Raw genomic sequence first — 127625 nt, 5'->3', positions numbered from 1 at the left:
GTAAGAGATTTATCCGTAGAAAACCCCCTAAAGAGCAAGATAGGTGGGAAGACAGGAGAAGGAAGACCAAAGGATTCCTATTTAATAAACCTCCCAACGATAGCAGAAAGACCTCCCAATGAAGATTTGCCCCGGCTTGGGGGGGGGGGGGCTTTCAAGCTTTCTCCCGGCCTGGGAGTTAATATCTAACAACTCGTGGATTCTGAGCATAATACAATCAGGCCTGAAACTCCAGTTCCTCACATTTCCTCAACAAAACTTTGTCATGACCCCCGAAAGGTCCTCAAGCGAGGAGCAGCAGGCCTTGGAGCAAGAAATCCAAGGACTAGTAGGAATGGCAGTCCTTCAGGAAGTCCCGGAGGAGGAGGAAGGCAGGGGTTTCTATTCTCCGTTGTTCCTGAGGAAAAAGCCAGATGGGACGTACAGGACAATTGTAAATCTAAAAAAGCTAAACAAACTTTTGAAGGTGGAAGCCTTCAAAATGGAAACAATAAAATCATCAGTGAAAATGCTTATTATCACGTCCCGATACACAAAGACTACAGGAAGTTCCTCAGAGTAGCAGTTCCCATGGATGGAGTGGTCAAACACTATCAATATACGGCCCTCCCATTCGGCATCGCCATAGCCCCAAGGGTTTTCACCAAGACTGTGGCAGAGATAATGGCTCATCTAAGGGAACAGAATACCCTGGTCATCCCATACTTAGATGACTTCCTGGTAATAGGCAGCTCCTTCCTAGACTGCAAATCCCATCTGGGAAAAGTCATGGATTCTTTGACTCGCTTAGGATGGCTTTTGAATCTGGAGAAATCCAAAATAGTACCATGCCAGATACAGGAATACCTTGGCATCGTGCTGGATTCAAAAAGACAGGCGTGTCGTCTCCCCACAGAGAAAATTTGCAAAATCATGGGCCAGATGTCACGGGCAAGGTCCCACCCATCTATGTCCCTACGGGGAGCCATGTCCCTTCTAGGTTCCCTGACAGCTTGTTTCCCGGCCGTCCAATGGGCCCAAATACATACCAGGACCCTACAGTGGGAAATTCTGGAGGCAGAAAAATCCCTAAAAGGGCATTCAGAAGGGCAGTTAACGCTATCTGCAGAAACCACACTTTCCCTAGAGTGGTGGGGGAACATAGACAATCTAGGGCGGGGGATTCCTTGGACTATCCCGACACCTCAAATCCTGACCACAGATGCAAGTCCTGGGGGTTGGGGGGCTCACCTCAACAATCTTGTAGCTCAGGGAGTCTGGTCAGAGCGCCTAAAGCTAATGTCCTCAAACATGAAGGAGCTCCTAGCAGTAGAGCGGGCTCTCCAGGAATTCAGGCATACACTACAAGGACATCACGTGAGGGTCTTTTCAGACAACCAAGTAGTAGTGGCGTACCTGAACCACCAGGGGGGTACACGGTCCCATTCCCTAATGCAGACGACAGAGGTCATCTTTCGCTTAGCCGAGGAGAACTTACAATCCCTATCCGCTCTACACATAAAAGGAATAGAAAATCATACAGCAGACTTTCTGAGTCGGACACAACTGAAACACGGCGAGTGGGAATTAAGTCACTCGGTTTTTCGACAAATTGTATAAATGTGGGGCCGGCCCTCCATAGATCTGTTCGCCAACAATCAGAACAAGAAAACACTCTTTTTGCTCCCTAGATCCCAGGGGGAACCCCGTAGCCGTGGATGCCTTCATGATCCCATGGAAATACCCTCTAGCTTACGCTTTTCCTCCGACTTCTCTGATTCCAGCTGTTCTGAGGAAAATCAGGGAAGAGAAAGCAAGGGTAATCTTTGATAGCCCCCTTTTGGCCAAAGAGAGCATGGTTGTCATGGCTGAGGAAGTTATCAATCTCTGACCCATGGGTGCTTCCGGACCTTCTTTCTCAAGGTCCGGTTCTCCACCCTAGGGCGTCAAGCTTACACTTGACAATCTGGAATTTGAGAGGGCACTTCTGAAAGACAAAGGTTTCTCCCCAAATCTTATCACCATACTACTTCAAAGTAGAAAAACAGTGACCACCAAACTATACGGGAAAACCTGGAAGAAGTTCCTTTCAGTCTCAGGTTCCAGATTGGATGGGGAGGTTCCATTAACAGCTATCCTGGAATTTTTACAGAGGGGTCTAGAGCAGGGTCTGGCCACAAGTACCTTAAAAGTTCAAGTCGCAGCCCTGCGAGCGCTCTACAATGTTGACCTAGCTAGGGATAGATGGGTATCTAGGTTTATTAAGGCATCAGCTAGATCCAGACCCATCCCATCCCGAAATACTACACCGTGGGATTTAAACTTGGTCCTTTCAGCTTTAACGGAGGCCCCTTTTGAACCCCTGTCGGAAGCGTCCCTAAAAATTCTGTCCCTGAAAACAGCACTCTTGGTAGCTCTCACATCCGCACGTAGGGTTAGTGATATTCAGGCTCTATCGGCAGGCCCCCCCTTCACGCAAATCTCGGAGGATAGGGTTACTCTGAGAACCGACCCTGCCTATCTACCAAAAGTGGCGTCAAGATTTCACAGGTCCCAGGAAATCACCCTTCCTTCTTTCTGCCCTAACCCTAGGAACACGAAGGAGAAGGTCTTGCATACACTAGATGTCAGAAGGTGCCTAATCCGATATCTAGAGGCAACACAGGAGTGTAGGCAGGATAGTTCTCTTTGTTTGCTTTCAGGGCCCTCGTAAGGGAAAAAAAGCCTCTAAGGGCACGCTGGCCAGATGGATAAGGGAGGCCATCACACTATCGTACTCCTCACGTGGAGAAGCTGCCCCGGAGAAACTGAAGGCCCACTCAACCAGAGCGGTGGCAGCCTCCTGGGCGGAGAAGGCCGATGCTACGATAGAGCAGATATGTAGAGCGGCAACCTGGTCTTCCCCCTCTACCTTCTTTAATCACTACCGGCTAGACTTAACCTCTTCTTCGGACCTTACTTTCGGGAGAAGGGTTCTGGAAGCTGTGGTTTCCCCCCTAATAAGTCACTTCTCTGTAATTCTCTCCGTGGTGCAGTCATGGGGGAAGGAGAAAGACGTAGTTACTTACCGGTAACGGGATTTCTCAGAGCCCATGACGGCACCCGTACATTCCCTCCCTTCACGTGTGGGTGGGCACACTTATTAGTTACTTATTGTAGCCACGTGGTGACTCTGACGAGTTCTTAATTTGTAAAATTTCGTGTTACTAACCTGGTGATCCACTCATGCTCTGTAAACAACTGATGCGGGACTGCCTGGATCGGACTGGTCGGGCCTGGAATCCCACGACGATCATCTTCTGTCACGCGCAGGTATGCCTCCTCAGGAACTGTAGGATCCCGTCAAGGACAGGAAACCAACTGATGCGGGAGAGAGGTACCGCCTTTTTATCTGTAGGTTTCCTGTCCTTGAAGGGCGGATCCCCTCTCTCCGTGGTGCCGTCATGGGCTCTGAGAAATCCCGTTACCGGTAAGTAACTACGTCTTTTGCTCCCATAGATATTCAACCTGGCATATGCCTTCCCTCCAATAGCCCTGATACCAATCGCAGTGAGGAAAATCAGAGAGGACTGAGTAAGGATCGTCCTAATTGCCCCCTTTGGCAGAAAAGACCATGGTTTTCTTGATTGAGGACAATGTCTGTCACCGACCCGTGGGTCCTTCCCGAGATCCTGAGCCTCCTTTCGCAAGGTCCAATCTACCATCCTCAAGTAACCAATCTACACCTGACAGCGTGGAATTTGAGAGGGTGCTATTAATGAGGAAAGATTTTTCTCCCAATCTGGTCTCCTCCTATTCCAGAGTAGGAAGGAATCCACAACCAGAACTTATGCCAGGACCTAGAAAAATATTTAGATTTGAGAGTCCTCAGTGGTTTATACCTTTTAATGGCTAACTGAAAAGATGGTAACAAATTGCAAGCTTTCGAGACTACTCAGGTCTCTTCATCAGGCTAGTACACACTGGACCTAGTCACAGGACAATAAAACCTTCACATTCCTTATCTATTAACTGCTAAAATATTTATAGCCAGAACTGTTTCTCTTCCATAATAACTCTGCTTTTCATCACCTGTCTTACCTATTGCATTATTTTTGTGTCTTATTGTGTATAAATATGTGACTCTTCAGATTTTGTGGTATACTAGCCTGATGAAGAGACCCGAGTAGTCTCGAAAGCTTGCAATTTGTTACCATCTTTTCAGTTAGCCATTAAAAAGGTATCAACCACTGAGGACTCTCAAATCTAAATATTTTTCTATCTACTGCCTAACACGGTACAAGAATATATATATATTTTCCCTATGCCAGGACCTAGAAAATTCCTAACCTTCTCAGGGTCAAAGGTGAAGAAGAGAGCTCCTGTGGGCCGTATTCTGGAGTTTACAGTAGGGTATCGAACTAGGCAAACACATTCAGTATTTTACATCAGTATTTGTGAGCCAAAACCAGGAGTGGGACAATCAGAAGGAAAGTATAATAGAACCACATGACCACTTCTACACTTTTCACCCACTCCTGATTTTGGCTTACAAATACTGAACGTGTGAACGTGGCCTTATCCTGTTTGGATTAAGTGCGTTTCCGCAGCAGGAACGCACTAAAAACACATACGTCTTGTCTATGGATTTTCCGCATTTGATGCAGTTCTATGGGGAAAATCTGCATACTACTCTATACCCACCAGAGAAATTGACGTGTTGCTACTTTCAAAACGCACCACAGGTCAGTTTTATACAGTGTAAAAAAAAATAAAAAAATAATGGGCATGAGTTTTTTTTCATAAATCCCATCCACTTTGCTGAAATTCTAAGATGCTGCGTTTTTGGTACAGTGTCAAATTCAATGTTACAATTATTGTATACAATATTTGTACATTTTACCTTTTGTCTCCCCTATTTCCGTATAGACTAAGCTTGCGAGCCGGGCCCGCACTCCTTTTTAATATGAGTTATGCTTAATTGGTAATGTCTTTTTGTCTGTTCAAGCCCCCCCCCCCCCCCCCGCGAGCCCGCCTAAAATTGTAAAGTGCTGCGGAATATGTTGGCGCTATAAAAATAAAACTTATTATTATTGTGGGAACTTGATCTAAGAGAAAACTTGCTGGCTGTCCTATGACTACAGCAGCAGTAGTAGCATGGATTAAAAAAGGAGTGTAATCAGAAAATAAACTATTGTTTACATTTTTTTGTATTTTAATTTTCCATATCACTATCTTTAGAATAAAAATTGAAAAAAAAAAAATCAGCAATTTTGCACATTTCATTCTGGCCATTAAGCCCAAGGGAGCCCATACGTATTAGATTAAAGATGAATAAAGAGGCCATAACAAATGATCATCTGCCGGATGATCGGTGAATTTAAGAATCCTTTGTTTTTGAATGTTTGTAATCATTCAAAACATGAATTGGGCTAGTTTGATTGGTCGATGTAGTCTGTGATATATTTTGGGCCTTAGTTTGTTGGTCCTTTTTCATCCATTGTTTATAGATTGAGACCCAAGCTTCCTGTTCTGTACAGGATTTAATCAGCACTTTTTACATGATTTTATTCTTTTTTATTCAGGTGTTTTGTCTTTTTGATGTCATGTAAAATAAAACTTTTTTGTAAACTTCCTGTTACTTAGCTTTGGTAAGTTTTGTTACCCACGTGCCGATTACATGCATTTGTTTCCACTGGAATAAAAATGCATTTATTTTTTTTTACCTGTGGATTATCTTTATATGATTCAATTCTATGGGGAAAATCTACATATAAAGCATATTTACTCAGAGAAATTGACATTTTGCAGATTGGTTTCCACAGCGCCCAAAAAAAAAACCATACTGAATTTTATTTTTTTTTTGTGCACAAAGACACCAAATCCTCTTTGTGGAGGAACCTAGCCATAGATACATTAAAAAAAAATTGGAATACCATTCAGAATTTTTTTTTTTTTTTTTTAACTATTGTCATCTGTAGGTAATCTGTTTTTTATAAAGCAGTTAATATTTACAAGATCAAATATAGTTTCCTATATTAATCATACTATATCTATAAAAATCCAATGCTGTATGGTTGATATATTTGGGATCCCATATTTTTTTTTGTGCACTTAGACTTGAATGGGCGAGTCTCATCCCATATCATGCAGACACTGTCTGTATGAAGACGTCATCTGAACAGCCCTATTGAACAACATTGGTCTGAGTGCTGTCAGTTATTTCCATGGACAGCACTTAGACTGAAAATATGGTCAAGTGCCTTAAAAATCTCTTGTATAGCTGTAACAGGCCCCGATTACTAACGGCGGGGGTAAGACTCCGTTTTGATACAGTGATGCCACTGACAAGACAGACGAGCTTCAAAAGAAAAACGGTGGTAAAACAATAAGATTTATTGTAACAAAACTCGCCCCTGTTTAGATGGGGAAGAAAAGTGAATAAAATAAACAGTAAAATTTTTAATCCAACAACTCGTACAAAAGAATTATTTTATTTTTCTTACAAGGAGAACACCCACATATCCCTGGTTACATAGCCATGTCCAATTTTATTTATTTTTTTAAGTGGTCAAAAAAAAGTTGTGGAAAACTTTGGGGAGTTGTTTTTTTTTCAGTTTACTGAAGCAGTTTTTGAAGCATTTTGTAACTTTTTTGTTCCCCCTGGATCATTTTTTTTTGTAGCCTTTTCATCGGTCAGTGCCTAGTTTGAAGCCATTTCAAATATGTGACACGCATGTTTTTGTTTTTTTTTCCCCCCAAGGTGTTTTTAAAAAATAAAAAAAAACGGGAAAAACAACAAAGCATTGAACATATGAATACCTTTTAGGCATGTTCACACATGCTTCAAAATGCTAGTCAAAAATATCTGCTCCAAATTTCATTAAAAAAAAAAAAAAAAACCACACCTTCCTTTTGGATTTCGAATTGCTGTTCATACAGAGTTGTTTTTCTGATGAGGTTTTGAAAACTTTACCGGAGGGAAAACAAGAAGGGACATGACGCATAATATAGAAGATTGTCAAGATTGGAGTGGATTACAAAGTCACAGGACTGCAAAAAACAAAACATTGGAAGAAAAAAAAAAAAGTTCAAAAACCACATCATACTAAAATCTTTAAAAAAAAAATAAAAATAAATATTATATATATATATATAAATAAATAATAATGGGTTTCTGAGCAATGTGACACACAGAAAAATCCACAACAGGATTTTCTAATGACTATGGTCATCTGGTACATACAAGGTTATACCCCTAAGACTCTGCAATAAGTCCTGTAACAGCAGAACGGTCAATCACCATGATGTACGTGTACAACATGGTGCATAAAAATACTGCACATTCGGACACCAGCACATGACCTGCTAAGCTTTTCAGAAGATACCGTCTAGGACAATACATGGCCAACAGATATCTTAATTGTAAGCCGCTTTACCAACCATTGTCCAAATTTTGGATGGTTGGTAAATAGGGTCACTTCTAATTGTGTAATTACCAGCATTATATTTAATGGTCCGTAAACATCCGGTGGCCTGAGGGTTAATACAACATGTGATGGACTGGAGGACCCAACCACTAGGCATTGCGTGGTTATAGGGCTATAAAACAATCTATTTCAAGTCAAGAGACCCAAGGCCCGGGCTTACATCATAGACCATGAATGTTGGATGTGTAACTCTAACGAGCCACTTGGCCATGGCTAATTGCTAAGCCAGAAACTCCCCTACAGACAACTGTTTCAGGGTGTTTGCCCTTCATCAGTCTGGCTGGTTGAGCAAGACGCCCTAGCTGTCATCCCTGGCCATGTGGCAAGGCTTGCTTAAAGGGGGTTTGGGTCACTGGGACCCACACAGATTTGCAGAACGGGGCAAACGCTCGACTGCCGCTCCATTCATTCCCTATAGGGCTGATGAGAGCTGTGCAATGATTTTTTTCCATCAACTCCATAGAGAAATCTGACTTGTAAATCGGTGTAAAAATTCTCTGTTCTGCCGATCGGCGTGGGTCTCGGTAAATGATAACTTGTTTTCGGTGGACAAGCCCTTCATGTGTCAGACCGACTGTAGGGTAGCCACCTCACTTATGCCGAGAGTTTTCCTTCATTCTGGGGGGCAGCTAGTTTTCACCCTTTTGTTCCATGGATCAATGCTTATAAGACTCCATAATCTTCAACCAACATCTGATGTTGGGTGACCGTTTGGGTCTTTTATATACATCACAGCACTTTTAGAGATTTGGGAACACTAGGGTTTTAAAAAAAAAAAAAAAAAAAAAAGTTTGTGGTAGTTGACTTCTCTAGTGGAAACCGATTTAGGAAACTCCTCCGTTAGGGAGTTTTTGGAGGACTTTTTCATTTCCCGAAGAGGGTTAGAAGACTAGAAAAAACAATTCAGTAAAAACTTTCAATTTGTACAGTGCCTAGTTTGGAGCGTGTACTGATGGAAAACGCTCTAAAGGGGCGACATGCACTCCCCCCCAACCAAACATTTTTCAAAATCTGAAGCAGAAATTTTTTTTGAAAAAAAAAAAATACCATTTAAAAGACTGAACAAAGGAGTTTTACAACAAAATTGAATAGAAGTAGTATTTCAAACGATTTTTCATGTTTTTTTTTTTTTTTTCAAAGCAGACCCGCTTCCATAAACTCTGCCTGCACGTGCCATTACATGATTGGCAAGTTTAAGAAAGTAGAAAGGAACTGGAAATAAAATAGTTAAATAATTGCGTGAAAGTTAAGACAAAAACACAAGAAATTAAACTTGGCAAGAACTCAGTGTTTATTACATTACAAAAAAAAAAAAAAAAAAACTTTGCTCAACAAATTAGTTTTTTTCTCCCTTTCACTTACCGAGGGATAAATGAAGGACCAAAAAAAAAAAAAAAAGTACAAAAAGTTTATAAAAATGAAATATACACAGAACAAAAAACTTTTTTGGTCATCAGTTTAAAATCACAGCCGTAGAAAATACAAACGCTGCTAAACAAAGTCAAGTGAATGAGCAGGAAGGCCAATATACAGCAGAAATATAATACACTATAGTAACAAAGCTCATCCATACACACGGCTGCAAATATCACGTTGTGAAGTAGTTATGTTAAATTTTTTTTAATAAAATAATTCAGTTAAATCACTGTACATGAAAACAAAATGCATAGAATACATAATCTGTGCGCCCCGGGGCACAGAGGAATGTGAGGTTTTACATGTTACAATATAAAGAACCAGTACAAAAAAAATACTACATACTTTACAAATGTATAGACAGAAAAGCCAACAAATAATATTTAACTTAAAGTAGATAAGAAGTTCGGTGTATGGCAGTTTTCTTTCAACAACAGTGCCACCCTTGTCTGTAGGCCATGTCTGGTATTGCAGCTTTGGTCTAATTCCTTTAAATGTGGCTGAGCTGCAATAAGACATATCCTATGGACAAAACATGGAAATGGGTATGTACAGCATTAAAAAAATGTTTTTTTCCTCCCAAAAGTGCACCATACCTGCCTATAGGTTGGCGCGTTTTGCAGCTCAGCCCCATATACAAAAAAAAACAAAAAACCTTAACCGCAATACCAGGCACAACCTATGGGAAACTGTGGCGCTGTTTCCAGAAGAAAGCAGATCTAATTTTCTAATCCTGTACAACCCCTTTAAAGGCAAACCTATCAACGGGATGTCACCTTCCAAATTATTTATATTTGCATGTAGCCCTTTCCAGAAATACCATGAATTTGCCGATTCGTTCCTCTATTACTGAGAAATCAGTGTTTGAATTTATATGCAAATAAGACTGAAGAGCTATGGTAGATTTGAAGCCTCTGTCACTCCAGCTCTATTCCCCAGCCTAGTGCCTCCTTCTCCTGCTTGACTGACAACCTCTATAATGTTTGACTTCAGGCAAAGGAGCTGTTAGTCATCCAAGAGGAGGCAGAACTGGGTGGGGAATAGAGCTGGGGTGACAAGAGGCTTCAGATATGCAAATGAGGCTAAAGAGCCATTTGTAGATCTGAGGCCTTTGTCACTCCAGCTCTATTCCCCACCCACTTCCGCCTCCTCCTGCGTGACTGACAGCTCTTTTGCCTGAAGTCACACATCATAGAGGTTGTCAGTCAAGCTGGAGAAGGAGGTGATAGGTTGGGGAATAGAGCTGGAGTGACAGAGGTTTCAGATCTACACTCTTTAGCTTAATTTGCATATCTATTCAAAACACAGATTTCTCAGTAACGGAGAAATGGACCAGCTGTGTAAGGGTATTGTTGGACTCGTCTTTGATAGATCTAGATGCACATAAAAATAGTTTGGGGTGTGAAATCCTGCTGACAGATTCCCTTTAAGACAATTTGAAACAACGATTTCAGAAATATTGTTAAAATATGAAAAGAATTTTGCCCTTCCATTTTCTTTGGAGATCCCTTTGAAGTCAAGGTTTAGGATATTTGCCCAGATTTGCTCATTCCCATCTAGGAGAAACAAATGTAGAATATTCACATCCCCAACGGTGTCACCATGTTCCTGAGATCAGCTTTAGAGGGTTTTAAGTAATAATATTGATTAGAATTTTGCAGAGACAAATAAAAAAAAGTGTATATCAAAAAAAAAAAAAGTTTACACATTGCCACACCTTTTTGCCCCTTGACCCTTCTCTGCCCCGTGGCTCAATGTCTTAAGACCTGAATGATCCAAGACAGGTTGCTTGCGCAAACAACAGGCATATCAGCAGCCATTGGGCTTCATTTCTCATCATGGTCTAAGAAAGCCCAAAGTGTATTATTCACCATGTCAGCCAAGTGTTATTTATGACTTTTTTTTTTCTGTTTTATAGAAGTTTTTCCGCATGCAGATGAATTCTGTCCCAAAGATAAACTATAAGAAGTCTCTTAGAAACGTCAACAATTCTACCCATATTACACTCCATCCTGTTCCCAGAGTTATTAGAAAACACAAAGAGAACCCTATAACGCCCCACTTGGCAAAAAAAAAAATCTACATTTCACAAAATATAAATTATATTTGGCAATTTTCGACACATGGAAGAGATTAGATTACCCACCTCCCCTGCCAGAAAAAAACAAGTAAAAATAATGCACAGTATTAAAGAAAAAAACTTATCATAGAAAAGGGAAAAAAATAGCTTTAAATGGTACAAGGCAAAAATAAAACAAACATTTTAAATCATTCCAATTTGACAAGCAATGTAGCAAAAAAATAAAATAAAACAAAATACTTTGGTGGCAATTTTGCAAATACAGTAATACATATTTTTGGAGGGTTCTCAAACAACTTTATTTGTGATGTGTATCTGGTATTTGACGAGATCTTAATAGTTGTTGATATTTTTTTTCTGATTTATGGTAAATCAAATGTTTATGACTAAGTAAATGAAAATTCCACAACTTTTTAAACATTGTTTGATTTCCTCATTTTTTTTAAAGGCATTTGCTTGCAGTCAGTGTACAGAAAATTCCTGGTTTATATTCAAGGGTAATAAGACAATGCTCTGAGCCAAACATCAGCAGCAGCTGCACAAATCTTTCTGGTAGTTTGCATGTATCAGTTTCGAGTCCAGGCTGTTGAGCTCACAGAGCATGGTCTAAAAATTATCCATCTTTTATAGTCTAAAATCATGGAATCAGTAGAAATTTCCACAGTTTGTACAGGACTAAATTCACTTGCAAAGCTTTCTGTAATATTTTGTATTTCAAAAAGGGCTTATTCAGACAATATTTTTTATGCATTTTTATGTGTTTTTTTTTTGTTCAGGTAGAAAAGCCAGTGCTACAGTAGCAGCAAAAGTAATGAAAACTTAAAAATCTCATCCACAGGATGACTAACCAATTTCTTCAGTTTTTCTTTTTTTTTTTATTACTGCATTTTTCCCCAGTGTGATCAGAAAAAAAAAACACCGAAAAAACATGCAAAATCTGCACTGTGATTTTCTTGTTAGACATTTTATTCATGAAAAAAAAACCCTATAAAAGCAACATGTGTGAATATACCCAACATACACCAGGCAAATAAAAAAAATAAAAAAATGTTGTGACACATTTACTCAGGTTTTTTTTGTAAAAAACAAATTCACTCCCTTCCCTCCATAAAAAAAAGGCAAAATGATTGGCTACTATGGAAAACATTGCATTATATTTGTTTGCATTATTTTTCATAAATCTGACAATTGTGATGCAACTTTAAGGGGTATAGAGAAGCATATGAAATGTACAAAAAATGTTTAAAAATTCAATAAAAATAATAAAAAAAAAAAATGGCAAAACATACCTGCCCAAGCTCCGCTTTTATTTTCCCTGTGCAGTTTAGAAAACTAAGGCTGGGCTCTGATTGATGGCTATGGGCCATATATACGATCACCGATTCCGGATTATAAATGGCTTAAGGTGCATTTTTCATGTATACTAACTATACAGCAGGTTATAGACAAAAGTATATATTACTAGAAATAAAAAAATTAAGCATTCTTTTTGCATATAAACTAGTGCACAATATTTATAATACAGAAGAATCTTTCGTACAGTTGCAGACTTCTGTGTCGGAATAAAAAAAAATTCAGGCATCAGATTAAAAAAAAACAAAAAAACTCAACCACTAAAAAAACATCATACATCATTAAATGTGGTTCAATAAACGGTCCAACTTTTTACATAAATTAAGAAAAATAAATTAACTTATTTCAATTAAAAGAAGAAAAAAAAAAAATGAATAAATCAGATATTAAATACAGGGAGGACGCTGTTACGCTATTATATCAGTCTGGAACTTTCAAGAAACTGGATCAGAACTTGGTAGACAAACTTATACTGGGCGATCGTCTGAATCAAGAACATCCTTTGTTCCCGGAGATGGTTCAACATCATTGGGATCTCAATTTTCTAAAATAAAATAAAAAATATATATATTAAAAAACATACATAAAAAAACAAAACCAAAAAAAAAAAAAAACACACTCAACATTGAAATTAAATTTTAACAACCGGAAGGAAAAGTGGTTGGAATTATGGAAACCACAGGATGGATAGATAAAAAGGTTTAAACATTTTATTTTTTAAAAAAAAGCCAAATTGTAAAAACGTACGCAAATCAAGCACCATACCTCATCGTGTTCAAAACAACGCATCATTAGCTCAGTGAGAATGACCACGCCGGTTCTCCCCACACCGGCCCCGCAGTGAACCAAAACCGGAGGGTTGCAGTGGCTGCTACTGTCCAGCACGCTGTTGGCGAGACGCCGCACAGACTGAATTTCCTCTAGGTACGCTGGAAGTAATAAAATATATTAAAAAAATAAAAATAAATAAATAAATAAAATAATAAAAAAAAATCAACCTGAGTGAGCAGAATTCTTACATAAAAACCCTCGACTTTCCTCTGGGCATCCATGGTCCGGCCAGTCCGTGAACTGCAGATGCCAAACAGTCCGTTCTTCACCCGACAGGAGATGCTTGATCTTTAATCCGGTGGTTGCATAGCAGCCAGAATCTGTACGGAAATTCGTGGTAACTTTAAATTTTCCATAGGTCGCAGAGTTTTGTTTGGCCCCCCGTTTAGGCCAGTAACGGTGACCCTTGGCTCTCGCCTCCTCCTATAAAATATACAGATGCAGATTAACTGAAGTACGGTATAGTTTTAATGGTGTCTTTGATAATAAAGGTGGGGAGGCAAAGAAGTAAAAAAAAAAAAAAAAAGCATCCACAACAAACTATATACAGCATTAATGGCAATTACATTTTTCCTTATAGGGCTGGTTACACATACATGCATACAGTGGTGGCCAAAAGTATTGGCACCCCTGCAATTCTGTCAGATAATACTCAGTTTCTTCCTGAAAATGATTGCAATCACAAATTCTTTGGTATTATTATCTTCATTTAATTTGTCTTCAATGAAAAAACACAAAAAGAATGGTCCTAAAGCCAAATTGGATACAATTCCACACCAAACCTAAAAAAGGGGGTGGACAAAAGTATTGGCACTGTTTGAAAAATCATGTGATGCTTCTCTAATTCGTGTAATTAACAGCACCTGTAACTTACCTGTGGCACCTAACAGGTGTTGGCAATAACTAAATCACACTTGCAGCCAGTTAACATGGATTAAAGTTGACTCAACCTCTGTCCTGTGTCCTTGTGTGTACCACATTGAGCATGGAGAAAAGAAAGACGACCAAAGAACTGTCTGAGGACTTGAGAAACTAAATTGTGAGGAAGCATGAGCAATCTCAAGGCTACAAGTCCATATCCAAAGACCTGAATGTTCCTGTGTCTTCCGTGCGCAGTGTCATCAAGAAGTTCAAAGCCCATGGCACTGTGGCTAACCTCCCTAGATGTGGACGGAAAAGAAAAATTGACGAGAGATTTCAACGCAAGATTGTGCGGATGGTGGATAAAGAACCTCGACTAACATCCAAACAAGTTCAAGCTGCCCTGCAGTCCAAGGGTACAACAGTGTCAACCCGTACTATCCGTCGGCGTCTGAATGAAAAGGGACAGTATGGTAGGATACCCAGGAAGACCCCACTTCTTACCCCGAGACATAAAAAAGCCAAGCTGGAGTTTGCCAAAACTTACCTGAGAAAGCCTAAAACGTTTTGGAAGAATGTTCTCTGGTCAGATGAGACAAAAGTAGAGCTTTTTGGCAAAAAGCATCAACATAGAGGGTACAGGAAAAAAAAGAGGCATTCAAAGAAAAGAACACGGTCCCTATAGTCAAACATGGCGGAGGTTCCCTGATGTTTTGAGGTTGCTTTGCTGCCTCTGGCACTGGACTGCTTGACTGTGTGCATGCCATTATGAAGTCTGAAGACTACCAACAAATTTTGCAGCATAATGTAGGGCCCAGTGTGAGACAGCTGGGTCTCCCTCAGAGGTTATGGGTCTTCCAGCAGGACAATGACCCAAAACACACTACCAAAAGCACTGGAGACTTCTAAGGTGGCCAGCAATGAGTCCAGACCTGAATCCCATAGAACACCTGTGGAGAGATCTCAAAATGGCAGTTTGGAGAAGGCACCCTTCAAATATCAGGGACCTGGAGCAGTTTGCCAAAGAAGAATGGTCTACAATTCCAGCAGAGCATTGTAAGAAACTCATTGATGGTTACCGGAAGCGGTTGTTCGCAGTTATTTTGGCTAAAGGTTGTGCAACCAAGTATTAGGCTGAGGGTGCTAATACTTTTGTCTGGCCCATTTTTGGAGTTTTGTGTGAAATGATCAATGATTTGATTTTTGCTTCATTCTCTTTTGTGTTTTTTCCTTGCAAGCAAATTAAATGAAGATAATAAGACCAAAGAATTTGTGATTGCAATCATTTTCAGGAAGAAACTGAGTATTATCTGACAGAATTGCAGGGGTGCCAATACATTTGGCCACCACTGTACATACATATGCACACATATACACACACACAGCATGCAGAATTATTAGGCAAATGCGTATTTTGATCACACAATACTTATTATACAGGTTGTCCTACTCCAAGCTGCATAGGCTTGAGAGCCAACTCCCAATTAAGTAAATCTGGGGATGTGCATCTCTGTAATGAGGAGGGGTGTTGTCTAATGACATCAACCCCCTATATAAGGAGTGCTTAATTATTAGGCAACTTCCTTTCCTTTGGCAAAATGGGTCAGAAGATAGATTTGATGGGCTCTGAAAAGTCCAAAATTGTGAGATGTCTTGCAGAGGGATGCAGCAGTCTTGAAATTTCCAAACTTTTGAAGCGTGATCACCAAACAATCAAGCGTTTCATGGCAAATAGCCAACAGGGTCGCAAGAAGCGTGTTGGCCAAAAAAGGCGCAAAATAACTGCCCATGAATTGAGGAAAATTAAGCGTGAAGCTGCCAAGATGCCATTCGCCACCAGTTTTGCCATATTTCAGAGCTGAAACGTTACTGGAGTATCAAAAAGCACAAGGTGTGCGATACTCAGGGACATGGCCAAGGTAAGGAAGGCTGAAAAACGACCACCTTTGAACAAGAAACATAAGATAAAACGTCAAGAATGGGCCAAGAAATATCTTAAGACTGATTTTTCAAAGGTTTTATGGACTGATGAAATGAGAGTGACTCTTGATGGGCCAGATGGATGGGCCAGAGGCTGGATCAGTAAAGGGCAGAGAGCTCCACTCCGACTCAGATGCCAGCAAGGTGGAGGTGGGGTACTGGTATGGGCTGGTATCATCAAAGATGAACTTGTGGGACCTTTTCGGGTTGAGGATGGAGTGAAGCTCAACTCCCAGACCTACTGCCAGTTTCTGGAAGACAACTTCTTCAAGCAGTGGTACAGGAAGAAGTTGGTATCGTTCAAGAAAAACATGATTTTCATGCAGGACAATGCTCCATCACATGCATCCAACTACTCCACAGCGTGGCTGGCCAGTAAAGGTCTAAAAGAATAAAAAATAATGACATGGTCCCCTTGTTCACCTCATCTGAACCCCATAGAGAACCTGTGGTCCATCATAAAATGTGAGATCTACAGGAAGGGTAAACAGTACACCTCTGGGAACAGTGTCTGGGAGGCTGTGGTGGCTGCTGCCCGCAATGTTGTTTGAAAACAGATCAAGCAACTGACAGAATCTATGGATGGAAGGCTGCTGAGTGTCATCATAAAGAAAGGTGGCTATATTGATCACTAATTTTTTGGGTTTTTGTATGTCAGAAATGTTTATTTCTAAATTTTGTGCACTGATATTGGTTTACCTGGTGAAAATAAACAAGCGGGATGGGATTATATTTGGTTTTTATTAAGTTGCCTAATAATTCGGCACAGTAATAGTTACCTGCACAAACAGATATCCTCCTAATATAGCCAAATCTAAAAAAAAAAAAAACCACTCCAACTTCCAAAAATATTAAGCTTGGATATTTATGAGTCTTTTGGGTTGATTGAGAACATAGTTGTTGATCAATAATAAAAATAATCCTCAAAAATACAACTTGCCTAATAATTCTGCACACAGTGTATATACACACATATATTATATATACATACATATATATATATATATATATATATATATATATATATATATATATATATATATATATATATATACACACATACACACACACACACACAGGGTGGTCCAAAAGTAGGTGAACAGAAAATAATACCATTTATTCTGATTTATATATAAAATTATATTTACTAACACAAGCATAACATTGACAATTAAATTTTATTCTGAACAATAATATAAAAGCCCTTAAAATTTATCACCGCAGGGGCTCAAACTGTTTTCCATTACAATTTGCACAGCTTTGGAGTCGCCTCTTACGCTTCGACAAACTTTTTTGCACAAGTCTCTTTGGGTATTAATTTCTTGAAATGCATCTCTTATTGAATTTTTCAAGTCACTGACACGTTTTGGTTTTCGACTATAAACTTTGTCCTTGAGTACTCCCCAAAAGAAAAAATCCATTGGGGTCAAGTCTGGTGAACGTGCCGGCCAATCAAGTGGGCCTCTTCGGCCAATCCATTTATTAGGAAATGTTTCATCAAGATACTCGCGGACCACTCTTGAATAATGTGGAGGGGTCCCATCTTGTTGGAAATAAAGGTCATTTGTATTAGGCTGTTGCTGTAACTGGGGAACAACTTGATTCATTACAATTTCGAGATACTTATCTCCTGTGACTGTTCCATCAAAAAATATTGGTCCTAAAACACCAAAACTTGAAATACCACCCCAAACATTGACACCAGGCTCATTTAGTTGTTGCTCTAATGTTAAATGCATGTTCTCATTATACCAGTAAATACAATTATGTCTGTTAATATGGCCGGATAATGTGAAAGAAGCTTCATCACTCCACATAATGTTATCTAAAATCACTGGATTTTGTTTGATAAATCTCCCCCTTCATAACCTTATTACACTTTCTGTCCACCTACTTTTGGACCAGTGTGTGTGTGTGTGTGTGTGTGTGTGTGTGTGTGTGTGTGTGTGTGTGTGTGTGTGTGTGTGTGTGTGTGTGTAAAATATATATACACACACACACACACACACACACACGTATGTATATATACATACATATATACACACACATACAAAAAATGCAGAGGTAAAAATTTATAATAAAAACACACACACATTTGCGTAATAAGCATCATGTATACTAACATGTGCACACTGACCAATTCAATGGAGCTGTCCAGATGACAATTTTCACATTGACCATGACTACATGTAAAAGGAAAAAAATAATTCTGCATGCAATATTTTCTTCTGTGAATCGGATGAGACTCGTTTATTCTAATCTACGAGGGTCCAAACCCTCCTCCCCAGTAATGTTGCAATATTACCACAACTGGTTATCGCCCAAATGTCACCAGAGTCCTACCTTGAGGCCGGTTTAACACATCCATGAAGTGTGGACCATTCTTAGATCGGAAAGATCAATGGACGAGTTTCCCGACCTGAGCCAACGGCTTTACAGGCAGATATGAAGCAGTCAGCTCAGGTTGGGAGACTCGTCGATCAGCAAGGACCTCTGTTCCAAACACAAAATATGAAATTGACCTTTAAAAAACAAATTTTTTCCCTTGCCTAGTTATAGCTCCCTATATTACAGCATTGGTAATATAAACCTATTAAAGACTAAACAATAGGGTGATGGGTTCCCTTTAAAAAAAAAAAAAAAAATCTGGAAGAAAAATAAAGCGCTCAGATCCCAGCTTGCATTGGAAAAGGACATGTTTTCTTTGGCATCCCATGAAACGCGTGATCTGATAAGATTTCTGTATTGTGAGGCGGTGATGTGACACGACTGCACGGCCAAAACATCATACCAGGAATATACGCAGATACAACTGTTATAATTGGAAGATCCACAAAAACATTCACAGGGGATTGATGGGAAACTGCGAGGAGCCATGTGTCACACCGGAAAGAAAACTCATAACTCTTATCACAGGGATACAAGTATCTGGACAAATATGAGGAGGTTCAGGGATCGTGGAAATAAAAGCTAGAAAGGTGGGCCGCAAAGTGAGGGGAATACTTATATTTAGTCAAATTACAAAAACTGTGCATGAAGCAAGTCCTATGTGGGAAAGGGGTCTCCAAATACTCAACAATTGTAGACCATTTCAGCTTCACATTAGGAGTAGTAGCGGGTGGCTTTACAGAAAGCCATGTCTATTTCGCAGAATCGGAGGCACAAGAGAAGAGGCTCCAATCTTCTGCACTTTTAACTTTGCAGTTAAATATAATTGTAAGTAATTTTATATGTCCACCAGTTAAATGATTACAATGAGAGACCCGATCTCTTCAGGCTTCTTCTAAATTTGACAAAAGCAAGTCACAAATTTGATTTACTCACATAGGAAGTTTTTTTTTAATGGCGCGCACGTGGATAGACATTTAAGGTAAACTTCACTTAGAGGCATTTGCCTCTCCTAGACATATTTTGCATGGTCAATCTCTTTATTAAGCTCCTATAAATGACATATATAATCAATGCACCTGCATACTAATGTTATAATAGGTGACTATATATACTATGTTAACTATGGTCCTTATGGAGTGTTTTATTCCACTGTGCGCGCCATTTTAAGACACTGTGTCTTTCATGTATGTCTTTCACCCCTAAGTGTATTTGTTTAATAAAATTTATACTTTGCCCTCATATTTGTGATGGATCTTCTATTCAGAGCCTAGGCTCCTCCCCCTCTTCTATCTGCTTTTCTGCAGTCACCAGTGTTGGAGGAGGGGGGAGAAAACTGTGCAATTGCCTAGATTCTGCTTCAGGATCTGTAGTGACATCACCAGTCATGCAACCGGTCATGTGACCGTGATGTCACCACAGGTCCTCTACCCTGCTGGACTTTAGAAGAACTAAAGAGACAGACTGGTAAGTATTCTACTGTGTGTCTGTCTGTTTATACATTCCTCCATAATATCGTTCTCTCATACATTTATGTATACATACATATAGACTTTGTATGCATGTGTTCTGTGTATATACAGTGGCTTGCAAAAGTATTCACCCCCTTAGCATTTTTTGTGTTTTGCTAACTAACAGCCTGGAAGTTCGCTGGCTTTTTTAGGGTTTGCATCAGTTCATGTAAAAAACATGTCTACAGCTGAGAACATTTGGTTTTCTTTTTATTGTGAGGCAAACAAATAGGACAAAATAACTGAAAATTTCAGTGTGCATAACTATTCACCCCCTCAGTACTTTGTAGAGCCTCCTTTTGCAGAAATTACAGCTGCAAGTCACTTTGGATAAGTCTCTATGAGCTTTCCACATCTTGCCGCTGGGATTTTTGCCCATTCCTCACGGCAAAACTGTACCAGCTCCTTCAAGTTAATTTCCTTTGGTGAACAGCAATCATCACGTCTGACCACAGATTCTCAATTGGATTAAGGTCTGGGCTGTGACTCGGCCACTCCAAAACATTTACACGTTTCCCCTTAAACCACTCGAGTGATGCTTTAGCAGTATGCATTGGGTCATTGTCTTGTTGGAAGGCGAACCTCCGTCCTAGTCTCAAAATCACTGACAAACAGGTTTTGCTCAAAAATATCCCTGTATTTCGCACCATCCATCTTCCCTTTCTCTGCTGCCGAAAAACATCCCCACAGCATGATGCTGCCACCACCATGTTTCGCTGTGGGGATGGTGATCTTGGAATGATGAGCTGTGTTGGTTTCACGCCAGACATAGCGTTTACCTAAGTGGAGAAAAAGTTAGAAATTTTGGTCTCATCTGACCACAGCACCTTCCTCCATATATTTGGGGAGTCTCCCACATGTCTTTTGGCAAACGAGCCTTACAATTTTTGTGTGCAAGTAAAGGCTTTCTTTTTTCTGCCCACTCTTACATAAAGGCCACCTGTATGGAGTATATGGCTTAGTGTGGTCGTATGGACAAATACTCCAGTCTCTGCTTGGGAGCTCTGCAAGCTCATTCGGGGCTACCTTTGGTCTGTGCTGCTTCTCTGATTAATGCCCTCCTCGCCTGGGCTGAGAGTTTTGGTGGGCGGCCCTCTCTTGGAAGGTATGCTATGGTACAATGTTCTTTTGATTTAATAATGGATTTGATGGTGCTCCGAGGATCATCAGAAATTACGATTTTTTTTTTTTTTTTTTATATATTTTATTTTTTTGATTTTTTTTTTTAAACCCAACCCTGACTTGTACTTCTCAACAAGTTTGTTCCTGACTTGTTTGGTGATCTCCTTGGTCTTCATGGTGTTGTTTGGTTAGTGGTGCTTCTTGCTTAATGGTGTTGCAGCCTCTGTGGCCTTTCAGGAAAGGTAAAGTGTATATACTGACAGACATGTGACACTTAGATTGCACACAGGGCGACGTCCTGTCACTAAGCATGCGAATTATGAAGGGAATAGCTTGCACCAGAAATTTTTAGGGGCGTCATAGCAAAAGAGGTGAATACTTATGCACATGCCAATTTTTTAGTTATTTGATCCCATAAATTTAATTTATTTCTATATATTTCTCACTTCACCATCTTAGACTATTAAAACACAAATCGGATTACAAAACCTATTTAATGTAATGTAACAAAATGGGTAAAAAGCCAAGGGGGTGAATACTTTAGGAAGTCATACATATTTTTTTTTTCGCATGCGTGTGCGTGTGTATACACGTGCATGTGTGTGTGTGCGTGTGTGTGTATATATCTATCCCTCCCTCTCTCTCTATATATCTATAATCCACATCCTCGGCAGCATAGACAAGAGTTTATAGGTGTGAACATGTTGGCAAAGGCCCAACGAACAAGCAAAATGCTACGCATTCATTGTGTGATTGGCTTGTTTATGCTGGAACAAAAATCATTGCTCTCAGCAGCACATCGCCCGGTGTAAACTGCAATGTGCTGCTGATAACATGATATTGTATGGGGACAGACTGATCTACTAATGATCACTCTGTGGCCGGTGTAAAGAGGCCGGAAAACAAGCACCGAAGGACTTAAATGTGGTTGATCGTGCTCATTGAACGGTCTGACCTCAGCTCATCCAAGTGCAACATAAAGGTTTCTGTGTGATGGTGCAATATGTTAGCATTTGGGGCCCCACTATAAACTTTTGCCCAGAGCCCCACTTTGGTTAACTTTTTCCTGCAGTCATATTTATAAATGTTTGCCCTGCCTATCTTTTCCCTGCAGCCATGTACATGAATGTTTCACCTGCCCATCTTTTTCCTGCAGTTATACATTTGAATGTTTAGCCTGCTTATTTTTTTCCTGCAGTCACACATCTTTTTCATTCAGCCATCTAACATAACCTGAAAATGTTGTCTAGATACACTCCACTAGACTAAGTTAGATAATATATAGATGGATGGTTCTGTAATATACATACCTCATCCGCCATCACCATTGCAATCACATTTATGGCCTGTTCCCACACCATCTGCCAGAAGTCAGGAAATGTATGAGGCAAAGGGCCCTGGGTTACTATGTAATGCCATTCTTTGTCACCCACGACCACCTGTATAACACAAGGAGATAATAAAGATCATGCATTAGGACCCACTTGACGCCTGGCTTGGAAAATCAATTTTGAAATACTCTATTAAGGAAATCTGATTTAACAAGGTAAGGGATCGACCATAGTGTGGAGACTGGCTACAAAAAGCTCATCCTGCTATGGAGGACACTTCTGTCTATGCTTCACAAACACCCCTATGGGGGTGACAGGTCGTTAAGTGCTTTCTTCCAGACAATAAATGATAATCAAAATTGTCCAGGGTGAAGAGCGATTATAAAGTGTCTCAATCTGGAAGACCGGTCCTGTATTCACAGATTACCCATTAGTATGGATGAGCATGGTGCTTCATCTCCTTGTGGTAGCACTGCAGGGACATTGAACAACTACTGACATATAGCTTAGCATTGAGGGGAAAGTGGCTGGGGTCTTTGTAATGGGTTCATTCTTCTAAGTATTTTGCTCCTACAGCAATTTGTAGCAGTACAAATGGTCTACAGTGGATGACCTCTCAAAGCTCAGTAGCAGAACCACAAAGTCTAAAGAACGAACATGAAACCACAAAGCTGTATGTCACCTTAATATCAGAGGCGTTGATATAACCATTTGGGTTCTCATTGGTTGGTACAAGCAGGACCCTGTTCTCTTCGTAGGGAATATCCTCCAGGACACGATTGCGCTCTATGTTTTCTGGTGAGGATGCAGAGGTGAAGACACCATCCACCTTCCTCTTTGGAATTTGCTCAAACTCTGTGAACACCATCCCTTCATCTAGTTTCCTTCGTAAGGTCTTACCCTGTAGGGAAATAATAGCGGATTAGTGACTGGTCCGCTTGGAACTACAAAGGCAGACATATTGGTTGTCCCAGGGTCACTTTTGGGGACGTTAATGAGGTTTTCCAATCCTTTCCACACTCCGGATAACCCACGATTTTCAAATAGTGGATGGATTTGACATAGGCTCTCAATTTTTACTAGTTGGGACCTCTCGATGACTCACCGATCGGCATAAAGACGGGGATCGCTGCGCTCCTATGAGCGCCGTATCACCATTTTGTGTGCAGATGTCATACAAGATGTGACAGCTTTCTGTCTTGACAGTTGGGGAGTTTTAGAGGTTGAATACCATCGATCAAACACTGGTGACTTCCTTCAAGAGAGGCCATCAATGTCAAAGTCCTGGAGAACTTGACAAAAATCTGAATGCTTATGCAAGCTCGTATCGGCCTAGCGTGCAGATGTTTTCAACGGGGAGAAAACCGTAAGATGCTATGCCAATACCAGATGGTAGTCAAAAGCTTCTATCTTCCCCCGCGACACCATCTATTGGAGGATAGTTCTAAGTTCTAACACACATATCCATGAAAGACCTGGAGGTTTTGCTGAAAATCAGTGTGTTCATTCCACTTTGCTTTAATATTTTAAGGGGGCCATTAAAAGGGTCTTCTGCTATACTTTTAAAATGATTAGTGGAACAATTAGTGGAACACCCTGGGGTAAAAAAAATACTAAAAATGGAGCATATTTTATGATTGTAATTTACCTTTCTCTGCACTGCAACAGTCTCTGCCAGAACAGATGCAATGACGGCCTAACCACAAGCCACCTGACCCTGCAGCTAGTAGTCACTGGTGGTCATGACATCACTTCCAGTCTGGTAATGTCCCACTGAGCACTTTAAAAATATAGTGTAAAACCCCTTTAAGTTTGTTTTTTTTTTTCCTTTTAAAGCTTTGAGGGACAAGGATCTGGGCATAAACCAGGCCCATTTCCTATACCTCAATAAGCGGAAAAGCCAAAAATGGTGAAATAGATATGTAGCATACTTAAGAATAACGAGCAAGGTGCACTACGACACTGCTAAAGCACGACTACGCAATTTGAGCAAGCAGACGCTCATTTGCTTATATGCGCTGTGATGAAAGAAGAAGGAAAGAAAGAAAAAACAAAAAAAGGAAAGAAAGAAAGAAAAAAGGAAAGAAAGGAAAAAAAAAAAAAAGGAAAGAAAGGGCAGTATATACATGAATGAGGCCTAAGAAATTGTAACAGGAAATTAAATTCAAAACAGAATTTACGTATACTAACAAAAAAAAAAAACCAGCAGAGAATGTTATCTTACCCTCTCGTCCATTGGCAAAATGTCATCCTGCCTGTCCTCGGGCACAGGAATTCTGGAAACAGAGAGTCCATTCAACGCTGCCAACATCAGGGGTCTCTTCTGGGCCTCCAGGGCTGCCATCCCCTGCTTTTGTAAATTCTTTTGGCAAGACAAGACAAGTTTTCATCTTTGTCAGTCGTGCCAGCAAAATACTGGAATGTATTTAATCTTAAAACCAACAACGCCGCGGCGAGAGAAAAAAAAAACGCCTGCTGACGACTAAAGCAGACGTAAGGACGTGAACGAGAGCCGACGTGTTTATTGCATTCTCCTGATCAGTTTGAATAAGCTAATCGTATAAAAAGCTCCGGAATGGCTTCAGGATTGACGGGCGCTCAGATTACTTGCTCTTAAAGTGTTATTCCACAGGATGGAGCTCCCTCCATCCTGAAGTTCGGAAATGCCCTGTTAGAATGGAGCAGGGGGTCGCGCATCCGCACTACCGCTCCCATTCAATATTTAAAGGGTCGCCATAAAGAGCTGAGAGTCTCTCTCCGGTGGTCAATGAATGAACCAGGGTTCTGCATGCTGCTGCTCCATTCTAACATGGCATTTCAGAGCCCGCCATTGGCAACAAAACGCAAAAGTCACCTAGCTCGTAGATGATTATAACTGCCATTATAGGGGGCATTCTCATCTTACACGTATGTGCCACAGGACACACCATAAATGTCAGATACATGATGGTCCCACTTCTGGGACTCACACCGAGCTCCAAAATAGGGTTTAAAGAAACCGTTGGGCCATCTAGACAATGCTCTGTGAGCTAAATAGCCTGGACTTGGGCCTGGAGATTTGTGCAGCTGCTGCGTTTAGCTCACAGAGCATTGTCTAGACAGGATGCAATTGTATCTACTTCTCGGCTGAGAGCTGGACTAGATCTGTACATATTAACTACTTCTGAACGTAAACAACAGTGTTCCCATTCACCGACAGCAAGCAAATATCTTAAAGATAATGAGGAACTCAGACACAAAAGTTGTAGAAAATCTTCAAGAAACTCATCTACCATTTTAATGGATGCATATTTGCACTAACCCTCATTAAGATTTCCCGCTCCACAATGGCATCCTCAGTAGAAAACATCTCGGACACCGGCCTTTCCTTCACCGGTTCTTTTTTGACCCTTTCTTTTACACTGGTGAGATCTGGTTCTGAGATGGAAGGTCCTAAGGAGCTTCCATTTAGAGGTGTTGGGTCATTTCTTGACATGCAGAGAGTCTGGGATGGCCGGGAACTCATGGCCTTGGCTCTGGCAATGGCAGCAGATATGCAGGATGAATCGTGCCTCAAGGCTCCATTGCTGACACTTTTTCTTGGTCCTGGATACTCCGGCGGTGGCTTGTTTGGTATGCGCGCCAGTGCAGCGTGCAACTGGGCATTATAGGGCACTCCTTGCATAAATGAAGTGTGGGGCACAGGTTGGTGGGTCTCTTCCTCCTCCTCACTCTCACTACTGTGGATCAACATGGTGGCATCTGAAATGGTCTTCTTGTGGTGGTACATTGGAAGCTGCTGGACCTCGTGAGCCTTTTGCATGGCTTCCTCAGAGGGCATCTGTTCTCTTAAGGTATTCCTCCTCGGCAATGGAGCAGCAAGTGATTTTAAGGCCATGGCTTCCATCCCGCGGACCATGTAACTCATAAGTTCCAAACTGTGCCGCTTGTTGATCGCCGCATGGTGTTTATGGGGTTTTAGTGGTTCACTAACCTCCTGAAGGGACTGGCGAACGACAGGAGAGCTATCTTCTTGGAACGTTTTTACAGACTGTTGAACTTTTCTGGCTATGAGATCAGGACTACTATTGCTGACGCGTTTTTGCCTATGACTTGCCAAGTCTGGAGTGCTGCTGGCAGGTCGGGGCGGCGGGTAAGGTGGCGGAGGCCTAGACAAAAGGTTCCTAAGCATATGTGCAGCGTTAAGAGTGTGTGGGGCCACGTTGGCCAACTCTGGAGTGCTGACCGTGTGGGCAATCGACTTGGAATTTGTGGTCGCCTGACCTGGCGGCATTTGCTCAGATTGGTTGACTTGTTTGTTACCAAAATGGGACTGAGTAGCATAAGGAGGCTGAGACATCACGTACGGAGGCCGGTCCTGAATTTCAGGCTGACTGTACACCAGGTTCTCCCGATGCCTGTAGGCATGTGCATTTCCAATATTGAGGCTCCGTAAAGACTGGCTCTGGCAGTCCGGTGGGTGAAGACTTCGGTTCATCTGTCTCATTACAGTCTCATAGTCCGGGGTCTGCCGGTAGGAAGGTACAATGATAGCGCTGTGTCTGTATTTAGGGATATAGTCCGATCTCATGATGTCGTTGCCGGTGATGCTGAGGTTGGAGGACATGGGAGACGCCTGGATGAAGTTCTGGGAATGGTTCAGAGAGGTCATACTTTGAGCGCTTGACACGCTACCATTCGGCACAGTGCCGTTCAGGATTGTATAATCTAAGTATCTGTCCAGGCTGTTCTGTGATCGGAAGGTATATGTATCCTCGCCCATGTGCAAGATGCTCTCTAGAAGGGAACATAATATTACCATTAATAGCTAAAATACCCAGGAATATTAAATAATCTGAAATTAAATGAAGCAGTCACTCAAAGAATTGAGGAAATTGGTCCTCCAGGAGGAAAAAAGGTCTGTGCCTTCTGTAGGTAACAAGGGCTCAAGATGGATCTCATCAATGAGAAGAGTAGTAAGGTACAAGGGACCTAAAGGGAGAACTGTCAATCGTATTGTAGCACCCACCGACGTAAAAAAAAAAAAAAGTTAAATATTTATATAAAAAGGTTATCCCACGAGGACAACCGCTTCATAGAATGAACTGGCCTTGGTGGTCGGACGCAATTCTACAAGTATAACAATGGAAGATCAGCGGTTATTGCCAGGACCTCTCCATGAAGCCATTTGTTTTTCCTGAGGTGGCTATGTAATTACAGAAGCAGCTCTACACAAAGCTTATAGAGGGGGTCCAGAGCAGAAGTCCCCATCCCTATGATGCCCCATGTCTTGAAGGATATGGACACCTCTAAGGACAATTTAAAAAATGAATATAGTTTAAAGCTAAAAATCAATTTTAAATGTGGATCCCACTTAAAAATTTGCAACATTTTAATAAAAAATAAGTAAAATCAATTAAAATATACACCGTAATTCATTTTAATTACTACATTAATAAAAATATTATTACTACAATAGTATAAAACTATTTTTATTATTGATAATGTCAGTCTTCTGTTTATCTATAATAAAAATACAATACTATTTTATTGTAATTTTAATTAATGTAGTAATAAATTAAAAAATATTTTATTTAATTTACTTATTTTTAAATAATAATAATAATAATAATAATAATAATAATAATGCAAAAACAGAATAATATGTATTAAAAAGCCAAATACTAACATAGCCCTTGTAGATGTCCATATCCTTTTTAACAAGGGCTGGGTGTGACTCATTTAAGGAGACTGTATGCCTTTGACACAGTTGATCACTGCCTCCTACTACAGATCCTCTCTTCCTTTCGCGTCAAAAACCTTTCCCTATCCTGGATCTCCTCATACCTTTCTATCCGCACATTCAGCGTCTCCCACTCCCACACTACCTCCCCATCCTGCCCTCTCTCTTTTGGAGTCCGTCAAGGCTCTGTCCTAGAACCCCTACTCTTCTCCATCTATCCCCTTAGCATGGGACAGCTCAATAAACATGGCTTCCAGTATCACCTATATGCGGAAGACACTCAGATCTACCTCTCTGGCCCAGACGTCACCTCTCTGCTGTCCTGAATCCCAGCATGTCTAGCAGCCATATCCTCCTTCTCCTCCCACTTCCTCAAGCTCAATGTGGACAAAACTGAACTCCTCATCTTTCCCCCATCTTGCATATCTTCCCTACCTGATCTATCATAATAAAGGACATCACACTTTCCCCCGTACCAGACATACACTGCCTCAGAGTAACCCTTGACACTCCTCTGTCCTTCAAACCGCACATCCAAGCTCTCGCCACCTCCTGTCGCCTCCAGCTCAAAAATATTTCCAGAATCTGTCCTTTCCTCAACCCTCAATCTACTAAACTGCTTGTGCATGCCCTCATCATCTCCCGCCTCGACTACTGCAACATCCTCCTCTGTGGCCTCCCTGCTAACACTCTCGCGCCCCTCCAGTCCATCCTTAACTCTGTTGCCCGACTAATTCATCTCTCTCCTCGTTACTCCTCTGCTTCCCCCCTCTGCGGATCCCTTCACTGGCTCCCAATTGCCCAGCGTATCCAGTTCAAACTACTAACACTGACCTACAAAGCCATCCATAACCTCTCTCCTCCGTTCAGCTCTGAACTAATCTATGGATATATTCCCTCACGTAATCTCTGGTCCTCCCAAGATCTCCTTCTCTCCTCCACACTTATCCGTTCCTCACCCAATCGCCTCCAAGATTTCTCCCGAACATCCCCCATCCTCTGGAATTCTGTGCCCCAACATGTCCGATTCTCTGCCACTTTTGGATCCGTCAGACGGAGCCTGAAAACCCATCTCTTCAAACAAGCTTACAGCCTGCCATGACCCCGCTGCCTCCTCAACACCGGAGCTACTGCGACCCCCACAACTTACTGTCTCCTTCCCCATCATCCTGTAGAATGTAAGCCTGCAAGGGCATGGTCCTCTTCCCACTGTACCCATCTATCATTGTTTGTTACTGTAAGTGATATCTGTATTTGGTATGTAACCTCTTCTCATGTACAGCACCATGGAATCAATGGCATCATAATAATAATAATAATATTATTAAATTATTATTATTAATAGATCTGAGGCTAAACCACCAAGCACAACCCTTTCTTGTATAGAGCTCCATTTTAAAATGGTAAAAAATATATAAAGGGTCTGCAATTTCAATTCAAGTAATGATAAATGACCCAGACTGAGCTTACCTTCAGATATGAAAGCCTCGTTACCAGACATATGCCTCGGAGCCAATACAGCTGACTGTGGCCTCGACTGATTGGAAAGGAAAGAGGTAAGAAAATTATTTTAATTTCCTGAAAATTCTACATTTTTCACAACATGGACCATTTCAACATCCCGAGTTGACGCATGTCTCCCCTTTAGAATGACATGAATTGATGATCATGAACCATCCCAAAAAGGTTCCCAGAGAAAAGCAATAGTTTACATGTCTCCAGCTACGGCGCTTCTACAAATACAGTATATATTACCCCTAAAAGCTGTGGTCCCAAGTGAGTAATACTGGACAAAAAATATAATATAATATATATTGTACGTGAAACTCAACAGCCACATCTAAAAGAAGTAGTGTACAGATGTGTCCACCCCTAACCAAATACTAGTATTTTTTTCTTACTTATACAAGCTAAAAATAATATTTGTTGTCGGGTTTCATAAAAAGTGTTGCACATTTTGGCTTCTGTAGCCTCTGTGTTGCACGGTTTAATTGCTGGCTACAGAATGAGTTAAATGAGAAGCTATAAGTGAGCTCATTGTGAGAATTCAATGAGAGAGTTTGTAACTAATCTGCCTTTTTTGGCTCCTCGGAGCAGATTTAAGGTTAAATGTGTAGAAAAACAAAGAGCCTATAAAAGTCATTGGTGCAAAAAATGTTTAATGAAACAGAACTACAAAAATTAATTTTTAGCCACAAGCTGCAAATCCATGCCCAAGATTTAAAAAAATTTAAAAAAAAAAAATTGTTCCTGAAGTGTAAAACTTTTCTAGAGGATACAAATAAATTGTCCAGCAACAATAGTTGTAAAATCTTGATTATATCCATATACACATTCCAGATAAAAACAAAGTGGTACATCATCTGGCGCGTTTGGACTTTTGCTAACCTTTTTAAAAAAGGACCCCAATTTCTTGCAAAAAAAAACAAAACACAATACATTATTGGGACATACAGTACAGACCAAAAGTTTGGACACACCTTCTCATTTAAAGAAATTTCTGTATTTTCATGACTATGAAAATTGTATATTCACACTGAAGGCATCAAAACTATGAATTAACACATGTGGAATTATATACTTAACAAAAAAGTGTGAAACAACTGAAAATATGTCTTATATTCTAAGTTCTTCAAAGTAGCCACCTTTTGCTATGATGGTCTGTACTGTATTACCAAAACCATTGACAGGCTGTTAATCTTAGTACCACCACTAGAGGCCCACATGTAGCATAAACCTCTCCCAACAGAACCAAGGAGAAAAAAAAAAAAAAAAAAAACGCTTCTACTCCCATATCTTAGAGTGGACATGGACAGGTCTGTTAGTAAATAATGGTCTTCCCCAAGAAATGACTTTTTCCTTCGATCTCTGCACTGTGCTGTTCCTCTGTTATTCCTCCTGTATAAATTGTCAATAAATTAACAAATGATAAGACTGCATTGACAAGAGTCCAATCAGAGCTGACTGTAAAGAAAATAGTAACGCCCAATTTCCTAGGAGGGGTAATAGAGGAATCAGACCATGCAGGGTTCTATGAAATAATAATTTTGGAGCATCATTTATTATAAGAGTTTAATAAAACGGACATGTCAGAAGTGATAATGGGGTCCTCCTTAACCCCCTTTCACAGTTTGTCAGTTTTCTCCCTTCAGCAGTCACATACCATGGAGGATCTTCCCCACGTGGAGTGTCTCCGCACTGTGGGTGGTGTATTGTGCACGCTGTTAAAACAGAAAAAAAAAAAGCTTCAATAAATAAATCCTTCATTTCCATTAGCACAATTACAAATGTTTAGGAAGCGGAGGTATGGGGAGACACTTGATGGGTCTTTACATTGCAGAGCATTTTTAGCCATCTTTTTAGGGAACAAATGGTTAAAAATAAAAAATAATTAACATCTTTGGTCTGCATTTTCCACATTGTAAGGAGCCTCCACAGCTCTCCATATCTTTGCTTCCTAAACTAAAAAAAAAAAAAAAATTACTAATCTAAATGTGTCCAAAAATTATCCCACACGCTTTGTAACACTTTTCTAAGTTTTTTTGTAGTTTTTTTTAATATGTATCCATCTCTCGCTCTCGATAGAGAGATATATAGATAGAGAGATATCTATCTATCTAGAGAGATATATCTATACACACACACACACACACACAACTTTGTGCCTAACTCAACGAGGTAGTGTGCAAGGCTTCACGCGGTAGAGTACAAAGCATGAGTCGTCCACTCGATGTCCAAAAATTATGGAGCAAAATTTTTGGCACAATGCAAGGTGAACAGTAATTGCTGTAAATTTAGACAAAAAGTAACTTTCTACAACAAAAAATTAAAAGCAAAACAAGCAGGTGAAATAAAAAATAACCAATAAAAAATCAGGGATGTCGCTAGTCCCAAAGATCCAGGGCACTTGCTTCGACTTCTTTTCCAGCGCCCTAACTTTTTGGCGAGCATCGCTTTGACTTGTATCAGTGTAAATTATGGCGTTGATGCAATTGGATCCCGTAATGGAGCAGGGAGCCAAAGACTCCTTACTCCTCAATGTTTTTTTCCTACAAAAGGTGCTGATGTTCCAACGCAAGCGGCACAATGACATCACTTATGTCGCCGTCGCCAGCCCGCTGCATACAAAGAGGATGGGGAGGTCAGGGGATTGGAATTAGGGAGGAGTATAAGGGGGGTGAGAAGGTATAAGGGTGACATTTTTTTCCAAAGGCTGTAGAGCACCTTATTGCTTTTTAAATGGGGCATTATTACTCTGCAAGAGGGAAATAAGGGGCATTAGTTCTTTAAGGGGCATTGTTACCATACTTTAAGAGGACTGACACCACAACGAGCCTCGAAAGTCCAGAAGTTGACGACCACATTTGGAGGAGACTTTAGGGTCAACCCCTTTCTACTAGGTCTATTTCTTATGTAAGGATTCACAAATAACCCATTAGATCTGATTGATGATCGGTCCTAAACAGATCAGATGTTAAAAATCATTGTAATATCCCGGCGATCACTTACTCAGTGCCAATTTTGTGGTCTTTGTAGAATTTCATCCGAGCAGCAAAGAGCCGGGATATATATTTGCTGTTTTCAATGTCATCCTGTTGAAATGCAATAAACAGTCACATCACATGCAAGCTGAAGGAACATCATGAAATCCAAATAAATTACACCCAGCGAGGGCCGAAAAATAAAAACTATTTTTATAGGACCTGTAGGCTCTGTTTAGTAGGACTCCAATAATGATATCCAAGTAAAAGGCTCTTACAAATTCCGGCTGATCAGACAAGATTGACTTGACGGAAAAAAAAAATAGTCTGGATTTTTTACTGCCACCACTAGGGGGAGCTCACTGCACACATATATACAGATCGTTCTGAAAAGAATAGGAGCGATTCAACTTACTACATTTTAAAGCTGCCCACTGTTTATGTTAACAGATATAAAATTGTGAGGGAGGAAACCATCTCCAGTCTCGGAGGGCACAAAAACAGGCTACAAAGAATGAGGAACGCATGCGAAGACAGTAGGTGCAGGATAGAAGCTGTTATATGTAAGCTAATAAAGACATCTACACCCTAGATACACCGAGATCTCACATCCAGCCTATATTACTGGGAGGAAAATCCTTACAAGAGAAAAATCTGAAAACTGGATCAGGCTGCAAACAAAAAAGGGATCGGAAAGGGAATGAAGGAATGAAAATTGCAGACCAATTGCTTGCAATTGTATTAGCTAATACCAACCACTAATATACACCAGTATGAAAGAAAAATCATTTTCCGCGTCAAAGATGCCCATGGCCTCCAAGTATAATTGCACAACTCTTTTGGAAATGGACTACAAGTGTTCATCCTGAGCTGCCTGATTATCCACTCGAAATGCGATTTACACAGACAACGAAAAAAGGATCATGAGTGGATAAAACGGTGTTTAACAATATGGATGTATTTCCAAGACTTCTGGGAAAACTGGAAAATAACATGATTACTTTAATGCCTGGCATGATTAGCATGTCATCTCTTAATGCATAGGAACCCCAAAAATATAAAATATATATAGAACAGAGTAATCAGAGGCTGATAAGCTACTAGGGGAGTGTCTTTTTAAGACGGGTTGACTGTTTACAATTACCAGCAGAATCCCGATTGCAGCTCATGGGCTTCAACCGTTGATAAATACTGTAAAGTAAAAAGTGACTGCACTGGCAGAATAGTGAGTGCAGCTCTGGAGTATAATACAGGATGTAACTCAGGATCAGTACAGGATCAGTATGGTAATGTATGTACACAGTGACTGCACCAGCAGAATAGTGAGTGCAGCTCTGGGGTATAATACAGGATGTAACTCAGGATCAGTATTGTAATGTATGTACACAGTGACTGCACCAGCAGAATAGTGAGTGCAGCTCTGGGGTATAATACAGGATGTAACTCCGGATCAGTAATGTAATGTATGTACACAGTGACTCCACCAGCAGAATAGTGAGTGCAGCTCTGGGGTATAATACAGGATGTAACTCATGATCAGTAATGTAATATATGTATACAGTGACTGCACCAGCAGAATAGTGAGTGCAGCTCTGGAATATAATACAGGATGTAACTCAGGATCAGTACAGGATCAGTAATGACTGCACCAAGCAGAATAGTGAGTGCAGCTCAGAGTTAATTCATTTAACCTGCAAATATTGCTCAAGAACGGACATAACCTTTAAAGTTGGGTGTGTGAAGTGAAAGTGTAGTAAATAGCTTGTAATAATACCAAGTATTATAAAGTTTGGATAGTGAATCTATTGTTTTGCAATGTTCATTATGGGGGGAGGGTGGGTGGTGAAAGGAGATTACTCACGTACCGTGTGAAAAAAGACGCTCTCTTCCTTTCTGTTCAGCTCCAGTACAATTGCAGACTTGTTGTGTGTGATATTCCCAATGTCATTCCACCTGGAGACAAGATCTCAGGTTAGCTCTGCCAAGACTCGCATTCCGACATTCCGCAGTCACGCCAGCGATATCTCTGCCCGTCCAGCCTCCAGCTTGGCAGGGCTCGCGGGACAGATTACCATTAGGATGCTTTCAAGAGCCATTCATCTCTGCGTGGCTGAAACATATCTCTAGCCGACCATGTCAGGACATAGAAGCGCTCTATTCATCCACTTGCTAGTGGTGAGATTAAGAGAAAAAATACCCATGTTCTAGCCTGCATGCAGATAAAGGACTGGTCAGGGTATGCTTCTCCTACAGCCCGCCGGGCCCCGACACGCTCAACACGCCGGGATATCGTTCCCTGGGAACTTATTACACGGTCCATCTGCACAATGCTTGCTAATATTAGTTTACGTGGTCACACAGGGGGCTGGATGGGATGGATCCACCAGACCTCGGCGAGAGATGCATTGTGGAAGAGACAGTAATGCTTGTGCCAGCAAGACATAATGCGTCCCTCACCGGAAATGAGACCATATATGAGAGAGGACCACTTTACTCTTGGGTGTATGTTATCCCATATGATGCACAAAGGCGCCTGATGAGCAATGCACTCATCCGCAATATAGAAAAACGGATATAGGCTGTATGTGACCTCTGGGAGGAGCAGGAAAAATGTGCCTTCAGGGTGGGGATGAGTAAGTAACTAGAATAATTATCAGAGGCGTAATGTGAACCTTCTAGATCAAGTACAACAGTTTTTGGGGTATGGTCACACTTCGCGGTTTTGCTGTTGTTTTTGTCGTGCAGTTGGGAACCTCTAATGGTTGTAGAATTTCAACGAGTTTTACCGGCAAGCCAAGTTTTTTCTTTGCAATGCGATTTTTGGATGCAAGCACAAACTGCATGGGAATATAACAACCTACCATAAGAGTTTTCTATGCTCTGCGGCCTGGTCATGCCCGCTACTTCTGCGCTCCACAGCCTGGTTATGCCCGCTACAGCTTTACTGATTATTCACTTACCTGTAAGAGGCTGTGGCTTTTCCAAGACTGTCTCCAGTAAAGATCCCCATGAAGAAAATCCAGAGGTTGACGTCATGGCTGTGACTGTCCTACAAGCCAAAAATGTATATTTAAAGCGAGTGTAGTACTACAAAGAGTTAAAACTTAACATTTATTACAACTGAATAAAAAAGTAATACACAAGTCCAAAGGACCTAAAAACGAGTATAAGCCTGTCTGTGATAGTGAGTGACCCTAACAATCAATAGCTCATTATGTCCAGGAATATAACCATATGTGATAACAACATAGTCTACCTGTAACATCACACAGAAAATGGCGGGAAAATAGTAACGGAGCTCTCAAGACAGTGTCTCAAACGTATCGTGTCTCAGCCCACAAGAACCTTAATACATTTACACAATTGATGGTGAGCCTTTAAACACCTATAAATATGTTAATGGAACGACCTCACCGGATAGAATGTTGGTTCTTGCTCACTGGCTTTAAGACAGCTCCATGTGATGGGGCATCCAAAACCTTATTCAGCCTCCAGCAACTCACAGCACACCGCTCCCAACGCGTTTCATTGCCTCAGCTAATCATCAGGGGAGAAGAGGGTGTCATGCGGTGTAAAAGCTGGCATCAAACGCTCAGCTTATCCATTAGCCAAAAATGTAGCACAAGTTTAATATAATGGATAAATCATAACATATCGTTGTCATGTGTGACTACTAACGTAAAGATGCAGGGTCGATACAGCATCCCCCAAGCTCTCATGTAGAAAAAACTAATGTGTGCACAAGACACTCCAGGTGTTGTATGTGTTATTCACTTGTCTCAGCTCCAGTGCCAGGCTTTGCTCCATTCTGTTATGGATGACTTTCTTTGATGTAGTACACATCAGGGTTTATAAGTAGCCCAATGAACTCCCATCATAACTCAAGGCCTTTTAAGGCTGACTCCGACAGCTGTGTTTGTCAGAGAATTCAGTAACCCTTGTATTCAGTTACCATGTGCTTTAGAGTTTTGCCTCAAAGAGGTTTCTCAGCTCAAACTTTTTTTTTCTCCACTACCATCTACATTTACTTTTTGACCCAGACCTGCTGATTAACCATTCATCTGCTGTAAGCATTACAGACTCTTCTCTGGTGTTGTCCACACTACAAAAGCTGCTGCACCGAGTGTCTCTATACTGCAAGCAATTAGTTTGCCTGTTCATCGCTGCTGTCTACTTCCTTGCCAAAGATCATCTGTCTGCTGATCGGAGACAACTGTCTTTAACCATTTGCTTGCTGCAAGTCCTGAACAGATTATACAGTTCTTTACAAAGTCATTGTACACTCCTGACTATTTCTTCTGGAGTTTCCTACTTCGCTTGTCTGCCTGCCGTCCAGCATATCCTGCTGATCCACGTTACATCCGGTAAGTCCTGTTCACTGTGCAATCACTTTTGGTCCATGTTGCACACCCAGACCTTAGAGAATCCTCCTCACTAGGTAAGCCTGCAGCCAACACCTAGCATGCACCTTGATCTGACTTCAAACCCAGACCTGACAGGTTTAAAATTGTAATTGGTTCTGCATCAAGGACAGGTCAGAGGTTAATAAGTAGGTAACAACGTCCACAGTGAAGTCAAAGTTGACCGATATTTATAAAAAAAAAAAAAATCCAAATTTCAGGATTATACACTGTAAACTACAACCTGTGGTAGCAAAATATTCCATTTAATTTGTCAAAAAAATATACATACACATACAGTACAGACCAAAAGTTTGGACACACCTCATGTAAAGATTTTTCTGTATTTTCATGACTGAAAATTGTACATTCACACTGAAGGCATCAAAACTATGAATTAACACATGTGGAATTATATACTTAACAAAAAAGTGTGAAACAACTGAAAATATGTCTTATATTCTAGGTTCTTCAAAGTAGCCACCTTTTGCTTTGATGACTGCTTTGCACACTCTTGGCATTCTCTTGATGAGCTTCAAGAGGTAGTCACCGGAAATGGTTTTCACTTCACAGGTGTGCCTTGTCAGGTTTAATAAGTGGGATTTCTTGCCTTATAAATGGCGTTGGGACCATCAGTTGTGTTGTGCAGAAGTCTGGTGGATACACAGCTGATGGTCCTACTGAATAGACTGTTAGAATTTGTATTATGGCAAGAAAAAAGCAGCTAAGTAAAGAAAAACAAGTGGCCATCATTACTTTAAGAAATGAAGGTCAGTCAGTCCAAAAAAATTGGGAAAAACTTTGAAAGTGTCCCCAAGTGCAGTTGCAAAAACCATCAAGCGCTACAAAGAAACTGGCTCACATCTGGACCGCCCCAGGAAAAGAAGACCAAGAGTCACCTCTGCTTCTGAGGATAAGTTTATCCGAGTCACCAGCCTCAGAAATCGCAGGTTAACAGCAGCTCAGATTAGAGACCAGGTCAATGCCACACAGAGTTCTAGCAGCAGACACATCTCTACAACAACTGTTAAGACGAGACTTTGTGCAGCAGGCCTTCATGGTAAAATAGCTGCTAGGAAACCACTGCTAAGGACAGGCAACAAGCAGAAGAGACTTGTTTGGGCTAAAGAACACAAGGAATGGACATTAGACCAGTGGAAATCTGTGCTTTGGTCTGATGAGTCCAAATTTGAGATCTTCGGTTCAAACCACCGTGTCTTTTTGCGATGCAGAAAAGGTGAACGGATGGACTCTACATGCCTGGTTCCCACCATGAAGCATGGAGGAGGAGGTGTGATGGTGTGGGGGTGCTTTGCTGATGACACTGTTGGGGATTTATTCAAAATTGAAGGCATACTGAACCAGCATGGCTACCACAGCATCTTACAGCGGCATGCTATTCCATTCGGTTTGCGTTTAGTTGGACCATCATTTATTTTTCAACAGGACAATGACCCCAAACACACCTCCAGGCTGTGTAAGGGCTATTTGACCAAGAAGGAGAGTGATGGGGTGCTACGTCAGATGACCTGGCCTCCACAGTCACCAGACCTGAACCCAATCGAGATGGTTTGGGGTGAGCTGGACCGCAGAGTGAAGGCAAAAGGGCCAACAAGTGCTAAGCATTTCTGGGAACTCCTTCAAGATTGTTGGAAGACCATTTCCGGTGACTACCTCTTGAAGCTCATCAAGAGAATGCCAAGAGTGTGCAAAGCAGTCATCAAAGCAAAAGGTGGCTACTTTGAAGAACCTAGAATATAAGACATATTTTCAGTTGTTTCACACTTTTTTGTTAAGTATATAATTCCACATGTGTTAATTCATAGTTTTGATGCCTTCAGTGTGAATGTACAATTTTCACAGTCATGAAAATACAGAAAAATCTTTAAATGAGAAGGTGTGTCCAAACTTTTGGTCTGTACTGAGTGTATGTGTATATATATATATATATATATATATATATATATATATATATATATATATATATATATATATATATATATATATATATATATATATATATATATATATATATATATATATATATATATATATATATATATATATCTATCACACCTCATTTCCAAAATTTTCACTATGTGCAATAAAACTAATGACTGACAGGTGTCAGTAGCGAGTCAAGTGCTCATTTTTCCAGTATGAATACCTTTACATGGAAACACTCCTGCCCGTATCCGTCCAAATGTTCCACTTCTTTTATATACTGAATTTCTGCTTCTTCCGGTGGCATCCCACTACAATATACAGATAGAGGCCGCTCATGAGCTGAAGACAGTGGAATAAAAACCTGACAGTCATTTTATTATGGTCACATTAATGTTATATTCTCCTGACAACAGATGAATAGATTAACAGATCTTACCAGCAGAACGAAGGGCAGATGGAGACTCGCTCATCTCTAATGTTATGCAATTGTTATTTTTAGAACAAAAAAAAAAAAAGGCTAGGTTCCCTTTAAGAATAATGGTACAGCTTACAATATCTATATCATCTGCATTTATTGTGCAGTGGACAAGGAGAATAAGACGCTGAAGACTCCACCAACAGCTGCTTACCTCCCTCTGAAACAAAGGATTGGGCATGCCGCAATAAAACATGCCCCATCATTCTTCCCTCTGACATCGGCTGTTTAACAGCCAGTAGCTAGCACACAGTTACCAATGTGTGTAGCTTAGATTGTACTTTAATAAGGAATTAAAAATATTTTTATGAATTCCATACCAAAATAAAAAACAAATAAATAGGTAACTCACCTAAGAGCCTTATGTTCTAAGGCCACTTTGTGAAGTAAATCATCCAGTACAGCCTTGTCATTGGTCCAGCTCTAAAACAAAAACACAGATCATCATGACCTAAACTGGTATGGCAGAGGTTTTATAGAAACAGCTCATTATATGACCATTATCCTTACAAGAGCTCCACTACCACTAAACAGCGCCACCATTGTCTATGGGTTGTGTCTGATATTGCATTTCGCTCATTCATTTGAATGAGGCTCAGTTGCTCCTAAAGCTAATTTTTCTGGGGAAAAATAAAATTAAAAAACATGGCCGTTTCTATCCCCCTTTCCCCCCCAAGGACAGTGCCACACCTGAACATAGGTTGTGTGTGGTACTGCAGCTAAGGTCTATTTACTTTTCTACAACTGTGGGGTTTTTTTGGAAGCAAGTTGTCATTTTCTAATCCTGGACAACGCCATTTTAGGCTAGCTATGGCTAAAACCCCAAACCTGCCTATGGAGGTGCGGGGTATGAGCCATTGCCAGATACATCTAGTGCAGCTTGTCAACCGGGAAACCAAATGCAAGGCGATATATAGGTCCCCATACACCTGTAATAGTAGCCAAAGAGCTCTGTTCTTCGTAAACCCCTCACTAATTTTTTCTTGCTAGTGGAAAACTTCATATGACCACTATTTGATACTATTGCTATACCAAGTCATCACAGTGGACTTGGGTTAATATTTTTTGGTATGTAATTCGCAGGTGTGTATGGCGTTCTACCTGAATATTGGGGCATGACTATAGGGAGGGTAGTTGAACCTGGGTCACAGTGCCTGAGTATTTTTGGCATGCAACGCTCACAGAAACTCTTCGAAAAACGTGTTGCATGGCCTTCATAAATTTGGTTTTCAACAAATACTGGGTCACAGAAAAAGGTGGCAGAGACTAAATGCACCTCAGTCAAAGAGCCTGAGGTGTCAAAAGAAAAATGGAGACCGGCCTTCATAAATATGGTGTTCAAGCTTAATTTCAAAGTAGGACTATAGGGGGTGTAGACTAAGATTTTCATCCAAGTCATGGAGTCTAAATTGGTATTTTGACATGCAAGTCACACAGCAACAGGTTTCGTAAAAAAGTAGTGGGTGGACTTCTAAAATATAGCACGCAACCTGAAGGGGCATGAGAATAAAAAAAAAGGTAGAAAAGTTGAAGTTGCACCCGGACCATTGAGCTTGAGGGGGGTCCAAAATGTCTCAGTCATAAAGACAGAGTCCAATGCTATATGTATCATGGTCCACCAAACGAGCAAAAACTATCAAAAAGTAGACTAGAAAACCAGATGGCGATCACAACTGGAGGTCAACGCCTTCCGGTGAATAGCAGTGCACTGATTGAGGGCTGTCCATGAAGGCTCAGTGATTATGATGGTGCTACATCATAAATAAATTAGTAATTGATAAAGCACAGAGCCAACCTTGACTTGAAGGACATCTACATCACTGAAGCCTTTCTTTGCCGTTCCAACGGAGGAACACACCTCCGCTTCAGTAGCCTTGAATAGGTCTCTGAAGTTTTGCCAAGTATGGCTGACAGATTAAGCAATAAAACACACAAGGAATGCAACACGACAAGACCACAGTGTGACAGAAGGCTAAAGAGAAAAACAAGGCCCCGGGCAATGGGTATTGTGCTCAGCAGAACTCCCCAGTCCTTCCCCTGAGGCCCTGCACACATTTGTTTCTTCTGTCACAAAAGTATGCAGGAGGGAGAGGTATCCAGAGATAAGCAGGATACAAGTCTGGACAGCTGAGACAAACAGAATGCAACTTGCCGAAGAAAAAAAAAATTAAGCAAAACAATATATCCAAGCCAGAGTCGGATCATACAAAAACTAAGGTAGCATGGAAGAGAATGTGGGTGTCCATCCATCAGATTATATCCACATAAAAAGCTGAATCACTGTGTACATGCATCATATTACTTATATACTGATCCTGAGTTACATCCTGTATTATACTCCAGAGCTGCACTCACTATTCTGCTGGTGCAGTCACTGTGTACATACATTACATTACTGATCCTGAGTTACATCCTGTATTATACCCCAGAGCTGCACTCACTATTCTGCTGGTGCAGTCACTGTGTACATACATTACATTACTGATCCTGAGTTACATCCTGTATTATATTCCAGAGCTGCGCTCACTATTCTGCTGGTGCAGTCACTGTGTACATACATTACTGATCCCGAGTTACATCCTGTATTATACCCCAGAGCTGCACTCACTATTCTGCTGGTGCAGTCACTGTGTACATACATTACATTACTGATCCTGAGTTACATCCTGTATTATACTCCACAGCTGCACTCACTATTCTGCTGGTGCAGTCACTGTAATGCCGGATTCACACCAGAAATCACCTAATGTTATTATCTACAGAGCTTCCAATTTACATTCGCAAAATATCTATATTTTTTTTTTTTTTATAGCAGATGGAGTCCCATTATCGCTTGTAAGGGCTCAGATGTCCTGCTCTTTACAATAGTACCAACATAGCAGCCACTGGTTCCTTCAGGAGACCACCAGCTGCCATTGCATCCCATCAGCACCCCGCAATCACCACTGTTTTGAGGCTGGCCAGGATTGCTGGAGTGCGCCGTTACTTCCTAATCCTCGCCAGCTTCAGAACAGTGCTTACAGGCTAGACATCAGAGGTGGTCGGTCTCCTAGGCAACTAGCTGTAAACAAAGAAAAGTGTAAATATCTAAAGAATGGCTGCAAAATTTTAACAAGCAGTAAATTGAAAAAGTGCAAGCATTATCCGACAATATTGATTAATGAAGATGGGTAGAACCCTTTAATTGAAAATGGTAATCAACTGAAACAAAAGAATCCTTGTTAGATGCACAGATTCTTAGAAAATGTTTTTGTTCCAAAATAAAAAAATAAAAACAAGAGTAAAATTAGCTTGTTGAAGTAGGAACAAAAATATGGCAGGGATGAGAGGGATTTTGTTTTGCCTGCAGATTTGAAAAACAGCAGTTGTGATCACATTATAGGGATTTACGGTTTGCCGAACTTACCATACTGTGCTGGAAAACTGCACAAATGTGAACTAAAGGCATCACATGGGTAGTATGCCGGCAATATACGCGGGGAAAGTCCAACTACTGTGACCCCTGCCAAAGGCTAGAAGAGGCAGACAAGGCTCCACAAAAAGCCACACACATTTGGAAAATTCATTTGTGTGGAATTTTTGAGACCACGTAAGGTTCTTGGAGTCAAACAGTTATTCATAAGTGCTTGATAGTAATGCTTTCACCCAGATCATATAACTTCTAATATTACCTAAGGCCAATCTGCTATTATCTAGGTAATAGGACATTACCCATGACAGATGTGTCTTTTTTTCTTTTTTTTCCTACCACACCAAAAAAGTAATAATTCACGCCTAACGTTCCATTCTAAACTGAATAACCACAGACCTGTCATGGGGTCGACAAGGAGAGATTATCTTGTTTTAAAGTGTTCCTATAAGCATGGTCTTCCGATCTCACATGGGGAGTGGAGAGACATGAAGCCCACTAGCCAGTACAGAAAGTGAGGTAAGAAAAAGGATAAGTGCACCTGTCTCAGCATCTGAACCGACCCATGTCTCATCAAGCCCACTGGGTAGTCATAGGGCCACAAGAAATAACTTGTCATCCATCACTGGGCTACAGCGGCTCTCACCTATACGCTTTAATAAAACAATGTGGAGCAACTTTGCAAACAGAATTAGGCTACGTTCACATCCAGCTGTCATACTGCTGCTTTAAATTACAACATGCCTGTGCCGTTGCAGCCTTCACCAAATCCTGCAGAAAAACAGCTGTGTCACCTGTAGGGTCGTGCGGCTGATCATAGTGGCCGCATGGTTATGCAGGTGAAGCAGCCATTTCTATGCAAGATTACGTGACCGAGCAGATAAACTTGTTGAAAGTCTGCAGCGGCACAGGACTGTTGGGGTGTACAGCCCAGTATGTCCGCTGCATGTGAACTCAACCTTAGAGGGAATTTCTGGAATCATAATACTGATGGCTTATCAATATTAGTTCGGTGGGGGTCCAACTCTTGGCACCTCCACCGATGGTCTAAATAAAGCAGGTGCACACACTCATGCAATTGATCACCAGACTTTCTTCCAGCTGATAGGCAGGAGTGCCAAAAGTCGGTAACCAAGAATCAAATTAATAGGTTTTCAATACTATGATTCCCAAAAACCTAAAAAAAAAAAAAACATAAATAAGAAACTGTCTTATGTATACAGCTCCTCTGCAAAACGATTTGTCTCATTTAATGGAGCCCCTACAAAACCACAAATTTCCCTAATATTGGTCAGGAAAAAGCACAGGATTGTCGCCTACAAAATACCGTACAAAAGCAAAATATTAATTTTTATTGAGTGATTTTTCTCCAAAGTAACAGGCTACAAAACCCTGCGTGGTCTCATCTTGAAGCAATGAGCGACTGCCTTATATTTGCCTCCTTTATGTGATCAAGGGAAAAAAACAAAAACAGGTGGATCAGACTACACAGGGTTTGTTTGTAGTCTGTAACCATGGAGACACACAGATCTACAGAGCAGCTGTATGCAGGAAACTAGAGGAGCTTTTGTTAAAGGTATGAAAATAAAAGCCATATATAAAATAAAAAAAAATAAAAAAAAATGTATAAATAACTTGAGTTAAACTCTTAATATGAGGCAGCTGCTTTGTTACTGCTGTGTAAATAGTGTCCTATAAAAGGATCTCCAGCGCGTTGACAATCTATGAGGATTATAATTTACTAAGATAAACATCTTGACTGGATTGCACATACGACAACAGAATAAACTTGACCTTATCTACCTTTCGTGGTTTCAGGATCTAGTAAGCACGAGCAGATTATGCACTAATTGTTACAACACGTTTCACATTCTTCTGCACTTCCCACCCCACCACCCTCATCAACTTTCCAAAGTTTCGGTCTTAGGGGTGCACAATAAGCACCTGTCGTGCGTGAAATTGCTACATAGTTTGATCGATGCTGGTTCCCAAAACTCCTAAACAGCTCATTTTGCTGGGCTTGGCCTTGTCAAGTCAAATATTCCCGCACCCGCTGCAGGGAAAGGTAGCATTATATGGCAGACCTTTAGATAAATTGCCAGCCGTGTAATTCATGACAAGCTGAAGTCCTCCAGAGAAGATGCTTTTCGCAAAGAGTGGCTTTCTATACAAATTTTGGCATCTTAAGAATCCTCGCCACCCACCATACATATGCAGTTTACTTCATCTGAGATACACGTGTTTAGTAGCGATTTACCAACTGAACCAAAAAAACTGCAGCGTTTATATTTAACGTGCTCGTGCCTCTGCCTTCCCTATGCGGTCATCAGGAGAAAGTCAGGAAACCCACATACAAATCAGATAGTAAGCTGGTCCAAAAGGGATCAATGGGTTTGGCTTAGTGATCAAGCCCATTTTTTAGAATCTGACCAGTGTTACTTTATGGGGTAAGAACTCTGGAAGGCTTCAACGTATTTCAGAGATTCTAAGAGATTAGTGGGTTTTTGGTGACACACAGTAATTTATAATAGTGGTAAATTTTGATCGATCTGTTTTGAGTTGATGGAAAAAATAAATAAATAGATGGAATTTTGACAAATTAACATTCAAATTTTGAAGGTTGACATTTACATCATTTTTCAAAAGTTGTTTTTTTATGTTCTAAGGATTAAACGTTTGATTTGAAGATTTTGTCTAATTCTATGAACTGCACAAAATGTAGGCTCAAATCAAGAGTACAGAGTTGGAGGGACTTCCAAGGTCATCGTGTACAAACCCCTGCTCAATGCAGGATTCACTAAACCATCTCAGACAGATGTCTGTCCAGCCTCTGTGTGAAGACTTCCATTGAAGGAGAACTCGCCACCTCTCGTGGAAGCCTGTTCCACTCATTGATCACCCTCACTATCAAAAAGTATTTTCTAATATCTAATCTGTATCTTCTCCCTTTCAGTTTCATCCCATTGCTTTTCGTGTTTCCATGTGCAAATGAGAATAAGGATGATCCCTCTACACCGTGACATCCCTTCAGATATTTGTAGACAGCTATTGAAGTCTCCTTTTAGTCTTTTTTGCAAGCTAAATATTCCCAGATCCTTTAACCGTTCCTCATAGGACATAGTTTGCAGTCCGCTCACCATCCTGGTCGCTCTTCTCTGAACTTGTTCCAGTTTTTCAATGTCTTTTTTAAAATGTAGTGCCCAGAACTGGACACTGTTCCAGATGGGGCCTGACCAAGGAGGAGTAGAGGAGGACAATTACTTCACGTAATCTAGACTCTATGCTTCTCTTAATACATCCCAGAACGGTTTTTGCCTTTTTTGCTGCTGCATCACACTGTTGACTCATGTTTCGTCTGTGATTTGTTAGTATACCCACGTATTCGTATATTCACACGTGCTGTTGCTTAGTTCTATTCCTCCCAATCTGTACATGTCATTTTCATTTTTCTTTCCCAGATGTAGAATCTTCCATTCCTCTCTGTTAAATACCATTCTATTAGTCGCTGCCCATTTTTCAAACTTATATAGATCCTAGTTGTTTGCCCATTGCAGACCAATTTTCTCCAATAACCCCCCACGACAGCACCAAAGGAGGATGTCACCCCACCCTAATAGGGACGGGAGAGGGGAGAGGGGAGAGGGGAGAGGGGAGAGGGGAGAGGGGAGAGGGGAGAGGGGAGAGGGGAGAGGGGAGAGGGGAGAGGGGAGAGGGGAGAGGGGAGAGGGGAGAGGGGAGAGGGGAGAGGGGAGAGGGGAGAGGGGAGAGGGGAGAGGGGAGAGGGGAGAGGGGAGAGGGGAGAGGGGAGAGGGGAGAGGGGAGAGGGGAGAGGGGAGAGGGGAGAGGGGAGAGGGGAGAGGGGAGAGGGGAGAGGGGAGAGGGGAGAGGGGAGAGGGGAGAGGGGAGAGGGGAGAGGGGAGAGGGGAGAGGATCCTGCACCAGGAAATAAATCTAGCCGAAAATGTGCTATATGTTCAAAAAAAAAACAAAAACAAAAAAAAATCTTCTTCAAGCAAAAAATATTTATGCCAAAAATGCACAGAGAAGCTTTTGAGGGAAGAACAGCCGTCCCTCATAGACGAGATCAAAGGGATAGTTTGTCAGGAGGTTCAGTCTTCATTGGCCTCCTTTTCCCGATCCACTTCTGATTCGCCTCCAAAGGCGAAAAAGAGGAAAATTTCCCTGGAAGAAAAAGACGACTCGAACTCCCAGGACGAGACGTTCCTTCCAGAAGACCCTATATCTGGGAAACCCTATATCTGGGAAACATCAGCAGTCCTTCTGAACACAAACATGGACCGTGCAACACACGTGGAGACTATGTCAAGATGGCTCAACCAGCTTGAAGAGCACCTAGCTATGGGCACATCCAGAGAGGAGATACAAGCTTCCCTACCTTTACTGCAGAAAGCCACTGACTTCCTGGCGAATGCTTCAGCGGAATCTGTGAGGGTAACCGCCAGGGCAGCAGTCCTATCAATCTCCACAAGGCAAGCACTATGGCTGAAATCGTGGAGCGGTGATGTGGCTTCTAAAATAAAACTTTGTTCTATTCCCTTCAGGGGAGAATATATGTTTGGCCAGGCCCTTGACGACCTCCTGGAGAAGACTGCTGATAAAAAGAAATCCCTGCCTGAACCCAGACACTACAAGACCCCCTTTTGCCCCCCTCGGGAACAGAATCCCCAGTACAGGGGGAAAGGCAAGTCCGGTCGGTGGAGCTACCCCAAAGGGGGGAAAGATAGGAATATTTTTTTCCCAAAAGGACAGCAACAACAGAAGCGGTGACGCCAGAACAGTGGGGGGACGAATCATGAAATACCTTCCCCAGTGGCAAAAGATCTGCTCCAATCAATGGGTCTTGAAGGTAATTCAAGAAGGGGTAAAGATCGAATTCTCCTCATACCCTCCAAGAAAAGTAAGGATAACGCGTCTAACCTCCCTGAGATTAAGAACCGCACTGATGTCCGGCCTAAAAGACCTACTATCCTTGGGGGCTATTTCACCGGTCCCAATAACAGAAAGACACACAGGCCACTATTCATGCCTGTTTATGATAAAAAAATAAAAAAAAACACGGCACCTACAGAATAATAATAAATCTGAAACCCTTAAACCAACACATCATCTACCGAAGATTCAAAATTGAGTCCATCAGATTAGCAGTTCCCTTGATAGGACAAGGATATGTGATGGCAACCATCGACTTACAGGACGCATACTATCACATTCCTATACATCCAACATAATGGAAATTTCTAAGGTTTGCGGTGGTTCAAGAGGATCAAACGTTGCATTTTCAATTCAACGTATTGCCGTTCGGGATATCCTCAGCACCAAGAATAGTCACCAAAAATTAGGTGGGTTCAATCAGAAAAGAAAAAATCTGCATCATTCCCTACCTCGACGACTTCTTACTAGTAGGTCCCTTGGTGGAATCACTCCAGGAAGATCTGCAGAGAACAATCCAAATCCTGACCACCCTAGGGTGGTTGATAAATCATCAAAAGTCAGACCTGGTCCCTGCCACAGAAAAAAACATTTCTGGGTGTTCTACTAGACTCCGCCAGACAAATCTCCTTCCTACCGAAAGACAAACAGATACTCTTAAGATCCAAGATATTGAATCTGAAGGCCCTGAACAGAGTGTCCCTAAGGTCTGCCATGTCAGCCCTCGGCTCTATGACAGCCTGCATTCAATCCGTAGCCTGGGGTCAGGCTCACACCAGGGTATTACAAACCCATATTCTTGCACAGTGGGACGGATCCCCAGACTCCCTAAACAGGAAGATCATGATCCCTCATTATGTGAAGACATCCCTATCATGGTGGCTCAGCCCAAAAAACCTAGGAACAGGGGTTCCATGGTCTCAGTTCCCTCTGATAACAGTCACGGTAGACGCCAGCGAGACGGGTTGGGGAGCCGTCGTGGCTCAAACCCCCTTCCAAGGGGTCTGGACAGAAGAGACCAGCAGGAGATCCTCCAACTTCCGCGAGTTAAAGGCAGTGGAGGAGGCACTCAAAATGTCGGCTCCAATCATTACGGGCAAACACATGTTGTCTGAATAGACTTTTACGACTACCGTAGCTCACCTGTCCCATCAACGGAGTACAAGGTACGAGAATCTAAAAAGTATCTCGGCAAGAATATTCTTCTGGGCAGAAGGACATCTTCATTCCTTATCAGGTCTGCACATAAAAGACTCAGACAACATCCAGGCCGATTTTCTGAGCAGAAGGAATATCCATCTGGGGGAATGGGAGCTGGACTCAGACATTTTTCACATGCTGACCAGACAATGGGGTCGTCCGGAGGTGGACCTCTTAGAAAGACGCCAGAACACCAAGGCAGAAAAATACTTCTCCTTAGATCCAGATGATGTATGCCTGGGGATAGATGCATTCGCTCACCCGTGGCGTTTCCATCTGGCTTACGCGTTCCCCCCCCAATTCCATTGCTAGCCAAGACCTTACAGAAAGTAAGGACCGAGGAAGTCAAGATAATTTTGATAGCCCCACTTTGGTCCAAAAGGAGCTGGTTCTGTGCACTAAACAGTTTAAGCATAGAGGGACCCCTCATTCTGCCAGCAATCAAAAACCTTCTCCATCAGGGTCCAATACTCCATCCAGATCCAGAGAACCTCCATCTAGCGGCCTGGCTTCTGGAGTTCACAATCCTGAAGGCCAAAGGACTCTCAGATAGAGTAATTCATACCCTACAAAAAAGTAGGAAACAAATCACAAACTCCATATACAGCAAGATATGGAAGACCTTCCTAACATGGTATAAACCAAATATACCAGATCTTCGGCATCCTGACATGACCCAGATCTTGGATTTTCTACAAGAAGGGCTGGAGAAGGGCCTTAGACCCAGCACCCTCAAGGTTCAGATCGTGGCACTGAGTATTTATTTCGACCAGAGCCTAGCTGAACACCGATGGGTAAAAAGGTTCATGACAGCAGCTACTCGCCTGCGTCCCAGAATAATTAACCACGTTCCCTCCTGGGATCTTAATATCGTCCTTAAAGGTCCGACACTACCACCGTTTGAACCTTTGGCCTCAATAGAGCTGGATAAATTAGCCTGGAAAACAACATTTCTAGTAGCGATTTACCACTGCCAGGAGAGTGGGAGAAATCCAAGCCTTCTCAGTGAATGACCCATATCTGAGAATCCTGGATGATAGGATTATTCTACAACTGGACCCATCTTTCTTGCCAAAGGTAGTCTCAGACTTTCATAGGTTTCAATAGATAATTCTTCCTTCCTTCTGTCAAGACCCAAAAAATAAAAGGGAAGAAGAATACCATACTTTTGGACGTAAGGCGGGTTGTTCTTCACTACCTCCAAAAAACAGAGGCCTGGAGGAAGGATCAGAACCTCTTTATTCAGCCATTTGGTCAGAACAGAGGGAAGAAGGTCTCAAAGGTTACCATCGCCACTTGGATCAAGAAAGCAATTGTAGAATCATATCAGATCCAAAATCTCTCACCGCCAGAGAAACTGAAAGCACACTACTAGAGCCATGTCCGTCTCCTGGGCAGAGAAGGCTAACGCTTCCCTCGAGCAGATATGTAGAGCAGCTACATGGTCCTCGGTCCATACCTTCACCAAGCATTACAAACTTAATTTAATGTCCATTAAAGACTTGGCCTTTGGGCGGAAAGTGCTTCAGGCCATTGTCCCTCCCTAACATGAGTCTTTGGTACTCCTCCTTTGGTGCTGTCATGGGGGGGTTATTGGAGAAAATAGAATTAGACTTACCGGTAATTCGGTTTCTAATAACCCACCACGACAGCACTGGTAATTCCCTCCCAGGCTTGGTTAGCCAATCGTTTAATTTGAATAAATATCATTTGAAGCATCCATACTTGTGTGGTCCTTTATAAAAACACTGGAGGGAGGATGAGGGAGGGGCTATTTAACCTCTTTGTGTTTCCTGTCCCTATTAGGGTGGGGTGACATCCTCCTTTGGTGCTGTCGTGGTGGGTTATTAGAAACCGAATTACCGGCAAGTCTAATTCTATTTTTTGTTCAATAAAAGTATTAACTTTTTCTTCATTATACCATCTACTGCCCTATTTTTATTTCTTTTTTCAGTTTACTCCTTAATGATTTTGTGTTTGATTTGGTTTTTTTTTGTGGAGTGGTCTCCCTCTCATTATGGTCCAGGGTTTATACACACAAACTCATATACTGTTGATATGTCTATTTTGGTAATTACGTTCATTATTGGGTATACATGCTTTTACTTTACTCTGCCTCCGATTTCTCTTAGTTTAGCAGATTTTTTTTTTTTCCAAGGAAGTTGACAAAAAAAAAAAACTTTAAAATTGTTACTAAACATCCTAATGGGCCACCAGAGCTGGCAAACCACAGAGATCTCTACTTGACCTTAGCATTGCACATTTCTTTAACCCTCCATCTGCAATCAAAAGGTGCCGATGGGGTTAAAGAGGGAGCCTACTCCTTCTGTTAACAGTAAAGATGCTACTGGCGCTATTGACAGCAGCATCTAAGGGGGTTATACTTCCACCATCGGTGCCATCATTGATTGTGGCAGATGAAACAGATTGCCCGCTTAAGTGTACAGCTGATGACCATTGCATTTTTGCCCACAAGGGCAGTTTTTCATTTATTACTCCTGCTAGTAAAAACACATATTGGTGAACACTGGTTTCTACCAAGTCAGACAGGAAACTTTTCAGTCAGTCATTCTCTCCACTCCGTCATGGTCCCTACTCCGACTGTGACCTATAAAGTCTCACAACATAGGGATAATAGTCCTGTCAGTGGTGCTAAAATGAATACGTATGTACATTCCTAACCTATGCACACGAACGTATATTAATTCACATTTTCTCATCGCTACTCCCCCACATGTACAATATGGCTGTCCGTCATCAATGGGACATTTATCATTAAACGGTCTAAAAAGTATAAAAAAAAAAAAAAAAAAATGCCTGTAGCCCATGGCAAACAATCACAGCGCAGCTTTCACTTTAACACAGCCATTTAAAAAATGAAAGCGGAGCTTTGATTGGTTACTATGGAAAACAAAGATGGTCGACAAGAAAAACATGTTTTCGACAGCAACCAGAAAGCAGCCCTTTGGTTGCCATGGGCGACAGACTTTGTTTGGGGGGATAAATGAGACCCAATGACTTGTGTGGACACATACTGAATATTCAGTGAGGGGAGGGGGAAATACCATTAATGTATAAAATGTACATTGTGGAAACATACCGCAGGAAAAAGCATGTACTCGGCGAGGAAGTCATGTGTCTCAAATGGATAAGCCTTAGATTCCGCTGCAAGACAAAACAAGTCCTCGTTCATTAGCACAAACAGAAAACTATTTGCAAATGTAAAGTCATAGCCCGGGCCACATATACACAAATTATCTGATCAATTAAACCTACTAAACATTAAAGAAACCGTACACCGAAAAATAAATTAGGCCAAAACTAACACTCGGAGCAAAGAGTAAGCAACACATCACAGGGGAGCATTTTTTTCTTTTTTTTTTTGCTTCACACGAGACTTCATGTCTATGAATGCGGAATATGAACAGCTTGGATGCCAATGACCCCCTTAAAGTGGTTTTCCCACAAACAAAAGTTCATTTTAATCAATAGATCTTGGAATAATAATAACTTCCACAATTGGATGTGTTTAAATAAAATGTTCCTGTGCTGAGATAATCTTATAAATGTCCCCTGCTGTGTACTGTGTAATGGCTGTGTCTGACCGTACAGGAACATGATCTGATCATTCCACAGCTCCTGGGCAGGGGGAAAGAAAAAAAAACTATACAGACATTACAGCAGAGGATTGCAAATGATTCTGTGAGGTAAAACATTGTTTGAAAACAGGCAGGGAAATGTTTTACCTCACAGAAAGAATCAGCTGTGATCCCCTGCTGTCCAGTCTGTATCCTCTCTATTGCTTCCTCCCCTGCCCAGGAGCTGTGGTATGATCAGACCATGTTCCTGCCCGGTCAGACACAGACATTACACAGTACACAGCAGGGGCACATTTATAAGATTATAGTGGGGCCGTAGAGTATGACGCAGACCTGAACAACTCCAAAGACTTAGGCTCAGCACTAGTCTTAACAGAACGCATCAGTAATACCATCTAAACCCTTTGAAAAGATGACCGACTAGGGCTCAACTTACATTTTTTTCTTTAAATAAATCGCTGTTAAAATAAAAAAAAAAAAATGTTGGGATTTAATTTTTATTTAAAAAAACACAACAAAAAACTGTTTTGATCAATCTGCCGCTTTGTGTTTCAGCATTTAAAACCATATGAAGATTTCTTTTGAATAATTTTGCGTTAGCAATATTATGGGGTACATATGTCATATTGAAAAATATTTATAAGATTTTTATTTTGCATTTTTTTTTTTATAAAAGGAAACAAAAAACAAAAAAACAGCAATTCCGCAACAGTCTCAAGCATTTTCATTTTATGGCATTCATCGTGCAGAACAACATGACACTCATTTTATTCACTTACAATATTCCAAATGTATACAAAATCAATGTTATGTTACTTTTGTAAAAATTAAAACTTTTTTTTTTTGCATTTTTGTGACACTTTGGTGTCATCAGTAGTGTTGAGCATTCCGATACTGAAATATCGGGTATCGGCCGATATTCGCGGTATCGGAATTCCGATACTTAATTCCGATACTTTTGCAATATCGTATACCGGAATCAGAAGTTCCCATAATGCAATGAGCCAGTTTCATTTTATTCAGCCAATGAGGATCCTAAGAAGTGTGGGCACATCCTGTTAGGCATGTAGGCATCTTAACTAATGGCATGGCTGTGATTGGCTGCTGAAATGATGTCATGATGCACTATAAAAGCCGCCGCCATTTTGAGCTCACTCTGCTGTGAATTCAGTTAGGGATAGGACGCTGTTGTTCTGAGGGACAGTTTTAGCTACCTATTTGGTCGATTCTGCTTTACCCAAGCTACTTTATAAATCACTGTGCCTTGCAGTGCTAGTGCACAGTTCTCTGTGCTGTTCACCGCTGTCTGCAAGGTCTGTGTGTGTGAGTGCAGCTCACCCTGTAGTGTGTGCTTCAGCCATGTCTGGTTGTAGTGCACTCAGTGTGTGTCACTGCCTCATACATTGTCCTTTTTTGCCAATTCATAATTTTTCCTGATATCTCCTATTAGTGTGGTGGTTCCATCCGTATTCAGCTAAATTGGTTCCAAACACACTATATAGGAGTAGATAGAGGAGCCTTTCTGCAGCATTGGGCCCTGCAGCCCCAGCCAGATTAGTATTAGCCTATTTTTTGCAGCCTCATCTATTGCATTGTAGGTAACCTTCCTACATTGTAATAGCTACAAAAAGTTTGTGATACTATCGTTATTACATCTTTAGGCACATCCAGTGTCTTTTTGTGACAAAAAAAAACTAAATAAAGTTCACCAAACACTCCACTTTACAGTTGTGTAGGCCACATTAGCTCATATTAAAGTCTAGTCCACACTTTATAAAATTAGTGTTTCTTATACCTGTTAGCAGCTGTTCAGGAATAAGCACACTAAGCCCTTAGTACTTTTCTGTCTATCTTTATCAGTCTACCAAGATGAAGAAGGCAGGGAGTAAGGCATGTGGTCGTGGGCGTGGGCGTGGAGTTTCTGCAGGGAGAGGACGTGAGGATTCTGTGCCTGCAGGGAGAGGACGTGGGGATTCTGTGCCTGCCGCGGGCACCAGTGACTCAGCATCCCCCAGTTTTACCAGGGAACAGTCCTTTATGCGCAGCTTTGTAGGAGCTAGCCGTACCCCACTGCTGCGCGAGGACCAAATTGAAGCCGTTGTCGGAGGGATGGCAGCTAACGCATCGACTTCAATTAGTTCCAGATCCTCTCAGGTCCTGAGCACTGAAGAGCACCCATCTGTCTCTTCACCACCTGCCAAATTGCCCAGGCAGTCAGAGAGCCCTGGACAGGAGCCATCTCTACTTCTGTTCTCTGAATCTCTTGGCTTGGAAAGAGGGGGCCAGCCAAGCAGAATTCTAGAATTTGAAGAAGAGGTAGTATGCAGTGATGCGCAACCGTTTTGTCTCTCTGAATCTGAAGAGGCGGGTGGGCCAGTGCCTATGGTCAGCAGCACACCTCAGTACGCATCTGATGATGAGACTCAGGTGCCACTTTCTGGTGCGTACTGTGCTGTCGAGACTACCCAGGAGAAGCAGTTGTTTGAAGAGGGTGGTGTAGATGATGAGGTCCTTGACCCATCATGGCGTGAGGGACAGGAAGGTGGTGGGAGCAGTTCTGAGGAAGAGATTCCCTGAACGGCCCAAAAAGGAGGGAAAGGGAGGGGGCAGACTTGGTTGCCTGTAGCCTCCACTTCAGCACCCATTAGGAGCATGGCTCTTCCAAAATCCAAAGCGGGCGCTCCCAAGACATGCAGTGCCTGGTCCTTTTTTGACACAGTTGCAGATGACATTTGCTTTGTCAAATGCAAGCTGTGTAATCAGAAGGTGAAAAGAGGGAAAAGTGTCAGCAACCTCAATACCACAAATATGTGGAAACATGTGCGGACCAAGCACGTGGTGGAGTTACAAAAACACACTGAAGACCTAGGCCAACCTACAGCGCCACCTACCACCTCTTCAGCTCGTGTTGTAGCCTCTTCCTCCAGCTCACACACAGCTGGTTCGGCTTCCTCACAGGATCGCCATGGAAGAATCTCTGGCACTGTTGTACAGAGACACAGTGTAATTCCACCCACAGCACCACTTTCCCAGTCATCCTCACACTCCCAGGCCAGTCTACAGCCATCGTTAGCACAGGCATGGGAGAAAAGGCGCCCATACTCGGCAAACCACCCCCGAGCACAGGCTCTGAATGCTGGCATTGCTAAACTACTGGCCCTTGAAATGCTATCATTCAGGCTGGTGGAGACTGACACATTCCGTAACTTTATGGCATGTCCCACAATACAACGTGCCCAGCCGCTTTTATTTCAGCAGGCAAGCCGTCCCTGCCCTGCAACATCATGTGGAGGGAAAAATTAAACATGCGCTACAAAACGCCGTCAGTAGCAAGGTCCACCTGACCACCGATGCGTGGACCAGTAAGCATGGACAGGGACGATACCTTTCCCTCACTGCCCATTGGGTAAATGTTGTGGAGCAGGGTACAAATCTTGAGAGTGGCGCTGTACGTGTTCTGCCAACTCCAAGGATTGCAGGAATCCAGTCTGTACACATTGACTCCTCCTCATACTCCAGTTCCTCTGAATCAGCGCTGCAGGAGCCGTCACGGTCTACCTCCACATCGACCCGTGAACGGTTACCTGTTATGATGACCGATATGAGCACAGCCGTGGCCAAACGTCAACAGGCCGTATTAAAATTAATTTCTTTGGGGAATCGAAGCCACACAGCGCAGGAGCTCTGGAATGCCATCAAGCAGCAGAGCGACGTGTGGTTTGTGCCAGCGAATCTCCAGCCAGGCATGGTAGTGTGTGACAATGGCCGAAATCTGGTGGGAGCTCTGGGCCTAGGCAACTTCACTCACATCCCATGTCTGGCACATGTGCTCAACTTGGTCGTGCAGAGTTTTTTGAGGGACTATCCGGATCTTGATGCACTGCTTCACAAGGTCCGCATAGAGTGCGCTCACTTGCGGCGTTCCAGCAATGCAAGATCACGCATTGCAGCTCTGCAGCGCCGATTACGTCTTCCGGAACATCGCATCATATGTGACCTACCCACCAGGTGGAATTCAACGTTACATATGTTGGAGAGGTTGTGTGAGCAGCAGGCAGCAGTAATGGAGTACCAGCTGCAGCAGGCGCAAACAAGTCGCAGTGTGCGCCGTTCACACTTCACCACCACTGAGTGGGCCTCTATGAAGGACATTTGCCACGTTTTGCGTCCCTTTGATTATTCCACGCGGATGGCGAGTGCAGATGATGCACTAGTCAGCATGACTATCCCCCTTATCTGCCTGCTTGAAAAAACACTGCAAGCACTAAGGGACGAGGTTTTGGAAGAGGTGGAGGATGAGGAGTCACAAATGCCATCTGCTTCTCTACAGTCTGCGCAACGTGGTTCCTCACAAAGGCCTAGGCAGGGGACACTTTGTGAGGAGGATGAGGAGGAGTCAATGGATGAGGAAGACATCTGTCCAGAGGAGGGAGGTACCCAATGCTCTAGTAGTCAGTATCTAGAGCGAGGGTGGGGTGATGCAGAGCAGGCAGAGATCACGCCTCAAGCAGGGTACAGTGTTTCTTGGCCAGTTGGCAGTCTGCAGCACATGGTTGATTTCATGCTGCAGTGCCTGAGAAACGACCGCCGCATCGCCCACATTCTCAACACGGCTGATTATTGGGTGTCCACCCTCCTAGATCCTCGCTACCGGGACAACTTACAAAGCCTCATAACACCGTTGAACCGGGAGCGTAAAATGCGGGAGTACCAAGACGCACTGGTGCATCCCATCATGTTCTCCATTCCAACCGAGAGCAGTGCTGCTAGTGCTTTACAAAGCAGCTCAGTGCGTCAAGGCAGTGGAGGAAGCTCTGCACAAAGAGGGAGCAGAAGCAGCGCCTCAGCACAAGGCAAGACCAGTATGGCCGAAATGTGGCAAAGTTTTGTGTCCCCGCCGCCACAAATGTCTACACCATCACAGACGGCTCCAGTCAGCAGGAGGCAACGTTTCCGTCAGATGGTGACAGACTACATGTCTTGCCCTCTTAGTGTACTCCCAGACGGCTCTTCTCCCTTCAAGTTTTGGGTCTGTAAGCTGGATACATGGCCAGAGCTTAGTCAGTATGCATTGGAAGTGCTAGCTTGCCCTGCTGCTAGTGTATTATCGGAACGCGTCTTTAGTGCCGCAGGTGGTGTACTAACAGACCGTCGCATGCGACTATCCTCCGATAACGTTGACCGGCTTACTTTTCTCAAAATGAACAAGGCCTGGATCTCTCATGAATTTGCCAGTCCTCTTCCAGAATAAATAATTGGTTGGCAACAGTATCCAGGTCTCCTGTTCTGTTCATGTTTCTACCACCTGAACTGTAATCCCTGAGCTCCAACACCGCCAGTTGGCGCTCGGAAGTGCCGTCTGCACAGTCAACACTTGCTGCCGTGTTATTGGGGTTCAGTAACGTCAGCTGTTCCCCTGCTGTGCGGACGGCAATTTCGCCTGCTCTGTCCACATTCTCACTACTACAGATTTGAAAGTTTCTCCAAATACACCTCTGGCTCCCCCGTTTTTAGTATTTACCCTGGGCTCCAATACCGCTAGTTGCTGCTCAGAAGTGCCGTCTGCACAGTCAACGCTTGCTCCAGTGTTATTGGGGTTCAGTAACGTCAGCTGATCCCCAGCTGTGTGTCCGGCAAATTCTCCTGCTTTGTCCACATCCACTGTACTACGGATTTAAAACCTCCTCCAAATACACCTCTGGCTCCTCCGTTTTTAGTATTTACCCTGGGCTCCAATACCGCTAGTTGCTGCTCAGAAGTGCCGTCTGCACAGTCAATGCTTGCTCCAGTGTTATTGGGGTTCAGTAACGTCAGCTGATCCCCAGCTGTGTGTCCGGCAAATTCTCCTGCTTTGTCCACATCCACTGTACTACGGATTTAAAACTTGCTCCAATTACACCTCTGGCTCCTCCGTTTTTAGTATTTACCCTGGGTTCCAGCACCGCCAGCTGGTTCTCGGCAGTTCCATTTGCTCTTGTACCTTCTACTACCCATCCGGGTTCCAGTACCGTCAGCTGGTTCTCGGCAGTTCCATTTGCTCTTGTACCTTCTACTACCCATCCGGGTTCCAGTACCGTCAGCTGGTTCTCGGCAGTGACTTTGGCACGGGTACTCCCTCCTGCCCAGCCTGGTTCCAGCAAGCCAGCTGTTTCCGGGTAGTGTCAACGTCACTTTGCCTCCAATGCGTTGTCCTGTCGTGTTGCGGTCGGGTTAGCCGACTCTATGGTGCCTGCAGTTTAGGTGACTCCTATGTGGGCTGCGGGATCTGGCAATGAAGGCTGGTTCCATAGTGCCAATAGGACAAGCACCCCCTGTAGGACTGTGGGTTTTGGTAACTGCGGCCGGCTCGCGGACTTGAACTTTTTTTTTACATGGGTACCTTCTGCTACCCATCCGGGTTCCAGTACCGTCAGCTGGTTCTCGGCAGTGCCTTTGGATTAGGTGCCTCCTTCTCGGTATCCAAGTTCCACCAACGTCTGCTGGTCCTTGGTAGTGTTTTCTGGCACAGGTACCTCCTGCTTAGTAACCGAGTTCCAGTACCGTCAGCTGGTCTTCGGCAGTTCCATTGGCTCTTGTACCTTCTGCTACCCATCCGGGTTCCAGTACCGTCAGCTGGTCCTCGGTAGTTCCTCAGCTTTCTTGTACCTTCTGCTACATTTCCAAGTTCAAGCTTTTTGAAATGGTTCTTGGTAATCACTCTAGATCTCCCTGACGAGGACCCTGAAGACGAGGACCCTGAAGACCACCCCTAAGAAGACGAGGACCCTGAAGACCACCCCTAAGAAGACGAGGACCCTGAAGACCACCCCTAAGAAGACGAGGACCCTGAAGACCACCCTGAAGACGAGGACCCTGAAGACCACCCCGAAGAAGACCAAGAAGATGACCCTGAAGAAGTTGACCAAGAGGACAAAGAAGAGAAGACAAGCACCAAGATGCTGAAGAACAAGAGACAGAAAACCAAGAAGCAGAAATACAAGAAGCTGCAGAACAAAAAGCGGAAAAACATTAAGCATAAGACTAAAAATCAGAGCAAAAGATAATATCTAAATTATAAGCAGAAGATGACTAAGCAGTGTATGGGGGTGAGTCCGTTCCTCCTCGTGGTGTCCCTGGAAAAGACCTGCTGCTGCAGGCCAAACTGAACGCAGACAAATCCTGTTGTAAATCTTTTGTGACGGGCAGAACGAAAGGTGTAATGTCCAACCTTTTATAGATCACTACAGGGAAGAAGAAGATGAAGAAGAAGATGAAGATGAAGATGAAGAAGAAGATGAAGATGAAGAAGAAGATGAAGATGAAGATGAAGAAGAAGATGAAGAAGAAGATGAAGATGAAGAAGAAGAAGATGAAGAAGATGAAGAAGTGGATGAAAAAGATGCTGATGCTGAGGATGATGAAGGAGAAAGTGTGGGAGAAGTAAAAAAGAAGGTGAAGAGCATGGAAGTAGTGAAACATAAATATCTGACAAAATCTAAAAATACTTAACATAGTCAATATTTCCGTAACTCAGAACGTCTTAAAAAAAATATTAATTACTGCTATTCCATTTGATTGGGCTAAACCTCTATGCCTTTATTGTCTCCCCCACCTCCCCCAATACATTCTACGTTATTCTTAGTTGTTTTCCTTCATGTAGAATTAACCTACAAGGAAAGAAAGGGTTTATTTTCATTCCGATATTTCTGTCCCATTGACTTGCATTGGTTTCCGGTATCAGAATCGGCGATATCCGATACTTTTTCGGTATCGGTCCGATCCAATCCGATCCGATATTTCCCGATATCGGAAGGTATCGCTCAACACTAGTCATCAGTGTTTTTGACATAAAACTGGAGTAAGACACTTACATATGTAGCAAAATTTTGTGCAAAAATAAAATTTGCAAATTGTCTTTTCCAGTTTGAAGCGGACGCTGGCTTTAATAACGTGGTTATGCCCTCCAGCCAAATTTCACAAAAAGTGCCAACGTTCCTTATGACAGAAATGTTACTCCAGTACAAGACTGGAGCAGCAATTCTGGAGAAGTGCCCCTTAATGAATTAGGAGCACCCTACTACTGCGAGCACTTTGACACTGGTTTATGAAACAGAAGTTTTAAGGGATTGGCACTTATTATTTGGGAGCCAAAGCAAAAAAAATAAAATAATAAAACCTGGCGTACCATTACCTTGCACAGCTAGCGCAGCCAGTCGTATGCACTGATCCACAGTGCAGCGCAAACGGCCATCTAGCACATCCTTCCTTAACTGGAGATAATACTGACACCTAGAACTGAAGCAAAGACAGTAGAACGTTAGAAAATGCCATTTCACCAGCAGGGGGGCAGTTTACATGGTCACTATATTAAAAAGCAACTGTAGCGGCTTTATCCTTAATTGTGGGCTTTTGGGGGCGGAGACTGACCTGCCTGTGTCGTGCCCCACCCCCTCAGTTTTGTAGAGTGTTCCTTTAAAATTCGGTACTTTCTATAATGGACAATAGTTTTCCCATCTGTTTATACACAGCAGCCCCATCTGAGAAAGCAGAGATGCAGTGTAAAGAAAGGATCTGATGAAGCTGCAGGTGAATTGTAGACTACTTTTAGTATCCAACACAGTCAAGATGTTGTCTCAGATCAAAGCCAAATGGCAATTAGCCAACCCTTAAAGGGGCTGTTCATCTCTGGGGATGCAGAGCTTTAATACAGTTGAGAAGTGTATGTATGTATGTATGTATGTATGTATGTATGTATGTATGTATGTATGTATGTATGTATGTATGTATGTATGTATGTATGTATGTATGTATGTATGTATGTATGTATGTATGTATGTATGTAGCCCATGGTGCTACCAGCAGTTGTGTGTATGCAGCGAAGCTGACAACTCTAGAGATCCTGTACTGACTACAGAAACATCTTGCGTCTTTGCCTCAGACGAGACAGTGACCTTCTTATAAGAACAAGGACACCATCTTCAGAAACTTTTCATGTGATTTCTATTTTGAGAACAGAACATTATTGCATGAAAATCTGTCATATTATTCCAGCAATATTCTACAGTATTAAATTATACTCTGAAAACGGCTATGGAGTCAGATATCACATCCCAAAAACACGTAGACAGCATTTTACAGCTATTTTTTATGTAGAGTAATTAAATTACTGATCCTGTACTGATCCTTTGTTGTATCCTGATTTATACTCCAGAGCTGCACTCACAATTCTGCTGGTGCAGTCACTGTGTACATACATTACATTACTTATCCTGTAGTGATCCTGAGTTACATCTTGTATTATACTCCAGAGCTGCACTCACTATTCTGCTGGTGCAGTCACTGTGTATATACATTACTTATCCTGTACAGATCCTGGGTTACATCCAGAGCTGCACTCACTAGTCTGCAGGTGGAGTCAGTGTGCACGCAATATTTCACTGGTTGATAATAGTACCAGTCAGCAGTTTGCGGTCAGACAACACTCATAACAGATCACCCTGCAGGGTAGAATTACTTTTTCCTACTCTAAAGTGGCCGGTACATAAATCACAATGGTAAACACCCAGCTGCCACTAAACCTGCAGAAATGTTCGGAAGATTCAAGTTATGAAGCTTGCAGAATTGTGAATACAGCTCTGGAGTACAATACGGGCTGTAACTTAAATTATTCTTATTAAGGGACTTAATTAAATAAGTTAATTCTATATCTAAAAAGTAGTGATGAAGGTTGAAAAGGGCTTTGGTGTCATCTTCAGAAAGCAGTTGATAAATGCTGCTGTTAATCACATGAAGCAGCACAACCGCAGCAGCAAGCATCTGTGGAATCTGATACAAGCTGGCGCGTCTGTGGGAGCTACCAGGAATGCTGGCATCAGGAGGGAGGCAGGGAGGACACTACTACAGGCAAAATGATCCATTTCACAGTTCAGGAGCTCCGCAAGTCAGCTCTTCAAGGTAAAGACAGAAACCAGAGAGGAGACCAATAATGGTGCACAATACCGGCCTCCAGGCATTTGGGGCTAGGTCAGCCTTAAGATCCATCACAGCAGAACTCCTCAAAAACCACACATTCCTAAAGGTATGATCAGTGCGCAGGTCTCGTGGCCTTGCTCAGGCTCATGACTGTGACCCAAAAACAGCCTGATATCCAACAGCAAACCTACTGCTGACATAGCCAGCAGAATAGTGAGTGCAGCTCTGGAGTGTAATACAGGATGTAACTCAGGATCAGTACAAGATCAGTAATGTAATGTATGTACAGTGTGACTGCACCAGCAGAATAGTGAGCACAGCTCTGGAGTACAATACAGGATGTAACTCAGGATCAGTAATGTAATGTATGTACACAGTGACTGCACCAGCAGAATAGTGAGCGCAGCTCTGGGGTATAATACAGGATGTAACTCAGGATCACTACAGGTTCAGTAATGTAATGTATGTACACAGTGACTGCACCAGCAGAATAGTGAGTGCAGCTCTGGAGTATAATACAGGATGTAACTGAGGCTCAGTAATGTAATGTATGCACATAGTGACTGCACCAGCAGAATAGTGAGTGCAGCTCTGGAGTATAATACAGGATGTAACTCAGGATCAGTAATGTATGTACACAGTGACTCCACCAGCAGAATAGTGAGTGCAGCTCTGGAGTATAATACAGGATGTAACGGAGGATCAGTAATGTATGTACACAGTGACCCCACCAGCAGAATAGTGAGTGCAGCTCTGGAGTATAATACAGGATGTAACTGAGGATCAGTAATGTAGTGTATGTATACGTTATGCAGGATTGTTTTCGGACAGATTCCTTTAACATAATATTATGTCAGTAAGATTAGCTGTGTAGCCTGCGTTATTTTTGCATCAAGTATACCAGAACCTGTCGGAAATATGGTGAAGCCGATGTGATTGGAGCCCAATACACCAAGCTGTAAGCCTCCTCGCCCCGTATAAGAACGTGCCGGCTTTCCTCTTACTCCTTGCAGGGATACTGCCCTTTTAAAACCCATCCGCTAACGTTGCAGAATAAACACTGGATATCTCCGGCAGTCGCTCAGGAATCTTACTGTTTGCCTTTGCAGGGAAGGAACACTGTGGCCTTTTAGGGTGAAAATCCAACATTTGTTAAAAATAAACTTAGCTCACGAAGTGTGCAATGTGAGACCAGTAGCGGCACGCCGGCAGCGGAGGAGGCCGCAAGCTGCAACCTGAATCTCGCTCTCCAGCCTTGAACTTCTGCATTCATTACTCCAAATTACAGGGAGAGGACGCCAGTTCTGCAGCACAATACATTCCCCCACCGCAACCTATAATTTAATCAGGGCTAATCCCAAAATACCAGGAGAATTAGTGCATGCAAAACACCAACAGAACCTAAAGAGAAGAGGAATACCCCTCCCCCTCACACGGCCACCACCGGGATTGCTCAATTTGTGGTTGATAGAAAGCACAATGAACAGAAGTAATCTCATCCATAGGCCCAAATTAAGTAGGAGCCAGGACAGTCGTACACCCAGGAATTAAAAGGGGCTTTAAATGCATTACTGCTGTATAGTTAGAAAGTTGTAAAAAACTTTTAAATTCAACTTTGTGGTTTAATTTCTGCCAGTTTTTAGTACACGATTGCGGTCAGTAAATGAAAAAACTCGTCTGCATTAGAGGCAGCTAATCTAGGCAATGCTCTGTGAGCTAAATACATCTCTGATAGATACATTTGTAGTGAAATATCTGGGATCCAGGCTGCTGAGCTCACAGAGCATTGTCTACACTGGATACAATTGTATCCACTTCTCAGCTGAGAACAGGACTTATTAGTTATGGACAGGATTGCCGGCTCTGAATGTGAACAGGTAATGTCATTCACCGATAGCAAACCATTATCTTGAAAATGGCGAAGTGAAACAAAATATAGTAGGAAGTTAAAGTTTTTTTGTTTGTTTTTTTTCAACAAATAAAAACAGTAGTTCCTGGATAGATCATTGATCTCTGTTTCTATAGATATAGGTTCAGGTCTCTGCTTGGTGTTAGTGAACGAGGGTATTCTCATTTAAAGGGGTTTTCTGGTTTCAGAAACCCACCGTACCCAAGAAACCACCGTACCCAAGTTAGCAGTTTTGAGCTTTTATGGGTTTTTTTTAAAACAAAGACAAAAAACTCTGCATTATTCACCCTCCGTCCAACACAGAGTCTACACCACTGCTCTCAGCGTCTGTTACTGTCTGCAGCGCTGACGTGATATCGACAAAGCTGCAGTCAATGAGCTCAGGATCTCTGCACAAGTTGACGTCATGAGCCGCTGAGTTCACCGATAGACTGCAGCGCTGTAAAACGGGACATCAGTGCTGCAGACAATCACAGACACCAAAAGCAGCGGTGGAGACTCAGCGCTTGACCAGCAGTTTTTTTTCGCTTGTTTTTTTTTTATAGAAAAGAAAAAAAACACAAACTGACACCAGGATACCAGAGTTTGCCCAAAACAAGAAAACCCCCTTTAAAAACAAGAGTGTTCTAGTTCACCAACACTAAGAGACCTGCTCCTATGTGGAGGATGAGCAGGATCTCAAATGGAAATTTAAAGAAACAGATCAATGAAAAAAAAAATTATTTTTACTATATTGTGTTTCAAGTCACCATTTTTAAGGTAGTGGTTCGCTACAATGTATCAGTCTGGAGTCCAGGCTGCTGAGCTCACAGAGCATTGTCTGCGCTGGATACAACTGTATCCACTGTGGACAGGATTGCCGCCTCTGAATGCAGACAAGTGTTTTCATTCACGGACAGCAATCGCGTACTAAAAACTGGCAGAAATTGAACCACAAAAGTGTATTCGAAAGCTCCAAAACGTAACATTACACAGCAGTAAAGCCGAAAAAAAACGAAATTCCCGGATGTACAAGTGTTCTCCTGGCTCCTATATTATCGTTATTATTCTGCTGCCAGGGAACAGCAGTTTTCCCAAAACCAGAAAAACCCCTTTAGGAAATATGCAGCTTTTCAACTCCTCTGCACACTGCCGATTATCTGGAGAAATTTGCTCTATTTTTTTTTTTTTTTCTAGTTCCAGGCCTCATCTTGGAACAGTGAAGTTGTTGTTTTTTTTTTAGCAGTTCCCAGAGTGATTCTTAAAAAAAAAATAAATAAATAAATAAAATAAAAAAACAACACAGTTCAGAATGGTGGAACCCTCCTTTCTGAGGTCCATAAATTATAAAAAAAATAAATTAAGTTTGTGCTAAAAAAATTAAGTGCATTTATTTGCACAGGCCAGGAATCTGAAGTCAGAACATTTGTTCCAGAAGATCTGCCTGTGGGGCTCCAGGATTTCTATGTACACCTCTGATCTTGCAGTTGAGAATTTGCTACACTTGTATCCAGCCGTTGACAGCAAGCAGAATTCTTGGAAACAAAGCGTTGCTGAGCCACAAAGGCAACCATTCAACTTTTCGGCAGCACGGTGGCTCAGTGGCTAGCACTGAAGCCTTGCAGCGCTGGGGTCCTGGGTTCAAATCGCACCAAGGACAACATCTGCAAGGAGTTTATATGTTCTCCCCATGTCTTTATGGGTTTCCCCTGGGTTCTCCGGTTTCCTCCCACACTCCAAAGACATACTGATAGGGAATCTAGCTTGTAAGCCCCAATGGGGACAGCGATGATCATGTCTGTAAACCGCTGTAGAATTAATGAGTAAAAAATAAACTTTTCAGAATTTTTTCAAAATGATTGCAGTGACCTCCGGGTGAGATTGTGTAGACCGCTTCCGCGGCTGAACCTGCGTCCACCCGTGGCACACGTCTGTGAAGATGGACTATAGGCCAGAGAACAGTGAGGGTGGGCAGGGTTTCAGCCATATAGGACTCAGACATTCATGTTGGTCTTAAGCCCCCATACACCTTAGACAGCAGCTGACCCAAACTACCCAATATTTCCACCGGCAGCCATCCCAGCGCCTTGCCGGCTTGCTCCGCTGAGAGCGCTCATGTTTTCTAAAAGAAAGCTGCCATCAGTCATCTATGGAGGCCGCTTCTCTGTAGAGAAGATAGAGAGTCCGAAATCAGACTTGGCGAATCTTTAGCTCCCCGACGTCATCCAAACCCATCGATATCAGTGTGTCCGGCCACATTTAGTCCTATGTGTATGGGGGGTCTTTACTCTTAGACCCTGACATATTAAGACTACACCAGTCTTAATGATGGGCATGCAGGAATAAGATGCGCCCAAGTCATGAAGATGTGATAATGAATTAAGGGAATGAATCTTGATGCATTAATCACATCTTATTCCAGCACGTCCATCATTAGGACTGATGTACGAATCAGAAGTGTTAATGAATCGGGGGCTAAGAGTAAAGGCCCCCATAGACATGTGTCTACAGACCTCCAGGGTCTGGAGTAACATTCCTGGTATCTTAAACCATAATTCTGGAGTAAACTCCTTGATACATCGGGGACTTAGACTCATAGTATAAGAAGATATTAATGCTCCCAGACTTTAGATGCACGTTGTCCTCTTTAATCAGAGAACGTTCTGAGAAAATTAAGGCTGCGTAACAAAACAAACATCATATCAATAAGAATTCTGCAAAAAAAAAAAAAAAAAATTATATATCTCAAGGTCTACAGAAGAATCCATCAAGGTCAATGCTAGGAGGGGTCCGAGTACTGTCGCTACAAGTAGTAAGGAATATATTTGTCTATTCTGGTTACAAGACGAGCTTCTTCTATCGTGAACACCGTTCTTCTGAGAAGCTTTATGATAAGCCTCTTCCCTGGTTGATAACAGAGAATATTTAGAAATAAAGCAATTGGCCACTGGCTGGCATTAGTTTCCATCTACAGTGGGTTTTCTCATCAACGTGAGATCAGTGGGGGGTCTGATCCCTTTTGAATAGTAGCTGTTCTGCAGCACATCGCAGAGGTCGCTACACATTAGTTGAAGCTGCGCTCTGCAACGCAATCCAAAGTGTTTGCATCGGGCGGCCACCAGAGTAAACAGCAGCTCATCGGTGGTGGTGCTAGGTATCGTACACCCGCCAATCAGATAATTGAAAAATTACACTGGTCATACATATTAAATGTCTGTCAGCCGAACTATGCTTTGGCCGATCAGTCGGCTGACAGTCATCTCAGCCGAGCTCTCTCGTGTTCTCTAGGAGAAAGTCACCAACTGACCCGACTGCTGGTGGCTTATCTCAGAGAATAGGATATCAGCAGTCCAAAATTAAAAAGGATTGCATAGGCCACATAAGTGGAGACGCTGTAACGTTACAGAGCGGGTGGCCCAAGTGCTGAGGAGCAGAGGGCAGAAAAGTCACCAACGCTCTGCTGACTCCATAACTGCAGAGTCCAGACCTCCTCTGGTATCAACATCAGCACACAGTGCCCCCGCTGGGAGCTTCATGGCCAAGCAGCTGCATGCAGGCGTACATCACCAAGCACAATGCCGAGCGTCTGATGGAGTGGTGCAGAGCCGCCACCACTGGACTCTGGAGGAAACGTGTTCTGTGCAGTGACGGATCCCACTTCTCTATCTGGCGTTGGACGGAGGAGTCTGGGTTTAGTGATTCCAGGAGAACGTTACCCCCGACTGCATTGTGCCCGCTGTACAGATGGTGGAGGAGGAAAATGCTCTGGGCTGTTATCAGGGGTCGGCATTGGGCCCTTAGTTTCAGTGAAGGGAAATCTTAATCTTTAGCACAAGACATTGTGAACAATTGTGGCTTTCAGCTTTGCGGAACATGACCAGCCGCACAGAGCACAGACCTTAACCTCATCCAAAACCAATAATTTAGGTTGTGAGCCCGATCTCTCCCCAACATCAGTGTCTGACCCCAAATGATCTTCAGAATAAAGCAGCAATAATTCCCACAGACACCTCCAAACTCTTGTAGAAGCTTCCCAGAGGAGCGGGAGCAGTTCTATCTGGATGTATAATGGGGGGTGATAAAAGCTTGTGTGGATGCAATGTATTTTTCCCATATGGTGTAGATTTAAAAAGTTGCAAAACTCAAGGCTGATTCACGTACGGAGGCCTCACATGCCACAAGTCATTCATGTACATTCACTATGTGGAACATAACAAACGTCAGATGACACGAGAAACAAGTCACGGGTATAAATGAATGATGACACCATGAAATGTTATGGACATTTCACGGTAATTTCCAGGCCTTTTTCTTCCAAACAGATTTTAATGATGTACTAAAGAAGCGTAAAATCAAAGTCTAGAAGAATTTCCATTACATACTGCAAATTAACTAAATAGGCATCTGGCCCTTTAACTAAAAAAAGTAAATGGACACGCACCTGGGGTTGCTCTGGTTCAGAAAGGACATACTGGGCACATAAAACATGACACCAAAATATAGCAGGGGCTCGATTGAGAACTTGTCCAGCTGCTTCTTCAGTGATTTCTCCAGCTCCACCCATCGCGCTTGGTGAGACTTTGCAACGAACCAGAGTCCGAAATAACGAGTCTAGAAACAAGAAAAAAAAAGCAACTCCATATAAATCCATACACAAAACCGAATGACAGCCCCTATCCTGTATTTCCATTCCATTTCACCTTATCTATATCAGGTTTTCTCTTCCCTCCCTGAGACTGTAGATGCTTTCTAACCTCGCCACACTTGATATCTCTGTATAACTCCTTTCCTCTCCAAACTGCTGACCTCAACACCGAGAAAAGGTAGAAAAGAGCAGAAAGAGCCATCAGAACCAGGAATTCGGATGGCTTTGAATTATTTATTTTTTTTACTTAAATTACACAGACACACTGCAGCAGCAAAAAGGCAAAAAAAAAATGGCAATTTCGAAAGTTACTTAATTTGCTTCATAAGTGTAAAGTTAACAAAAAAAAAATCTGGGCAAAAAGATGTCCACATAACATGCATAAGGACGAAAAGCTTTTTATTCTATGCAACTTAAAATGTAATCATCAAAGTGCAGCGTTGGCAGTGTCCTCCTTGGCATCATCATCATCAGTAGCAGCGGGCCTGGGAATGCAAACTATCAAATGTTCTGTCTAGTAGGTTATCTCGGGCATTTTATTTTTGCTTCTCCATTAAAGAAACTGCATCTCTGATCATTCACAAAATAAAATCACTCAAATTAAATTAAAAAAAAAAACCTAAGTGTAAAAACTTGCATTTTTTTCCAGTTTTAAAAGAGTCTGATCACCCATCATACTTATTTTAGCAAAAATCACATTATGTATTTTTTCTGTTTTTTTAAATCACAAGTTTTGGAATAACTTTCCTCCAGTTCCCTTTTCACCTGGAGTTTATTTCATATCCACCAGTTGTTTTTTGGAGCAAAATTTTGCAAAAAAACAGTTAAAAACTAGGGGGGGAATTTTTGGCTTTGAGAAAAATTCATGAATTTGGAACATAAAAACCATCTGAGGAAACCACAAGTCAAAGAAAGGTGACAAACAAAAAAACATGCAAATGATGAATTGGGCACTGGGTGTCGTCATGTGATTTGCTAAAAGTTGATCAGATTTAATTGTCAGCATGTAAGGACATATCCTATTGACAGCAGTTGTCAAATTTATACGTTTCCAGGAGGAACAACAGAGGACTGGCAGAAAAAGTGCTCCACAAATGATACATCATCTTAATTTCCTTCACTCCTTATTGCAAATCTGCAATTTTTTTTCCTTTTGCTCAAAAATTATAGGTTTTTAGACCTCAACTCGATCAGTATACATTTATAGGGTCCTGGCACGTAATCAGTGCAGAATCTAGCGGTGCCGGTAATGATAACGTGGTGATTCCATGCAGCTTGCTTGAATCCTGGCCAGTCGTACGGCAGCTGATCGGCCGGGGTGAGTGGGCGCGCTTCTGTTAATGAAATCCTACTGTGGGGGGCACGCGAGTGCTACTTGCTGTATAAGGCTTCCCATCCCATGGTCCTGACTTCAGTAATTGCCACAACATAATGGACAATATCTGCTAATTAGGAGCTGGAAGACATTCAAAACACTGGCGGCAAAACTCTGGGGAAAGAAGATATTAAATGCTGCAGAATAAGCATTGATCGCCCTATGTTCCGTTTCTTCATAAGCCATTGATATTAATGGGGTAAATATTCTAAAAGGGGCAGCGTCCTGTAAAATACACCTAATAGCTTCCATTTTGGGTTGTTATAGATCGGGATCACCAGAGCGGCACATAACGTGGAGCTATAAAGCCAGATTTACATCATCCTCATTACATTTCGGTTTAGGACTGCCTGGAATTCTCCAGGATTCCATGCAAAAGAATCGCAACAGTCCTGGCAAATCTTCTGGAACTGTTGGCAATTATGGATCACTAAGGGTCCAACTGATGAGCTGCCAATGATCACGAGGACCCCGAATGCCTCTGCCTAGACTGAGCAGTAGTGCGCATGTGTCCCCAACGCTCCATTCATTTCTATGGGACAGAGAAAGGTCAGTCCCATGGAAGTAAAGTGGTAGTCAATCATGATATGCACCTCTGCCCTCCATGAACGCAGGGGAATTTGGGGTCCCTGCTCTTGGGACTGCTAAGTGCCCATTAGTTGCGTTCACTAGTAATCATATCACGTATCCTGTTGGTAATGAATGTATTTAGTGGGAACCACCTCTTAAAAAGGAACGTGTCATCAGAAAATGGTCGATCGTTATGTTAAATGTATTTCCAATTTTTTTCCCATATTATTGAGAAAAAAACTAAAAAAAAAGAAAAAAAAATCTAAAATGAAAAAAATATATAAAATAAATCTAAATTTTTTTTTTACTTACACGCAATTTTCACACTGGCTGCTGGGCCTAATCTTAGACTCAACCCTCCTGTTCTTAACAGATTAATTTTCAGCAGTCTCATCACCACAGACAGGTTAGCAATTAAAAGGTAAAAATTCTACATACAGTAGACAACATAGGATCCACCATTTACAATAAGTGATGTCACAGCTCACCTCCTTCCCCTTCCTGTACAATGACTGAAAACACCTCTATATACAGTAGATAACACAGGATCCACCATTCACAATGGGTGATATCTACTGTATATAGAGGTGTTATTAGTTATTGTACAGGAGGAGGTGAGCTGTGACATCACCTATTGTGAATGGTGGATCCGGTGTTGTCACAGCTCACCTCCTCCTGTACAATAACTAATAACACCTCTATATGCAGTAGATAACGCAATCCACCATTCACAAGTGGTGTCACAGCCCACCTCCTCATCCTTCCCCCACAATGAACTTTGCCCAGATTAGAGCATGCTCACATAACTCAGACCACTGCTGCTAATGTCCAGGTCCAACAGGACATCGGAGCCTAATATTAGACCACGTAGTCAGTGTGAAGACAGCAAGGTTTCTTTTTAGTTTACAAATATGAAAAAAAAATAACCAAGATGGTTTAAAAATACTTTTAGCTTAACCCATTGTTTAAAGATCAGGATTTTATTTTTTTTTTCCGATGCAAATAGTTAAAAAAAAAAAAATTATTATTTTTTTTTTTTAAAAACTCTGGTGATAGTAGTTTATGATCCGCGCGGCTAATATTTCACAGCCTTTTGTGTCACTTTCTGATATTTTAGCGTAAACCGGTCTGTGGCTACGGAGATGGGATCTCAGCCATGAACGCGCCATCAGGTCTTTCTGAAACGACGACTCTCCCTTTGCAGTAGGGCTGGCCGACACGTGGAACAGAAAGGATCACAAGAGCTGGATACTCAGAACAGCAGATGGATCAGCGGAGCTAAAAGTTCTCATTTGGCTCTGCTTCCTCTAGAAGACATCATGGGAACAGCAGAGAGATGCCGGCAAACTTACTTTGTTGCAGGAGTGTGGCAACATGGGAACAGGAAAAAGTGCAGACCGTACCAGGAATAGCTGAGACCAGGTAGCAATCTGGTAAACTCATTCAGCAGAGTTAGGGCTCAGGCAGACATCTATGGAGATCAGTCTGATCACGGACCGTAATGTACGGACTAGCCACAACTATCCTGACCGCTTCATATATATTTCTATGAGGCTGTGACACTCAGGTTAGGAGACCCGCGGGCAGTCCGTGCATTGCAGTCCGTGGTAGGACCGAGATCCACAAACGTCGGCATGAACCCTTAAAAGGGGTTTTCCGAAGAACGAAAGTTAATTTTAAATCAATAGATCTTGGAATAATAACTTCCACAATTGGATGTGTTTAAATAAAATGTTCCTGTGCTGAGATAATCTTATAAATGTGCCCCTGCTGTGTACTGTGTAATGGCTGTGTCTGACCGTGCAGGGACATGGTCTGATCATACCACATCTCCTGGGCAGGGGAGGAAGGAAGAGAAAGTATATAAACATTACAGCCGATTCTTTCTGTGAGATAAAACATTTCCCTGCTTGTTTTTAAAAAATGTTTTACTTCAAAAGAAAGAATCAGCTGTGATCCCGTGCTGTAATGTCTGTATTGTCTTTTCCTTCCTCCCCTGCTCAGGAGATGTGGTATGATCAGACCATGTCCCTGTACGGTCAGACACAGCCATTACACAGTACACAGCAGGGGCACATTTATAGGATTATCTCAGCACAGGAACATTTTATTTAAACACATCCAATTGTGGAAGTTATTATTATTCCAAAATCTATTGATTAAAATAAACGTTTGTTCGTGGGAAAACCCCTTTAAGGTTGCCGACAGCCCTAGGAATAGCAGAGCTGAGTTGGTCACTAGGAATTAGTAGCAGAGTTGAAGGTAAGGAATAGCAGAACTGAGCTTGGTAGTAAAAGCGGATTACTGGACAGCAGTCAGGAGCAGCTGGAGCCGAGCCAGGTGGAAAGTGTGGCTCGTTGCCTGTAAAAATATAATATAGCAGCCACCTGAGCAAAAACTAAAAGGCTTTGAATAAATGACAACAAAACTGCATGACAGGTTACCAAAGTAGCCCAACAAGAACACACAGAGTACAGAGGGAGCCGGCCACAGGGGAAGAAAGATGAACCCGGCGTTGGAGCTGAGACAGGTGAGTAACAGGGAGGAGGGGAGCGTCCCTGTCCAATCAATAAAAATGCCACCTTCTTTATAAGCAGAGGTGGCACCTCTATATAGAGCTGATAACACAGGATCCACCAATCACAATATGCGATGTCAAAGATCACCTCTTCATTCTCCCTTCACAACGACCTTTTCACACGCTCATTAGGTTCCAAAATAGCTAGGGGTGGAGACTGCTCATTGCTGCTAATGTAAATGGCAATTTCCTGATACAGTGAGTCTAAAAAAGTCTCAGTGGCCGGTGTGGAAATTTCAAGATTTTACATTTTATACCCTTCATAAAAGTTGTAATGTAAAATAATTTAACACAAAACAAAACTTAAAACAAGGAGGTTATGGTGCTGCAGAATTGCGGCTGTTCATATGTGCAGCAGACACTGACGGGCTGCACACACTGACTGGCTGCACACACTGACTGGCTGCACACACTGACTGGCTGCACACACTGACTGGCTGCAGAGCTCACGTCTCAAATTTTACCAAGTGCTTTAGTCAAAACACAAAGTGCTGAACAGAAAGGTCACAGCAGGTCTGAAGAGAGAATGTAAAACTGGAAACAAGCAGCGATTTGGGTTTTTTGTGCTATTTGAGACTCGGGAACCGCCCGGCAGAGTTTTTCCCTTTTTGCCATTGTCCGAACTATTTTTACAGATCACAATTCTTAGGGAGGAAACTAACTATATTGTGTGGTGTTTGTGGTGGAAAGGGACGTGAAATGATAGATTACCAACCCATTGTTAATTTACAGGACCTCAAAATAAACAACCAAAACCACCTACTTCCCTTATAATATGGAGGCGTTTATTCCATTCTTAAAAGGGACATTTCTGGCGAATTCTGCATCGTTATAGTAGGTAATGAGGATATTTCTTAGTTTACAGTCCCCGTGTTCATACATTTATGGCACATCTGAAGGATATGGCATAGATGCCTTTTAGGATAGATCTACCATGAATGAAAAATGAAACCTCTTCACAATAGGTCTGGATTAAAAACACACTACCATTTTGTGTCCACAGCTCCTGTTAAGGCTTATGTGTATCCGAGGTAACAAATGATAAACAGTGTAATCCGGACCTGCGGTTATAAACTCTTCCATCTGTCCCTTTCTTTTTACGTTAAGTCCGTAAGAGAAGTAAGGGAGAAATAGAAGGAAGAATGACTGTAGGATCAGACGACACAATCGGTTTGTTTGTAGTCTGTTACTATGGAAACACATAGAACTGCATAGGAGCTGCATGGACAATTTTTTTTTTTTTTAAAGATCTATCAGGGAGGGAGGTATTGGGGTACCAAAGGGGTCCAATTTAAAGAATATGCGACACCTTCCTAAATGCTGCCATACAAACATTCAGTGAATCACCCTATATCCTGCTCTCAGGACCCGACCAAATAATTTCTTGGCCAAAACAAAGACGGGAAAATGTAATATTCATGATGGCCTTTCAAATGAAAAGCCATCCATGTAATACCAAGACTTCTGAAATCTGCCCAACCGGGAGCCACTCTTATAGTCCGGACCACCCCCATCCATGATGCCCAGATATAGAACTGGATTGGAGCCCCGATAACGACTTAAACCCCCGCGACATCCATGGCTCTTCATTTATGAACTGGCCTAGCGCAGCGTGGGGCACATGTGACATCACTCAAGTTTGGCTAATCAAAAGCAGTGCCAAGTCTAAACCATGCACCCACAGTACTGGAAAGGTGGGGTTCACACTTACCAATGTGCTCCCCATCGAATCATCGGTGCAGGAAAACCAGAACATCAGCCTCGAAGGCGGAGGCAGCAGGAAGAAAACAGATGGCACCAGGTATGGTGACCCCCACATAAATGTAGAGATGGGGAGTGGCTTAAAAGAGGACCGGTCACAAGAACATAAGTGGGCAGGTTTTGCCCTTATTTTAATCCTGCTGTTCCGGTGAGTACTCAGGTTTTTTTTTTCCTTAAATCCGTCATACGGTTCCAGAGATATGGGCTTTTAATTTAGTGCTACCTTTCATAAAGACACGCCCCCGAGGATCCTGAGAGCCACGTCCACTTAAAGACTAGCACTAACTATAAAAGCTCATATCTCTGGGACAGTATGGCGGATTTAAGAAAAAAAAAAGAAGAGGAATACTTAGGGGAGCAGCAGGGACAGAATAGGAACAACAACTGGTCACTTATGACATGGTGACAGGGTCCCCTTTAAATAAAGTCGACAGAGCAAGTAGTTTTGAAGGAATGTGCATTAACCGTAATGATACAAAAATAAATAAAATAAATAAAAAATAATATAAGTCAATGGACACCCTTACCTCGCCAAGCTCCAGTCTTTGGGCCACGGCATCCAGACACTCCTGCCCGGTGCTATCCACATTGAGAGTGCACTCGATCTCAGAGGAGTTGAGCAGCCGAATGCGACTCACAAAACAGTTCTTGCTCAGGACATTGTACCTCTTGGTCCGCTTTAGCTTAAGCTTGAAAGGCATGGCTGAGGACTTCGTGTTGGTTTCTTGGTTGCCCCCCCCTGAGGGCAGCCCCTCTTCACTTTAAATCTTTCGCCACAAACTACTTTTGTCCTCCAAGTGTCGGCATAGTTGTCCATACCCAGTGCGATCCGACAGGGGTCTCCGATACCTGCAAAGACACGCAAGATACGGTGTGAACATGCAGCAAAATAAAAAATATATATATTATATATAATTTATTAATAATAATAATAAAATTCTCAAAAACTCCGCACTGGCAGCCACACAGGAGACGTAGTGCTGACTTATAACCGATGAAAGAGCCGAAGTAGAGAAATAAAAGAACGGTCTGTAAGTGTGCCACGTCACAACACTTCACTCCGGTTGCTATAGAGATTTACAGGAAAAATAAGTGAATAACCATAGAATAATCAGGAACCATGGACAATCTGGAGAACAGTCAATCTGTAAGACTGGGTATTTATAGCAAAGCTCAATCCAGGATTCTGCTCCCACACAGCGACACATGTATTAATAACAATTCCAAGAAAGAACATGAAAAAAAGAATAAACTCAAGTTCCTGTTCTTCACATGGATAATAGAAGCAATAGGCCGACTCAGACCCTGGTTGTCTGTATAGAAGCGTTAGCTGAGCATGCTCTAATCTGTGCAAAGGTCACTGTACAGGAGGAGGCGGAGGTGAGCTGTGATATCACCTATTCTGAATGGTGGATCCTGTGTTATCTACTGTATATAGAGGTGTGATCAGTTATTGAAATCCTGTCTGTGATGATAATGACACTCCTGAAAAGTCTTCTGTACAGAACAGTAAGTGTGAGTCTAGCATACATCATAGTAGCCAGTGTGAAAATTGCAATTTTTCAGTTTTCATTCCCAGGAACTGTATGGATCCCATTAGTTCTACCAAAAGCTAAATGGGACTGAACTGTAGACCGCTACAAGGGAGCTCTGCTGATCGGTCAAGCTTTCAGGGGCCAGTTCTCCATCGAACCGCTATGTATGGACTGGAGTATAATCAGAAAAGTCAAACTACAAAGTGATTTTTGGTTGTGTTAATTGTAGATTTATCGCTCTCAAAAATTGTCACAAGTCTAATAAAAAGTATAGAATCAAGTGAGAAGCTGGTAATTTTTCGCCCTTTAAAAAGATGTCTGATAACAGGGAACAATAGGCCACATTTGACTGCGCAGCTTCAGTTTTCACAACGTACAAGCCCCATAAAAAGGACAAACTGCGGTGTGTACATGACCAGAGAGCACCGGAGTAGTGTCAGGAGCGACCACCAGTGATGCCTCATCGGTCACATTCTGCTGCATAATCCAACCTGTGGTCATGACACACAACCCCGAAATTCCACCAGGAGCATTCACTCTTCAGGAAAAATAGCATTCCCATGAGTGGACCGAGCTCAGAAAACTTTATTCGCAACAGAAAAGCCAGGGAAAATCCAAATGACTTTCATGTGACTGGGATTTCCACTACTCCGTTCAATACCAACAGGGGGAGGGGGAAGGAGCACTGACAATTTGTGAAAAAAAAAAAAAATAGTAGAAATAAAAAAAATAAATAAATAAGTAAAAAAAAAAATCCATGGAAATAAGAGAACTTACAAAATGGGTCCGATTCTCTTGCGGATCTCCTGATTGACATATGCATAAAATCCAACTCAAGGTAATACAAGGGGTATACCAGTAAGCTTACAAAATTGACCCCAAGTACTTATAAAAAAGATAAGCAAAAAGATCTCAACTATTCTGCAATAGCGTCCAGTTCGGTTCTCCTTTGCAGTCGGGAGAGGGAAGTCTTCACTTCTGCACCAGCAATCCTCTGCTTCTAGCAAGGAGGTCGCTGTGATGGCATAGCATACAAAAAAGTCTCAAGAGGCCTAGTCATTAGGACTCAAGGAACGTCATGACATTGCAAAGGCCTAATAAGAGTTAATGGATCCCAGGATACTGGGAATAGGATTGCTGATGCAGAAGTGAACATTGCCCTCCACCGGCTGCCATGGAGGACAGAACTGGATGTCGGACCAGGGTAGGTGAATTTCCCTGCCGCTCTAGAGGGTTCCTCTGCACCTAAAGTGATGACTGACGTCCCATCCATCAGTCACGTTGGTGCCAATCACCGACCACAGCAAAATTTGATTGTACAGCACATCACGGCTGAGGCCACTGATCTGGATCGGCCAGGCGGCTGATGCAAGGGATGCATATGTCGGAGCAACCAGAGGGCCGGCAACCAGAGGGCCAGGGGATTAAAGAGGTACCGTAAGTTGTTTAAAAAAAATAAAATAACCATTTCCTACTATAGGTACAATTTTGTATAATCCTGGAAAAAACACATTAAGAATAAAATTCCTGTTTTCGGTAGTAAACTTTTTTTCGTTAGAAAAAAAAAAAAAAATGCACAAAAGAAAGAAAAAAAAAAAGTTACATTTTAATGAAATTTGGAGTTTTGGAGCAAACACCTCAAACTTTGACGGGTATAGTCTGAGATTCAGACACTTATTTTTATCAGATCGGCTTCAAAATTACTTGAAATGACAAAAGACGAACCACCAAATACCACCGAGAACAATGCGACTTCACACTGTAAATAAGAAACGGTGAAGAAAGACATGAAAAGACTTGTTGGGCCTCTTGAAGTATTGAAGTAGGAGATTTTTTTTTTTTTTTCAGCCAAAGTATCAAGCACAAGATCTTAACCAAGTACAAGAGAAATTTTGGAATCCTTTTCAAAGCCGGAGCACTCCCTCACAGAAATATCTTAAATGCACAGCCCCTCAGCACACATCGTACAGACAAAAACAGGCTTGTGCTACCCACACTGTGGGCTGACAGAGAAACTTGGCCCTCCAAGCCCGATACTTAGAAGTAAGATTTATGAGACTGTCGAGGAGGTTTCTTTGAAGTCATTCAGCCATCTTTGATTGGTCCGGTGGAACAAGACAGCTTCAGGACTAAACATTTTTTTTCCCCCCAAACTTTCCAAAACGTTTAAGTTGTTTATTTTCTAATCTGAGTTACGGTAGTTTTTTGGAAATATGGTCACCATTATATGTGCTAAGGTTTGTTTCTTAGCTGTCGGACAAATTTTGTAACTATTAGATCAATTATGTCAGTTATCACCTAATCAGTAGGCAGGGCCGGCTCCAGGTTTTTCTGGGCCCCGGGCGAAAGAGTCTCAGTGGGCCCCTTTAACACATACCACGATTCATGATGCAGAGATACGGCGGAGAAATATATTATATATATATATAGTACAATGCAAAGATTTCACTTCTTACATTACATGAGATATATCTATTGTAAATTCCACAATAGCTCAGAAACCGGTGAATCGCTCCACACAGAATACTGGCCCCCATATAAGGCTCCATACGGAATACTGGCCCCCATATAACGCTTCATACGGAATACTGGCCCCATATAACGCTTCATACGGAATACTGGCCCCCATATAAGGCCCCATACGGAATACTGGCCCCCATATAAGGCCCCATAAGGAATACTGGCCCCCATATAAGGCCCCATACGGAATACTGGCCCCCATATAAGGCTCCATGCGGAATACTGACCCCCATATAAGGCTCCATGCGGAATACTGGCCCCCATATAAGGCTCCATACAGGATATTGGCCCCCATATAACGCTCCATACAGGATACCGGTCCCCTTATAACGCTCCATACAGGATACTGGCCCCCATATAACGCTCCATACAGGATACTGGTCCCCTTATAAAACTCCATACAGGATACTGGCCCCCATATAACGCTCCATACAGGATACCGGTCTCCTTATAACGCTCCATACGGGATACTGGCCCCCATATAATGCTGCATACAGGCTGTCCCCCCCCCCCCTTATAATGCTCCATGCAGGCTGTTACCCCCCACATAATGCCCCATACAGGCCCCACCCCTTTTAATGCTCCATGCAGGCTGTTACCCCCCACATAATGCCCCATACAGGCTGCCCCCCACCTTATAATGCCCCATGCAGGATGTCACGCCCCCCCTCTTTATAATGCCCCATGCAGGATGCCCCCCCCCTCTTTATAATGCCCCATGCAGGATGTCCCCCCCTCTCTTTATAATGCCCCATGCAGGATGCCCCCCCCTTCTCTTTATAATGCCCCATGCAGGATGCCCCCCCCCCCCCCCCTTCTCTTTATACTGCCCCATGCCGGCTCCATACATTAAAAAAAAAAAAAAATCAAATACTCACCTCCCTTCTGCTACCCGCTGCCCGCTGCTCGGGTCCGAACTCCAGCGTTGTCGGCATCTTCCAGCTCAGCGCTCCCTGTGACGGCTCAGGGGAGGGCGCGGTGTAAAGACGTCACCGCGCCCTCTGACCTGAGACGTCACAGGGAGCGCAGAGCAGGAAGACAGCTGATCTGCGGAGGCACGGGGAGAGGTAAGTATCCGGCTGCCGGGGCCCTGAGCAAGCGGCGGAGAAGGGCGGGCGCTGACACCGCTCTCCTCCGCCCATAGCCCAGCGGGGTGCGCGACCGCCAGTGGGCCCCTCTGCCTGCTCAGGGCCCCGGCATTTGCCCGGGTGCTGACGCCGGCCCTGCCAGTAGGGTCCGACTGCTGGGACCAGGCTCCGACTGGCCCACGGGGAAACAGGAGAATCCTCTGGTAGGCCGCTGTGGAGAAGTGCTAATAAGCAGTGCAGGAAAACGTATAGTCTTATTCATTAAGAATATTTGTAAGATTCTAAATTGGTAAGAACGCACAAGTCATCCTCAAGTGGAATGAATCGGGTCTAGATTTCATGTGTTAGACCATACAAAAAAAATAAAAACTGGTGTTTCGTCTCCTTCCCGACCCAGGAGGGAGAATGCAAAATGGCCACAACCTGCATACCTTTAGGCCGTTGAAAAAGTCAAATGTAATCACTGTGGATTTACAGAATTTTTATCTTGCCCTTTCGAGTACCATCAGTACCCCACTAACTTCTAAGGCAGTATTGTTTGTAGTTGCCATATGTGGGACCCAACTCCAGATCCGATTTGGCCATTTCCATAATACCACCCATCCCTGGCTGTTACATATAGAAGGGTATTCGGAGTAGACTCATAGGTGAAACAGAAGCAACTTTTAGAGGTTCTGCACTTTTGGGAAAAATATATACAATTTTTCCGCTTAAATTAAATGCTTGTATTTGTGTCTTAGAGAAAATATTTTTTGCAGTTGGGGTTCTCTTTATAAATCTTGCAACATTTTCTTTGTTTTCCTGCACATTCAACTTCAATATGGTCTGTGGTCATAAATCTGGCTTAAGAAAACAAAGTTACAAAGTGCCTTCCCTTATCAGACCATCTCAGGGGACTCCCTGATGGATGTCTCGGTTAACTCATTCAGCACCAACCAACAATAGACAGTGCAACACAGACCATAGAAAGCAGTTGGTGCAACATTATTGATGAAACCCAATTGCAAAAAAATATATATTTTTTTTTTATCCCCCAAATACATGGACCTAATATCTGAAAATATTTACCGTTTTGGGGGTTTGATTAATGTAAATTTTTGACTTTTCAGAAGGCTTCTCACCAGCTTACACTATGCCATCTGGTAGGAGCTTTCATACATTCTTCTTAAGACTTGAGATTTTGTGGTTGTACTAATTCCAGACTAAACTCCTGCGTAGCGCTTGGCAACATGTGAATACCACAGACAATTGCCAGCTCTTGGGAGTTCGGAATCACGTAGATTTAGAGGATATAAAAGATTGGCATTTCACGAGTGTTAAGTGTGCCACCTGAAGCTCGAACAGCTAGCAGCTAGACTTTTATTTTATTGTTCTTCCCTTACTTAAAATCACATACAAGTGTTTTCAATCTAAAACTACACATCTAATTCCCTTCTTGTGTTCCCACTAGCTCATTGATGGGATAAGGGGGTCCAGTCTATGTCCAGATGACCCGTTGGGACAAAGGATGAGCTTTATTATTTTTCCTAGGCAAGCAAAAAATAAAAAGACTACTTTCTCAGGCCAGTAAATAAATGGGCTTGTAACATGGTCACCATGTTGTTTCCCCCTCCCCCACTTCTTAAAGGGGGGTTTTGTCGACATTACATAACGGGTAACAGTTTAAAGTTTTAGTGAAAACAAGCAACTTTGCAATTTACTTCTTACTAAAAATCCCTTCCATTCTTAGGATTTTTAAGGGTTACTGTTTATTGCTCGTTACCTACGTTACGGACCACCTCAGCATTCTATCGGCCCTGGCTGGTCTAGTGCAGCGCGTACAATCTTTCTGCAAAAGATCTTGTAAATGCTGCTTTGATTCTGCCTTGACTGCTGGACCCGCAGGGGCGGACATATTATTGGCGCAACCACATACTGACCCAAAAAGGCGGCCATTGCTACATCCAAAGCAGGTGAAATTGTGCATTATGATGAAATCTCAGACTGCAAAGGGCCCACCTATTGTTTTTTGCACAAGGGCCCTATTCTCTGTGTCCGCCAGTGTGGACCCGGCCAGCTGCATAGTTAAAAAGGTGTACAACTTCTTGTATGCAGATTTGTCTATTTGCCATTTTATGTTGCTTTTTATCATTTCTACAAAGGGGGTGAAATTTGGGCATGGGTTGGAAGTTGAGCAAGAAAAGGGTTAAAGCTAAATTTAGGAACATTTTTAAAAAAGTTGCAAACTCACTGCAGTAGGGAAGGATGAGCAAGTCAAAAAAAAAAGTTCTAGACACAAGATGCGTCGACTTTAATCAAACTTGCCACAACACTTTGGTAAATTTGGCACAAATAATGGCAAAGCTGCCAAAAACAAAATGGCCTCTCGATGAATTACAAGATCTCAAAAATTACAGGAGGACCCTGGCTGAGATCAAACACTTATACATTTGGTGGGTTATGGTATGGGGACTCCAAACATTTCACCATTAGGGACCCAAAAAGCCCAACACCGAAAGGATCAGATTAGCTGCGGTAAAAATGACGGACAACACTAGGAGCAGTCAACAAAAATCCAACCAAAAAGGTACCCAGTTGACTCCCAATCTTTTCCATTGTAGGCCGTCTGTTCCACATTCCTGAGCAACCTGCGAATTTACAGCTGCTGTCGACAGGCTCCAATTCCCCTGATAGCCAGCGTAATGTGTACACAGGATGGCAGCGAAAATCCTTGATCTTCCAGGTGAAACATTTATTACTCTGAAAAGCAACTGAGGTCCTCGGTGAACATTTCACACAGGATTTAGATGGATTTACATGTAAAGAATAGAGTCTTTCAAGACTCTGGGGAAAGCCAAGATTCCACCTTTGCGCTTGCTCAGAATAAGCAGAGAACGATTACTCCTCAGCCGAGTTATGCTCGGTATGCAGATATTCCTACCACAAAACCCAGGGGGGGTTAATAACGAAAATTTTTACTCATTAGTTAATATTAATTTGGTATTGCATAGTTCTGGAAAGTAGAATCTTGAATTAAGCAGCTGGCAATTTTCTTGACTTTTGGGAATCTGTACCACCTTTTGTGAGCTTTGGGTGCCGGATTGTGGCTTCAATTTTTCCCAAACTACTGTTGACAGGTGTGAGGATGACTTGGCTTTATGAATCATTTTCTGCTCAGTCTTAAGAATTTACCAAAATAATAAGTTACCCACAATCAAACTAAGGTGACAAACTGGTAAACGGATCACTAGGGTTCGGACTGTTTGTACCACCAGTATTGACAAGAATGGAGCTCTGGACCCCATGAACTGGAATCTGCAGAGTACAGTCTTCACATGTGTGACCTCCTTCGCCTCTTACTCCCTGGTTTTGACTTGGCCTCTGACTATCAGGTTGTTGTACGCTCTTGTCTTGGCGGACCCTCCTGGCATTTTACCCCGGACTGTCATCTGACCACACACTTGTCTTACCACCTATGTACTAGCAGCCCTCCTGGTATCTGACCTCGGACCTCCTGACTACTTTGCCTCACAGCTTGCCCGTGAGAAGTGACTCAGCATCACAGATACAAGGCATTTAAAGAAAAAAAAAATTTAATAAAAACCATTGAAAGACCTACCCCCACCCCCAAAAAAAACCTGACACTGTCAGCTAGAAAATTAAAATGTAATGTGAACAATCAGAATAATGTACTGTGAAGCGATAAAGCTTCAGAAAGGCAAATCTTTTTAGTTATGTGGAGATATTGCAATGAGGAATTAATAAGTACGGGGCAATTTTTTGCAAGAAAAAAAAAAAGTGAGGTAGGTAAAAAAAATATGAACAGTTTTTGCTCTAATTTTAGAGTATTATTTTTTTGTTTTGTTTTCTTCTAAAATCAGCCAGTCATACTGTTCTAGAGATATGGGCCATTTTATTTAGTGTTTTTTTTTGTATTTTATTATATAATTTTTGCAAGAGGGCGTGGCCCATCGGATCCTCTGGGGCGTGTCTTTAAGCTGCTGTGCATAATTACCCTGTGAGCCACACCCACTTAGTAAAGACCATAAAAAATGACACTAAATAAAAAGGCCCAGATCTCTGGAACCGTAGGTCAGATTTTAGAAAAAAAAAACAAAAAAAAAAACTTTATACTCAGGGGAGCAGTGGAAATAACCTGACCTGGTGACAGGACCCCTTTAAAGAATCTCAAAGCAGCACGACAAACTATAGGTGTACAGGGTCAGGTATCGTTCTTCAAAGGGTATATTCTAGGCTTGTTTTGAGATCTTGATTTTATTTCCCATTTTGAATAAAAATTGCTGTTTACCATGCAGGGATAAGCCGAGGCATTCCCGAACAAAGGAGAAATGTGACACGGGATGGTTTAACAGCTCAGTAGTTTGGAAAAGTAGGAATGTCATCCAATTACCATTCAGGAAATGGAAGTCTAGTAATAAATCTACGGTGAGCGGAGAGAGGAGCTCTCTGATCTCCGAGCCTCACGTGCTGGATACAACAATACCACACAATATATATAAAACACAATGCAAAGTGTCCAAAACAAGCGTCAACTACCATTACTTGTCATTGCTTCAGTTTAAAACAGATAGTTCGGTGTCAACTAAAAGTTAAAAACTTCAAGAAATTTATACGAAATTTTGCCAATTTTTTTTCTCTCTTTTTTTTTTTTTAAGATCTCCACTTGCTGTCATTCACTAGGAATCTTCCTACAAACAGGGACTCCGCTCTTTACAGTACAGCCGTATCACATAACGAGCCAAATACCGATCTGTCCATCACTTGACCAGGATAGATTTTTATCCCCAGGAAGTAATCCACAAAGGATCCCATTGAACCACAGCAAGCAGAGATCTTGAGAACAGTCAATGGGGCCATGCACAATGCTACATTTTTTCATATTTTCCAGCAGTCCCATAGAGAATGAATGGAGTGGTGGTGCACAAAAATGGACATAGTTCCTAAGTAATGGAGCAATTTCGAAACCTATTTCTCGGTATCAATGGGGGTCCCAACCTTTGTCAGACCCCCCACCCACCTGCAAGTTATCATCTAACCTTTGGATAAGGGTTAACATTTCAATGATCGAGGAGGTTTCCCCACCAAATATTTTGACTATTTACAGGATAGGTGACCTTTGACTATTAGGGGCCCGACTACTGCAATTTGGGGTCCCAAATCCTGTAACCAGCTTCACTCCATCAGTGGCAAAAATTCAAGTCCTCCTATATTTGTGGCCATACTTGTTATCACTTGGATAGAATAGATAGAAAGATATTACTTAATGGTACACACAACACCTAAAAAAAAAAAAATGTACAGCAGAATTCTCCACGTTTCCTATACTGAATAACCAGTATTTCAGTGTTCATTGATGGCAGGAAAAGAATGAACGTTGAGTATTATGAACTTGTGTTAAAAAGACATCCAAACAATTTAATTTAGCAGAAAAAGTCGACACCAGATTGCTTATAGAAACCGTATCTGTGATCACTAATTTTAATAAACATCCGCCACTAGTGGTTTTGCCCCCAGAGGTGAGGAGTCTCAACAATCTTTCATTGAGGTCTTAACAAAATTATCTCAACAGTAAGCTAAATACAGGGGTGGCTCCAAAACACAGAATTGGCGAGTATTTTTCAAATATACAGTGGGGAAAATAAGTGTTTGATACTCTGCTGTTTTGCAAGTTTCCCACTCACAAAGAATGGAGAGGCCTGTCATTTTTATCAGAGGTACACTTCACCTGTGAGACAGAATCTAAAAACAGAAAATCACATTGTATGATCTTTACATAATTACATTGCATTTTATTGCATGAAATAAGTATTTGATACAATAGAAAAACAGAACTTAATATTTGGTACAGAAACCTTTGTTTCCAATTACAGAGGTCAGACGTTTCCTGTAGTTCTTGACCAGGTTTGCACACACTGCAGCAGGGATTTTGGCCCACCATCCATCCAGATCTTCTCCAGCTCTTTCAGGATTGTCGCTGGGCAACACTGAGTTTCAGCTCCCTCCAAATATTTTCTGTTGAGTTCAGATCTGGAGACTGGCTAGGCCTCTCCAGGATCTTGAAATGCTTCTTATGGAGCCACTCCTTAGTTGCCCAGGCTGTGTGTTTTGGGTCATTGTCATGCTGGGAGACCCAGCCACGACCCATTTTCAATGCTCTCGGGAAGGAGATTGTTGGCCAAAATCTCGAGATAAATGACCCCATCCATCCTCTCTTCAATACAGTGCAGTCGTCCTATCCCCTTTGCAGAAAAGCACCCCCCAAAGTATGATGTTTCCCCAACCATGCTTCATGGTTGGGATAGTTTTCTTGGGGTTGTACTCACCCTTCTTCCTCCAAAACACAGCGAGTGAAGTTAATACTAAAAAGTTCTAGTTTGGTCTCATCTGACCACATGACCTTCTCCCATGCCTCCTATGGATCATCCAGATGGTTATTGGCAAACTTCAAACGGGCCTGGACATGTGTTGGCATGAGCAAGGGAACCTTGTGTGCCCTGTAAGATTTTAATCCATGACAGCGTAGTGTGTTACAAAACGGTAATGTTTGACACTGTGGTCCCAGCTTTCTTCAGGTCATTGACCAGGTCCTCCCGTGTAGTTGTGGGACAATTACTGACCTTTCTCAGAATCATCCTTACCCCACGATGCGAGATCTTGCATGGAGCCCCAGACTGAGGAAGATTGACAGTCATCTTGTGTTTCTTCCATTTTTTAATAATTGTGCCAATAGTTGTTGCCTACTCACCAAGCTGCTTGCCTATTGTGCTGTAGCCCATCCCTGTCTTGTGCAGGTCTACATTTTTGTCCCTGGTTTCCTTAAACAGCTCTTTGGTCTTGGTCATGGGAGAGAGGTTGGAGTGTGATTGTGTGGACAGGTGTCTTTTATACAGGTAACAAGTTCAAATAGGTGCAATTAATACAGGTAATGAGTGCAGAGTAGGAGAGCTTCTTAAAGAAAAGCTAAAAGGTCTGTGAGGCAGAATTCTTGCTGGTTGGTAGGTGATCAAATACTTATTTCATGCAATAAAATGCAAGTTAATTATGGAAAAATCATACAATATGATTTTCTGTATTTTTTTAGATTCTGTCTCTCAGGTGAAGTGACCTACGATAAAAATTACAGACCTCTACATTCTTTGTAGGTGGGAAAACTTGCAAAATCGGCAGTGCATCAAATACTTATTTGCCCCACTGAAGTTTTTCTCTTTAGGTTCCTCTCCTGACATTGGCTTAGGCCTGGTTCAGACGATAATACACACAGTCACAATAAGGATAACAAAGGTCAGACTGACCACGGATCTCCTCACCCAAACTTGCACCCTCACAGGCAGCGGTCAGTCGGGGCATATAGAGACCCTATAATATTACTGTCTGAACCCGGCTTTATACATACTGATACAAAATAATGACGGGAAAATAAAGCCCAAGAGTGAAAATTTTATTTTGTACTAGCAGCCATTAAAACGTTAATTATAAAAACACACAAAGCTTTGGATTCCAGTATGTGAAAAATAATTTGGATTTTACCTTTTCTTAAAAACAAAATAAAATTCAGATGTTGCTTTAAAATGTTATAATTTCACATTTTAATTTATTCCTTAAAAAAAAAAAAAAAAAAAAAAAAAAAAAAACACACTTCAGTATTTGACTATGAAATAATTTTTTTTGTAAATGAAATAGGAATTTCAAAAACGTCATTGCCTACCTAAAGATCGGCTCATCAATATTTGATCACTGGGGGTCAATCACCAGAATGAGGCCATGTACTGCAACCTTCGTTGTTTACCCAAGTATAGCGCCACATGTACAGGAGTGGTCATGCCTGGTACTGCAGCTAACCATCTAGTTCTGGCCTATTCAATTAAGGCTGTATGTGCGGCACTGTGCCCGGTTGACCAAGAAAGGACATTTGTAGTTTTCATTAAAAGGGGTATTCCATTTTAATACCTCCCCACTGGACAGGTGTTAACTCTTTGTTGTGAGTCATGATATTGAAACTATTGGGTTAGGTGATAAGCTTAGGCTGGAATACTCCTTTAAGCCGCTCGGCTGGGATGCCATGAGACCGACTACTCTACTCTTCCCTGCCAATCAAAAACGGATGACCTAGCCTAAGTATAAGGGTAGGTGCATCTACTGATGGAAAATGCTCCAAACTAACCACCGCCCAAAGAAAAAGCTGCAAAAAAAAAGCCTCCAAAAATTTTCCAAAAGAAGAAAAATTTCCTATAACTCATTGGCCCCAATTCATCATTGCCTTTGCGTTTTGTTTTTTTGGGGTTTTTTTGTAACCCCAATTCATTATTCTATTTGCGCCTATTTTTGAAGTCTATTTTACAAGTTTTTACCAGCTTTTTTTTTTTTTTTTTTTTTTTTTTTTTTTTTGTTTGTTTTCCACTTTGTGAACAGAATTCATTGATTCTTGGTGTTTTCTCCAGATTCATAATTTGCAACTTTTTTTTTTTTTAAAAAGTAATACATTTCAACTCAACTCCAGTCCTCCCTTTGGGGTATTTTTGAGTACACCAGTATTTTGGTGGAACTTTTGCAAAACGTGCAACTTTTGGCATTAAAGAGTTGCAAAATAAAATAAAAAAAAAAAAAAGACGATTTTTGATTTTGCAACAAATTAATGAATCGTGTGCACCATTTTTAAGAATTTAGTGCAAAAAAAAACACATACCCCAAGACACAAAAATTTGTTTGGGCCACAGTTTTTGACTGCCTCGAAAAAGAAAGAAAAGTTAAAAAATTCCAATATGTAACATCCCTAAGAATAAAGTGTCTCCATGGTTCTCACGAATCCCACGGCAGGGGTCATTAGGAAGAAATTTAAGCCTTCTAATCTAAATCTGTTCCTTCCACCTACAAATTAAACATCACATTCCCATGCTGAGAACTCTACATGTCTCATTTTTTCCAAGAGTGAGAAGCCTCTCGGGATCTATCAGATCAATGTACATGCCGGATAGTGACCTGGAACAATATGAAGGTCAGCGACCAAGGACCCGGGCACAGGAAATGGAGCACGATACTGAAATGCTTCGCTGAAACTAGACAGGCACGAAACGTGTGAATTTCAGAATCTGACCAAAGATAAGCACCTGCTGGTCTCAAAAAAACAATGTTCTCCGTGTTACGGCCCAAAGCATTTTTTCCAGTCACCCATCATGGGAATATCTCCTACTTTGCAATATCAAAGGTCGACGAGATGAACACTGCAACGAGGCACGGATATCCGGGAGATTCGTTAAATGGATCTATAGAAGGTGGGTTCCTTGATCCTCAGAAATGGGGTCCATCTGCACTTTCCATACACCATCTAGTCATTTTGGTTTAGCCCATGGGCGTGGGACAGTCGTGGCCAACGCTTTAGGGACGTTAAAGTTTTCCATGGACGGAACTTTATGGCAAAAAAAGTTTTGGTTTTGAAAGTAACAATATTTCAAGTAGATGTTGAAGGGGTATTATGTCCCAAAATTACGAAGGTGTTAAAGGTGTTAGATTGGTGGGGGTCCGACTGTTGGAAGGGAATGGAGTAGAGCAGGGGTCAGGTATGCTGCGCACTATGGGAATGATGCAAAAGGCTGTGACTATCCCCTCTCTAGAAACAGTGGGGTCAGCAATCCCAAGGCCCGATGACAATCAGTTCCTATAGCTGGGGGAATATTAATTTTTTATTTTTTTAAGGGGAAAAAACGTGGAGAATGAGGACTCCCTGTTCTGTCCTATATGCCTCAATTTTGGAGACGTTGCAAAAAACTTAAGATTGCCTTCATCCTGAGATATGATGGCAGTAATATAAAGAAGATACATGATTAAGCGCGTCTTCATACGCTCCTTTATTACAGAAGGAAGTCTTTCCTGTACTTTGTTACGCCCTCAATAAAAGAACATCCCTTATATGACCTCATTAGAGCGACAACTGCTAAGAGACCAAATACACTAAAAACTAGCCAGTGTTCAAATTTTTAAAAGGATTTGCCAATAAAGATTGTTGAATTTTTATTAATTGCCCGATGTGATCCATCTTCACTTCCTCATTGACCCAGGCTGTGAAGCAGCGAGGACGCCGGGCTCCATGCCGGACTGGGATTACATCTCAGGGGTGAGCTGAAATTTTCTCTTTATTCAATCTTGATACAATACATATTTATCCTATTAAATACGTATTCCCATCTCCGACTTTTCTGGAATAGCCACAATCCACATTATATGTGACGCCCAGCTGTGCTTGGTATCACAGATCCTAGAAGGGTGTATTGAAGGATTCCTCCACAAGAGGCCCCCATAACCATTCACACATCTCCACCTTCCACCTCAGACCACCAGGAGGGAGCCGTTAGGGATATAAAAGGGAAGGTGGAGCCAGGCAGTCAGTTCCTGCAGAGTGAGACGCAGAAACAGGTCAGTCTGCAGTGGAGCTCAGTGATTCAGCAATTCCTCTGAGAGTTCAGTTAGTGCAAGCCTGAATACAGAGTTGAGCCCGGTTGAGTCGTAGCTCAGTGAACTGAGCTTCAGGTGTGCCGGCGCCATAAGATCGGTGAAGTGCGGCAAGCGGCCGTTAGTGTGAGTAGCCTATTGAGGGCCCGAGTAGGCTGAAGGAGAGTAGAGAGAGTTAGTTCATAGGGGGCAGAGGAGCTTAACTAGCTCACCCCAAAAAAGCAGTTACCGGACACCGGGTCCGAAACTTACCGGGATCTCCATGACCCAGTAAGATAAAACCGGAATCCCTGGAGAACTACAAGTCCCAGGATCGCTAAAGTGCGGATACGTACCAGAGCCAGGAGACACAAAGGCCCCGTAGGTCGGGAGCGTGCACTCCAAGAGAAGGCCCTACCACAAGGTCAGCCAGCGCAGGACAGAGACAAAGTTAGGCCTAGCTCCAGGCAGGTCAGAAACTTACTACTCAGAAGCAAGAAACAGGAGGCCCAAAAACCCGCTCATTGGGGAGGAGCCCGATATGCACCCTTCACCCTACAGTGCTCCGGGTCGTGCCTGAATTTCCATCAGTAAAAGGTAATGAAGTGACTATCGTGTCTGTCCCTGTTCTTGCTCTGACCCGGCGGGGTCTCTTCGTCCGGCTTTCCCCGTTCATACACTGCCCTGAGGCCCAGCTCCACCTGTGGGGAGCTATACCATCCAAGCTGCCTTATCACCAGCCTCAGTGGACTGCGCAGCGCTGGTGATCGTCACCAGAAGCCACAGGTGGCATCACGAACTCTTTTATAAACTTAACCAAAACACCAACCCTTTTAAAGGAGCGGCCCAGGGTACGGGCCCGGGAGCCGACCACCGCAACATCCCTAAAGGCCAGGCTAAAGGCCCGGGTACCGAGTCATCCCCATCCCCCTGGGCTAGTCATATACACAATGTGTAAAAGGTGAGAGAGCGGGTTCACCTTCCTGCAGATCAAGGCAGCCACTTTTCACACTGATATCAATATACAGTGGGTACAGAAAGTATTCAGACCCCTTTAAATTTTTCACTGTTTCATTGCAGCCATTTGGTAAATTCTAAAAAGTTCATTTTTTTTCTCATTAATGTACACTCTACATCCCATCTTAACTGAAAAAAACAAATGTAGAAATTTTTGCAAATTTAGAGAAAAAGAAAAACTGAAATATCACATGGTCATAAGTATTCAGACCCTCTGCTCAGCATTGAGTAGACGCACCCTTTTGAGCTAGTACAGCCATGAGTCTTCTTGGGAATGATGCAACAAGTTTTTCACACCTGGATTTGGGGATGCTCTGCCATTCTTCCTTCCAGATCCTCTCCAGTTGCGTCAGGTTGGATGGTGAACGTTGGTGGACAGCCATTTTCAGGTCTCACCAGAGATGCTCAATTGGGTTTAGGTCAGGGCTCTGGCTAGGCCAGTCAATAACAGTCATAGTGTTGTTCTGAAGCCACTCCTTTGTTATTTTAGCTGTGTGCTTAGGGGCCATTGTCTTGTTGGAAGGTGAATCTTCGGCCAAGTCTGAGGTCCAGAGCACTCTGGAAGAGGTTTTCATCCAGGATCTCTCCGTACTAGGCCGCATTCATGTTTCCTTCAATTGCAACAAGTCGTCCTGTCCCTGCAGCTGAAAAACACCCCCATAGCATGATGCTTCCACCACCATATTTCACTGTTGGGATTGTATTGGGCAGGTGATGAGCAGTGCCTGGTTTCTCCACACATACCGCTTAGAATTATCACCAAAAAGTTCTATCTATATCTCATCAGACCAGAGAATCTTATTTCTCATAGTCTGGGAGCCCTTCATGTGTTTTTGAGCAAACTATGTGGGCTTTCATATGTCTTGCACTGAGGAGAGGCTTCCGTCAGGCCACTCTACCATAAAGGCCTGACTGGTGGAGGGCTGCAGTGATGGGAGAAAGTTGACTTTGTGGAACTTTCTCCCATCTCCCTACTGCATCTCTGGAGCTCAGCCACAGTGATCTTAGGGTTCTTCTTTACCTCTCTCACCAAGGCTCTTCTCCCACAATTGCTCAGTTTGGCTAGAGGGCCAGGTCTAGGAAGACTTCTGGTGGTCCCAAACTTCTTCCATTTAAGGATTATGGAGGCCACTGTGCTCTTAGGAGCCTTGAGTAATGCAGAAATTCTTTTGTAACCTTGGACAGATCTGTGCCTTGCCACAATTCAGTCTCCAAGCTCCTTGGGCAGTTCCTTTGAGCTCATGATTTTCATTTGGTCTGACATGCACTGTGAGCTGTGAGGTCTGATATAGACAGGTGTGTGCCTTTCCAAATCAAGTCCTATCAGTTTAATTAAAACACAGCTGGACTCCAATGAAGGAGTAGAACCATCTCAAGGAGCATCACAAGGAAATGGACAGCATGTGATTTAAATTTGCAAAAATTTCTACGTTTGTTTTTTTTTCAGTCTAGATGGGGTGCAGAGTGTACTGTACTTTAATGAGAAAAAAAATGAACTTTTTAGAATCTACCAAATGGCTGCAATGAAACAAAGAGTGAAAAATTTAAAAGGGTCTGAATACTTTCAGTACCCACTGTAGCACCACATGTGCCCCATTGTAGTCTGCGGGACTCGCTAAAAGAGCCAAATGCGGCGTGCTTGACTTTTTCCAAAACTCCCATAGATTTTTAAAGGAAAAAACTAGCACACAAGCACGGCCACCTCTCCATTTATTTCAATCAGTCCAATATCCCACAATATGGCCACTGTGTTAAACTCACTGACGTCCTCAATGTGGCCATTGGTTGGCTGCGGCAATCATGCGTTCAGAGGTCATCCATAAAACGAGGTAAATAAAGAAGGATGTTAAAGAAGTCTCCACACATCACTCTGTGACCCAGACCCCCACACATGCGGCATGATGGCCCCGCAGCCTCCACAAGTACTGACAAAATAAAACTACCCACCTCTATGCAGCGTGTGGCCAGAGTCTCTGTACAGCAAGTGCAATCTAATGACACCTGCCTCACACAGACAGGCTGAATGGCGGAGGAGGCAGTTGTCGGCTTCCTCCTCCACCATTGTGGTAGATATCGTTGAAATTCAGATGCCAACTAGTGTTGCGCGAACGTGCTCTGAGAACGTGTTATCCGAGCATGCTCAGTCTTATCCGAGTATTTTCAGAGTGCTCGGCTAATATGTTTGCCACCCTGCAGCTGCATGTTTTCCGGCAGAAAGCAGATGCAACACATGCAGGGATTGACAATTTGTTAGCCATTGCCCGCATTTGTTGCATCTGTCTTCCGCTGAAAAACATGCAGCCGCAGGGAGGCAAACATATTAGCCGAGCACTCTGAATATACTCAGTCAAGACGTTATCCAAGCACGTTCGCTCAACACTAATGCTTACTCATGAGTTCATAGCACCCGCTTGGTCTGCCGGTGAGGACGGTACACACCTACACATAAGACAGCTCATGAAATCTCTTCAGACTTCCAAATACGTATGAATGTTTGGATCGGCCAAATGGCCATGTGTTTTCATGTAGTCTGTGAATAAAGCCATTGCCAAATGACTCTGAATTTTACACTTTTAACCACCAGATCCTTCTCTCCTGATATCATCTGTCAGGGGAGAGTCAGGAAGCTCCCATACACATTAGACTGCCAACCTGCCCCACCTATATTGGCAGAGTCGGCAGACTTGAGTCTAATGTATATGGGGGCCTGGACAGGAAAACAAGTTCTGTTGCCAAATCTCCTCGTATGGCGACGTTACGTCATAACATAACGAGTGTGGAGGTGGTCGCGTTGTGACCTGCAAGCTGCTGTGATTGTAAATCTTAATAAATCCTGCAAGTTTGGATCCTTTCATAATAGTGCGATTTTTGCCTGCACGAAGAGTGACGCTACTCAAGTTGCCACGTAGCCCCAGTGTTAGAAAACCATATGAACAAAATATGGACAGTATATGAACTTTGAATAAAAAAAAAAAAAAAAATTAGACCTTGGGGGCCTGAACTCCTTGTTACACAACGTCCCCAAATTCCTTGTTTTCCAGACGATTGTCGTAGGATGTGACAGACAAGTGAGAAAATTACTTGTACACAACTTTCCAGACTTCACAGGTTTCTCCTACAGTTGACAGATCTCACAAGCTACGTTCAACCCTTGGGGGTCTGTAAAAAAAAAAAAAAAAAAAAAAAAAAAAAGGACAGGCAAAAAAAGTGTGAGCTTCCTATTAGAAAGGTTCCAAACACCACAAAAAAAAAATAATTTTCTTTTATTTATTTTAAAAGGAACATTCTTTCCCTAGTCTTGTAGGTTTAGTGTTGGCCATAACAATGCATTCCACACTCTCAGGGGCTGATGGCCTTTCGCTGACCATAAAGAAAAAAAAAAAAGCCAGGGTCAGAGCATTTAGTGCCACCATCATTGGAATGTAAGATACCTCCACAAGGAAGAAAAAAAAAAAAAAAAAAAAAATTCCACCATTCTTTTCTTTGTGTGACCCTATTCATCACATCCTATTGTTTGCTGCAAAGGGCAAAGTAGTTGGTGCCCTAAATTGTAGCCTCAAGTCTTGCTGCTCAGTGTAGTCATTGTAGACATTAATAAAACCAGAATTTAAACAGATATTCGATTACTTTTTTTTTTTCTCTTTTAAATACACAAACACTCTTAATGTGTGTTTGTTTTAAATCGGGATTAGGAGAACTGCTGCTGTGCTGCTGCAATTCTCAGTAGGCTTTGACAGCTGCAAAGCTAAGCAGCCACCCTAGAAAAAAACTAAGTACTGTATGTATTTCCAATATAAAAAAAAAAAAAAAGTATTATATATAAAAGTTACATTATTTATAATACTGGTGACTTTTTACGTAGGTACCCAACTGTTACCTTTGGGCAATCCTAAAATCCAGTTGCATGGGTACAGGAACCCTATAGGACGTGGCAGGATGCAGAAACCTAGGATTCACGTCCAGTGGTGAACCCCACAGCAATATTACACCGACACATTGGGGATTTCTCATAACCACCTTAAAAAACACCTGCACGCTCAGCTAGGCTAAGCGCGCATACCTACGAGTCGTTAGCTCAGGAGGCATAGAGATCAAGCCGGATAATCCTATCCGTGCATGGTGGGCATTTCATGGACATGTGAAACTCGATCTAAGATCTGAGGACCCTCAAAGTGGTCATAGATGGTGGCATATCTCACCAACACACCAAGAGGAAAGGTATAGCCTTAGCTCCTGAAATTAGGGCGTTCGCTCAGAAAGCACAGAGATCAGGCCGGTTATTCCGATCCGAGCATGGTGAGCATTTCATGGACATGTGAAACTCGGCCTAAGTTTTATGGACCCTCAAAGTGGTCATGGATGGTGGCATATGTCACCTACACACCAAGAGGAAAGATATTGCCTTAGCTCCTGAAATTAGGGCGTTCGCTCAGAAGGCACAGAGATCAGGCCGGGTATTCCGATCCGAGCATGGTGAGCATTTCATGGACATGTGAAACTCGGCCTAAGATCTGAGGACCCTCAAAGTGGTCATAGATGGTGGCATATCTCACCAACACACCAAGAGGAAAGGTATCGCCTTAGCTCCTGAAATTAGCAGAAGTCATGTTTATGCATTACAGGAAAACACCAGTTTAGGGCAAGGAAAATAGGGCACACGACACAGGAAATCCCAGAACCAAGGCATGTTGAAACAGGATGCACCCCAAAATTCTCATTCCCAGGCACAAAGAGACCCCCTAGATCCAAGGCAAAGGGGCACCATGTGCTCACGCTGATCTATGAGAACGACCATTGCTGAGAACTTTAAGCAAGTCCCATATAATCCATTGTTTTCTATGCAAGACTCTGGTGATCCTCGCTGACCGGCCACTAAACTATTAAGTGGTTTCTGCTAGTTTTTTGATAGTTTAATTCCTGAAGAGGTTTTTTATTTAAAAATAACTAAATAACGCAAGTCGCTTTATTAAAGTGGATTCTGATTAAATTATCTCTAAAGCGGTCATATCAAAAGGCTGCAAAATAAAAATAAAAAAAATCCTTCAATGAGAAAATAAAAATACAACACTTTAAAATATTTCAAGAAAATAAAATCCCTTCCAAAAACTCAAAAAAAAAAAAAAAAAAGTTTCCTCTTGAAAAACTCGTTGTTTTGATGCCTCAGAAAACTCCCAAGTGAACGTATCCTCACAGCATTTTCAATGGCCTCCAGCTATCACCCCACCTTGTTACATCCTCCCACTCACTTCATCTCCTGTACTGCTCCACTACTGAGAAATATGTCCCCTGGGGCAGTCACACCAACCTTGAATTGCTTGGTGTAAATGGGCCTTTTTTTAATTTAAAGGAGTATTCCCATCTCTAAGATCATATCCCAATATGTAGTAGGTATAATAATAATATTAGCAAATACTTCCAATTAGAAATGTAGTGTAGTTCTTCTGTTTAGCTATGTCACTTACACATAGGTATCCATGGCTACTATAACTCATAGTGACAGTTAGCTAGTGGTCAGTGGTCGTAACCATGGATACTTAAGCTACTGCAACGTGACAGCAAATATTGGGATAGGATCTTGGAGATGGGAATACCCTTTAATCGGTCTTTCACACGTCCATGTTTCAAATAAATGGGTCTGTGCACACGGTGTGTTTTCACGGACATTGTGTCCGTGGGCAAAACACGCTGACATGTCAGTTTTTTACCTGCAGCACGGGCCGCAAAAACGTCCCAGACACGTGTGACACGTACGACATCCGTGTGACACGTACGACATCCGTGTGACACGTACGACATGTACCGGCGCCTGGGAATCATCAGTACTGTTTGCACTGTTCCAAAGCGCCGGGTGCTGCAGGCATCTGTCATCATTGTCCCCTGTTGGTGCTGTGATCTGCACACATAATATTCACTTGTCCGACATACTGTCCCATGCTGTAATCCATCTGACTGACAATTCTGCATCAGCGTCTACGGTGGCTTGAGGCGACCACACATGCAGAGGAGCACAGGAGAATGACTCGCTCCAGTGAGAGGGCCCCTGACCTGCGCTGAGATCAGTGAATTACTTCTCAGTGAGCTCAGCACAGATTGACTCGTTCCAGCGAGCAGATCTCTATTCTCCTCTACCCCTCAGCATGTGCGGTAGCCTGTCGGTCAGATGGATTACGACGTGGGACACATTTTATCTTGGGACAGGTGAGTATAAGGATTTTTTTTATTTTATTCTTATTTTTACACTAGGACACAGCGGGAGCAGAATACTACTCACAATGTTGTCCCCTGCTGGCACTGATCGCAGCGCCGGCAGGGGACAATGAGGGGAGCGTTCAGCACCTGGCGCTTGGGAACAGCACTAACTGTACCGCTGAGTCCCAGGCGCCGGTACGTGTGATACTGATGCAGCACACGTCCATGTATATGATGCGTGTGCCGCCCATCTCAGATACTAGTTTTTACAGTACCGGAAATATCCGGACGTGTGAAAGAGCCCTTAAGCGGAGCAACTCTTCCCATTGCTGCTGCTCCACTGATTCTAGAACACTTTTCTTTTTCTTCTGTGCCCCTCCCTTTCAAAGTTATGTCCTTTAATGATGCAAATTTTCCCTTCAGCCAACTGGGCGTATTCCAAAGAACTTCTCTGGGAGCAAACACGGCCACACCCACAGATAAGTTCAGCAGTATACACCCAGTTGGTTGAAGAAAAAAAAAATTTGCACCATTATTACTGAGGGGTATAACTTTGGAAGGGAGGGGCGCAGAAGAAAAAGAAACTGTTGCAGAATCAGTGAAGCAGCGGAAAATGGAGGAGGTGTTCAGATGAAATTTAAAAAAAAAAAAATCTGTGAAAAGTCCACTTTTGTGCACAAGCACTGATAGGCCAAACTGACCCTCCAATCTTGGAAGAGAAGTGCTGGAGAGGGTCCATCAGCGATTTGTCCCTACCCCAATACCTCCATAGTTAATATATCTATCGAACCCAAACTAGGACAATGACTGATTACAGCCCTTAGTCAGTCATAAAGATATGTCAACCTTCATCTTAAATTAGTCTTCCAATACTCATTTACTAAAAATCAATACTCTCTCGCTCCTCTGCCCTCTCTATAAAAGGGTTTTGCACTGATTGACTTAAAATGGTTTGTCTCTGTCACAAGGCTGAAAAAAAGGAGACAATAAGTGTTGTCATAGGGACAAAGACACAGAAGTTTTGGCCTAATTAGCCCTTATAATTCCATTTTTCACTCACTGATAAGCAAATGTAATACAGCTATATGCGATTTAGGGGAGGCTATATCACCACAAACCTAGGAAAGTGGAGGGCGATAACCAACACAGTGAGCAAAAAAGCAGCAGGTGGATCCAGAAGGTCGCAGGTCAGATAAGGAATGCGGGGCTCCGAGCTGAGAAGAATAGGATCTGCCATCAGGAGATCTTCCACGTGTAGTTTCTTATCCTTCTAGAAGTCATGTACATCATGTTTTTTGGAACGGGTACAGACATTTTCTAAATTAGACTAGAAAAATTTCAATAACTTCAAAATCCGTCTACACTGAATGTTTGTTTGTAGTCTGTAACCATGGCGACCTCGGAACTGTTTACACAGAGTGATAGAACATAGGTTCTAGGAGAGCTTATTCGGGGAAAGAGTGGAATAACTGCATCGCACTGAAAAATCTTGAAACGAGATCTACTGAGCCCTATGTTCTCACGTGTACTATAAACGCACAATGTATTATACTGCAAGATCCACCTAAGAAACCTGAGGCTTAGGCCACGGCCCCACTATCAGTATTTTAATACGGACCAAATACTGAGAGTGGGGCCGTGGCCTTAGACTCATTTTCTGAAGCAGATGTTTGGTATGAAGTGCCACGAATAAACATCAGGAAATCCCCCAGCTTTCCACGTATAGGATCCGGATTGTTCTCAAACTTGACGTCGATTTTCGCACTGAATCTATTAAATCCCCTATTTGCAAACTAAGGGTAGGTTCACGTAACAGTTTGGCAGAGTATTTTCTTGTCTGTATTACTCCCGTAATGGTCTGCCCGGTGGGCCTTATAAAACTAACCATCATTGTTTTAGTTTGACAAAGTTTTTTGTCTTTATTTTCTCTGGAGGATTGTGAAGCAAATCTGCTCCAAAACCCTCATCAAAAAATCCACTTTGATGTCCATGAGGGGAGAGTTTCTTTTCCAACAAGGTTTTGAAAAATAAAAAAAGCAGCGGATTCTGCTTGAAAACTAACTAACGTGGACGAGAAAAGTACAGCCACAATATGGTGGTGTGAACCATTCCTTAGCCTAAATGGACATCAATACAGTTACTCAAAACTTTCTTTTTAGTAAATCTGTTTTGTAAAGTGAAAATATAAGATTAGGAAATAGGTTGCTGTAGAACTAGGAAAACTAGTTCATAAGGCAGAGTTTTTTGAAACAGTCAAAAAATGCTGAGTTATTCAAGCAGAAACCACTTCAGGAAACACTTCTTTCTTTTTTGTAGTTCTTTTTTCCTAAGGATATGTTTCAGCACACTGAGAGCCCGATTCATGAAGGCTGGCGTTGTAGTCTTTTTGCTGAGTTTTGGAGCGGAAACTGAACAGAAACACAAATTTTTTTTTCAGAAGGATTTGGCATTTCTGTGCAGTTTTTGCTCCAAGACTGAGTGTGCACATAATCTAGAGAGTTTTTGAAGAATTTTGGAAGAGTTTTTTTCTTCCTAAAACAGTTTTCACAGCAGATTATATTAAAAGCCAATTCGAAGAAGGAACAAGCACTTTTTCCCACCAGCAGCCTTGAGGAAAACAAAACAAAAAAAACTCCTATGCAAACTTGATCCCAATAGATATGAATAGGAAGAGTCTTCAAACTGGTTTTGAGGCAGTTTACTCAAAACTGAAAAATAAAACTGATCAAACCTGAAAGGAATGTGCACACAGATTTTTGAGCAGAAACATTTCAAATACTTGATGATTCTGCTCAGTTTCTGCACCAAAAAGACAGTTTTTTTGCTGTGTGCACATACCCTTATCCTGTGTTCGCACTGATTATTTTTGATGAGTTTTTAGAGAGGAAACTCACCAGAAACTAAGTTTTAAGGAGCTGTGAGTCTGAGGAAGATTTTGGAGTTTCCTCTCAGAGTCCATTCCAAAAACACCTATAAAAAAAAAAAAAAAAAAAAAAAAAAAAAAAAAAAGTGTGAACATACCCTTAGGAGTTTGGGAATGGAAGTAATAGTGGTGGCCAAAAACAAAAGAAGCCTTAGCCTTAGGAGTTTCGGACATCTACATTGGCCGCCATGACGGCTCCTGTAGTAGTTGTCACTCAGCTTTCCCGGACTCCTGAATTCCTGAATTGGGGGGGGAGGCGGGGGGGAACAAACAAACACATCCTAATGGCTTAATATTAGTAGAAAGCAAGAATATCGGAGAAGCGTGTTGTAACCAGATGAAGAGTGGGGTCTCTGTGGCCAGTGCAGACTTGACTGATCGTTTAACAAAAGGGACATGGTATATATATAAAAAAAAAAAAAACGGTGGGCGGTCCGAGACTGCCAGTGTAAACACACACAACGTACGAATCCATGCAGAACGCACATTGTCGAATGCGAGGAGCAGACATGTTCTAGCACGGATCTGCATCGGGGCGACGACGTGCTCGTCTGGGGGTTTAACCCCTTCACCGCCGAGGGTGCAAATTGCAGAAATTTCTCTTTTTTTTGGGGGGGGGGGGGGGGGGGGGATTTCAAAAAATAATAATAATTAAAAAAAGAAAAAAAAAAAAAAAAAAAAGAAGGGGACATGGATTTCTGTAGTCATTTTTTTGCATTAACAGCTGATGTCATTGATGGGTTATTTCAGTAAAAATCCTATAAAAATAAACCCAGGTCACAGCGATAAACACGTCTCTATTTTTTTTGGCATCCCCACAAACTAATAAAATGTATGTATACGTTGTGGGACCACGTCATCTTGTATTGGGGGAATTCTGATTACATCCATTATATGGAGCCAATATATACAGACGTTCATGATCACCATTAACTACAATCTCATTCAAAATCCAATAAAGTCAACGTTTGGTGACTAATTTTGGACTGGAAAATACAAAAAAAAAATTGTGCAATGATTTATCACTGTAGGCAAAAGACATCACTGACCTGCAGGATCAATAAGGCAATAAAATAAATAATAATAATAATAATAAAACAAAAAAATTGACTAATTCTACAGATTTGCTCTGCCCCTTTTTGTGCATGTGGCCTCCTCTGCTCCCCCCCCTTGCAGGATGAGAAGGCAATCAGACCTGAGCCAAGTGTGCACTTACCTGCATGAGTCCCCAATGCTGCTCACTCCAGTCCCTACAGAAGCTCCAGCAGCTTCATCCAGAAAGAAATATCAGAAAATGTGTCCTCAAGTCTCCTCCACGAGACAATAAATCACCCTCCACCTGCAGCAGATCCTCAGCATTGAGTAGATTCAGCCTGGCTCTCCAGCATCAGATCTCCATCCAGGAGCAGGACTTTGCTAGCTAAGAATCAGGAGCTGAAAAAAGTTTGGCTGCAAACTCTGCAAATGAAGGAGGAATAAAGAGGAGGAGGAGGAAGAGGAGGAGGAGGAGGTAGCTGGAGAGACTGGGCAGGGTCACAGGAGGAGGAGGAGGAGGAGGAGGAGGAGGTGCTGGAGGCTGTGCTGCTGCCTGGGACTCACATTGTGGCTTGGTGTGAAGTGCAGTAGATGGACACTGCTTCTCCTTCCTTCTTACATCACATTGCTGGAATCCCAGGAATGTGCAGCCACTGGGGATGTTACTTGCTTTATTATTAATCAAAGGGAAAGGTGGGGGGGTGATCCACAGAGAGCAGCCCCCATCCTGGAGGGAAGAGATAGAACAACAACCTGCTGCACTTACAAGGGGGGGTTGTTTTGCAGGAAATTGCAATCAGGGGTTAAATCGCTCAACCTGACTTTACTGAGAACCAATTCTTTCTTGTCATTATTACTTTGTCGCATTGGATCGCAGTTTGTTTGTTTTTTTGCTCTGTACAATTTTAGTTTTTGCAACATGATTTAAATATTTTTACATTAAACATAAAGACATTGGAGAAAGAAGGGGGCGGAATCCTAAGCCCATGTACAAAAACACTTTTTTTTTTCTTTTTTTTTTTTTAATTTTTCACAGGTGTCTGTAGCAAAATACACAACAGCAATCAGTTTATTGCGGTTTATTTTATTTTTTTATGCAGCTTTTATACAGTAATTGCTTTTTTTTTACTGCAGAAGTGCCTGCACTTTATAGAAGCAAGTACCATTTTTTACATGTAATTTTTGTTTCAGGCTCCCTTTACAAACCTATGGGGAAAAATATGCACAGTTCAACAGTTAAAGGAGTTTTCATCAAATCAGATCCATTTTGCTTTAACTGTTAAACGCAGCGGACACAGAGAAAACAAAATAAACATTAACCCCTTAACTAGCCGACAATTTTTATATATATATATTTTATTTTTTTCCCCCTTTTTATCTTTTTCATTTTTTCCTCTCCTTCTTCCAAGAGTCATACATTTTTTATTTTTCTGTCCATATATATGAAGACTTGTTGTTTTTTTTTACCCTGTTTATTTGAATAGGTGAAAAGCGCTGGAAGAATTGACATACTGTAGATATAAAAAAAAAGCTTCAAATCTGCAAGGAAAAATTTCATTACTTTGTTGGTACTGTAATACGCGCGGAAAAAAAAGTGGCGAATTGCTATGTGTGAACGAGCCCTAAGTGAAGAAGCAAAAATGGGGCACAACCTGCAATTAGTTTGTGGTGTGCTCAATATTACTTTACTGAAAGAGTAGTAGATGCATAGAACAAACATCTGGCAGGTGTGGTTGGAAAATGTAATGTAAGGCCGAATTCACATGTCAATTTTTTCATCCTTATGCCTGGATCCACTTTTCAGCAGTTTTTGATCTACGTCATAAAAAAAATTCACTTCCAGAAAATCTGCTGCATATTATGATATTTCAGTACCGGTGTCAAATTAAATAAAATTTCATTCCCACATTGTGGGAAAAAAAATAATCTGTGCATTTTACCATTTGCAATGCACAAAGTGGAATGTGGGTAAAATCCACACCTTTTCCACAAGGGATACACCATGTGAGAACGTACTCTTTAGGGCCAATTTTCTTGGACGAGTGCTAATTTTGCACAAATTCAAAGATAATTTTTATGTTCTTTACAAGTTTTTATGAGCATAAAGCCAGGTGCTCTCATGTTAGTTTTCATGTGGGGTACCAGAGTAAAATTGTGCAAAAACTTACTGAAATTTTAGGTAAATTTTTTGTAAAAGTTGCAAATGATGAATAAAGCTAGAGCAACACGGCGACCTTCCCTGCGACACGTGACCAAAGTAATAGCTGTGGCGCGACCAGTCACCATGTAGTCGGCGTGGTGGAGATCAGATGCAGATTTTCGGTGTTGTATTACGTGGTGTCAAAATAACCGTTCAAGTATTTGACTCCAGGAATAGCGTATACTCTCCATTGGGTTTAAACACAAAATGGATCTGTTGTAGCAGCCTTATTAAAGACGATGCTAGTGTGAACAGCACTTAATGCACAGTCCTCCAGAGCAGGAATTGATCTTCGTAGGGGCCTTCCTCTTTGGTTTATAAAGGGAATCTATAGCTGAGAAGTAAAATGAGATCATCCCATTAAGCACATTCGGCTAGTGTTATATGTATGGAGCGATGTGGGGTAAGTGGTCGTTTATCATCCAAAAAGTTCCAACATGGTTGACCCACTTTTATTTTCCAAGTTTACCATTTTATAGGGCCAATCTTTAGCAGCTGCCAGATTATCTGATCCTTATGAGTTTTTCCCCAGTTTTCCTTGCTTAGTATATATCCGCCTTTGGCGTTTGCATTTGCATAACACAGCGATTGCAGCAAACACTGAGACACCTGGTGAGCAGCGGCACAGTACAAATTGGCCGGGAGGTGCAGAATGTGACACTCTTTTGTTCTCTTAAACCTCCAGTATTTTATACCCCCCTTCCAGCTCATTAACTTTTAGGGCTTCAGTCATTATACCGGACCAGAGAGTATTATCTCTGTTTATTCTGTAAGGAGTCAGTCACACCTGCTTACTACGGATTTATATTAATTCTGTTTTTATTTTTGGTGGAGGAGGTATTAAGCTACAGGGTTGTTTTTCAGGGGTCGGCCTTGGGCCCTTAGATCCAGTAAAGGGAAATCTTGAAATTGAAGTATACTCTCAACAAACTTTGTGCAAATCAATAGTGCAAGTGAATGTAAGAAACGTTGTAATATATCTTGTCAGAGAAATCTCCATTATTGCCCTGTTATCAGACACTTTTTTTCTCTCCCCTCTGCCTCCTAAACTTGTCATCTCTTCTGGAAAAAAAACATAGCACAAGACAATCTACCAGGTAACATTGGTTTCAGGTTATTCAGCCCATTATACTCTTTGGAGAGTGAAGGGAAGAGGAGGAGTGAGGAGCAGAGAGAGAAAACAGACAGAGGGAGACACAGAAAGATCGTGCAGATTGTGTCATGCAGAAGTAGTGCTGTTGCAGAGTGTGACATGCAGAAGTAGTGCTGCTGCAGAGTGTGACATGCAGAAGTAGTGCTGTTGCTTTAAATGCATTCAGCAACTATTAGAAGTAACACACGCACAGGAGACAGGAAGTGTTGTGCTCCAGAAGCATCCAGCAACTAGAGGGGTTAACACAGTCACAGGAGAAGGGGAGTGTTTTAGCAGAGCCCCAGGGGGATTGTGGGGAAGTTGTTTACTGTGTGGCAAGCTGAAGAGAAAGGTGGCTTATGATTTGTATCTCACAGAAGTCAAGGGAACAGAATTCAGGTCAGGAGGGAAGTTAAACAAAGGTCAGTTAGATTCCCTGAGCTAACAGTGCAGAGTATTATCGGCCAGGAAGATAAGGACTGGAAGGAAGCCTGAGATAGAGATCATCTCCCGCATCACACCCTCCCCCCCCCCTCCATCTCCATGCAGGATAAAGAATGCTGTGTACTATTGAGTCCTTGTGAAGGAAAAGCCTGTGGTTGTGTATGCATTAAAACTGTGCTGTACTGTGCTACCGGATAATAGACTGTGTACTGCTGTGTGCTGCAAAGGAGACTGTACTGTTATTACTGGAGCCTGTTGCTCAAAGAGACATTTGCATTGCACTGGCCGTGCTTCATTAAATGTTGCTGTTCTACCGTTTATGAAGACTCTTGTCAGATGTGTCTGGTCAGCAAATTAATCTATCCTGTGCCTGAGAGAAGCTGCAGCCTATGGTTGCCCTGATTAACGGTTCCCCCTGGATTCTAACGAATTCATGTAACCGGTCTCGCCCCTATCTGAACTTAGGCGGCGTGCGTGTAACAAGAGCTCTCAATCAAGTTTTTTGCCTCTCCTCAGAGCTGGCTTAACATCTACAAAGCTCAGTACTCCTGTATAATATCCTCCATGCTGCTGCTTGGCTCTGGGTGCCAAAAAAAGAAATGAAGAGCAATAATTCATCTCTGTGTGCTGTGTATCGTTAAGATCATAGCAGCTCTTTTCTTCCCACTAGCTCAGAGTGGAATGCAAATTAGAGCCCGAAGAGGAAAAAAACTGGTGAAAATGCAAGATACCAGTCATATAATGGCCAGAAATATTGCTATTCCTCATGTACACACTACAACTTATTCTGAAAAGTGGCTTGAAGGTACAGTGTAAGGTGGATGGGAGATGTGTATCACAGAGGTGGATGTCCTCTGTGATGTAAACCTGGAGTTATGCTCTAGTACACATAGTAATAAGAGGGGTTGATCAGCTATGACAGGGCCGGGTTTAATGTGAGCAGCTAAAGAGCTGGGTGGGACCTCCACCTCTGGGTGTGGTTCACATGGTAAAATGGGACGTGTTTGTCACACACAGGGTTCTGTGCGAGGTGTGTAGACCTCCAGGATTGTGTGTCCTTGCTAAAGGACTAAACAGCTGGACTCTAACCCAAGTGGGTGAACCTGCACTACTGTATGGACTTTTTACTTTGTTTCACTTTGTGCCGGACAAGGGCTATATTTAAGTTTTTCTGTGATGTGGTTTATGAAGAGTGAAATAAACCAGCCGAACTTCTAATTAGAAACGGTTCCTGTGATACCTCATCCCGCTCCCAAGGGGTAGCACTGTTACAACAGTTAATCTTTAATTCTTCAGTGCAAGACATTGTGGACAATTGTAGCTTTCAGCTTTGTGGGAACAGCTTGGGAAAGACCCTTTTCTGTTCTCCATGACTGTGCCCATCGCACAAGGTCCATAAAGTCATGGTTGGGAGAGTTTGGTAGGAAGAACATGACCGGCTGCACAGAGCCCGGACCTCGACCCCATCCAACTAGAGCTGAGATTGACCTCTCGCAAACATCAGGGTAAGGGAGAGGTCTGATCACAAAAGTTCTTCTGGATGAAGGTGCAAAAGTTCACACAGACGTCTCCAAAATCTTATAGAAATCCTTCCCAGAACAGCTGGAGTCATTATATCTGCAGAAAGGACGACTCCACATTAATGTCTATGGATGTACAAGGGGAGGTCAGGAAAGCTCCCGTAACTGTAATTTTGAGGGGTCACAAACTCTATTTCTATGCAGGGCAACTCGGCACAGATTAATTTACGATGAGGATTTTAAATTCTAGAAACGTCAATTTATGGGTGAAATTTATGGCAAATCCACAGCAAAATCTGCAACAAATCCTCATGTGAATTATATACGATTTATTGCATATTTGTTTCCTGTTGAATTTATGTCCGCACATGATGAAAAAAATGTTATTTTTGATTTTGTGGTGAATAAGTGCAAAAGAAATTGTCACATATTACATCTGGACTTCGTTGCAGATTTCCTGCCGAGTTCACATTGTGCATTGCAGGGTTAGAACTCGGGCAGAGGACTGTAAAAATTGGAAGAGTGTTGTCCATTGTTTTGACGGAGAGATGTATGTCTGATTTTTTTCCTCCGACCAAGTCGGTCTGAGAAAGAAGTCTCAACATGCACAAGTTGTCTCCAAGAATGGGATGGCACTCACCCATTCAACTCTTAGGGGCCGTGGAAAGAATCGGACCGTACTCGGATGACATCATTTTCTTCAAAAGTTTCTCCACCTCCAGGAAAATCAGATCACACTTTGATCAGACTCTGATCACACACAGATCAAACTCTGATCAAATTTTGATTCCATTCTTGTTTATTCAAGAAAATAACCCAAATTAGTAAGCAAGTGAAAAGTAATATCCTGCAGCGGCACCAGATCTACACCTGGTAAACACGAAATGTTTCCACCCATTGAGTCATATTCTGGATGTTGCAGGTGGAATGTTCATTACACAATCCCAATAAACAAACAGGTCGAGGTTTACAAGAGCGGGCATGTCTCAGCACCAATGGCCCAAGGTTAAGAAGACATCATCCAGTGGCACGAATGCCACACGAGTGCAGAACAAGAGCTGGATGAAAGTGTATTTAGCCTTTCCAAACATAAAAATCATCATATTAGACCTCGTTCAGACATCCGTTTGTTACATACGTGTCCTAGCTGTGGTTTGAACGAATAGAACAAGTACCCAACATATGGTGCCGTTCACTTGTTCATGTTTTTTTTCCGAAGAAATGTCCATTTTCCATCCGAGTCACGGATCATACTCATCCACACAAGTGAATCCTTACTTTAAAAGACGGATAACCACAGATGCCATCCATGTGTTACCCCACTGCTGTCCGTTTTTTACTGTATAAGGATGTGCATATGACGCCTTTATCAGCCGGATTCTCTGATGGGTGGCATACAGTGGGATCTGACACCAAGACTCCAGTGCTAAAAAAAATTAAAAAAAGTTTGCTGTGAGAAAAACTTTATTTTTTTTATACTGTATGGAGGACTATGTGAGCCCATTATTCTGTATGGAGGACTGTGTGGGGCCATTATACTGTATGGAGGACTATGTGAGGCCCATTATTCTGTATGGAGGACTGTGTGGGGCCATTATACTGTATGGAGGACTATGTGGGGCCCATTATTCTGTATGGAGGACTGTGTGGGGCCATTATACTGTATGGAGGACTATGTGGGGCCATTATTCTGTATGGAGGACTGTGTGGGGCCATTATACTGTATGGAGGACTATGTGAGGCCATTATACTGTACGGAGGACTATGTGAGGCCATTATACTGTATGGAGCACGATGTGGAATTTTTAAAATAAATATCAAGGTTGGCCCGTGACTGTGTCCAAGTTTTTAATTTTGTCTCTCTGTGTATTTAACCCCTTTACAGCCTGGGACGCATTAGTACGCACCAGGCTGTAACCCCCGGTTCAGTGAGGGCTCCGGCGCTGAGCCACCCGCGGCTGTTAACTTGTTAAATGCCGCTGTCAATCTCTGACAGCGGCATTTAACAGCGCCGCGCCGGAAGCGCGTCACTTACCTGGCCCATCGGTGACCCCGTCACGTGATCGCGGGTCACCGATCTGCAGCAGACTCCAGTGGTTGTCATGAGCTGATCGCTATGAGTGCCACCTAGTGGTCGGCGCTCATAGCACAGGAGCATTTCTGCTACACAGAGGTGATCTGCTGATCACCTCTATGTAGCAGAGGCAATCAGACAAGTGCTGCTTCTAGTCTCCTATGGAGACTATTGAAGCAAACAAAAAGTGAAAAAAAAAAATGGTTTTAAAAAATAAAAAAAATATAAAAGTTTAAATCACCCCCCTTTCGCCCCATTCAAAATAAAATAATTAAAAAAAAAAACACATACACATATTTGGTATCGCCGCGTTCAGAATCGCCCGATCTATCAATATAAAAAATGAATTAATCTAATCGGTAAACGGCGTAACGAGAAAAAAATTCTAAACGCCAGAATTACGTTTTTTGGTTGCCGCAAAATTGCAATAAAATGCAATAACGGGCGATCAAAACATTGAATCTACCCCAAAATGGTATCAATAAACACTTCAGCTTGACACGCAAAAAATAAGCCCTCACCCAGCTCCAGATCCCGAAAAATTGAGACGCTACGGGTCTTGGAAAATGGCGCCATTTTTTTTGTTAGCAAACTTTGGAATTTTTTTTCACCACTTAAATAAAAAAGAACTTATACACGTTTGGTGTCTACGAACTCGTAATGACTTGGAGAATAATAATGGCAGGTCAGTTTTAGCATTCAGTGAACGTGGTAAAAAAAATATTGCATTTTTTTTGCAATTTCACCGCACTTGGAATTTTTTTCCCGTTGTCCCGTACACGATATGGTAAAACCAGTAATGTTGTTCAAAAGTACAACTCATCCCGCAAAAAATAAGCCCTCACACGGCCATATTGACCAAAAAATAAAAACGCTATGGCTCTGGGAAGAAAGGGAGCAAAAAACGAAAATGCAAAAACGGAAAATCCCAGGGTTGCGAAGGGGTTAACTCTGACATCCCTGCCCTATGTGATTAGCAGAAGCACAAAAGCTAAAACTTCCATAAAAGCAGTAAAGTTTTTTGGAACCGCTGTTTTTTCGGATGCCTTACTTTTTTTTCCCTAGAAACTAAGCTAGTGACAGGTTATCCTGCTGCCCGGATCCCTTATCCATCAGCTGTAAAGTGTCAGCAAGCCTGGCAATAAAGTGTTAATTTTTCCAGCAGGGCCACCACAGGAAATAATAAGCATTACATGGTGGCAACAGAAATTAATGGGTCACGCATCTAAGGCCTGGACGGGCCGGAATGCCGCCGGAGAGGTGTTTTTTTGTAGCAATGTACAATGGAGGGTATAACATCCATTTTTGTCATGTTGGGGCAGAATCTGTCCAAAAAGCTCCTTTTATTATTGGAGATACATTAAAAGCCTGTTGCAATTTTGTATGTGTCCTATTACTGTGTGCCCTATGGAGGGGCCAAACCTCAATGTGAATGGCCCCTTAGTTTCATAACTCTACCCCATACAATGTCGGACACCCAGGATTTCTCTTGCACCTGTTGTGCACTCCTTCATTAGTCGCTGCTCTCCGGGGCGGACACACGGATAATATATAGTTGTCTGGAATGTGTAGGTGTATAGGTTGTTTTATAGGGGCAATGAGCTAATATTTGCTCTTCTGGCTCGTAATGCGCCATATAACTCTTATCTAATGTTTGCTTAAAGAGCATTACTCTAACCCAAAAAGAAGAAGAATGTCTGGAACGCGATGAGACTGGACATTGTAAGCCGTGTTCATACTTGGGTTTTAGTTTCAATATGGATAATTATGGATTTATGGGACTGAGACTGACGATATGTTATACCCGATCTCATCCTCATGGATAAACATATCATCCTCCAACTTAAAGGGGTTCCCTGACACCGCTTATATCTGCACCAGGTGGTGAGCAAAGTATGTTACATCCAAACATGGCAAACATCAGCGCCGCTCGATGCGGAAGTGAGTGGCGCCAGAGAACCCTTTTAAAGGTATATTTTAGTTTATAAATCCCATTATTAACTACACTGTAAGGTCCCCTTCACACGTCCGTGTTTCAGGTACATGTGGCGTCCATTTTTTTTCACGAATACCACATGTGCCCATTATAATCGATGGTGCTGCACACATGTCCATGTTCGTGTTTTTTACCAGCTGCACGGATGACAAGGGCTAATATAAGTCTATGGGTCCGTGAAATACATGTACAGCACACGGGGAATCCGTGTGCCATCCGTGTGCCGTACATGTTTAACATTGTAAAGTATAGGAGAAGATTTGGAATTGATTTTTCTTAAGCCATACCGGAAAAAAACCAATAGCTCACTGATGATTCACTGATGAAACACTGATGACACACTGATGGTTCACTGATGGCTCACTGATGGTTCACTGATGGCACACTGATGGTTCACTGATGGCACACTGATGGCACACTGATGGTTCACTGATGGCACACTGATGGCACACTGATGGCACACTGATGACACACTGATGGCACACTGATGATTCACTGATGAAACACTGATGACACACTGATGGTTCACTGATGGCTCACTGATGGTTCACTGATGGCACACTGATGGCACACTGATGGTTCACTGATGGCACACTGATGGCACACTGATGGCACACTGATGACACACTGATGGCTCACTGATGGCTCACTGAATACACACTGATGCCACACTGATGACTCACTGATGACACTGATGACACACTGATCCAAAACAATGATGACACCCTGATGGCTCACTGATGACACACTGATGGCTCACTGATGGCACACTGATTACACACTGATAAAACACTGATGGCTCACTGATAGCACACTGATGACACACTGATGGCTCACTGATGACACACTGACCCAAAACACTGATGGCACACTGATGGCTCACTGATGGCACACTGATGGCTCACTGGTGGATCACTGATGGAACACTGATGGCTCACTGATGGAACACTGATGGCTCACTGATGGAACACTGATGGCTAACTGATGGAACACTGATGGCTCACTGATGGCACACTGATGGCTCACTGGTGGATCACTGATGGCTCACTGATGGAACACTGATGGCTCACTGATGGACCACTGATGGCTCACTGATGGACCACTGATGGCTCACTGATGGCACACTGATGGCTCACTGGTGGATCACTGATGGTACACTGATGGAACACTGATGGCTCACTGATGGAACACTGATGGCTAACTGATGGAACACTGATGGCTCACTGATGGCTCACTGATGGCTAACTGATGGAACACTGATGGCTCACTGATGGCACACTGATGGCTCACTGGTGGATCACTGATGGCTCACTGATGGAACACTGATGGCTCACTGATGGACCACTGATGGCTCACTGATGGACCACTGATGGACCACTGATGGCTCACTGATGGACCACTGATAGCACTGGTACTGTTTTGTCTGGTACCAGTATTATGCAGACGTGTGTAGGGGGCCTAATTATAAGTTGCTAAACAGTAATCACCCATTCTGGATCTTCGTCTGTTAGCCCAGAGCGAATATAGGCTACAAAGATCTCCTCTGGAGGACCCAGTACGTTCATGAAGTCCTTGGACAACGCAATGTCTAAGGCACCAGTGCAAAGCTTTATTTCCCCTCTGGTAGCGCTGCAACATAACTGAACTTTTTCTGCCAAAAGTTTTAGTAGTGGGATATAGGATTGTCAAAAGTAGACAAAACCTTTCAGAACGGGCTCATTCAGACGTCCGTTTTTCGCATACGAGTGCTATATGTCGTTTTCACAGATAGTTCTCGTACCTGTGATAGTCCATGGGGCCATTCACACGTCCGTAGAAAATTGTGGTGACATGTCCGATTTTGATCCGAGGGTCTGATCAAATTCAGCAATGCATGTCTATGGGTCCTTGAAAAAAATTGGACTGCACTCGGATGACATCCAAGAGCACTCCGATTTTCAGACTGTCAGAAAAAAGATGGAGAAACTTTTTTTCTTCACTTATGAGAAAAACTGACGACACACGGACGAAACTCTGATCAAAATAATCGGCCAATTTTTCTCGTACGTGAGAAATGAGGCCTTAAGCGGGTCATACACGAGACAGCGGTTGGGCGAATGTTCATTCAGCAGTTAGATCTCTCTCCTGACTCCCCCCATACACGAGTGCTCGGTCCAGCCAAGCGTTCATGTGTTTTATATGGGTGAGAGAAAGAAGATGCTGGCAGACACCTTCAGCAGCAGTTGGTCCATCTTGAAAACAAAAAAGATTAAAAAGATCAGACAATCTTATTCTCCCTTGAAATCATCTGTTGGAGAGGATCCAGACAAAATCATATCTTTGGCCGACTTTTGTCCTATGTGTATGAAAGTATGAAAAACAGACATTCAGATTAAGGCTATGTGCGCATGATCAGGATTTGAAACAGAAATTTCCTGAGCTTTTCTGCATCTCCTTGGCAGGAAAAATGCTGAGCGTTTTTTATGTGTTTTTGATGCGTTTTTGTACATCAGTGAATGCTTTTTTGAGCTAAATAAAGTTATTTGGTGGGACATTGCTTAAACCCTTGGATTACAGTCACAACTGGGGTGAGTATATTGGTTAATTTAAATGATTAAAGAATGTGTCTGTTGTATTTCAAATAAAGTGTTTACTCTGTGTCTGTGTGTTTATTTAACTATTTACTTTACTTTAATTAGCTTTGGTCATGAAAAGGTCTGATTGACACCTTGTCATCACCGACCAAAAGAGCTAGATGTCAGCTAGTCCCATTCACCCAATCTTCATTATCATTTCCATTCATATAATTTATGCGGCAGCTGTGAGCTGCTATTTTTAGCCTAGGAAGGTGCCATTTGCAAACATGGTTCCTGGCCATTAAATAACATCTAAAAGCTGGTTTGTTAGCCACTACGTCCCCCCGATCAGCACTCAGCAACGCTTTGGACGCAGCACATTTTTGTTGCGTCCAAATCACAGTGTTCTAATGCAGCACTTTTGTTGTCGGTACATGTGAATCCACCGCATATAATGACACTTCAGTCGGTCAAAATCTGCAGCGGAGACTAGCGTGTCCGCTACTGAAATTGACATGCTGTGGATGAGTTTGAGTATGTGGCCACGGTCAGGAGCCACTGCAGGTTTGACGCTGCATGTTTATACGGCGTCAAACCCGCAGCGTCCAGATGTTACAGCATAGTGGATGGGATTTCTAGAAATCCCATGTCCCCTATGCGTGCATCTGAGGCTGCGGATCACCCGTGGACACTGACATGCGGCGCGTCTTTCAGGACTGCAGCATGTCAAATTCTCTTGTGGAGTCGCTAGTCTCCGCAACAGAAATGTGACCACTAGAATGTATAGAATGCGATAAATACACATGGTTCAGTGAACACATGTGGATTTACCTGAGTTCAATAGAATGCAACGTTTTGGACGCAGCAATAAATATACGTCCAAAACGTTGCTATGTCCGGATCGTGGGCACAGAGCCTAAAATTTAAAAAAAAATGTTGTGGGCTCCCACGTCATTTTTATAACCAGCAGAGGGAAAGCCGACTGCTGGAGGCTGATATTAGTAGACGGGGAAGGGGCCATTAGCCAACAATGTTAACTGGCTATTAATATCAGCCTACAGCTGTTTGTTTAGCCTTTACTGGCTAGATTACAGGGGACCCCAGAAAAAAATTGATGTGGGGTCCCCCTATAAAATCTAACCAGCAAAGGCTAAACTAGACAGCTGCGGGCTGATATTAATAGCCAGGGAAGGGGCCATGGATACTAGCCCCTTCCGTGGATATTAATATCACCCCTCAGCAGTCCCAGAAATGGTGCATCCATAAGATGTGCCAAATCTGGCACTTAGCCTCCGCTCTTCCCACTGCCCTGTAGCGGTGGCGAGTGGGGTAATGAGGATGGGGTTCACGTCAGCCTTGTATTGGCGGCTGACGTGAAGCCCAGGTTAGTAATGGAGGGCGCTTATAAGACGACCCCATTACTAACCATGTAGTAAAATGGTCACCGCTTTTTCAATAAAAGACACGGCCAGAATAAAGTATTTTAATGAAATAAAAAACACACGGTTCTACAATTTTTTTTATTACCCTCCCAGTCCCCGAATCCCTCGATCACCTGAAAAAAACGTAAAATAACAAACAACCATATCCCTCACCTGTCCGCCGTCAATGACGTAGTCCACATACCGCCAACGATTGTCCCACGACGATCCGGGTCACTTCTACAGCAGTGACATCAGCTATCACTGATGTCACTGCTGTAGAAGACAGCATTGTATACTGACAGGGGTGTAAAATCACCCCAGTCACTATATATGCTGCAAGAGGTCACTGGGGTTGATCAGCTGAAGATCAGCTGATCAGCCCCGGTGAGCTTACCACCCTGGGAACATTCTTGCAAATGTTCCCAGGGTGGGGCGAGCATCAGCTGATCGCGGCGTGACCGATCAACTAATCGCTGACGTCACCGATCAGCTGATGGTCACGAGACCGCTCAGCTGATCGGTGACGTCAGCGCAGGTCCTGGAAGCACAGTATACTGCGGGGAGCGAGCCTGTTCCCCGCAGTATACCGCCGGCCGCTGGGAGGAGAGGATCGCCGCCGGGGGCAGGCGGACAGGTGAGTATTGAGGTTTATTTTTTTATTTTTACTTTTTTTTTTCTTTTTTTTACAGCGGGCACGCGGGTTGGGCATAGCAGACCACTGCTCCTCCCATCCACGCTGCTCTCGCTGTTATCAGCGAGAGCGGCGTTCGGATGAGAGGAGATGTAATCCTCCTCTCCCGACCCGGATACCACCCGCAGCGCGTTTCTGTCTCGATTTCGCGCCCATTGACTTTCATTGAAGTGCAGCATATCTGCAGGTATAGATATTATACCTGCGGGTTTGCTGCGATTCAGTGCAAGTCAATGGGCGTGAATTTGCGGCGGAAACGCCCAAACAATGGTCATGCTGCTGTTTTTATCGCAATGCGAATCTAGAGTGGAAATTTCCGCATCATGTGCACAGCACATCCGGATTCGCATTGCTATACCTGCCAGACCTATTAACAAGCGTTTTCGCAGCGGCAAAACCGCCGCAGAAACGCATCAGAGATGCAACGTGTGAACTTAACGTTAATGTCCCCATACATACAAGATAAAAGTTGGCAGACATATGACCTTGCTGTTGTAGGATCATAGAGTTAGGAACCGTCCCGATTGGGTGCATCTTGTCGCGGTGTGATGGCTTTTGCGTTTTTTTGTAAAAAACAATGTCAACTAAGTACCTATGTTATATACATGTACTATTACTATTTATTTGCTCTCCACAGGCTATTTGCTCATTTTGTTATTATCTTAGGTTCTGCTTGTTAAATGCCCACAGTGTGAATGCACACCTATGTATTGCACTTATACCAACAAATGCTTTGGCTCAATTTTTTTCTAGGTTTTGTTTTATCTCATGTGTATGGCCAAGTTAAGGAGCTCCCTGATTTTTAATCATTAAACCTTGTACAGTGATATGGTTTTTAAAGTTGGGTTCCCAGGTTATGTCTGCGGAGTAGTTGCTGACTGGCCGAACCAAAAGAATAGCCAGGTCCAGAAGAGTCAAGCAGAGTTACACAGTCTAACCAGAATGGGCATCCATGGAGCTGATCCAGAAGAACGGTCAGAGTACGACGTACATGTTCTCTGCGCAGGGAGCCTTGGAGCTCTCATGGACATCAAAAGTGAATGGCCGTGCAGCTCCAAGGGAGTCCCTTCTCCCCTTCAGTGACGCGCTGGATACGGCGCATACACGATGACGTCATCGTGTACAGCGGTCATATACCAGTGCCAGGATGCCAGGTCAGAAGTGGAGCTGCAGGGGATCGTATGAGAGGTACGTATGAAAAGTTTTCTTTTTATTCAATAGAATTAATTAAATGGTCTTGGGGTGGGTGCGGAGAGCACATGATGAATTGGGGTGGGGGTGGGGAGAGCGCATAATGAATTGGAGATGGGGGTGGGGAGAGAACATGATGAATTGGGGATGGGGTGGGGAGAGCACATGATGAATTGGGAGTGAGGGGTGGGGAGAGCCATGATGAATTGGGAGTGGGGGGTGGAGAGAGCACATGATGAATTGGGAGTGGGGGGTGGAGAGAGCACATGATGAATTGGGAGTGGGGGGTGGAGAGAGCACATGTTGAATTTGGAAGGGGGTGGGGAGAGCACATGATGATCTGGGAGTGGGGGTAGGAAATGATGAATTGGGAGTGGGGGGGAGCACATGATGAACTGGGAGTGGGGGGTGGGGAGAGCACATGATGAATTGGCGGTGGGGAGAGTACATGATGAACTGGGAGTGGGGGGTGGGGAGAACACATGAAGAATTGGGAGTGGGGGTAGGAAATTATGAATTGGTAGTGGGGGGAGCAAATGATGATGATTACAGGGTGGGGGTGGGGGAGAGAGAGAACATGACATAATGAACTGGGACGAAGGGGGCATGTAAATATAATGAATCAGGGGAGCGCTAGGTACAGAGTGGGGGGAGTTGAGGATGACGGAGTGTGACATGTAATGAATTGGGGGAAAGAGTACAGGTTCTAATTAATTTATATATTTATTAGGTGGGGAAAGTGGCTATTTACAGTTAGTAGGGGGCACTGGTGGAGTACAATTTATATTTGGAATGGTGGGTTGCATAATAACTAATTATATATTAATGGTGGGTGCGCGTCTGTATTCAGCTGTGTAATGTAGAAGTTGGGGAATGTGCTCTAGATAACTGTGTTATTTTATACAGAGACGAGTCCTGGCTGGAAGCAGTGATGGCGGTCTGCACTGGATGAAGGAGAAAAGCGAAGATGAAGGACTTCAACTAGAGACGTCACCGGTGAGTCAGTGTATAAGTCCACGGCCCCACTATCAGTATTTGATCAGTATTCAGTCAGTATTTTTCTCAGGAGTGGGTGATAAATGCAGAATTGGTGACCTGTTTCTATTATACATTTGGACTGGTTGTTCCTCACCTGGTTTTGGCTCCCACTCCTGAGAAAAAATACTGACCAAATACTTTTAATAGGGCCACGGCTTAATCTGTACACTGACACTACACACTATACACTAGTGGCCAAAATTGAGGCAACTCCCTCAAGATTTATGAATTTTTAGCATTTTGCCAATACAAATCCAAATTTCATTAATGGTTTTGATTTCACAGTAAAGTTTTTAAGTAGAAATGACAAAATCTCATATAGAAACACAATATTAGCAGGAAATTTGCTCATTTGTCAACAAATTGGACACTATTGTCACTCAGATGACTGTGGGAGAAAAGCCATTTATTTGTCCTATTTTCATAGCTAACACTACAATGTTAATACTTAGTTGGATAGCCCTTGATAACGGCCTGGCATCTACTTGGCATGCTATCTACCAGTTTGTGTAAATAGATGGTGTGATGATATGAAGCCATGATTTGATGTTTTGACACCGCTCTTTTGAGCCGAGCCCAGAGATTCTCAATAGGATTGAGATCTGGGCTGTTTCCTGGCCAATTCAATAGCTGGACATTTTTGTCCTTGAACCAAGAGAGACATTTTTTAGCTGTATGGCATGGGGCTCCATCTTGCTGAAAAATAAACGGTATCCTTTCACCAAATACATCATGTGCCGAAGGAATGAGTTTAGGCTGAAGGACTTCCTTGATGGACTTTTCAGCATTAACTGTTCCTTCAATTACCTGCAGCCGACCAACTGCATCTCTAGACACGCAGCCCCCTACCATAACACTCAGAGGATACTTCATGGTGGGTACTGTACACTCTGGCAAGCAATCCTCTCCAGGTCGTCGTGGATGGATATGCGTGTCTCATCGCTCCATAAAACATTTCTCCATTGTTCAGTGGTCCATGTAGACTGTTCCTTGGCCACTGCAGACGTTTCTGATGCTGTGAGGCATTAAAAAATGGCTTTTTACGTGATATTCTGGCTCTTAACCCCGCGTTTACAAATCATCGTCGAATCGTCGTCGAAACGTCCGATTGGACGCTGTCACTCCAGTGTTGACAAGCTCCTTGTTGACGTCAACAGCAGTTGATTTCCTGTTATTTAGGGCGATTCTAACACTTCTTCTATCAGTCTGAGGAGTTGTAGCCTTCTTCCTTCCTCTACCTGGTTTATTCTTTATCGAACCCTTTTCTTGAAACCGCTTACACACTTTGAGAACGCTGGCCGGTTGTTACGAGTCCGAGTGGTGGAACCTCTGTGCTTCGGTGCAAGGGGGGACCAGAGAGGGGTGACTAAGTGCCTACTCGGCCCGACCAAGGTCACACGGCGGCTTAGTCGACTCCATGAACCAGGGAGGAACCGGGCAGGTGGACCAGGTGCCACTCTGGGACCAACCTTGTGTGAGAGCAGGTGACTCCCACGGGTCAGATGGCAGGAACTGACCGGTACAGCGGATGAGCACGACAGGAAGGCTGACGGGTGGACTGGGTAGATAAGCAGGCTGGTTCGGCAGATAGCCAGACGGGTGTGAGCAGGTGGGCACGACAGGTAACAGGCAGGTGCTCCAGGTAGGCAGACTGGCGGGCACGGCAGGTTACAGACAGGTGCTCCAGGTAGGCAGACTGGCGGGCACGGCAGGTTACAGACAGGTGCTCCAGGTAAGCAGACTGGCGGGCACAACTGTAGACAGACTGGAGAACAGAACTGTTAGACAGGCTGGCAGGTAGGACTGACAGGCAGCGAGACCTGAGGGCTGGAGCAAGTGTTTAGCACACGGAACAACAACCTTGCATAGGCACCTCCATTTTGGAGGAGGTGCCTTATATAGGGGAAGTCATCCGGCCATTGGCCGGGGACTCTATAGGATGGCGCGCACGGCCCCTTTAAGAGGAAGGGAGCGCGCACCCTAAGCACAGTGCCCGGGAAGCTGCGCACCGTGCGCGCCACAGCAGCAGGGGAAGACGCCGGATCTGGACCACGGCGGTGAGGGGAACGGCTTCAGGCAGCAGGCAGAGATGCCGATGCTATACCGGTGAGATCCCTTTTCCAATTTGTGCTGCAATTTCCCAGTAACTGTACCCTTCTTCTCTTAAAGTAATAGCTGTGACTCCCTTCTTAGGTGACCACTCCTGTCTAATACTACTGGCACAATATTGGTCTTAAATCACACCCAGGTCACTATATACAAACATAGAATACATATCGCAGAAGAGGGCGTGTGTTCAAGTAAGTGTGGCACCCCAGGGGTCTGGTTTCCACAGTAACAGCAGTGTTATGTCTGAGAGCAGGTGGGAGGTCTCTTGGTCAGGAATCCTATGCATGCCACACCTCCTGCCCGGTCCTGGGAGGGGAAGGACTTCCCCTATATAAACCTGGGGCTGAGGCAGGGTTAGAGAAGAGAAGAGTTGAGAAGAAGAGAAGCAGCATAGGAAAGAAAGATCAGGAGCTCTGTGGGAGCAGGCTAAAAGGAATCAGGGGCTGGCAGCTGAAGAGCTCGCCCTGATTGAAGAGTTACTACCGGACCCGGAGTCCGAGGCTGTGGGGATTAACCCAGACCCAGCAGCAGAAACCGCCCGGCAGGGGATTTCAGGTCCTCTGGCCAAGAAACCCGAAGGCACGGTCACACGCGTGGGACCAGCACCGCCGTCATGGAGCGGAAGCCACTAGAAGGCCCCGAGTCACCGGCCATACGGGTGAGCACCACACGGTACACTCAGGGACGTGGGCTACTTTTACCCGTCTCTAGCAAGGTAGCCAGAAGAGTACGATTAGTTGGGGAGGCCTACAACTCCGCCTGGCCAAGGGGGATCCCATCTGCTCAAGGACTGACCAGGCCCCGACCGCTAGCCAGTACTCCGGGAGGGTCTATCTTTGTCACCAGTAAAGACCCTGAACTACACCGCATCGTCTCTAAGTGGTTCCTGCTACCCCCATCATCCACGTCGGCTGCCCTGAGGCCATACCCCTCCCGTTGGGGGTTATACCATCTACGCTGCACTATCCTACCACCGGCCTCAGCGGTCTGCCCTGCAGCGGCAGCTCCATAGCTGCATTCAACGGGTGGCGTAGTCGTCCTACATCTACTGCTAATACTCAGCCACACAGTTTGACTCCCTGGGCACGGACCGGGTCACCGCCACGAGACTACTACCCTATCAGATCCGGCTCCGGGTAGGCTCCCGCGTGCGCAACGCTACTCAGCACAGGCCCAGGGGCGCGTCAACTTTGGCGTAGTCGGCAGGATTTCGTGCCCGCAACCACCGGGTACTGCGTGCCTGAAAAAGACTGTTCAAACTTACCAGTGGTGAAGATTCCCGCCATCCGGCGCCATCTTCAGCCTTCTTCCCGCCATCGGTGAAGATTCCCGCCATCCGGCGCCATTTTCAGCCTTCTTCCCGCCTTCCGTGGAGTTTTCCCGCCGTTGGACGCCATCTTGAAGACGCCGCGCGGGAAGAAGAGGGGCGTGGACTCCGAAAGCGCGCGAGAACTGAAGCCCCGCCTCACGTCCGGACGTTGCGTAAGGTCCTGGAAGGAGCCCAGCAGACGCCGACGTCACAGGAGCGCGACGGAAGGTCCTCAACCCTGACGATCCACTGCGGAGCCGCGGCCTACGGAAGAGGATCATCGCAAGGTAGGCCACGGTCCACTAGGGGGGAGGAGGATGTCGGATACGGAGGAGAGCTTCACTGCCTCAACCCCCGCCAGCGCCACCGCTGCTGCAGTCATGCCTTTCACCATGCCCTATATCCCGGGAGCAGCCTGGCTACCCCAGTACTCAGGGGAGTCACATACCCTGAATGACTTTAAAGAAAAGCTGGATAGCCTCTTCCAGGTGTACCCCCTCACAGAGGAGCAAAAAGTGAGCATCCTGGTGGCCCAACTAACCGGGGCAGCCCAAAGGGAGGTAAAGTCCTGGCCACCTGGGAGGAGGACTGTCGCAGGGATACTAACCCGGCTGAGGGACACCTTTGATACCCGCACCTCAGCCGAGATTAAGCTTAGATTCTATGGGTGCAAGCAGCGAGCACATGAGAGTATAAGGGACTATGCACTAAACCTACAAGAGGCCCTGAGAGCCATTAAGCAGACCGACCCTGACGGCGTGGGAAACGAGGACAGGCTGTTGACCGAACAATTTATAGAGGGACTATATTGCAATGCCCACCGAACCCAGTTGCGGGCAATGGCCTTACAGGATCCTCATCTGGACTTTGCACAGTTCAAGGACAGAGCCATCCGGGTGCTCCGAGAACCGGCACCGGGTGGCGTTGTGACCCACAGGCGCCCTACTACCGCTTACCACCAGGAGGCGGCGCCCTTGTCGGCAGGGCCTGTGGGAGCTGACGCGCAGGCTTTGAACAATGACCCGGCTCCAGACCTGCACCATCAGGTCCAAGAGCTAGCTAAAAGCGTTGCTGCGCTAACCCGAACTGTGCAGTCTTTACAGGTTTCCATTCCAGGGAAGATCCAGCTGGCATCCGGACCGGAGGACATCCCGTGGCGTCGACCAAGGAGGACCCCACCGGCCAGAGGAAGACCCAGCGACCGATACAACGAGGACGGACAACCCATCTGCCGCCGCTGCAATCAACCCGGACATATGGCAAGGTACTGTCCTTTAAACTGGCACAACCTGGGGTAGAGGGCCAACCCCCAGGAAAAAGATCACCAGGCCCATCGAACTGGCGCGACAAATATGTGGGAGGACGTCCAGTCTTGCCTGTGGTACTGGATGGCATCCCTATGAGTGCCCTACTGGACACCGGGTCACAGGTCACCACCATCCCGTACGTGCTCTTCAAGCAGTACTGGAATGACTCGGATATAACCCGCTACCCTGACGACGACTTGAGTATTATCGCCAGCAATGGTCAACCCGTGCCACAGATCGGATTCAAAGAGGTGACCATTAAAATCGGTAGAGTCGAACTGGCAGCACAGGGACTGATCATTGTGGACATTGACAAGCGTGAGAGTCACCCAAAGATAACTCTAGGAACTAATGTGATTGAAAATTGTCTTGCAGAGGTGATTTTCATTTTACAGCAGATTGCCAAGAACGCCAGCTCCGGCCAGCAGCGAGTGCTCCAGAAAGAGATCCGGGCACTGATGCGACGGCAACAAGTGGAACTCTCCGGCGGTGAGATTGGTAGCGTAAGAATGTGTGACCCTTTCCCTATTGCCATACCCCCGAAAAGTGAAATGATGATTTGGTGCCGGGCAGCTATTGGTCTGAGAGGTAGAGATTACCAGGCCATGGTAGAGCCAGTCTACTCAGACAGTAGGCCCACCATTTTGACAGCCCGGGGGGTAGTTGATGTACGCCATGGGAGGGTACCCGTTCGCATAATAAATATCGGGAAAAGGGAAGTATACCTGCCCCGGTATGCTTCGCTAGACAAATTATATACTATCAACCAAAATTCTATACAGTCTGTGGAACCCTTGCCTCCATCTCACCCGGAGGAAGGTAACGGCTCTACGAAAGTAATGGAGGATTGGTGTCAGCAACTACATTTGGGTACTGACTCCACTCCCTCCCACCAGAAACAGGGAGTCTACCAGGTGGTTCAAGAGTACGAGAGAGTGTTTAGTAAACACCCGTTAGACTTCGGGCGAGTCAAGGGGGTAGAACACCACATCCCCACGGGAGACCATCCTACCATAAAAGAGAGGTATCGACCCGTACCCCCTGCACACTACCAACACGCCAAGGGGATGCTTAGAGACATGAAGGAGGCTGGGGTAATCAGGGATAGCTGTAGCCCCTGGGCAGCTCCACTAGTCTTGGTCAAAAAGAAAGACAACACCATGAGAATGTGTGTAGATTACCGGAAAATTAACCGTATCACACACAAAGATGCGTACCCCTTACCAAGAATAGAGGAGTCTTTGGCTGCTTTAAAATCTGCTAACTTCTTCTCCACCTTGGATGTCACTAGCGGGTACTGGCAGGTTCCTGTAGCAGAGGCGGACCGGGAGAAGACCGCATTCACCACCCCGATGGGACTTAGCGAGTTTACCTGCATGCCGTTTGGACTCTGCAACGCACCAGGAACCTTCCAGCGACTGATAGAGTGCTGTCTGGGACACCGGAACTTTGAGACGGTCCTGTTATACCTGGACGATGTCATCGTCTACTCCAAGACCTACGAGGACCACCTGAAACACCTGGCGGAAGTGTTCGAAGCTCTGGCAAGTTACGGCCTAAAGGTGAAACCCTCCAAGTGTCACCTCCTGAAGCCAAAGGTGCAGTACCTGGGACACGTGGTGAGTGCTGACGGAGTGGCTCCCGACCCTGATAAGATCACCGCAATTAAGGAATGGCCAAGCCCCTCCAGCGTAAAGGAAGTGAGGCAGTTCCTCGGGTTGGTAGGCTACTACCGAAGGTTCATACCCGGTTTCACCAAGAAGGCAGCTCCTATGCAGGACCTCCTGATAGGCCAGTCCAGGAAGGCCAAGAACCAGAAGCCACCCTTCAGATGGGAGAAGCTGGAAGAAGAGTCCTTCCGCCAGCTGAAGATGGCCCTCACGGGGGATGAAATCCTGGCGTACCCGGATTACAGCCAGCCCTTTATCCTCTACACCGACGCTAGTAACATCGGGCTAGGAGCCGTACTGTCCCAGATCCAGCAGGGGAAAGAACGGGTAATTGCTTACGCCAGCCGAAAACTGCGACCCACCGAAAGAAACCCTGAGAATTACAGCTCATTTAAGCTAGAGTTCCTGGCAGTGGTGTGGGCAGTCACCGAACGCTTTAAGCACTACCTCGCTTCTTCCCGGTTCACCGTGTACACGGATAACAACCCGTTGACACACCTGGACACTGCAAGACTCGGTGCCCTAGAGCAGAGATGGATGGCCCGCTTGTCCAACTATGAGTTTACAATCAAATACCGGGCAGGACGCTCCAATACCAACGCGGACGCCCTGTCCAGGATGCCAAACCTACCGGACGAGGGTGAGGATTCAGAAGATTTGGAAGAGGTCGAACTCCCTGCGTTCCACCGTCATGGGACTATCCAGTATTCCCACCGTGTAAGGGGTAAGCAAGCCGCTACGTTCAACCCCTTACCTCACTACAACTGGGCGGAAACGCAAGACAGTGACCCTGCCGTCCGGCTGGTGAAGGAGATGCTGACTCAGCCAGAAGCTCGCCTTGACCCAGACGCTCCGGAGGAGGCCAAGCAACTGTGGGGAGAGAAGAGTCGACTGTTCCTTTACAAGGGGAAGTTGTGCCGCAGAATGGTTAACTCCCGGACGCATGAACTGATCTGGCAAGTAGTGGTGCCAAGAAGGGACGCAGCTATGGTGATGGAGGCATACCACGACGGGGCTGGGCACTTCGGATGGAAGAAGCTGGAGTTCCTGCTGCGCGGGCGGTTCCATTGGGTAGGCATGAGAGGAACCATCGAGAGGTGGTGCAGAGACTGTGGCCCATGCAACCTAAGAAGGAAGGACCGTGCCAGCCAGAAGACCCCCCTTCAGTCCATCGTCACCCGGCAGCCGTTGGAACTGGTAGCCTTGGATCATGTAAAACTGACCCCAAGCAGAAGTGGCTACGTCTACGCATTAACCATCGTGGATCACTACTTCCGGTTCCTGGTTGTCGTCCCCGTCAAGGACTTAACGGCTCAAACAGCAGCTAGAGCCTTCCAGCAGCACTTCTGCCGTCCACACGGCTACCCAGAGCAGGTGCTGACGGACCAGGGACCTGCCTTTGAAGCGGAGGTCTTCCAAGAGTTCTGTACTCTGTATGGCTGCCGGAAGATCAGGACGACACCCTATCATCCGCAAACTAATGGACTTTGTGAGAAAATGAACCAGGTGGTGATAGATCTTCTAAAAACATTGCCCCTGGAAGAACGCAGTCTGTGGCCTGAGAAGCTGCCCGACCTGGTGGACCTATACAACTACATCCCTGTAGGTTCCACCAACTGTACCCCGGCTTACCTAATGAGGGCAAGACCCGGTAAGCTACCTGTTGACCTGGAGATGGGAGTCCTGACACCCGAGGACACTTCACCGGAAGCAGACTGGGACACAGAGAGGCAGCAGCAGTACCGGAAAGTACAGGAGAGCGTGGAGCGAAGTCTCTGTCTAGCTAGGGAAAGACAAGAGAAAACTTACAACCAGTATGCTCCCGCTGTTCCCTTGGTACCCGGAGAGCAGGTCTTGAAGAGGAAAAGACGGCTCCACAAATTGGACGACCAGTGGGAGAAGGACCCGTACATCGTACTGCCCTCAAGCCACGACAACCCGAAGGTCTGTACCATCAGTAAAGACGGAGGGGAAACCACAACCATTGTATCCCGGGATCACCTGAAGAAGTGTCCCGAACAGCTACGGACTCCTGAAGAGGAACAAGAAGACCCTCGACCCGTAGAGGAAAGGGAAGATGTGGTTAGTACTGTGCTCGGAGACTTCCCTCGGTCCTGGACTCAAGTCAATGGTGCAGTTGTGGTACCCGTCCTCACGTTCCTCCAACCAGCATCCCAAGTACTCACAGAGCAACCGGTAGAGCTGGAAGAACAGCCGGTCCAGGAGGCAGAAGACTCCACACAAGCAGATCAGGAGGATCAACCCTCTGCTTATAGTGAGCCTGCCATACCCCTAGTGAGCCAAAGAGCCTGTAGACAGCTGCCCAGTTTACCCTTGACAGCTCCTACACCCTTGTAGTTCAGGGCCAGACAGTCAGCTCCGTAGGTCCACTAGGGCCACTAAAGGCCAGCTACCCGCACGTTGGAGAATTTGAAGTGTTTAAATTGTTTTATTTGTGGTCACCTGTCTGTTACTTGTAAATAATTATGTGTTTCTAGTTATTTTTAGGAGTCCTTGGTGGATTTACCGGGAATCCTTGTACAATTGGTTGGAGCGTAACTTAGGAATGGACTAAAGACTGTTAAGGACTCGGGGCAGGACAGACCCCTACCTGGTTACGTCTCCCTGTTTTGGTGAAATGGACACCTTGCTTTTCTTCAAAAACTGCACCCGGTTGCGGACACGCCGTGACCATTCTAATATGTTTTTTTTTTCTATTGTACCGTTTCTGTTTGTATTGGTTATGTTTTTCTAAAATATGTTTAGTCCCAGAGTACTAAATTTCACTAGGGGGGAATGTGGCACCCCAGGGGTCTGGTTTCCACAGTAACAGCAGTGTTATGTCTGAGAGCAGGTGGGAGGTCTCTTGGTCAGGAATCCTATGCATGCCACACCTCCTGCCCGGTCCTGGGAGGGGAAGGACTTCCCCTATATAAACCTGGGGCTGAGGCAGGGTTAGAGAAG

General features: G+C 43.3%; 1 protein-coding gene across 2 annotated transcripts; it reads right to left on the bottom strand.

The window, feature by feature from the left end:
* Positions 1-9052: 9052 nt before the first annotated feature.
* PTPN14 (protein tyrosine phosphatase non-receptor type 14) lies at positions 9053-102467 on the bottom strand. Of its 2 annotated transcripts, XM_073671957.1 has the most exons (19): positions 102183-102467; positions 75800-76121; positions 68785-68954; positions 60675-60778; positions 52006-52070; positions 39699-39769; positions 39092-39179; positions 35485-35573; positions 34390-34477; positions 32553-32635; positions 31207-31264; positions 29514-29580; positions 25623-27097; positions 24546-24683; positions 23004-23222; positions 22301-22429; positions 13317-13551; positions 13063-13226; positions 9053-12841 (listed from the first exon to the last, which is right to left on the bottom strand). In XM_073671957.1, exons 2-19 carry the CDS (start codon positions 75971-75973, stop codon positions 12713-12715), a joined length of 3546 nt encoding a protein of 1181 aa, XP_073528058.1. In that variant the 5' UTR covers positions 75974-76121; positions 102183-102467; the 3' UTR covers positions 9053-12712. The 2 variants fall into 2 exon arrangements, with proteins under 2 accessions (XP_073528058.1, XP_073528059.1); XM_073671958.1 differs by lacking the exons at positions 9053-12841; positions 13063-13226; positions 13317-13551 and adding an exon at positions 20123-20647.
* Positions 102468-127625: the final 25158 nt, after the last annotated feature.

This window comes from Phyllobates terribilis, unplaced genomic scaffold, assembly GCF_046119375.1.
Source record: "Phyllobates terribilis strain yellow unplaced genomic scaffold, ASM4611937v1 Scaffold_3__8_contigs__length_932513732, whole genome shotgun sequence".
In the NCBI taxonomy this organism is placed as follows: Eukaryota; Metazoa; Chordata; class Amphibia; order Anura; family Dendrobatidae; genus Phyllobates; species Phyllobates terribilis.
The sequence above is the reverse complement of the archived record's forward strand: the minus strand, read 5'-3'. Positions and strand labels throughout refer to the sequence as shown.

Coding starts and splice junctions, on each gene's coding strand:
- PTPN14 (XM_073671957.1), bottom strand. CDS start 75,973: ATGCCTTTCAAGCTTAAGCTAAAGCGGACCAAGAGGTACAATGTCCTG. Junction 39,180..39,698: donor TTAGAACATAAGGCTCTTAG/GTGAGTTACCTA, acceptor TGTATATTGTAG/TGGGATGCCACCGGAAGAAG. Junction 22,430..23,003: donor TCAACGCCTCTGATATTAAG/GTGACATACAGC, acceptor TGTGTTATACAG/GTGGTCGTGGGTGACAAAGA.